Source organism: Grampus griseus (genome assembly GCF_964374135.1).
Source record: "Grampus griseus genome assembly, chromosome: 11".
In the NCBI taxonomy this organism is placed as follows: domain Eukaryota; kingdom Metazoa; phylum Chordata; class Mammalia; order Artiodactyla; family Delphinidae; genus Grampus; species Grampus griseus.
Genome location: NC_139005.1, coordinates 93287516 through 93426925, shown reverse-complemented (window position 1 = coordinate 93426925; position 139410 = coordinate 93287516). Strand labels below are relative to the sequence as shown.

General features: G+C 54.4%; 5 protein-coding genes and 1 long non-coding RNA gene across 14 annotated transcripts; 5 read left to right on the top strand and 1 right to left on the bottom strand.

Annotated features, from left to right (window-relative positions):
• Positions 1–4196: 4196 nt before the first annotated feature.
• Positions 4197–10457, top strand: CBX6 (chromobox 6; the record flags this gene model as incomplete). 2 transcript variants are annotated; one of them, XM_082665308.1, is made up of 5 exons in its annotated part: positions 4197–4312; positions 4493–4536; positions 4692–4757; positions 4900–4966; positions 9510–10457. In XM_082665308.1, the coding sequence occupies exons 1-5, from the start codon at positions 4244–4246 to the stop codon at positions 10455–10457; spliced, it is 1194 nt and encodes a 397-aa protein (XP_082521434.1). In that variant the 5' UTR covers positions 4197–4243. The 2 variants fall into 2 exon arrangements, with proteins under 2 accessions (XP_082521434.1, XP_082521433.1); XM_082665307.1 differs by having other exon boundaries at positions 9456–10457.
• Positions 10458–30601: 20144 nt separating this feature from the next.
• Positions 30602–48442, top strand: NPTXR (neuronal pentraxin receptor; the record flags this gene model as incomplete). Its single annotated transcript, XM_082666194.1, has 5 exons — positions 30602–31207; positions 43861–44086; positions 44916–45163; positions 47747–47926; positions 48212–48442. Exons 1-5 carry the CDS (start codon positions 30626–30628, stop codon positions 48440–48442), a joined length of 1467 nt encoding a protein of 488 aa, XP_082522320.1. The 5' UTR covers positions 30602–30625.
• A 13105-nt stretch (positions 48443–61547) lies between these two features.
• DNAL4 (dynein axonemal light chain 4) lies at positions 61548–73368 on the top strand. Of its 2 annotated transcripts, XM_082666859.1 has the most exons (5): positions 61548–61609; positions 69128–69335; positions 70924–71007; positions 72235–72333; positions 72956–73368. In XM_082666859.1, the coding sequence occupies exons 2-5, from the start codon at positions 69267–69269 to the stop codon at positions 72974–72976; spliced, it is 273 nt and encodes a 90-aa protein (XP_082522985.1). In that variant the 5' UTR covers positions 61548–61609; positions 69128–69266; the 3' UTR covers positions 72977–73368. The 2 variants fall into 2 exon arrangements, with proteins under 2 accessions (XP_082522985.1, XP_082522984.1); XM_082666858.1 differs by lacking the exon at positions 72956–73368 and having other exon boundaries at positions 72235–72538.
• A 1896-nt stretch (positions 73369–75264) lies between these two features.
• LOC309830241 lies at positions 75265–90009 on the top strand. The gene is made up of 5 exons (XR_014297462.1): positions 75265–75405; positions 81978–82047; positions 84262–84377; positions 84806–84883; positions 89060–90009. It is a non-coding gene; the product is annotated as an uncharacterized lncRNA (long non-coding RNA).
• Positions 90010–93745: 3736 nt separating this feature from the next.
• SUN2 (Sad1 and UNC84 domain containing 2) lies at positions 93746–112132 on the top strand. 5 transcript variants are annotated; one of them, XM_082666894.1, is made up of 18 exons: positions 93746–93954; positions 96960–97116; positions 97998–98200; positions 98563–98697; positions 99399–99494; positions 99847–99940; positions 100989–101059; positions 103092–103219; positions 105116–105370; positions 105818–105895; positions 106376–106419; positions 107002–107167; positions 107512–107733; positions 108062–108146; positions 108531–108646; positions 108778–108945; positions 109326–109418; positions 110409–112132. In XM_082666894.1, exons 2-18 carry the CDS (start codon positions 96995–96997, stop codon positions 110520–110522), a joined length of 2190 nt encoding a protein of 729 aa, XP_082523020.1. In that variant the 5' UTR covers positions 93746–93954; positions 96960–96994; the 3' UTR covers positions 110523–112132. The 5 variants fall into 5 exon arrangements, with proteins under 5 accessions (XP_082523020.1, XP_082523018.1, XP_082523022.1 ...); XM_082666892.1 differs by lacking the exon at positions 93746–93954 and adding an exon at positions 94297–94396; XM_082666896.1 differs by lacking the exon at positions 93746–93954 and adding an exon at positions 95180–95534 and having other exon boundaries at positions 98157–98200.
• Positions 112133–113320: 1188 nt separating this feature from the next.
• On the bottom strand, positions 113321–138237 carry GTPBP1 (GTP binding protein 1; the record flags this gene model as incomplete). 3 transcript variants are annotated; one of them, XR_014297397.1, is made up of 13 exons in its annotated part: positions 113321–113523; positions 114162–115993; positions 116898–117098; positions 118368–118546; positions 119185–119320; positions 120044–120226; positions 120342–120486; positions 123326–123440; positions 124300–124423; positions 127990–128338; positions 128932–129112; positions 135284–135395; positions 138046–138237. XR_014297397.1 is itself a non-coding variant. In XM_082665136.1 (12 exons), the coding sequence occupies 12 exons, from the start codon at positions 138235–138237 to the stop codon at positions 115901–115903; spliced, it is 2010 nt and encodes a 669-aa protein (XP_082521262.1). In that variant the 3' UTR covers positions 113321–115900. The 3 variants fall into 3 exon arrangements, 2 of the variants coding, with proteins under 2 accessions (XP_082521262.1, XP_082521263.1); XM_082665136.1 differs by having other exon boundaries at positions 113321–115993; XM_082665137.1 differs by having other exon boundaries at positions 113321–114359.
• Between the last annotated feature and the right edge of the window lie 1173 nt (positions 138238–139410).

Below are 139410 nucleotides of genomic sequence, written 5' to 3'. Positions count from 1 at the left end.
CACATCTTCAGCTTTTTGTGTCCATAGTTTTGTAAGTCAAATTACATCACAGGGCAGATCTCATCTGGTACCAGGAGGAGATGAAGGGCATCTAATGGATGTAGAACTTGAGTTTTGTTAATCTCAGCATCTTCCATGTTTGGGTAGAAACCCGATATCCTCAACAGTGAAGTGACACAATAATAGTATCTACCTCATACGATTATTCTGAGAATTCAATTAGTTAATATCATATGTAAAGCTCTTGGAGGAGGCCTTGAAACACGATGGATGCCACGTAAAGTGTCTGGTGTTAGTTTTGACCGATGCAGTTTCCATTTCTAGAACTGATCCAATACACTGAGTTTCAGTGGAAGAAAAACTTGTATATACATTGTGTGTGTGTGTATGTGTATGTGTATTTCTCTAGCTATGAGCTGCTCTAGGGCATATACATACACTCCCACTATCACACACCTACTATGTGCCGGACAGAGCTCCAGGTGCCATACTTATGTTATCTCATTATCCTCACAATAAACTTACAAGATAGGCATGATTACCCCCATTTTACAGATGAAGAAAACTGAGGCTCAGAGAGGCTGACAACTAAAAGTTGCACAGCTCACATCACATCTGTTTGCACCTTCATCCCTCTGTGCACCTCAGTTCCTAGAGCCCAACACAGGGATGGAAGGGGACACTCAGTGGTGTTTTCTGGGTCTGAATCCACACATATGTTATAGGGTCAAACTTACTCTTAAATAATCCCTTCAAGGTGGGGAGGGATAAATGGGAGGTGGAGATCAACATATCCACACTATTATATATGAAATAGATAACTAATAAGGAACTACTGTATAGCACAGGGAACTCTACTCAGTACTCTGTAATGACCTATATGGGAAAAGGATCTAAAAAAGAGTGGGTATATGTATATGTGTAACTGATTCACTTTGCTGTACAGCAGAAAGTAACACAACATTGTAAATCAACTGTACTCCAATAAAAACTAAAAAAGAAAGAAAAAGAAAAATCCCTTCAATGGCCCATTCATGTATCCAACAAATATTTATGGAACACCTTGTGGTGTTGGACCAAATCTCAGACTGTGGAAGAGGTGGAAGGGACTTTCTCTCATGGAAGCTCTTGCTCTACTCACCCCTCTACCTGGGATGTCTTTCTCATTCTTCACTAGCAGGCAAACTCCTCTTCATCTTTCAAGTTCCAAATTAAATGTCCCCACCTCTGAGAAGCCTTCCCAGCCTCCCTTCCTCCAGGCAGTGGGCTGTTCCCTTAACTAGTACAATGGTTCATTTTATGTCAGCTTGCCTGGGCTGCGGGATGCCCAGATAGCTAGTAAACATTATTGCTCACAGGTCTGCATTAGATGCAGTACACCAAATAAAGAGGTCCACTCTCACCAACGCGGACAGGCACCATGGTATCCACTGAGGGTCTGAATAGAACCAAAAGGCAGAGGAATGGCAAATTCCCTCTCTTTTTGAGCCCAGACATTCATCTTCTCCTGCCCTCACACACTGGAGTTCCTCACACCCTTAGACTTGGGGACTTATACCAGCAGCCCCTAGTTCTCAGGCCTTCTGCTACCAGCTTCCCTGGTTCTTCAATTTGCAGACAGTGGACTTCCTAGGCCTCTATAACTACGTGAGCCAATTCCTATAATAAATCTTCTCTTACATATCTCTACGTATATCCTATTGGTTCTGTTTCTGGAGAACTTTGACTAATACATCTAGACTCCCAGGGCATCCTATACCTGCTGTTTGTGGCAGGTTGAATAATGCTCCATCCACCCAAAGACGTCCACGTTCTAATTCCCAGAACCTATGAACATGATACCTTATATACCCTATGTAATATGTTACATATTACACCTATGGTGAAAAGGACTTTGCAGATAAGGTAAGGGTGTCGAGATGGGGAGATTATCCTCAATTATCTGGATGAGCCCAATGTAATCACAAAGGTCCTTGTGAGAAAGAGGCAGTTGGTCAGTCAAGGGAAGGCAAAAGTAAATAATAGAGTGACGCAGCCATGAGCCAAGGAATGCCAGCAGCTGCTAGAAGCTGGAAGAGGCAAGGAATGGATTCTCTCCCTAGAGCCCAATGACACCAACTTGGGACTTCTGACCTCCAGAACCGTAAGATAATACATTTGTGTTGTTTCAAGCCACTGAGTTTGTGGTACCATTACAGCAGCCATAAGAAATGAATACATTTTTTATTCCAGCACTAATCACACTGCATAGCAGTTACCTTTCTCACCTGAGAGCTCCTCAAGCCTGGGGCACCTTTGTTTCTGACAGTTTAACACAAAGCCTCAAAAAGGGCTCACGAAAGCTGCCGAATGAACTAACAAATGGATTGATGCTTACCCGCTTTCATCCGGCTGCCTGTGTCCCTCAGCCTGAGAACACACACACACACACACACACACACACACTCATATCCACATAGCTTACCTGTCCATCTGCCCACACCACCCCCAGGAGGGCAGTTCTATCCTTACACAGGAGCCCACTTTGGGCTGGCCAGCAAATAGCTCTCTCTCAAGAGCATGTCGATTTTCAGGGGGGAGGGGGATTTCTCCCAAGGTAATAACTGGATAAATCAGCAGACATGCAGGAGTGAGAAGCAGAAATTTTGACGCGGTTGACTTGAAATTGGTGTTGCACCACAGACGTGTAAAAATCTTCCTTTCCAATAAATAAATAAATAATGAGCGCAAGAGACACCCCTGAGCCTTACCACATTCCCGTTTCTCTCCACCTCTGTCGCAACCCCACCACAGCCACTAAAATGATGGGGAAATCTGTACTTAGTGACACCAAAAGCGGTCCACTTTATCTCATTAAGAGAGACAAATGGATTCCAGCTAGTGTGATATGATCCCATTTTGCTAAAAAGAAAGAATTTAAATCTATCTATATCATCTATATACAGTGTATATATGTGCATATATATGTGTTTATATAGGCATAGGACAGAGGCTGGAAGAAAATCCGTGAAGAGGTTAACGGTTTGATGGAGATTATAGACGGTTGCTTTTTTTCTTACTTTTAAAAAAATTTACAAAGTACAGGACTGTTGGTGTGATTTAAAAAACAATAAAAGTTTAAATAATACAAAATAAAAGAAATGGAGCGTTTTGTGTGGCAGGGCTACTTTGCGTCCCTTCCAAGACAGCCTAGGTCTCCCAGCCCCTCCCCAAATAGGAAGCTGGGCTCTGGTCTCCCCGTGAGCAATGGCGGAACCATTAGAGGAACTGTAGGACGCAGGAGGGTGACGCGGCACGGGGCCTGGGAATTAGAAAACATACAGACGTGACCGCGAGGGCGGCTTCTGCCGAATGACCCAAGGATGACCCGCTTCGGGCCCAATCTGGTATGTGGGGAGTTCGTTGTCACCCCGCGGCCTCTCTCTTCCGAACCTCCCCACGGCCGCATCTTCCTCGCCGCGTCTTCACCCGACCTCCCGGGCGAGGGCAGGTGCCGCCCAAGACCCCGGCAGAAAAACAGATGCAAAGGATCACCCCGGCCTTCCTCGGCCCCATTCACTGCCTCCCCCACCCTTTCCTGCGGTGGCGTTTTTGTTTTAATTCATCTGAACTGGTTACAAAACCACACTCCCACGAATACATAAATAATGGATAAGGGGTGGGGTGGGGGGCAATGTTTTAAAGAAATTCCCGCAGGGCCTGGCCAGGCAACAGCAAATGCATTTCTGCTGTATCATATTTAACTGTTTGCAAACTTCTGCTGGAAGGATGAGCAGCGGCTGCAGAGACTCCACTGCCCTTCCCCGCCCGGGGCCGGGAGAGACTTGCAAGGGAGGATTCAGAGGGAGAAGTTGTCAGCTCGCGGGGGCCGAGAAGATGCAGAGGGGAATGAGAAAGTGTTTGTAAGATTGCACCGCCCCCAGCCCGGCTTCGCGCAGGCCAAGCATCTCCCTCCCGGCCTCCGGCCCCGGTTCCCCCAACCAGGCTAGGCCCCTTTAAGAACCAGCGCGCGCCCCCGCCCCGCGTGCGCTCACTTTCCCTAGCAACCGCCCCGGGGGAGGAGAAGGTCCTGGCAACGGCGCGCCAGCCCAGAGGGTCACGTGATGGCCCGCAGCTGGAACGCGAGCGCGCGCCCCGCCGCGCGCCCGCCCGCCGAGCCTGGGCGCTGTGGCGCGTGCGCGAGCGGTGCAGCACCGGCCGCGGGAGCAGGGAGTATTATGGGCTGTGGGTGCCGCTGAGCAAGATGGAGCTGTCTGCAGTGGGCGAGCGGGTCTTCGCGGCCGAATCCATCATCAAACGGCGGATCCGAAAGGTTAGCCGCCTCCCAGGGCGGGACGCCTAGCCCCGCAGCCGGTCCCCGGATCCGCGGGCCATCGGGGCGAAGCGGTCCTGCTAACCCGGGCTTTCTCGCCCACCCCCGCGCAGCCGCCTCCTCGCGTCCCCGCATCTTCCCCACCCCCACTCCCCCCTTTTTTCCTTCTCTGTTTTTCAGGGACGCATCGAGTACCTGGTGAAATGGAAGGGGTGGGCCATCAAGTGAGTGTCACGGGATCCAGGGGTGAGGGGGGAAGGGAGGCAGCGCACACCGGGGCCTTTTTTTTTTCCCTTGGAGGGTGCGCACATTTGCTCCCTCGTATGTGTCTCTGGCTCCCTGGTTTTCTTTTTTATTTTGTGCATGCGTAACTCGGCAGGTACAGCACTTGGGAGCCGGAGGAGAACATCCTGGACTCGCGGCTCATTGCAGCCTTCGAGCAGAAGTGAGTTTGGGAAGCTGGCAGGGGCGGCGGGGCTGAGGCTCGGCTGGGGCGCCGCGCGGGGAAGCGGGAGAGCCGGGGAGGGCAGCGCGGAGTGGGGCCCAGGAAGGGGCTCTTTTTAACCTCTGGCGTTTCTCGGCCGCAGGGAGAGGGAGCGTGAGCTGTATGGGCCCAAGAAGAGGGGACCCAAACCCAAAACTTTCCTCCTGAAGGTAACCTGGCCCAGCCCCAGCAGGCCCCTCTCGGGCCCCAGCCCGGGCGCAACACGGGGCCTGCAGGGGAGGGACAGATCCGCGGCCGCCCAGGCGGGCGGGTCTTTCCAGAGGGGCCCCAGCTGGGCAAGGGGTGGTTGTGAGCCCCCGAAGAGCCCCTGGCAGCAGGCCCTGGCCAGCTCCAGCTTCAGCAAGAGGGGCCTGGGAATGGGGACAAGGGGGAAGGATAATCCTCGCTGACAAAACCAGGGTCTGGGGAGGCCAACAGGAAGGGGGTGGGTGAGGCAGGTGGGGTGCCCACCTGAGGGGGTGGCAGGGAGGGGTGGCTTCTGCACGTGAGAGCCCTCATCTCCCCCAGCCTTGAGCTGGTAGGGCTCTGCCTGGAACTAGAACCCAGGGGGAGAGTGAATTTGGTCTCCCTCATCGTGGGGAACAGGGAGAGGCTTTGTGGGGTGGGGGGGGCACCTGCCTCCCTGCCCGCAGCTTCCCTCTCTCAGGATTTGTTCTGTATGCCTCCCCTCCTGACAGAGGGATCTAACTTGAATTTGACCTTAAATCACTTCACTTTGAGTTTTATCACCCAGGCTGGGCCACTGGTTCTCAGTTTTGCCCACTTCTGGCTGTCTCTGGAGGCTCTAATGAGGATGGAGAGTGGGAGAGTAAAAGCAGGGCACGTTAGCCTCGGCAAGGGAGGGCGACCTAGCTCCAGAGGAAGCCATCTTAGAGGTTTTTTGGTGTTTATTTTATTTTTTTTAGTGAGAAAGAACAGAGTCTGGGAAGGGAAGGTGAGATGACCCAAGGTGGCAGGCAAGGCTGCAGGCGGGCCTCCGTGGGCAACCACAGTCTCCCCCCCCCACCACTAGTGCTAAGGTTGTCTCAGGGCCCCTTCCCACCCCGACAGCCTGTGACTTTGTGGCAGTTGGCACGGGAAGGGCAGGCAGGACTCTGCAGAAACGAGGCTGTGCACAATGCAGAACTCAGAATCTCCAATTTGTCCTAAAGGCTCAAAGCCCAATTTGGGGGGGCTCTGCAGCCCCCCCACCTCCCCAAAAGAACTGTGCAGAAGTGAAAGAAATAATGGTTTCCAGAATCACATATTTCTGTGACCCTTGTCGCCAAATTACACACATCTTAGGGGATCTGTGGAGTAACCTTAACTCCTGATGCTTCTTCAGAGGGATGGGGCAGAGCAGCTGGAGGGCCAGTGGGCTGTGTGACAGCCTCTCAGTGCAGCTGGAGTGCCCTCTAGCGGGGAAGTGAGTAATGACCATGAGCATTGATTCACAAAATGCTTTTCTTTTTTAATAGCTGTATCTCCTGAGCTGGCTATGGGCCTAACACAGTGCTGACCCCCACATGGATTATCTCCTTTAAATCTCTCAACAATCCTATGAAGTAGGGAATATTATCCCTATTTTGCAGATGAGAAGATCAAGGCCCAGGGAAGGGAGGTGATTTACCTGAGCTCCCACCACCCAGCTTCCTGGCTTCATCATGTCTCCTTTTCTTAACCCTGTCCCTCAGAGAGTACACGTCAGGTTAAGGGAGATGAACACACACACATACACACACAAAAAGGAAACTATGAAGGCTGTAGAGTTGGTGGGGCAGGGGATGCAGAGGCAGATGAGAGAACCTTGATCTGGACCTTAAAAACAGGTAGCATGACAGAGATATTTGCAAGGGGTGATGGAGATCAGCTTGGTCTGAACCCATTGCTCTGTGGGTCACCAAGAGGCCAAGTGTGTATAGTAAACAGATTACACTCAGATAGCACTCACTTTCTGCAGGGAACTATTCTGAAGAGAACAGGAGCCCCTGAGGTAGGTTGCATTATCCCCATTTTGTAGATAGAAGAACTGAGGCCAGAGAGGTTAAATAACATGCCCGTGGTCACAGAGAGTGAGTGGTAGAGTCCAGGTCTTTAACCTTCCACGTTATCTATGTATAGTACATGCCAGCCCCTCAGAGCCATGCCTGTCACACAGTCAGAGTGCAGTAAATGCCTTGGGCTGTGGTTCCCAGTTTTAATCCACAGGCAGACCCAGGTCCCGCCTTCAAAGAATTCTCAACCTGGGGAGAAGAGAGGAGGAGGAAGGGTGAACCAGCCCGTTTTTAAAAATAATAATAATGTTTAGACATTATAAAGTAAGAAATAGTTTTGTAGAAAGGTTGGAAACCATACATTAGAAAAGGATTACTGCTCGTAAGCACCTGCCCCGCCCCTTGGATAGTCTAGTATTCTTCGAGTGCTTGCTGTGTGCCAGGCACTGTGCTAACCAGGTAACATACACTGTGGTCAGAGGAGGCCCACTAAGCCGGGGTTTCATCCTGGATCTGGCGTTTGCCTTGCCTGCGCTCTTTGCCAGTCCCCAGGGACCATGCATCACTGCTGGACTCCAGCAGAACCATACTTACAGAGGTCCCGCTCAGACAGCATGCAGAGAGGATAACCACCAACCCCTGGGGATCAGAGTGGGGAATCCCCTAAACTCCGTGGGGGATGAACCTGCAAAAAAGCCCTTGTTGCCATGCCAGGAGAAGGCTGGCTTTCCCCTGCCTTTGTCTGGGAAGGGGTGTGAGGGAACCAGTCCCTGGCTCCACTGGCTCGGGGCAGGAGGAGCTGGCAGCCCTGGCACAGGGTAGATCGGGCCCACGTGTGCTGCCACCTAGTGGCTGGAGGGATGGTTAACTAAGCCACCCCAGGAAACCCCCAGCAGGGCTGGGAGGACCATGTGGCAGTAAAGTGTGCCTCTCCTACATTCTAAATGACATCCTCGCTGATTCAGCATGTAAGTCCACAAACACCTCTTCTGGGGGTTGTGGTCAAATACTGTCTAGTGTTGTCTGAGAGGTGTACAGGCTACCTCCCAGGTACTGGTCAAGCATCCAGCACTGTGGGGATGGGAGGTGGAGAGACCCTAAACCACAGATCCCACTCTTGGGGAGCTCACAGACTGACCATGGGAATGTGTTCTTCCTCTCAGCCACCCCTAGCTCACCTGGCTGGAGGCAGTCACCACGTAATGGTCCCTCTTCCCACCAGGAACCAGGGTATCTGTATAGAACACAGACTGGTCCTCCATCTCTACACTCTGTCCAGCCATTGCTTTCAGTCCCTTGGCCACTCCATCCTCTCATCGCTGGGCTCTCTCTGCCTCCACCATTTGTCTCAGCAGGGCCCCTTCAGTAGGCCACCTGGGGCACAGTCAGCTCAGGAAGGACCAGGGTTTTACTACTTAGGCTTCATTCTCCACAACTGGGACCTAATCTGTGCTCCTCTGGACCCTGTACTTCCTCTGTTGTATTGAATCACCCTGCCCCCTAATTGCCTGTCACTTGTCTTCTGCGTGGAGCACAGCCCCCTAGGGGTTGAAGCCGTGTGTGGTCATAGTCGTAGCCCTAAGCAGCTGGCACGTGACTTATCGGTACTTTCTTAGTGAAGGAAGGACTGGTCGTGGAGGATGGCTTACGTAACCTTGTGAGTCTCTTGCCCTAGACCTGGAGTCTCTGAGGGCCCTGCCACACACACACACACACCCCACACACACACCCTTGCATCTTCCATGAGACTGAAGGTGAGCTGCTGCAGGGCCCTGGCGGGGCTTTATAGATTTCACCCCTGGGAGTGTGTACAGCTGGGCCCAGGAGCCTGGGACAGTATCCCTTGCTCCCCACAGACTTCTGCTCAGCCATCCTGTCCCCAGGCCATCTTGGCACAGAGACTATGAAGTGGTTGATCCCACCTCTTAGTCCATGCCCACCAAACCCATGTCTCCCTGGGGTGGATGCCAGCCAGGCTTTAGGTGCTGGCTTCGGAGTCTGTTGGCACCAGTTTGCTCAGACCCAGACCCTGGGCAGTCAGAGGAATCAGACCCAGGAGGGGAAGTGGCCAGGGGTGGTGGGGAGTGGGGTGCTGGGAGTGAGGAGGAGGGGCCAAGGTCTGCCCCAGAGCTGATGGTGAGCTGGAGGTGCCTCCTGTTCACGGGCAGAAAAGGAGCTCAGGGCATCTGCTGATAGGTCCGGAGGGCTGGGGTATGGGGTGAAGGTGGGAGGGGTCGCCCTCGCCTTTCTGCCACCAAAAATTAGTCCATGGAGGAGCACTGGGCTGGGATCCTCCCGGGGGGGGGGGGGGTTGATCAGGGGCTTCTTTCCGTGCAGTGTCCTGGCTATTGACACTCCTCTGTGTCAGCAAGGGCAGCCACCAACCCGTCTGTCTGTCCCTCAGACCCACGGCCAAACTTGGAAAGTTAATCTTGGAGTTGGGCCTGGATGGGGGTCTGACTTGCCCTCCAACCTTCCACACTTTGTATCACCGTCTGAACCTGTTTTCCTTTTATCGCTAAGGCAAGGTCACGAGCATCACTGATTTCTTAAGTGCTCTCAGGATGGTTTCTTGAGACCATACTTGTGGGTGGCTGGTGCAGGGGTGTCCAGAGGAGGTCAGCGGGCGGCGAGCCCTCAGCCACTGCCTCCCTCTGTCCCACAGGCGCGGGCCCAGGCGGAGGCCCTCCGCATCAGTGATGTGCATTTCTCGGTCAAGCCGACCGCCAGCGCCTCCTCGCCCAAGCTGCATTCCAGCGCTGCTGTGCACCGGCTCAAGAAGGACATCCGCCGCTGCCACCGCATGTCCCGCCGCCCCCTGCCCCGCCCAGACCCCCAGGGGGGCAGCCCCGGCCTGCGCCCGCCCATCTCACCCTTCTCTGAGACCGTGCGCATCATCAACCGCAAGGTCAAGCCGCGGGAGCCCAAGCGGAACCGCATCATCCTGAACCTGAAGGTGATCGACAAGGGCACGGGCGGAGGCGGCGCCGGGCAGGGGGCCGGGGCCCTTGCCCGCCCCAAAGTCCCCTCACGGAACCGCGTCATCGGCAAGAGCAAGAAGTTCAGCGAGAGCATCCTGCGCACGCAGATCCGCCACATGAAGTTCGGCGCTTTCGCGATGTACAACAAGCCCCCGCCCGGCCCTCTGCCGCCCCCGCCAGCCACCAAGGCCGACATCGCCGCCTCCCCTGGCCAGGGGCTGCTCCTGGCAGCTCCCAGTGCCCCGTACGACGCCCGCAGCTCCAGCTCCTCCGGCTGCCCTTCGCCGACCCCGCAGTCCTCTTCCGACCCGGATGACGCGCCCCCCAAGCTGCTCCCCGAGACCACGAGTCCATCTGCCCCCGACTGGCGGGAGCCCGAGGTGCTTGACCTGTCCATCCCTCCCGAGGCGGCGGCCACCAGCAAGCGGGCGCCTCCCGACGTCACTGCGGCTTCCAGCCAGGCCCTTCCCGCGGCCCCTCAGCCTGCCGGCGCCGCCTCAGAGCCCGAGGCTGGAGACTGGCGCCCTGAGATGTCACCCTGCTCCAACGTGGTCGTCACCGATGTCACCAGCAATCTCCTGACGGTCACTATCAAGGAATTCTGCAACCCTGAGGATTTCGAGAAGGTGGCTGCTGGGGTAGCAGGCGCCGCAGTGGGGGGTGGCAGCAGTGGGCAGAGCAAGTGAGGGGCTCCACCAAGGAGGGGGGTTTGGGGGGCCCTCCTGCCCAAAGTCTTACTCTTGCTCCCGCCCCCGCCCCCGCCCTCAGACAACCCTGCCTGTGCTTTGCTTGTTTCAAATGGCTCGGTGTTGACCCCGGGATGGGGCTGGGCAGTTGGAGCCCCCTGAAGCCCAGTGGGAGGGGCGGTCCTGGAACGGGGTGGGGCTAGGGTGGGGCCAGGACACTGGGAAGTCCTCCCTCTTGTCTCTTGGCCCCCTCCCTGCTCAAGCACGGTGGGGCCTGCTGGGTGGCTCCTGGGGAGCCCCGGAACTCGGGGTTCAGCTGCCCCCGCCACATCCCATCTCTCCCCAGCTTGCTTCCAGCTCTCGCGCACAGCATCTGATTTCTCGGTGCTAACCCGGCAGCTGCTGGGGCCCCATAGGGGACCCCTTCCCAGCATGGGCACCGTCCCTTTCCTTCCTCCAGATGCCTGGGAAGGAGGGGCAGGGATGGGAAAGCCCGGACAGAGGTTGAGGTGAAGGCGGCCTTGGCCCCTCCCCCCCACACCCCTGAGGGCGGCAGGAGCAGGGCCCACTTTCGGACGAGACCCAAGCAGGCCCCCGTGGGCCTCACCCACCCATCTCTTTCCTCATCCCGCGCTCAGAGGCGGGAGGGACTGGCACGGACCTCACCTGCCACGGCCTCCCAGCATCTAAAGGCCCCTCAGTTCTCGACCAAAGGTGCTACAAGAGCCTGCTGCGCGGACTTCCGTTTGCGCATGCGCCTGCCGTCCTGGGCGGGTCCGCGTGGATCCGTGTGTGTGTTGGCCCCTGGGCCCGGCTCTCGAGGCTGCGCCCTTTAGGGTTCCTCACAGTAAGGTCGTCAGATCAAAGGCCTGGAACCCTCCCTTGCCATCAGCCGGACCTGGGACCTGGCCGAGGTCTGAGGAGTTTGCTGTGGAGGCCGATCCTTCCAGCCCGCGTGTGCGGGGGACACGCATCCCACGCCCTTCTCCTTTGGGGCGGTCAGACGTGGCATGGTGGGGACCGAGGCAGAGGGGAGACCCCCGTCCCAAGCTTCCTCTTCCTCCTGTGTGTTCGGGGGGAGTAGGAAGCCTGGACACCGTTCCGAGGGTCTCCGGCCCCCTCTCTCTTGCTTCTGACCGCCCAGGCTTTCTCACAGCCCAGCCGGCCTGAAGCAGCTCGAGACCTCTGGTGCCCTGGGCAGCTTCTCTTTCCTCTGCTGCCAGGGAGCTGAGGTGTCCATGCCAGTGGCAGAGACCAAAACCCCACTTTTAGGCTGGGCACTGGGAGGGCAGGGTGGCCGAAGCGGGGGGGACGGAAGAGGGGGCCTGTGTCCTTCAGGAGAGCAGGCACGTGCGGGACCAGGGGTCTGGTGGGCAGGGGAGACAGCCCTGCTGGCCAGCCCTGAGGCGCTGCCCGGACTCAGTTTGCCATGAGTGGCGGGTCCTTGCACGTGGCTCAAGGTGGCTTCCTGGTGTGTGGGCTGAGAGCCATGATGGCAGAAAGGGAATTCCAGTTCGGAAACGAACGCCTTGGTCCTAAGCACGGGAGGACTGTTTCTTCCGAATCTCCCCGCCAGGGATTGTGGCAGGGCCCCTAACCCTCCCCGTCCCAGGATGTAGAACGGGGGCCGTCACAGGGTTTGGGGGACTGGTGCTCCTGGACCCCTCCCCCCCCCCGCCCTTTGTGTTGGCTCTGTGGCCGTCCAAGTGCCAATTGGCTTCCCCCCAAATAAGGGCTGGTATTTCTCCTCTGTCCTTAGAGGGGATTTCCCCCCCCGACCCCCACCCCAGGTGAGTGTCCACCTGGGTGCCAGTTACAGGTGTTTCCAGAGACCATAGAAATGTGTTTTCCTGAGAGTCCGTGTCATTCGTGACTTTTTTTGTAAAGAAGTTGTGTTTTCAGAGGTGATTTTATGACAGGAAAGTGAAAGAATTAGTTTTGCAAAAAACAGAAAAAAAAACACAAAAAAAGAGGGGAAAAAAAGAAATAGAAAAAAATATTGTGGGATTCCTATGGGGTTTGGGGGGGTGGGGAGAAAGAGATATTTAAAGAAAAACTAGTAACGCAGTGATTGCACAGGTGAGGCGGCAATGTTAGGAACGTGGATAGAGGCCCAGGCCCAGCTGGGAGGCTCCCAGGCACAGCAACTGCCCTCCTTCCTTGGCCCGAGGCAAGGTAAGCCCTCCCTCCTGAGCTGGGCCCAGACTCCACACCTGTCCCCGCTTGAGGGGAAGGATGACCCCTGATCCCAAGGGAACTTGCCAGAAGCTGCAGGGGCCAGGCAGATAGAGCTGAGATTAGGGGACGTAAGAGTCAACAGGGGTCCCACCATCACCGGGACCCATCGTTGGTGACTTTCTCCAGGAAGGCTGGTGAGTAGGTACAGTTGGGTTCCTTGCTTTCCTCCATTTCTTTGCCAGCCTGTTGGGTGGGCCATATGGTCCCTCCACCGCCACCCCGTGGAGGAATCTCCCTCCCCATCGCCCCAATGACCAAGACACCCCCGAGCTTCCCTGGCCAGGTAGGGGATGCAAGCTTCAGGAAGACAGGAGCTATGGACTGGGAGAGTATTAGGTGGTGATCAGAGGGGGTTGGGGGTAGCTGTAGGGAGAGGGAGTGCCTGCCCCTTCTCTTTTCACAGGGAGGGTGCTGCCCTCGACCCCCAGCTGTGCAGCCCTGCCCCAGCCCACGCAGAGGCACGCATGCACACTGCTCCCAGGTGGGCAGCTCCCCTGAGGGCCTGAGTGGGCACCTGGTCAAGCGCAAGCGGAGCCCTCCTTACCTCTCTCCCAGGGTGGCTCTGAGCGGGGTCCCACAGCCCCCCAGCACACGCTTGCACAGATCAGCCTCCCATGGGCCCTTCCTCCCCCATTGCTGCTTTTCCGTTTGCCTATTACCAAGCAGAAGTTGCAGTCTGGTTTGCTTTATTTTTATATGTGAAATACCCCTCAAAGCCGGATCTTCTCCCATGTTCAGTAGTGGCTGGGGTCATCTCCCCCTGATGCCACCCTCTCCCCACCCCCATGTCATAGGAAACAGATGAGGTCTGGTGTCTCTGGTTTGAGGTGGGAAGTTGGGACCCATTCCTGTCTCATTCCCCTCCCAGATCCTCAGTTTGCCCTTCTGTGAAATGGGTGTATTGGGCGACACAGCTTTTTCATAAAGCACTGCTGGTGTCCAGGCAGCTGCTGAAGATTAGGTGGTGGTCGAGGTTGCTGGCACTGGGGCCTCCAGCCTCCCACAGTCCCGTTTCATTCTCACCCTGCAAAGCGGTCAGGGTCAAAATGGGCTTCAGCCTTCGTCCGCTCTGGAAAGAGGTGATGATCAAGTCCCCAACCTCAGTGTGAGGCAGGCAGAGTGGGAGGGGTCACCCCACTTACAAGACCAGGAAACTGGGGCTCTGAGAGGCAAAGCTGCTTCACTGGAGCGAAGAGCCCAGCTGCTCTGGCCTTTTGGGGGAAGCCTCTTTAAAAGATGGGGACCTGGGCCTTGGAGCCACTGCAAAGCCAGGGGGTACCCCTGAGCCAGGCGGTCCCGGGTGAGGAGTCAGCCCAGAGGAGGAAACCGTTAGCTCGGGGAGCTGGGCTGCCACCAGCCTTTCTAGCCTCTGGGTGGACCCAAGTGGACGCACCGCCTTTTCTACCTTTGGGGGTTTTGTTGGTTGTTTTTGGTTTGGTTTTTTTTTTTGGTTTTTTTTGCACTTGGCCCACGCTGGACAGTGGAACCCGCCTGGTCAGTTCCACTTCCAGGCTCCCATGCACTAGCCCAAGGCAGCCTCTTGAGGGCTTGTATGGTTTAAGGAATCACTTTTGAAAAAAGAAAGAAAGAAAAGTGTTTAAAGGTTTTCGTTTTGTCTCTGTCTGCATCTCCTCTCAGATTCAGAAAGCCCAGAATTAGGGGCTAAAACTCTAGGAGAGGGGGTGTCCCCAGCCTGACCCTGTCTTGCTGATAGTCACCAAGACTCCAAAATAGGGGGGACAGGCTGGGTGGAGACTGAGGCACCCACTTCCCAGGCCTGTGGGGTCCCCCATCCCGCCTTGAAGGAGTCAGCACCCCACTCCAACAGTGACTGAGCGCCTACTGTATGCAGAGCTCTGGCTAGGCAGAGGGGGGCTGGTGGTCTAACGAGGGACCCCCTTGCAAGAGGCCACAGTAGAAGGAACCAAGGGTTCTGGGTCTTCCCCCTGCTGTAGGGCGGAGTAGAGATGGAGACTTCTTGTTGTTGGTTTTAATTTAAAAACACAAAGGCCTAAAGAAATGTATCTTATAATTTTTTTTAATTTTTGAAAAGCTCATTTAATGAATTGTGCACGAATGAATTCTATATATATAAAATATACATATATAGCTCTATATTTGGGGAGGGGCACTGTCTCTTTTTTCTCTCTCTCATTTTAAAAATGAAGTGTCGTTGCCTTCGTCTGTGGTTCAACCATCCAGCTCCCAGCTGGCTAAACTTTGCCTCCAGTGGTTCAAGACAGGAAACTAGTAGGGTGAGCAGGAGACCGGAGATGGGGACGCCGCCTCAGCGTGGGGCTGGGTCCCCAGGCCACAGGCCCCTCTCCCAAAGGTTGCAGGTGGAGAAGACGCCTTGTGTTGGGTGTGGCTTTTGGTTCTGTCGTGCCGGGTTCGGTTGTTTCTGGGCCGGGGGAGGGGCGTCTGTGCTGATTACTCTGTCTTGTATGTTTCGTTCTGCTGCTCTTCAATATCGTATCAATGCCAGGAAGGGGGCACGAAAAGCCTCTTTTGCCCCCCCCAAATAAATTGTCACATTCCGAAGCTAAGGTCTAGCCCCGGGTCTGTCTCATTTCTTCCGGCTGGGACTGTGGTCTTCAGAAAGCTCAGGCCATGCCTCTCCTGGTGCGGGTGCAGCGAGGAGAGGGGGCCCCTGGCCCTCAGCGGTGGCAGGCCAGCGCTCCGGCCAGATTCTAAGCTCCCCGCCTCCCACCCCACGTCCACCTCGTGGGGAGATGGGCTTGAGGGGAACCCCCTACACAGGTAAGCTGCGGCACGCGCTGCTTCTTGGAACCCGGAGACTACCTGGTCAGCGGGCACGTGGGAGGGGTGGGGCTCCCGCCACTGTCCGCCCCCCAGTTGGAGTCACAGCACCCGCAGAGAGGGGGCCCCGGGAACTGGATCCCTAGCCAGCCAGTCATCACAGGGCCTGGGAAGGAGCAGGCCAGGGTTGGGGGCACGGGCTACCCTTGTCGGTAGTAGCCCTTGCTAACAAGCTGCTGCAGCTCAGAGAAACATCTGTTTTCTGGGCTCTCGTGTGCCTCCTCTGATGAGACGAGCAGCCTTGGGGAGCCCGTTGGACGCCCACAGGGATCCAAAAGCAGCAGACCCCGCAGATTCCCATGCCTTCCTCAAGGGTTTGCCACTCCGCCCATGTCCGTGAGCGGCACCTCCGTCCCTCCACAGCCACCCGTTTGCCAGGCCTGGAACAGGTGTCACCAGGTGTCGCCTTCCAGCCCTCCCCTTCCCCACCACCCTCACCCCCTTGTTGTGAAACCCCCAAGGCTCGCCTCTCAGAGGTCTCCCCACCCTGCACCCCCATCTCACCTGTCCTGACCCCGACTCCTTTGGCAAAACCTCCCTGATCTGCGGCACTCGCCCTGCACCTCCCCCCGCTCTTCCACATGATGCAGATGCCGCAGGGGCCTGGCAGCCCTGCCAGAGCCTTCAGGAAGCCTACTGCCCTGAGGATCGAGTCTAAAGTCCTCCCCACCACTCTATCCGGGGAGAGCTCCCCGCCTGAGCCCCCGCTCCGCGCCCCGTCTCGCTACGCAAGAGCCGCAGCTCAGTGCCTGGCACGTGGACCCTTGATTCGTCTTTTTCCGTCACCAAGCTCGAGTCTTCCTTACTAATGCGGTCAGTGAGGCTTGGGAGCGGCTGAGCGGTAGACGTGGGGCACCAGTGTGACTCATCCAGCTGGCCCTGGTCAAAGAAGAGCATGTCTCTGTCCGAGACTGGTCTCTGTGCAGAAGCCGGGCAGGGAGATGGGAAGGTGGGTGAGGGGGGTGGGACCCAGTGTGGAGTCAGGGCTGACCTCCGTGGCACCTACTCCACGTGCACCCGTACCTTGCTTCCACCTTGTCGTCTTGCCTGGCTCAGTGCTCTGTTCTCCAGACATCCTCATTCGGTAGGTACTTAGTTAAGCAACAGCAACACTGGTGAGCACTCTCCCATCCCCCCCCCCACCCCTCCCACCCTCCCCGGTGACCAGTGCGGCCTCCAGTGATGAGCCAGTGTCACGGAGGGGGGCCGGGGGGTTGAAGAAATTCCTTTGCCCCAAGTGGCACAGTGGAGGGGGACTTCCCTCCAGCACATGACTTTGCCCCCCGCCCCTGCCCAGCTCTCTGGGATTGAGAACACGGGGGCTGCCCTGGGGAGGCAGGTGCGTTCAGGGATTAGTGTCACGACTGTCCCTTATCATGAGTCCTGCTGCCATCTCTTAGCAGCTATGTCTGCCTATTAGTTGCAGATGAATGAGTGTGACCAGGGCAGCTCCTTAAGGTGGATGGGAGAGTTCGTGACGAGGACGGGGCAAGACCACGCAGCTCGGCTCAGGGAGCCCGACGTGCCCGTCTGAGGTCAGTGAGGGTGCCGTACATGCGGTGCTGGCGTCGTGGGGCTTGTCTGCCAGGCAGTGCCTGACCCGTCCCCCCACCCACGTCCCTCGCCCCATTCCTGGGCGTCACCAGGAGTGCGGGTCAGCCATGGGGTGAAGCTCAGGATTTGGGGCAAGGTGTAGAGAGTAGAGATTGAGATGGGATGAGAATGACAATTGTGCAAAATTATTCAGTCATTTCATAGAAGCTGAAAGTGTAATGGTTTTTCTGTCCTTGTTAAGCTGTACCTGAGGTGAAGGGGGTGGGTCAGAGTGGCAGCATCTAAATGCCGAGCCCCCCTCAACCAGATCCCAAGCCTGTGTGCCCATCTGCACCCTCCTTGTTCAGGCTGCTGGCTTCTGAGGGTTCACACTTCACAAAGGCCTCTGGCTGGGAGAGGCCCCACAAGGATAGCCCACCACAGGGTGGGGACTGGAAGGGAGCAGCGGGTGAGCGGGCGTCCTGGCCTCCAGACATCTGAGCCTCTGAGAGTCAGAGGAGGGACAAAGGCCGGGACTTGAAATCACCTCGTGAGCTATGATGAGACCTGGACGTGGCCGAGGAAGTGGAGTTGACAGGAAGTGGCCAGAGAGATTTAGAATATTGAGGATTTGGTGATTGGCTTTGAGTGCTGTGAGAGGGGCCCTCTGAAAACCTCCTGGGTATCTGGTGTAGGCATATGAGTGGGTGTTGGCATCACAGGCTGGGGGACCGGCAGAGGAGTCAGCCTGGGTGAAGCTGAGTGCAGTTTGGGACACCTTGGGTGCGAATCCGACAGAGGGGCCAGGAGGAATTTTCATCCAGAGATTTGAGACTCCTGCCCTCCCAGGTGCTGCTGGAGAAATCTGTCCCTTTGCTGAAGAGTCTTTGCCCCCAGGTGCACCTCAGCTCTGAGATGACTGGTCAGCAGACATCCTGGAAGGACCAGGATGAGGACTTAAGTGCTTAGCTGCTGAGGCCACTGGGAGATCCAGCCCCCGCCTGCCACCCCTACCCTCCCAATTTCCTGCCTTTCATCTGGGTGAGGTTGTGAGGCAGGTGGCTGGGGCGATGATGAACCCCATCAGACAGGTGAGGAGGAGGGGCAGGGGGCTTGCCAGCGCCGCTCAGAAGCAGAAGAGTGGAACCCAGGTCTCAGGCGTGATGGATAGAAGCTTCTGAAGAGCCAGCTGCTCAACACAATACTTCGAGATACTAAAGAAAATAGAACATTCTTTGAGACACCCGACTGAGCTTCCAAGAGAGTAAAGAAAGCCCCGGGGACCAAAAACAAACAAAGAGGAAGCCAAAATCAGGGTGACAAGCAGATGCGGAGCCTTAGGCTGCCCCGCAGGGTGGGTGGCACGGGGACAGGGGTGGGGAGGTGTTGGCCTTGGCCAATCTTGGTAACCAAGAAGCTTGGATTTCACATCTATGTAGGGATGGGAGACAAGGCCTTGGGCCCCTTCCAAGAGAGATTTGGAACCAAGACACCTGAGTAAAGCTGGACCCGTATCCTCAGTGAAAGAGCAAGTGGGGAAAAAACAAAAACGAAAAAAAACATCCTTTTGCAAAAAGCAGAAGGAGTTGTCAAAGAAGTTGGCTCATTTTTGGCTCTGTGGGGAAAATAAAACTGAAGTGTCTCTTGAGAAATTATAACTGTAGACCTGCCCTCAGACAGAATTTGAGGTCTGGGTTTGCATTGCCCACACAGCCCCAGAACTCCTAAGTCCTGCCCTCAGACAGAATTTGAGGCTTGGGTTTGCATTGCCCACACAGCCCCAGAACTCCTAAGTCTGGAAATTAATATGAAAAGCAAATGTGGGGTGAGTTACACCCACAGAGCACGTCCCTCTCTGGAGGGACATTCCCATAGTAAAGGCCACGTGGGATACTCACAGATAAAACCGTTGTTAACATGAGCTCTCAATCCCAAATTACAAAACATACAAAGGAGCAAGCCACAAACAGCAGAAAAACAAACAGCATATATAGAATCCTGCATCTGACGTGTTACTTTCAAACACACATCGAAGATTTCCAAAAATGATCATGAATATCATGTAGTAGGACATAAAGCAAGTCCCAATAAATTTCAAGAAGTTGGTATCACAGATCATGTAGAAGTTAAAAATCAATAGCAAAGTTATAACTAAAAGACAAAACCTCGTGTACTTGGACAGTAACCCAGATCTCTCATTCACCTACATCTTGCTCCTTCCCCAAACGTCTGAAATCTCTTTAGAACAATGAGATTCCTGGATGGACGTAAAGCTGCTAGTAGCCGGCAGTCACACGGGAGGAGCACAGCCAGTGTGAGTTGAAACTGGGTGGGAACAGGTCCCTCCCTGGTCTCTAGACGGGATGTGATCATTAGAGCAAAAGACCAAATTCTTCTCTGTCTCTTCCAAAAATGAGCTCAGTGTGTGACAAAGACATGAGCCTGCATTTAAATGACAGCCGTCAGCCATCAGCCTTTATGAGCCAGAGGGTCTGGGAAACATTTATGCAGAGCCAAGGTGGGCTGATGGAAATGGGACAGAGCAGGTGGCAGGGGTTCTCAGTGCTGTGTCATAATGCCGAGGCCCCCTGCCGACGAGCGACATGCTCTTTTGGGGTGGACTTGGAGGTCCCTAGGGGTTCTCTGTTAAGGCTCCGATACTCCCATCTGCGAGCCAGGAAATAGGACACACTTTGGAAGAGGCACACGTGGACTCTGTCCCCACAGGGACTCATTACGGTGATTGTCATCTCACTGGCTCCCTAGGCAGTCCTCGCAGGCACACAGCTCGGTTTCCAGGCAGTAGCGTCCTGAGGCTTGCTGCCCTCCCCATCCCTGGCCCCCTCCCTTGCTCATCGCCTGCCTGCCTTTCACAACTCAGGCACTGTGAAGAGACCCTTGTCCAGGTTCAGGTGGCCAGGACACTCCCCTCTCAAGGCCTCGGTGTTCCTCAGCATTAAAAGAGGCCAGGACTCGCTGCTTGGCACGGTTCCTTGGGAGGACTGAACATGATGGGTCAGAAAGGGTTTTGTTCAAGCACCACGTGGGTAAGAAGGGTCATCTTCCCGATCTATGTAGCCAGAGTCAACCACTCCTCTGACTTCCCGCCCCGGAGTTCTAGCCTTCTGCTCACCAATTCTGGATGCCCTCCTCCCGTGTAACAGCTTAACGATGGTAGAAAAACAGTGGACAAGTCTGAGCTCTGCCGGCTGTGTGATCTCAGGCTGGTCAATCACCCTCTCTGGGCCTCTGTAACCTCTTCTGTAAAATGGAGGAGAGGGCTTCCCCTAATTGTCTTTTCCAACTTAGAATGACTCTAAGGATAACTAATGCATACAGAGTGGACTTCACAAGGACTGACTCATTAAATCCTCACAATCTAGAGAGCACAGTACCCACAACATATAGATGAGGGAACTGAACTCAGAAAGGCAAAGTAACTTGCTCAAAAATCCCTACGTGGTAGACGTGGGGTTTGAACCCATGCAGTCATACTTACCCACCATACCAGCATCCTCCCTGTGTCGCCTAGTAGGTGAGGGCCCAATCACTGGAGCTGGACTGCCTGCCTGAGTGGGACCCTGGGCACATTGCTCATCTCTTCTGTGCCTCCGTTTCCCCATCTATAAAATGGAGGAGAAGAGTAATAACTCCCTTCCTCGTGGGATTGCAGGGAACTCTGCTGAGGGCTCCACGGGCCAGGCTCTGAGCTGCCCACTGGAGTTTCATTCCGGCCTTAACCCTCCCGTGGTACAGCCAAGGAAACTGGAGAGACAAGTTGGGTCACTTGCTCCAGGCAGTGCTAACTTGTGGAGCTGGGACTGAAATCCAAAAGCCCCAACTTCAACGTCCGTGCTTTCAACCACTCTGCTGCATCGCCATGTGATGCCCTCAAACTCCACGCTCAAAACCAAACTCCGGACTGCAAACTGACACTCCCCACAGCTGCCTGACTCACCACCCTCCCTGACAGGGGCCTGAACCCTGCACCTTGTCTTTGACTCAGCCCTTCCCAGCTAGTCCCCAGCGTGGTGACTCACTGACCCCGGAATGGAAAAGCCACTCCGATCCCTCCCTTCTTCCTCAGCCCTGCTGCCCGCGCCAGTCCAGACCCCAAAGCTAGGGACAATGGATACCAAGTACCCCGCTTCCAAAGGGTAGCCTTGCAGAGGAGCTGGACAAAAATGCTCCTGGCCCCTCAGCCCTCCCAGGCGGTGGGGCTAAGAAGCCATGTGGGAGGTGGGGTTGGAGAGGGAACTGTCTTTAGAGACAGTTGGCATCACTCCCTAGCCTCAAGCCAAGTGAGGGAGCTTCAGAGAGCACGGGAGCATGGCATGTGTCCGCTGGGATTTGGGAGGTGAGGCGACTAGGGACAAAGGTGAGAGGCTGGCTTGAGTCCCCTGTTTCCACAAGGCAGGCAGGGACCGAGCTGCTTTGGGGACAGTCCGCACTCCCAGCATTTGGGGGCCAGGATGCAAGAATGTTTCCTGGGGTCCCAGGGGGAACCTTGGAGAAGGCGGCTGGTTTGAGGTCATTTTGAATTAGGATCCAGCCCCAAGAGGGTTGGGGTGGGGAGGAATAATAAGGAAGGTGCACGTGATCCTATCAGAAGACTTCATGTTGGGTGGACCCCCAGTGACGGGTGCTGAAGGGGTGTTGTGAGTGCCATCCAGGGGGTGCTTTGCCCAGGTAGGAACTGCAGGTGGGACATCCCTAGTGATGCAGGCTCTTGGAGGAACCCACAAAAATGCCCCTAAGGAGAAAGAGCCAGGCCCCCAGGCACTCACCTAACCCACCTGAGAACATAGACTCTCCTGAGGACACCTGAACCGGCCAAGCCAGACTTACCTTGTTACCTCTCCCTCCTCCCTGCTTCAAGCTCCAGCCCTGGAGAAACCAGAGGCAACTAGTGGGGGAAAGGGCAAGGGGAGAGCAGACCAAACTGGGGTCTTAGAGGAAAAGCCCACCGTGCCTCCTCCTGCTATATAGGTCTTTGAATTTAAGGCAGACTTGAGCTGGGGGAGAGGAGAAGCTTTGACTAGAGCTTAGAGCTTTGCTATTAGACCTGACTATTTTAATACCTAAAAAATAAGATAAAGCCCAAAAGTGACTGAACAAGCTCTGAGATATGCCTAGGATCTCATCCAGAGGTAGGGCAGTTTGGGTCAACAGAACAGGCTAACAAGGCAGCCACTGAGAAAGGGTAAAATTCTTTCTGCCTGCTGCCCGCCAAACACAGCTCATCCTGTGTCTCCCTTCACTGCCTCAGCCTCCTAACAGGCCCTTTTACTTTCTTCTCCTGTTCCAACCGACCCTTGAAGCCCATCCTAGTCTACCGGGCTGAGGCCTGCCAGAACAGCCTTCCCTGCACTGTGCTTCCATCCAGAGAGACAGTCTATCCTAGTGGTCATGAGCTTGGGTGTCGCTCTTTGGATCCCAGCTCCTTGACTTGGAAGCTGAGCGACCTGAAACGAGTTGCTTAACCTCTCTGTGCTCCAGCATCACCATCTGCAGCATGTGGATCGTGATAGCAGCAGGCCTGTTCCACTACGGTTTTGTGAGTCTTTAAAGGATTACATATAAAGCCCTTAGGAACATAGTAAGAAGCATTTCAGTGTCAGTGATCATCATTATTCTCAAATGCTTCCTTCTTGCTGTGTAATCTTGGGAAAGTCCCTTTCCTTCCCTGCTTCTCAGTTTCTGTATCTGAAAAATAAATTGTGTGTGGGTACAATTTGCTTGTGGCTACAGCTAATGCTGGTGGCAGACAAAACTTCAGTGAGGAGAGAGACCCAAGCCTGGACCCACCCCACGGTGGACCGAGAAGAGAGCTGGCAGGCTTGGCAGGCAGGAGTAGGGAGGGGTCCAGCCAGCAGGACTGCCCACTCTACCCTGGTCTCATGCCTTCTGCCTTCTTCTAGCCTCTAGGAGGGTCTCCCCAACCTGCCCCCACCTTCCCCTAGGGACCACCTTGGGCACCCAGTGCTAGATCAGGAAACAGATGGTTTCCTCACTGGTTCCTCACTGGACACACGTGAGCAGCCATCCAGGTGAGGTCCCAGGTACCCGCCCCCTTAGGCTCTAGCCCCATCACACACCTCTGCCTGAGCCTGCAGTGTCCATCTGCCCCTGATCCTCCTTCATCAGGAAGCCTTTCCTCTTTCGTCCTATCTGTGGGCAGCACAGGACTGCCCATACCCATTTTACAGACTAAGAAAGGAAGGTTCCCTAAAACTCAGCTTTCCCGCCTCCAAGTGCAGTGTCTGCAAAATCCTGGGAGTCATCAAAAACCTGCCTTCTCTAGAGGAGCTAGAGTAATGGCCACTGGCCCTGAGGTTCCATCGTGCGTGAAGCAAATACATCCTGCACACAGGCTGGGTGCCAGTGACCCAGATAGGAAGCAGCCTCGGTCCCAGACCTCAAGAAGTTCTTGAACTTGTGGGGAACGCCAGTTACAGATCAGCGCAACGGAAACGGGCACTGGGGCCACCGGCGAGGGCGGGAGGGGCGCCGCAATGGCTGATGGGTTTACGCCGGCTCCTGGGGTCAGGGAGACGCCAGGAGAAGGGGCGGCACTAAGCGGGGGGCGGAAGGAAGCTCCCAGGACGTTCTGCTTCCTCACGGGGCAGGGGCTGATTGACTCTTAGAGTGAGAACATGCCACAGGGGGTCTGAAAACTTCTGGGTTCAAATTCCAGGTGTACACCCAGTGACCAGGGGACCTTGGTCAAATTGCTGAACCGACTTTCTTATGTGTGAAATAGGGATGGTTAGAATACGGAGTTCCAGGGATGCCACAGGTGAGGATCTGGCAGGGTAAAAAGTACGGCGAGGAGGAACTGGGATCATTTGAGATGCTGGTGAGACAGTGAGAGCCCCGGCCCCAGCCCTTACGGCCTCAGAGAGAGGATGCAGCCTTATTAGGCAGCCACTCCACTGGTCCTTCTTAGCTGGGCCTGGACTCGGGCACACACGCTCCAGCCAACTCCCAGGTCCCCCACAGGGAGGACACCCGTTTCCTCCTTGTTTCTCAGCCCCTCCTGAGCTGGGAACAGATGTCCTCGCTTCCTGCCCGAGCCTGAGAGGTGGGTTGGCTCCTTTCGCTGCTTCCAGGGAAGTAACAACCCTGGATGGAACTCTCTGGGCTTCCCCAGAGAGGAAAGCTCTCTCTTCCGAGGCTTCTGCCCCTCCTCTCCGGTTGGGCTCCTAGTCCCAGCATCTGCTGCTAAAACAGAAACGTTGCTGGGTCCTACCGGAGCCCTGCTTCCCCCTGGAAGGCCCCAGTCTGGGATGTGTTAATGGAACACATATATGAGCCTTAGTCTGGATCATTCCCCAACTCTGCTCGGAAAGGGGGTGGGAGGGGAACGAAGAAAGGGCAGAGCAACTATGGAGGGAGGCACTGTACGTACCTGGGGAATCAAGGTAAAGAAGTAAAAAAGGAAATGAACATTTACTGAGCACCTACTACAGGCTAGGAATAAATAAGGAAGGGGGTAGCATGTACTGGGCATCTACTGAGTGCCAGGCATACTGAGTGCCCTGGGAATACAAGGCAGCATGGTAAGAACTGGTCCCTGCCCCTGAGTCCCTGGGAGGTTTCATATATGACATCTCATGTGGTCTTCTAATTCTCATAACAATCATATGAGGTAGGTACCATGGCCCCACTTTTTAGATGAGGAAACTGAGGTGGCTCTAGTCCAGGGACAGCCCATCCCTGGGCAGAGACTGGGCCCTTGGGATGGGGATGTCCAGGATGGGCACAGGAAGTTCCCTTTGTCCTCAGCCCCCACCGCCCCACCCCCTGGGGAAAGGAAGTTCTTTGGCCCAGGAGCACAGCCCAAGAGGCGTTGTCTTCATTCACTGGGAGTTGGAGTATCCACAAGGGCCAGACCCGGAGACCCAGAGATGAGGATGACAGCTGGTCCCTGCCTTGGAGGAGCTCACACTCCTTCAGGAGACAGGTAAAGGGGGAGATCCTGTAGTAGAGGGAAGCCCGGGGGCTCAGGAAGCCAGGGAGAGAGAGAGTCACGTGGTACCAGCACTGAGGGAGTGCGATTTGGGGATAGTTAGGATGACTAACTGGCCGGATCTGCCCAGGACTGAGAGATTTCCTGGGACACAGGACCTGCAGTGCTGAAACTGGGTGAGTCGGTCACCCTAAGCCCTGAGATCAAAGTCTGGCTCTGCGTTGTGCCTGTGGCAGAAACTACCTAACTAGCACCCAATCCCCCATTCTTCTAGCAATGACTTTATTATGGTCCGAAATTGCCCCCATACGATTCTACTTCCTCCCTCCCCTGCTTGCAGATCTGGTGTGCATGGACTTTACTAGGCTAGGGAAGGAAAGAGTATTCTTCCCCCCTTTACTCAGCAGAGCTAGTAACAGAAGGCAGGAGGAATTTAGACTCGGTGGTGGAGGAGGGAGACAGTGAATTCCTTTTGGGGTCCCGAGACCAACTGTGATGGGGGCTGTGGTTCATCCTACCGCCCCCCACTTCTAAATATCCCCTAAGGAAGAGAAGCCCAGGGTACCTCAGAGGGGCTGCTCCCTGGTCGTGTGTGGAGAAGCAGATCTTCACGGGGGAAGGGGGGAGCTGTGGCAGCCTTGGAGGGCACCTTCGGGATGCATCACAGCTTGGGTTGGTTGGTTGGTTGGTTGGTTGGTTAGAGCAGTTTTCGGTTCACAGCATATTGAGCAGAAGGTATAGAGGTTTCCCATACAACCCCTGCCCTTATATATACACAGCCTCCCGCATTAGCAACATCCTGCACCACAGTGGTACATTTGTTACGATCAATGAACCTACGCTGCCACGTCGTTGTCACCCCATGTCCACAGTCTACATTAGAGTTCCCTCCTGGTGCTGTACTTTCTACGGGTTTGGATAAATGGATATTGACATATAGCCACCATCATGGTATCATGGAGAGTTTCACTGCCCTAAAAATCCTCTGCGCTCTGCCTATTCATCCTTCCCTCCCCCATACTCCCTGGCAACCACTGATCTTTTCACCGTCTCCATTGTTTTCCCTTTTCCAGAATGTCACACCGTTGGAATCATACAGTATGTAGCCTTTTCAGACTGGCTTCTTTCACTTAGTAATATGCATTTAGGGTACCTCCTTGTTTTTTCATGGCTTTTCATTGCTGGATAATATTCCATTGTCTGGATATATCAAAGGGCATCCTGGTTGCTTCCAAGTCTTGGCAATTATGAACAAAGCTTCTGTGAACAACCGCATGCAGGTTTTTGTGTGGACATCACCCCAGCTTTTGAGCTGAAGCCACCCTCTTCTGGGGCAGTGCCCAATTAATGACTGGGCATGAAAAGGGTACTAGGGACTGGGCATTTGTGCCCAGTGCAAAACTTCCCTGATGGGCACTGTTGGCCCTGGAGCACCCAGTTAAGTTGACCAAGGCTTTGTCAGATCTGCATGGAGGTCTGAGGTTCAACCTTCCCAATTCGTCTTTCTCCTCTTTATTTTTCCCAGGTTTTAGCCCCCAGTCAATCACTTGCATGTCTAATGCCATCTCAGTGTGCTTCCCGAAGGACCCAACTAACACTCTTCCTCTGAAATCAATCCACAATCCACCCAATTCTCTCCATCATCATGACCTCTAAACCCCTCATTCCTCTCATCTGGATGGTTGCATGGTCCTTACCTGGTCTCCATGTTTCCTCTCCTATCCCTTTATGACCCAGCCCCCACACAACTACCATTGACCTTTTACGAACACAAACCTTATGGTGTTACTTCCCTGCTTAAAGCCCTCCAGTTGGGCTTCGAATCAAACCCATTCCCTTCCCCTGGCCTGTAAGGGCCCGCATGACCTCACCCTGCTTTCCTCTCCAGCTTCCTTTCTCCCCGGGAGTTCACTCTGCTCCAGCTCCATTGGCCTTCTTTCTGTTCCTGGTATATATCAAACTCATTTCTGCCTCAGGACCTTTGCACTAGCTGTTGCCTTTGTCTAGAACACTCAGTCCTTCCCCAAGTTTCTACATGGCTGGCTTCTCAGGTCATTCAGGTCTCAGCTCAAATGCACGCCTTTTCTGACAACCTTATAAGTAATGCCCATCTCCTAACTCCCCACCCCACACACACTTCCTATAACTTTCTATCACGTCACTTTTAAAATTTCCCTATCGTTCTCATTACTATTATAAATTAACTTGTTTATTTAATTATTCATTTATTTACCGCTCGCCTCCCCACTATAATATAAAACTTGAGAGCTTCTCTTGTTTCCAGCTCTCCCCAGTGCCTGGCGCTATGCCCGGTCCAAAGTTGGTCTCCAAACATATATTTTGAATGAATGACTCTATTTGTTCATTTAGGGCAGAATTCCCTTTCCGTAAGGATGGAATGAAAGTAAAGAAATAAAAACCTCAGAGACGTGAGCTTTAGAGGGAAAATGTGCGGACTATTGCAGTCTTATGGAAGTTCCCCTGCGAATCCTGTTCTGACCACCTCTTGAGGAATTCTGTGTTAGGATCAAGGGGGGTCCCTCCCAGAGCCCCAGAGAGATGGGTTAGCCCCTGTCCTAATCTCCCCCCTCCACCTCCAGCAGAAGCCAGGGTTGCCCGTGGAGGAAACAGTTCCACAAACATTCACCAAGCAGCTGCCCTGGGCGTGGCCCCATGCTGGATGCTGGGGATGGAGGTGAATCACGGAAGAAGGAGGGGGTGACCTTCCAGGCAGCGGACAGCGTGAACAAAGGCAGAGATAGGAGACATTCTGGTGTTTGGGGGGAATTATGCACAGTTTGGTCCTGCTCCAGCCAGTGAGGGTAGGAGATGAGGCTGGAAGGGTGAGCCATGTCCAGATTACCAACCGTCTCATAAACCAAGAGAAGCTAACATAATAAGGCCCAACGTGTATTAAGGGTTTCCACGTACTCTTATTCCCCCATTTTACAGATTGCAGAAACTGAGGCACAGAGAGGGTGTCAGGAACTATCAAAGACCTGAGACTTTACCCTCTTTGGAAACTAGGTCATGCAACCGGTAACAGCTAGAGGCAGGGTTTGAACTAGGCCTTCTGGCTCCAGAATCCATGCCCTTGACCACTAGGTACTACTGCCTCTTAAGGAATTTGGACTTTATTCCACAGAGGGATGGGGATGGGGAGCCACTAATAGGTTTGTAAGCAGGAGCGTGACGTGTTCATATCATAGATCTAAAAAGTCATTCTCGGGACTTCCCTGGTGGTCCAGTGGGTAAGACTCGTGCTCCCAATCCAGCGGGCCCGGGTTCGATCCCTGGTCGGGGAACTAGATCCTGCACGTATGCCACAACTAAAGATCCCACATGCCGCAACTAAAGATCCTGCATGCGGCAACTAAGACCCAGCGCAGCCAAAAAAAAAAAAAAATTCAACTCCAGCCTCTGGACCCACTTATCCAACTGCTGTCCATCTCTCATGGAGCAGCTCACGTAAAGGTGGCACCATTTGGTACCCAAGCCACAGAGGCTTTGCTGCTCTTGGCAGCAGCCCCCTGCCCCCTGTCCCGGCCTCCTCTGTCCTTCCAGGATGTAATGTGTGTGCTTCTGTCTTCACAGAACACACGTAGATGCACCAGGAGTCCCGATGCCTCACGCACCTGAAGGACCTCACCGCCCCCCCTACTGCCTGCCTTCACCTTCAGAGATCCCGGCCCACCTCTCCACCGGGGAGGCGCTTCCTCCGAGCTGTGCTGCTTGGCGGGTTTCCAGGTCACTGCTCCAATGAGTATTCACTCGCATGCACGCACATACGGCTCTGGGGGTTCACCGTGTACAGAGCTGTCATTTGATTTGCTCCTACTTTACAACTCAGGTAACCTTTGACTCCCAGAGATCGGGTAAGCAGGGCAGGCATTATCCTGAGGCTGGGGGTGGGGTGGGGTGTGTGGAACATGTGCCCAGGGACCACTGGGCACGATCCCCACAGCCAAACAGGGTCTCCCAGGGCTGTTGCCTCCTGAGGAATGTTCTGGTCTCTCCCCGCCACTCTGCAGAGACCACACGGCAGCCATGGTGGTCCAGAGCCGCAGAGTGAGCCTTCCCTTCAAGTCAAGAATGCAGGCTTGGAAGGTTGACAGGCCTGGGTGTGACCTCGGCCAGTGCTCGCGCACGAGCCATAGCCCCTCTCCTCTATCCCAGCCTTCCGAACACCCTTCCAGCTCTGGGAACCCATGCTGGTCAGGAGATGCCTTGTGGAAAATTGGAGATGGAGCTGGACTGTGAAGGATGGTAGAATTTTTTTTAACATTTTTAATTTTTAATTTGCAACAAAATATATATAGACTTTTTTGACAGGAGAAAGTAGAAGCCTCCTGCATCACCCCCGCACCAGAGCCCTCTCCCACGCCTGCTTGCTCCTGCCAGTGCCTGATCCACATGCCCACCAGGGTCTTGCCATGCTAATGTAGTCTGCAGTGGGGAGAGAGGTCTTCTCTGGGACCCTCGATGTTCTGTGCTCCCAAAGATTCAGAGGAGGGAACTTGTGCTGCTCTCTGAAATCACAGGAAGATTTTTCTTTTCTTTCTTTTTTTTGCGGTACGCGGGCCTCTCACTGTTGTGGCCTCTCCCGGTGCAGAGCACAGGCTCTGGACGCGCAGGCTCAGCGGCCATGGCTCACGGGCCCAGCCGCTCCGCGGCATGTGGGATCTTCCCGGACCGGGGCACGAACCCGTGTTCCCTGCATCGGCAGGCGGACTCTCAACCACTGCGCCACCAGGGAAGCCCTTTTCTTTTTTTTGAAGGGGAGTGACCTCTGCTCCTTCAGGGAGTTGGGGGTGGGAAATGACAGGCAGGTGGCCATAGTATAACGAGAGGTTGGATCAAAATCTCCAGTCCCCTGCCCCCAGCACTGGCCTCTTTCCTTGTTCTCCCCACGCCCACCCCAGCTCCATTCCATAGTCTGGGTCCAGTCAGATGCTCCTGAGCTCAAATGCTGCTCCAGCGCAAAGCAGCCGCGTGATCTTGGACAGCGACCTGACCCCTGTGGGCCTCAGTTTCCTCATTTGTACCGTGAGTGTGTCCACGGTGAGGCTTAATTGTAAGCAAGCTCCTGGCTCCCTCAGCACAGAGCCCGACGCGGAGAAGAGCTCCCCGCAAGGTAGCGGGCGGCATCATGGGTTCCGGGAGGGGGCCAGAGCACAGGTGGGGTGGGGTGGGGGTCGCCCGGGAGTCCCGCCGCCCGGCCACCGGGTCGCCGCCCTCTGCGTGGTGACGGCAGCGGATAAGGCTCTCGCCGCATCCCGGGCAGCGCCCCCACTCGGCGCCCGGCACGGAACTGGTGCGGGGCTGGGCCGGCCCGGAGGAGCCGGAGGGGCGGGGCCGCCGCGCCAGCTCCCCTCCCCGCCGCCCGTCGCCTTCTCCTCCTCGCGCTTCCCGGGCTCAGAGCGGCGGCAGCAGCGGCCGCGGCAACAGCTTTGGCTCCGGCTCCTCCCGCTCCCGCTCCGGCCCCGCTCGGCCCCACTTGCCCGGGCCCCGCGCCCCGACCCCGCCGCCGCGCCTGCCGGGGGCCTCGGGTGCCCCCGCCGCCCGCCTCACGCTGAAGTTCCTGGCCGTGCTGCTGGCCGCGGGCATGCTGGCGTTCCTCGGTGCCGTCATCTGCATCATCGCCAGCGTGCCCCTGGCGGCCAGCCCGGCGCGGGCGCTGCCCGGTGGCGCCGACAACGCCTCGGCCGCCTCGGGCGCCGCCGCGTCCCAGGGTCCGCAGCGCAGCCTTAGCGCGCTGCACGGCGCGGGCGGCTCGGCCGGGCCCCCAGCGCTGCCCGGGGCTCCGGCGGCCAGCGCGCACCCGCTGCCGCCCGTGCCCCTCTTCAGCCGCTTCCTGTGCACGCCTCTGGCGGCTGCCTGCCCGTCGGGGGCCGAGCAGGGGGACGCGGCGCCGAGCGAGCGCGAGGAGCTGCTGCTGCTGCAGAGCACGGCCGAGCAGCTACGCCAGACGGCGCTGCAGCAGGAAGCGCGCATCCGCGCCGACCAGGACACCATCCGCGAGCTCACCGGCAAGCTGGGCCGCTGCGAGAGCGGCCTGCCGCGCGGCCTCCAGGACGCCGGTCCCCGGCGCGACACCATGGCCGACGGGCCCTGGGACTCGCCCGCGCTCATCCTCGAGCTGGAGGACGCCGTGCGCGCCCTCCGGGACCGCATCGACCGCATCGAGGTGAGCGCCGCGCCACGCGCCGTCGGGACCTGGCCGGGGAGTGGGAGGGGCCGCTCGAGGGAGTCGAGAGCGTCCCGGGGTCCCGCCGCCACCGCCGGCTGAGGGACCCTGGGGAGCCCCCGCGAGTCTCGGAGCCTCGGGTTTCCGTCTGTGCAAAGGGGATGGTTGGTCTTGCCTCCCAGGGGGAGAAGGGAGGAGTCCGGTAGCGCACACAGGCCGGAGACTGACACTGTGACTAAGGCACAGGAGGCACACGGGAAAGGCTCGCTCCACATCCTTTCTCCTCTGTAAGCCTCAGTTTCCGAGTCTGTAAAATGGGTATAACGGTGTCCACCTGTAGTGTGGATTGATGAAAATGTAGGTACGTGAAAATGCTACGCACGAACTAGGACCTCGTTAAATGTCCGTTTTATTTCCTTCTTTCAGACACCCCCAAAGCTGCACCAGCCACACACTCAGTCCCTATGGTCAGAAGATAGGAACGCTGTCCAAGGGTCTCAGGGTCCTCCTCTCCTGCGGAAGAGCAGGGAACAGTGTCTCATAAGCCAAATGTGGGTGCCCCTCACCGCCTCCACCGCTAAGCCCCCCACCTGGGCTCGGACCACGGGCTTGATAGCAGGAGCTCAGATGGTGGTAGCCCAGACAAAATGCCTGGAAGCCGGCAGCTGTAGGGTGGGGGCTGAGTGAAGAATAGGGTCCCACCTGGGTCTCTCCCCCTACACTCACCTTTTTCAGATGTTCCTGGCCCAGGCTCAGGATCAGACAGAAGGGGTCCAACAGGGGGAATCCGCTCTTGGCTGTCCTGTGATCCTGGGCCAGCCATTTCTCCTTTGAAGCTGCCAGACCCCTACCTCCCTGTGAGAACTTATTTGGGGCCACCTGGAGGGGAAGCTGGACACACTAGGTAGGACAGACATCTGGAGACACTGACCACCCCCAGCCATCCACGACTTCAGACTGCAGGGAAGGGGGTTAGCAACAAAACTGGATCTGTGGAAGGAGGGAGGAGAAAGAGGCCACAGCACCAGCTGCCCCCTTTATTACCTCCTTTGAAACTGAGCGCAGCTGTCAAAGGGAGGAGAATGGCTGAAAGGAAGGAAAGACAGGGACTTCTCCCTCTCCATGGCTTTCTCAGTTACATCCCTGGCCGAGCAGCACAGGAGATGCTGCTGGTATGGAAGGTTGGCCGTGCCCATGGCCCAGTGGCCCTCCAGAAAGTCCATGTTGGTGTCAGCACCCACCCTGCAGGGTGTCAGAGCACAGCCAGGCAGCTATCACAGCCAACCCCAAACCTGGGGCTCAGAGACCTCCTAAGGTGAGTGACAGAGACAGGAGGAAAGCCCAGAGTCTTACCTGCTGGCAACATCCCTTTTCCCACTCCAGCTCTGGGGATTTCTAGGATAAGAGCTGAGAGCCCGAAAATAATCAGGGAAACACGGAAAGTCAACAGTGAAGGGAAGTCTCAGTTTTCCTCACCTGTAAAATGGGGACAGTATTAGCACCTACCTCATTGGAGTGTTAGGAGGATTAAGTGAGTTAATCTTTTTGGATTGCTATTTTTAACATTAAGCTCTAATATTACCAATTTTTTAAATAGCCAAAATTTAAAATGGGAACAAATCCTCCTTTTAGAAATAGATTTTATTAATGTAAAAAAAAAAAAAGATCTGGTCTTCAATAAACTTCCCCTTGCCTGCCCTAGTCCCTGCCCCCACACCCAGATGGCGCCCGTGGTTCCTCCCACGTCTGGGGCTGGCAGGGCTGGGCTTGCCCTGGACCTGCACCTGTGCATTTGGCAGGGTGGGCTCCCTTCCGGTTAGCCCGCTGAGGTTGGGGGTATCCTGGTGGCTGGGATTTGGCACCAGGTCAGCCTCCTAGGTGGGGGAGTCCTGCTTCCCTATACGCACTCCTGCTTTCTGAGTGCAGTGGACGTGGAGGGGCTGCCTGTCCTTCTGAGCCTGGCAGCCCCCAGAGCCAGTCTCTTTGGGGTGTTTGGCAGGGGTCAGGGTCTGGATCCCGACAGACTCGGGGTCAGACTACTGGTCTCAGCTGGACCCCATGCACCTTTTAGCCACTGACTAGTTTTTCCCTTGCCTTCTCATCCAAAAGCCTCAGAAGGATGCCCCCAGGTTTTCAGGGTGTACTTTCTCACCACTAGTCTCTCTCCCACTTTGGTACACTGAAAGTGCTCGTGGTGACGTCACCACAGTTGATAGATTGAATGGGAATGTTTCAGTCCTTATCTTGCTGGACCCCTCTCCAACATCTGACCCCATTGATCATCCCCGCCTACGAATCTCCATGCGGTTGGCTTCTAGGTACCTGTCACCTGCCCCTCCACCCTCTCTGCTTCTCTGTCCCCTCTTGGGTCCTCCTCCTGTAACATGTGTGCCCCTCCTGGCCTTCTTCTCACTTTCCCTGGGTGAACTCAGCCACACGCTGAGGCTTTCCAACACCATTCCACCGTGATGCCCCAAGCCAACTTCGTCTCCAGCCCAGGTTTCTCTCCAAGCTTCAGACCAATAGATCCAGCTGCTTCCTGAGCACCTCCCTCTGGATGTCCCACCAACCCCCTACCTTCATCATGTCCCAACCTGGACTCAGGTGCGCTCTGAGAAGCCCTGCTTGGCTCCTCCCCTCCCCCCACTTCAGTCGGCCTCGGCCTCATCTCTCCGCAGCTCCTTGCAGCAGCCTCCATGCTGGTCTCCCACCTGCCCAGACACACCCCTCCATCCCTCCTCCTCCAGGCAGCCCCAGGGATCTTCCTTAAGCCCACCCCGTGGGGCTCCCCTGTGGTGCACACTCAGCCTGCCCCCAGGCTGCCATTTTGTATCTGGCCCATCTCCCAGTTTCTTCTTCTTCTGCCTAGATTACCCCCAACATATCCATACTCATCATTTAAGTCTGCTCTGAGTACACCTCCTCCTAGAGGCCTTCCCTGCTCACCCTCTGTCTCCTTCCTACCCCCACCCCTGCACATCTCAGCACACCCCTGCTCACCTCTCTGCATCCCTCCCTTCCCCACCCCACTGGGCTGACTACCAAAGGGGAGGAAAGGTCCCCCTCGCCCACCTTCTCTCCACAGGCCTCAAGTTGGAGTCACATTTGAGGGCTTAGGAGAAATTGTTTGTCTTCTATGTTTTTATCTTTGTTGTTATTTTTGTTGTTAATTGAAAAAATGTCAGAAGATTTCAGGGGGAATTATATTTAATTCCACCATTTTATTCGTTTTTGCAGCCCCCCTTTTGGTCCTTTATCCAAGTGTAGACATTGTTCCTGAGTTGCCGGCTTGCTGGTAATTACCATTTTAATGATGCCCATAATATCCTCACATCCATCTCAGGCTCCACCATCCATCAATCCTTTGACCGTCTCCTGTTGCTGGAGATGTAGGTTGTTTCCGATTATTTTTGCTTCTAGATGCTCATTGCAGGATCGATTTCATGCAGATAGTTGTTTGTTTTTTTCTTTTTAAGTCTGTTGAAGTATTTGTTTAGGCTGAATTCCCAGGAGTGGTATTACTGGGTCAGATGCTATTGACTTTTATGGCTGTGGCCAAAAACCACTTTTCAAAAGGACCATTTATGGGGCAGCCAGCCATGTATGCATGTTACAGTGTTCTGTTTTTGCACTAATTTATGTGTAAAATGAAATTTCAAGATAGATTTAAGCAGCAATTTTTGGACATAAGTCACATTCTTAATCCTGCCTGGCAAGCTAGTTGCCTCCCCTCATCTTGGGGTGGAAGCCATGAAAAGGAACACCCTGATGATGGTCGCAGAGGCTCCTGGACTTAATAATAATTATAGCTCATGCTTCCTGAGCACTTACCATGTGTCAGGTGCTGTTCGCTATCTCATTTAATCCTGATAAAATCTCCATGAGGAAGGTACTATTCTATCCCCCTTTCACAGATGAAGAAACCAAGGTTCAGAGAGGTTAAGAAACCGGCCCAAGTTCACACAGCATTGGAACCTGGATCTGACCCTGTTAGTGTTTGGCTCCAGAGCTCTTGTTTTTCATCATTAGCTCTAGATCCATCTGGAGGGGTCAGACCTCACCTATCTTCAGGAGAGTGAGAAACACAGGTGAGGGAAGTGCCTCTTGTTGGAGAGTGCCCTGGACCACTTCTGCCTCAGAGCGTATAGAACGAGAGTGATGAGGGCCAGTCCTCAAAGGCTTGTCGTGCTGGCTGGCAAGATAATCAGGAGGCTGAAAACAATAAATAATGACAACAAGTGACGTTTATTAGGCACTTACTATGTACATGTTAGCTTATTCAGTCTTCAGACCTATGAAGCAGGCTGTATGCATTCCCATCTTTCAGATGAAGAAATGGAGGCTCGTAGAGTCTGGAGGAACCAGAGCCAGACAAGTCACCTCCCGCCCTCCCCACCCGCGGCTTCCGTTTCCCCTTCATAAAATGGTCAGTGGGCAGATGCTCCCTAAGCACCTTGCAGCTCTACATATTCACTGAAATAGGAAGGCTGGGTGGCGTAAAGTTGAGTTCTTCTTGCTTGTGACCTTAGGCTAATCACTTTCTCTCTCGGGGCCTCATGTTTTTGATCTGTAAAATGGTTAGGAGGGGCTGGGTTTGGTCTGGGCCCTTCGGGCTCTAAATTCTGAGTTCTTGGGCCGATGTTTCCTGATTAGGAATTGTAGTGGGGAGTATGCGGATTCCAGTTTATGTGGCCCCCGACTCCCCAGCCACACACTCTCAGACCGCCAGTTCCTCAGCGGAGTCTGCAGATAAAGCGGCTTATAGAATCTTTTGGTGCCTTTTTAAAAGTCTGTTGGTTGCTTTTGCTTTCCTCTTACATTCCTGCCCACCCTGGAAGCTTCTGCTCTGCAGGGGCTGGTTCCCTTGACCCTGCCTCTTTGGCCACAAAAGGGGCCAGCAGAGTGCAGTGAGAGAGCTTCTGCCCATAGGCCTTTTGTTGGAGGACGTGGAACCTAGTGCCCTCTAGGCCACCTGCAGACCCCGACGGCCCCTCTCCCTGTGGCTGGCCTCCCCCCGTCTCTAGGTGGGGCATCCATACTGAGAAGCCCTTAACCCCTCCTCCTGCCAGTGTGGAACCTGCATTCTAGCAAGAAACCTTGGTTTTAAAAAACCCAGCTCTGCCACCTGCTCATCGTGACCTCAGAAAATTCCTTCTTCTCTCTGCTCCTGTTTCCCCATCTGTCAGATGGAAGCGTGGGCAGGACACCCAGAGAACCCCTCTTTCTCTGTCATCCTGTGCCCTGGAGGCCTCTCATCGCTGGCAGGCCCTCGCCTGGGAAAGGAGACCCTTCCTGCCATTCCAAGCCTGGCACGAGCTGCTTGGGCGGAAGACAGGGACTTACCTGTGGGCCTTTTTTTTTTTTTTTTTAAGGTATATTTTACATTCAATATATGTAAGAGCTCACATATCTTACTTTAAAAAGACACAAATCTTAAGTGTACAGCTCAGTGAAAATTTATGTATGGCTGCATCCATGAAAGCACCACCCACATAAGAGTCAGGACATTTCTGGCACCCCAGAAGGCTCCTTTGTGACCCCAAAGTCCATACTTCCCCAGAGGTACCACTGTTTCAGTTTCGGTCACTGTAGGTCAGTTTTCTCTGTGTTTGAACGTCACTCAGATCGACTCAGAGAAGCTGCACCCCTTTGTGTCTGGTGTTCTCTTTCAACATTGTCTGACCTTCAGTCGTGGTGTGTGTGTCTGTGGTTCGTTATTTTTCAGTGCTGTGTAGTGTTTCAGTGTGTGGAGATACCCTATTCCTCTGTGGATGGACATTTGGGTTGTTTCTGGTTTGGGGTTATTACGGATAAAGCTGCCGTGAATGTACTTGTGATATCTCTAGTTGGCTAAAAGTCCTCATTTCTCCTGGATGTATCCCCAGGAGTGGGATGCTTGGGTCCCAGGAGAGGCATATATTTAGCATTGGGAGTTTCTGCCAAACGCTTTTCCAAAGTGGCAGTGAGTGTTTGCACACCCACCTGCTGTGAAGCTTGTCAACCTTGCTACGGTCATTTTAAAGACACTCCCCGTCCTGGTGGGTGTGTAGTGAACTCATTGTGGTTTTAATTTGTATGTCTCTGATGACTCATGATGTTGAGCACCTTTTCACATGTTTTTTGGCCATTTTGTGAAGACCTTGCCTGTGGGAGGTGGACCGAGATCAGTGGCTGGTGTCCCCCCCCCCCCCCGAGTGACAATGCCGTTGGATTTCCCAAGACAGTTGGGCACGTGATCCCTCCTGAACTCGGGACAGAGATCGAGGCAGCCAACCCGAAGCGGAAGCTCTTAGGTGCCCCCCACACCCCTCGTTTGACTCCAGGGGAAGCTGAGGCTCAGAGAGGCTGAGTGACTTGCCCAAGGCCACACAGCACGGCAGAACTGAGCCAAGATGACAGCCGGGATTTTCTATGAAAATGGGCTGAGGGTGGGGTCCTCAGCCTCTGCTGCAGATTCTTGGCCAGGGCCCAGAAGGTGTGTGGGCAGGCAGGGCCTGAGAGAGAATTTTGTGGCAGCTTGACAGGGAGTACTTGAAGGGAGAAGAGAAGGGGCCTGGGGTTGGGATGCCTAGTCACTTGCTCTGGGGCCTCAGAGCCCAGGAGGGTGTATGGGCACACCCTCTGTGAGCCATCTCCCCTTCCTCCGGCCTCCTCCCCTCCCACACACCGACTGGCCTGACCTGGCACCCTTGGTGCACAGAGGTCCATTTGTCTTCTTTCCATTCCAGCTGCAAATTGGCAGTGGGGACCAGAACAAAGATCAGTCCGGCCTCTGCCACCTGCTCTCCTGCCCCTTCCCTGCCAGGGTTAGATGGAGACAGAGCAGCCCACTGGGCCGGCTCCTGGGGAGGAAGGCGGGAGCAGGACAGCCCCTCTGAGAGGCCTTCTCCGACTCACCATGCCCCCGCCGCCCCACAGAGAGCTTCTTGCCGGTGCTGTCGCTGTCACAGCTCCCAGACAGCCTCCCCCCAGCTGAGAGCGCTGCTGTGGCCGGCGCTGGCCTCATTTGCCTAGGGAACCACAGGACCTTGCAGTTGGTAAGAGGCATCAGGGCTGAGCGTGCCCTCTGTGCCAGCCTGTTCTAAGGGCCTTACAACTTAGTCCCATGAGAACCATGGGACCGTTACTCTCCCCATTTCACAGATGAGGAAACCGAGGCTCAGAGGGGTAAGAACCTTGGTTAAGAACCGAGGCTCGGAGAGGTTAAGAACCTTGAAATCTGGGATTTCAATCCTTAGCAGTCTGGCTCCAGGGCCCACATCCACACAGTTACTACTCACCACGCTCTCCTGTTCTCTCAATAATAGCAGGAAATAATAATGGTTTTGACTCTCTATCAGCCATTTTTATATGCCAGGCTTTACATATTTTTTCATTTTGTATATCCTAAGATGTAGATACTGTAATTATCCCCATTTTACAGTTGAGGAAACCGAGGGTCAAAGGAGTTGAGCAGCTTGCCCAGGGCCACAGATCCAGTAAGTGGGGAGCCTAGGAATGACACGGGCCTGTCTGACCTGAGAGTCATGCTGGTACCCATGGCATCGTGTTGCCACAGCACATGTTGACAGATGGATGCGTGAATGAGTGAATTAATGAGTGAGTGAGGACTCACAGTTCCTCCAGAGACACCCTCTTTCCCTTTCCCTTTGGCGCATCTTAGCTGAGCCGTCAGGGAAGCTGCCATCTGGAGGGTGAGGAGGCATTGGCCAGAGGAGGTGGGATGGGGGTGGGAAGAGTGTTCTTGGCAGAAGGAACAGCATGTGTGGAGGCCCTAGGGTGAGAGGGAGCTGGGGACTTTCAGTCGGAATGAAGTGTAGCTTCTGGGGGTGCATCAGGGCTGAGATTAGAGGGGCGGGGTATTTACTGGTGGGAGAAGGGAGCTCTTGCAGGATTTCAAGCAACCTGCTTGGATTTGCAGTTAGGTGCCTGCCTCTGGCTCCTGTGTGGAGAAGGGCCAGCGTCGGAGCCTCACGATGGTGGCCTGGGCTGGGGTGGGGGACGCAGGAGCCGAGTGAGGCTATGGTTAAGATTCAGGGTTAGATTCCACCCTGAGACTCTGCTTTTGGATTTTCCCCCGTTTTTTTTTTTTTTTTTTTTAAGCCCACTATATTTTATTTAATTTATTTATTTACTTATTTATTTACTTTTTTGTGGTATACGGGCCTCTCACTGTTGTGGCCTCTCCCGTTGCAGAACACAGGCTCCGGACACGCAGGCTCAGCGGCCATGGCTCACGGGCCCAGCCACTCCGCGGCATGTGGGATCCTCCCAGACCAGGGCACGAACCCATATCCCCTGCATCGGCAGGCGGACTCCCAATCACTGCGCCACCAGGGAAGCCCTTCCCCCGTTTTTTAAAAGAAATTTATTGTGAAGTACCTCAGAGATATACAAAGGTATAGAGACTACCATCCAGGTCCCCACCCAGGCTCAAGACCCAGACGAGTTGCAAACAGCTGATGCCCCTCAGCGTCTCCCTCAGGTGCCAGAGGGTCACCACTGTCCCGAATTTGTATTTATCTCTCCGTGCATTCCTTCATGCTTTTGTATATACGTGATCTAGTTTGGAATTTTTGCAACTTTGTGCGAATGGCATCTAACTGTTCTTCTGTAACTTGCTTTTTTTCTCAATATAATGATTCAAAAAAAGATTTATGGGTGGAGGGGAGGCTCCTTCACGAGGTGTTTCAGTAGGTATTAAACATACATGTGTAAGTAGTAATAACCATAATAATAACTGACGCATAGCACGTCACGTGCCAACTCTAAGGGCGTTATATCTATTAACTTATTTAATTCTCACTACAGTGCTATGAGATAATATTATTTTTGTACCTTTTTTTGCTGATGGGGAAACCGAGGCATGCCAGCTTTACATAACAAGGTCACTGGGCTGGTGGAGCCTGGGTGTGAGCCCGGGCCAACTCACACAGGACTTGGGGGCTGAGCAGATGTGGGAGATAGGAGGCCTGACCCACACCGCTGCCGCCGGGCCTGCTCTCTTGCCACCCTGCCCTGCTGCCCCTGGAGCTGGGCCTTGTGCTGTCTGGGCGGGGGTGAGCTGTGCAGAGGGTGGGACCTTGACCCCAAAATCCAGCACCTTCCCTCTGCTCCCTCAAGGAAAGGAGTTGTCCCCACTGGGGACAAGGTGGTAGGGTCTTCCCCACGACCTCTAGCCTCAGAGCCACCCTGCGTAGGCAGGTCCCTCGCATCCAGGCCCCTCTGTGAAGCTGCCCCGAGGCACGGTCTGACACCACCTGCCATATCCTCCCAGCCTTCTCACGGCACTAAAACCTCTTCTGCTGGCCCTTGAGGCAGGCAGTGCAGCCGACACCGTGCCCATTCGGCAGACCAACGAACTGTCAGGGTAGGCGTGAAGAATGGAACAGGTTCTGGAATCAGAAGGGGCTGGACTGGGGTCCTGGGTCTGCGACTTCGCAGCGGTGTGACCTCAGGCAGATGACTTCACCTCTCTGAGCCTCTGCTCTCTCGTCTGTAAAGTGGGCCTCCTTACTTCCCCAGGTTGGCGAGAGGGGTTGTGGAATGTTTGCACAGTGCTTCTGGAGTGCAGGGCCTGGCACGCGGTGCGTGGCAAGGAGGACAGCTGCCTCTGTTGGCCTCTTGTTACTGAGCGCTAATGAGCCCGGCACATTACCTGAGCTGGACCCGAATGCTGGGCTCTGGCTCCAGACCCCACCCTGGACTCCCAGCACGACAGGAGTGTGTTCTGAGCCCCCATCAGGACCCTCGTGGGGTGATGGCATCATCGTCTCCCTATCGTCTTGTGCTGGGGGCCCACTTGGCATCAGGCCGAGCCCACGCGGCACAGCCCGCGCCCGCAGCAGATGGGAAAGTGGGGGGAGTCATGTTCTTCTGATTCAGACGTTGGGGTGGGGAGGGGGCCACACAGGATCCAGTGAGCCCACCTCCTCCCTGGCCTTCCTGCAGAGCTGGCGGCTCTGACAAAAGAACAGCTTGTGTGCCCACCTCCCTCGGCCTGCGCAGTGTCTCCTCGCAACAGCATTTGTGTAAATAGCACTTGACGTCCTGTTCCTTCCTGGCAGGTCTTTCTCGCTCCAAGGGAGGAAGACGCTTTGCTAGAGAGAGAAGGCTTTGGCTCCAGAAGGGTCAGCTTTGCCCAGCCCCATCACTGTAGAAAATTCAAAAGGACTTCTGCCTCGGTTTCCCCATCTGTGAAATGGGGACACTAAGAGTACCATCCAAAACAAGTGGCTGTGAGGATTCACGAGGAAATACATGGAACGTGCCGAGGGCGGGCCTGGTACGCTGTTCTTCAGAGGTGTGCCCCTCATGCCCAGCTAGGCCCAGTGGAAGGAGGGAAAGTGAGGCTGGAATGGTGCTGGGGCCGAGGAGACCCAGCCCCGGCCCTCCCAGTGCTGATGTGGAAGGCAATCCATGAGCTAATTGCCTCAGCCCAAGGTTTCCCGAAAGTCCAGCTGCCTCAGATGCAGTGGGTGGCTGGCCCTATCGCTCCATAAGCTGTCTGTGGTCAAGGGAAGATTCTGGAGGTAGCGAGCTCCCCATCAGCTGATGTATACAAGCCTCACAGTGTGCATTCTGCTTTTACAGTCCACGAGGACCTGTTACTTCCACTGTTCCATCCTTACATCTGTCCTGTGGATGGACAGAGTGGGGCCCGTTGTCCCTGTTTTACAGAAGGAGAGACTGAGGCTTTGCGTTTAGTCAGCACCAGAGTCAGGATTCATACAAGGAGCCCCCCGGATAGTGGAAAGTGAAGATTAGTGGAACATGGGTGGGGCCGGGTGTACCGAGCAGCTTATCCATCCGTGCCCCGCCCCCCTCACCTGGCCTCCCCACCTAGTGGGCCAGAGCAGGCGTCTTAATGGGTGGGTGGCTGTGTCCTCTCTCATGGGACTCTGTGAGGGATAAAGTGGCCCATGCCGGGCCAGGCTTGGGCTCCCCTGATCACAGCCCCGCGAGCCAAACCCTCCAAGTCCGCACTTTATAGAGAAGGACAAATGACACCAGAGAGGTTAGCCCACCTGCCGCCGCTGTTGGGGTGGAATGGAGGAACCAAGTGTCAGTCCCTCCAACTCCTCAGCGCAAGGTCACGTCACTGTCTGTGGTGGCCGCTCCCTTCTCTCAGGCGCTGAGTGTGGCAGTGCCACTCTGCCTGCACTGCCCTCCCCACCCCCAGCACTTTGAAGCAGGGGGCACATTTATCCCCTCATCACATGGAGCTCAGAGAGGCTAAGGGAACTGCCCAATGTCACACAGCAAATGACCAACAAGGCCAGGATTGGGCCAGTGAAGCTGGGAGGGGTCTTCTGCACTTGCCCTGAGCTGTGGGGCCATCCCTGCAGGCACGTGGCACTCAGGGAATGCTAGGCTGTGCTCTTGGTTTTCTGTTCGGCCCTCGGCTGTCTCTTCAGCACCTGGTGCAGTGCCGAGCCCGTAATAGGTGCTCACTGAATATTTGCTCGGTGAAGGAGTCATGAGAATTCAGTGAGCTCAGGTCTGGGGCTAAGCCTGTGGTCAGGGCCCAGGGCAGGTGGAGTGGGAACCGCCAGGGCCCCTGGGCAGTGAGGAAGCATTGGGCTGTCAGTAGGGAGCGTGGAGGAGGAGAAAAGGGAGATAGGGGACAGGGATGGTCTAATTTGGCTCCTAGAAGCTCACTGAATTATTAATTTCCTACCCACGTTCCTGTGATGTGTCTGCCAGAGGCTGCCCCCCCCCACCGGAGTCAAGACTCATGGCCTCACCTGCATTCCTCCACCCCAGAAGGGGCTTCCTCCAGCAGGGGAGGGGAAAGGAGAGGTGCCCTGGCTTCTGCCCCAGTTCTTCCCGCTGGGGTCTTAAGACAGGAAAAAGGGGGACTCTAAACACTTTGTCCTCATCCTGGGCAGGACGAGGGTGTCAGAGACCACCCTGGAACACGCTGCCCTAGACAGTAAGTGCAGTAAACGGGCTCTGTTCATGGGCATTTACCGCATGTAATCATCCCCACAGCCCTTCTGAATAGGTACCGTTGTCCCGTGTTGCATGAGAGGAACCAGGGGTTCAGAGAGATGGAGGCATTTGCCCCAGGCCACACAGCAGGTTGGTTCTCAAGCTGGATTTTAACCCTGGGCTGTATGCCTCCAGAGTCTGTGATCTTAACCACATGCTAACCTGAAGCGGCCGCAGCGCTGGAGCAGTATTCCAGAAGCCCCTGATTTGTGTCCCCCCGGGTCTGCCCAGTAGAGAAGCTTGACATGTGACTAAGTGAAGACAAAGACATTCCACCCCTTCAGGGCCCATTGGGATATAGCCTGCCCACGATGAAGGACTCAGTAGTGGCTCTCAACCCCAACTGCACGTTCGACCCCCCAGGGGACTATTACAGCTCTCTACTGCCAGCTCCCCACCCCACCATATGCTGAGCCGTCCTGAGGGCAGAGGCCAGCCTGCTTTCAGCTCCCCGTCACGCATCAGCACTGGAAGCAGCCTGCTAGACACCAGTACACGTTTGTTGCCTGGAGCTGGTATTGCCATCCCATTTTACATATGGGGAAGCTGAGGCTCACCTGGGGTCACTCAGCAGGGGTGGTGGGCATCTCTGGGCCCTTTGTCTCTTTCCTTCCTCTCTCCAAGTGACCTCGTGGTCCCTTTCTGTGCCCCGTGAGCAGCAGGAGCTTCCAGCCCGGGTGAACTTCTCAGCGGCCCCAGCCCCTGCGCCCGTGGTGCCCACCGCCCTGCACTCCGAGATGGACGAGCTGGAGGGGCAGCTGCTGGCCAAGGTGCTGGCGCTGGAGAAGGAGCGCGTGGCCCTCGGTCACAGCAGCCAGCAGCAGCGGCAGGAGGTGGCGAAGGAGCTGGACGCCCTGCAGGACCGTGTAGCAGAACTGGAGCGCGGTGGGTCCTGAGCCCCACAGAGGGCGTGGCAGGCGAGGCCTTGGTCCTCAGATGGGTCCTCAGGGTGGCAGATTCACTCAGAAAGCATTTTCATGCTCTCCAGAGGCTAAAGCTAGATGGGATGGTGGGGAAGAGGCTGTGAAACACAAGAAAGAGAGAATAATTGGGAGAGGGCGTTATCATTATTGTTAACAGGTAGCATTTTCTGGCCCTTATTGTATTCTGGGAGTGGGCTAAGTACTTGATTCATCAGCTGGTTTAATCTTCACAGACCATACAGGGGTGGTAGTGTTATTATCCCCATTTCACAGCTGAGGAATATAAGGCTCAAAGAGGTCAAGTGACTTGCCCAAGGTCACACAGCCAGTAAGTAGCGGATCTAGACCTTAAACCAGGTCTGACTCCAAAGTCCATGCATTTAACCACCACCACAATAGCACCTTCAATGTCAGAATTTTGTCATTTGTTTAACACCTGGGGCTGGCACCGCCGGGGGGGTCAGAAAAACATGACATATTGGACAGTGTACAGGTGTGAGCATCAGGGGACCTGGCTCCTCATTCCACGGCTGTCACTGGCTTGCTCTGTCGCCTTGGAAGCTCACCTCCTCTCCCCAGGCCTCATTTTCCTCATCTGAAAGATGTGGATTTAGGACTCATGAGCTCTCAGGGACCTTTCGTCTTTTAAACTTCGTGAGGAACACCCTTAAGAGGCTTATAGATGAGTTGGGGCTGCCAGGGGACTAGTAACCCTCATTCTGGAGTATGCCCTGCCCACCCCCCATCAGTGTCCACTGACCCCCCCGTGTCCACCTTGCTCACCCCCTCAGGGTCCTCAGCCTACAGTCCCCCAGACGCCTTCAGACTCAGCATCCCCATCCGCAACAACTACATGTACGCCCGCGTGCGGAAGGCGCTGCCCGAGCTCTACGCCTTCAGCGTCTGCATGTGGTTGCGGTCCAGGTCGGGCGGCACTGGCCAGGGCACCCCCTTCTCCTACTCGGTGCCTGGGCAGGCCAACGAGATTGTGCTGCTGGAGGCGGGCCATGACCCCATGGAGCTGCTGATCAATGACAAGGTGAGCCGGGGGGGGGGGGGGGGGGAGGCGAGTGGGAGGGGTGGGGGGGGCGGGGGGGCCCTTTCAGGAGCACCTGTACTGTGCTGGGCCCCAAACAGCTGGGCCCTTTCAGTTCTCCTGCTCAGCAGAATCAGCACACATGAAATGCCTCGTGTGTGCCAGGCTGGGTTTGGGGATTTCAAGACAAGCCAGACCTGGGGCTGCGAAGAGGAGCTCATGTCCAAGAGAGGCTGTCAGCGGTGGTGCGCCACTTACAGAGGGGCATGCGAGGCTCACAGAGGTTCAGAGGCTTCCCCAGCGATGCAGCTATGGGAGCAGGGCTGCAAGTGCCTGCCCCCAGGGCCCTGCTCATTCTTCTGGACAAAGGACCTCTCTGGGGAGGGAGGGAGGAAGGGCGGGAGGGAGTGCTAGTGGATTCCTCGCCCCCCTCCCCCCTGCAACCAGCCCCATGCGCCTCCCCTACGTGGTGAGTAGGATACTGCCATGGTCAGGCTCTGGGCTGCATGCTGGATGTGAGGCCTCGTTCTGCCACTTACCCACTTCGTGACCTTAGACTAGTCACTTACCCTCTCCATGCCTCACTTTCCTCATCTGTAAAGCAAGAATAACACTCTCTACCTCATAGGGCTGTGGTGAGAAATAAACGGCTTAAATACATGTAAAGGGCTTTGAGCAGAGCCTAGCATTTAACAAACTTCGATAAATGTGCCCTGTGCTAGTAAATACTTTACCCATATTATCACCCTTGACCCAACTGCACCAGGAGGTAGACACCCTATTATCCCCATTTTGCAGATGGAAAAGCTGAGGCTCAGTGAGGGCAAATAGTGCACCCTGGCCACATAGCCGGTGAAGGGGTGATGATGTGAATTGGGGTCTTGGGCTCCAGAAACCACCTCTTAATCCCTCCACTGTTCTGCCCTTGGGTCACCCATCTGCCCCATGCCCAGGACTCCCACCCCCTCACCCCTCCCCCAGCCTGGCTTCAGGGCAGGATAAGGTAGGGGGACTGGGGGGAGTGATGTGGCAGGAGCATGGCGATCAAGGGGGAAGGAAGGAGAGCATCTTATCACCCCATTCCCCCAAAATATCTTCCCCGGCCTGCCACATTGCTTTGGGTCTTGCAGGCATGGTGGTCTTTTGAGACTCCCTGAAAATGCAGGCAACATATATTGCACCCACTTGTGACCAGGCCACGGCCACAGAGAGCTGCTAGGAGTGGCTGACACCCAGCAGAACCCTGCTTAGCAGGAGGTGCCTTTCATGGGTGTCCTGAAGGAGGCAGAGGGAGATGGGCCCAGGGGACAGTGAACTTCCCTTGTAGCCCAGTAGGTCCTAAGACCACCAGGGTAGCTGGATGACATCTAGATCCTGCCTCCTGGTTCCCTTCATGCACCCCCTGGCTGCCATTTTTGCCTCTGCCCACGGTTAGCACTCAGTTCTAGTGAAAGGAATTCAGCACCCTGGACAGGGCCCAGTTCCCTGAACTTCTGGGGCCTTTTGAGCACCAACCTCACAAGCTACTCACAGTACTCATTTTATTCCAGCCTCTAAGCCTTTGCCTCTCCTGTGCCCCCCGCCACTTGCTTTGCCTTGCAGCAGAGTTGCCAGAGTCCATCGTACTTCCAGATGTGTTTAGCTTTCACATCTTCTGTTCCCACACCCCTCTCTCCCTCTGGGCCTTCACAGCCTCTGTACCTCCCAGATGGCCCCTGTTACTCTGTCTTGTAATATCATCCCTGAAGTGCTTCCGTCCTGTGCAGACTCAGCTTTTTTTATGACCAGGACCAAATCCATACCCCCAGTGTCCAGAACAAGGCCTGGCACCAAGTAGGCCTCAGAGAACGCTGCAATAAATTGTGATCTCAGAGAACTTGGGAGTTGAAAGAGCCCTTTGGGAGCCCCAAATCCAGAGGCAGCAAGTACCTTTCATATCACAGGCCAACTCTATCAACCATCAGTGGCTTCTGAGAGCACTGTGATGAGGAAGGTTCCTAGGGTGAGTCTAGGCTCATGATTGATTAGCCATGTCTGCCTTGGGTGGAGGAGGAGGCAGAGGTGGCTGCATATTTGCTGTCCTTTTCCCAAACCCCTGACTTTACGGATGAGGAGACTAAAGCCCAGGGAGGAAAGGGCAGCCTCCCCAGGATCCCACAGGGGGTTGGTTGGCAGTGCCCGGCCTCGGAGTCTAAGGCTTGTTCTACCGCCCCCAGTACTTCTTGAGCCCAGCTGTGTGCCAGGCACTGTGTGTGGTATTCAGGGGAAGGTGGGCTTGTGAGATTCAGCTCCCACCCTGCATGACCTTGCAGGCCTGTTAGAGAGTGAATAAACCACCTAGAAACAGTTGAAAACCAGCACTGAGTAGTCCCTTGTGATCTGAGTGAAGCTGCCTGATTGTACTGATATATTGTGGGGAAAGGGGAAAGAGTGGTCGGAAAGACACTGAGCTGGGAGCAAGGGGAGGGTCAAGCCTTGGGTCAGTCCCTGGAAGGAGGGACACCGGTCTCCCCATTCCCCATCCCACTGCTCCAGCCTCGGGCCTTGTGGCACCTCTGACCTGGGGCTGCGGGAACCTCTTTTCAGGTGGCCCAGCTGCCCCTGAGCCTGAAGGACAATGGCTGGCATCACATCTGCCTCTCCTGGACCACAAGGGACGGGCTGTGGTCTGCCTACCAGGATGGAGAGCTGCAGGGCTCCGGTGAGAACCTAGCCGCCTGGCACCCCGTCAAGCCTCACGGGATCCTTATCCTGGGCCAGGAGCAGGTAAGGCTCAGGGTGGGATGCAGCTAGATACCCCACCCATTTAGGGCCCCTGAAAGCACAGCAGTGAGCTCTCAGTCTGGCCCAGCCACTCTGCAGATGGGTAGACTGGGTGAGACCCAGGGAGAGCAGAGACTCACTCAGCGGGCTAGAACCTTGGGGCGGGGCTAGAACCTGGAGGGGGTGGGACTTCAGCCGGGACAGGGGGTTGACTTTCTGAGTGCCTGCCTGTCTCTGCTGCTCCCTCACTCCATGTCTCTCTTCTTTCTCTCTGCTCTTTTGGTCCAGGATACCCTAGGTGGCCGGTTTGATGCCACCCAGGCCTTTGTGGGTGACATTGCCCAGTTTAACCTCTGGGACCACATCCTGACACCTGCCCAGGTCCTGGGCATTGCCAACTGTACGGGGCCGCTGCTGGGCAACGTCATCCCCTGGGAAGACAAGCTGGTGGAGGCCTTTGGGGGTGCAACGAAGGCCGCCTTTGATGTCTGCAAGGGACGGGCCAGGGCCAAGGCATGAGGGGCCGCCTCGTCCAGGGCCCCTCCCTTGCCTGCCAATTCGGGGGCCTTCCGGGGCGGGGTCACATTGCTTCCTCAGCCTACCCACATACTGGCCTCCTCTCTTGCCCCACTCCTGGCCACGCCTCCCGTTTCCGCCGCCTCCACCCACACCTCCAGAACGCCCTGCCCTTGATGGCTTTCCCCTAATCCCACTCGGATGAGAGCAAGCAGCTCAAATCAACAGGTCAAGCCTGGGGGGGGTCCAGGGCCTGGCAGTGGGTGCGTAGCAGTGCCCACGGCTCTTCCCCCTCACGGCTGCTGGCATTAGAGTGGAGCCGTCTCTCACCTCCCACTGCACCCTGTCTGTCAAGCACAACTGATTCCACTGATCTCACAGCTCCTCCCATGAGGTCGTGTATGGGGGACGGGCCCCCTGTCTCAGCGGCAGGACTGGTTATCTGCCCTCTTCCCCTTCCCTTCAGGGCCATAACAGGCTGGAGAGCTGTCCCCCAGCTGAGAGGGAATGACAGAACCATGGGCAACTCAGGTTCAGCCCTCCTTTATCTTTCTACCAGCTGCCGGTCAAGGGCAGTGGGATCCTGATGGAGCCTCTCCCCCCACCCCACCCCTACCCACACCCCTCTCTTCCTCCTCTTTCCTTGTTTCTTCGTGTGCAGTGGTTTGAATGTGGGTTCCATGCCTGGCCCAGCCCCACCTCAATTTCCAGGACACCCCCTTCCCAGCTCCAGCCTGGAGGGTTAGGGACCAAGACTCCGGGAGGCCAAAGGGCCATAGTCACCCCTTGCGCCCATCCACAGCTGTGCCCACTGGCACGGTCACCTCTCCCCTTCTGCAGCCAGGACAGGGCCTGGGCCACTTCAGCCTGGGCTGGGGACAGCATGGGACAGAGGCACATGCCCCAGGGGACCCACAATACCTACCCGCTCTGCATGGCCCTGCAGCCTTTGGGGGATGGAAAGACGGAGCTGAGAGGGTAGGGAGAAGCGTGGCGTAGTGTGCAGAGTGCTGCATAGGGAGGAGGAGCCCTTGGTTCCTGGTCAGCCCTGCCGCTGACCTGCTGTGTGGTCTTCTGTAAGTCCCTGCCCTCTCCGGGCTGACCTTCCTCATTTATGAACTAAGGCCCTTGCTTCCGTCGTTTCTGAGAGCTCTCCAGATCAAAAGTGAGACGGTCTGTGATTTCAGGTGGATAGGGTGGGACAAGCCTGAGAACCTGCCTAAGGACTGAGGGGCACAGCAGGGGCAGGTCCTGGGACTGGGCGGCCGATGGGATCTGGCTAGGCTGGGTCAGGGTCAGAAGCTGGCTCCAGAGAGTCAGGGGCAAGGGCAAGGGTCAAAGCAGACCAACCTCACACACAGATTGTAAAGATCAGCTCTTCTGGTTTCCCCCAGCCTGGCACCCTTGCCTATCTGAGTGTCTCAAAGGGCTGGTGGCTTCCTGGTTCCTACCCCTTAAGTCCCCACCAGCTCCCCCAAGAGAGTAGGAGAATATCAGAGCTGAGAAAAGCCACCCAGTCTGACCTCTTGCTTGTACAGATGGAGAAGAGCTCAGAGAGGGCAAGTGACTTGCACAGGATCACACAGCACGATGGAGCAGAGCCAGGACTAGAACCCAGTGCTCTTTCCCCCACACCCTATTTCCTGCCCATGAGAGTCTTTTGAGTCCAGCCTATACCTGAGAGAATGGATATTTGAGAGGTCAGAATGCTTTCCAGCATGCCCACTGGCCCACCTTCCTTTATGAAACATACAAACATCTTGGCATTCCCACCTCCCACCCCCAGAAGGTAGGGGAGGAGAGGTGTGATCCCCGGGCACTCTGGCAGGAATGGAGACCTGAGAACACAGGTGTCCCTCCCCTTGCCAGTCACCTACCAGGTGTCTGGGCAGCTGTTGGCTACCTGAGTCAGATGGGCACTGGTGGCTTTTTGCCCCCCTTTTGGGTCCCTGTCTCCACTCCCCACGTCCACTTAGCCTGAGGCACTAGGCAAGAACTGCAGACTGTGGGTCCCAGGGCCATGGAGGCTTTTCCAAAACTTGTCGCTTCCAGCCCCCAGATCCTCGTTTCCATTTCAAGAGCACAGAGAGACCTTTCAGCCCCTCCAGCCCAACTCCGCCTAGAAGGAGTGATGGTGCACTTCAGCCAGAACCTGCCGAGGTCTGGGTTGTCCCGGTAACAGCCAATGACATCAGCCTCAGTGCGGGGTCAAGCGTCTCATAAGGACATACACTGTTGCTGGGGTGACGGCGGAATTCGGAACTTAGATTTCGGGGACACTGGGTTTTACTGGGTTTCTGTTATCGTTTTCAAGGGAACAGCTCTTGTGGAGGCCTTGGGGCAAAGAAAGGGTCTTGAGAAGGAGGTGAAAGAACTTGTTTGATCCCTTGAGCCCGAGGCATCATCCCAAGTCCTTTATGCTTTCTCATGGTGATCATGAGACACGTGACCTGTGCTGAGTCACCCTGGTCATCCCTCCAGAGGGAACAGGAACAAACTGGAGACACTTGTAGGCTCTGAGTCTGGGCCATTGGTGAGTGGCCTGGATCCCCGTTTCCATTCCGGAAAGATGAACGCCCCAAAGTCCCCACCTCTCCTTCATCTACTACTCATCCTTCTTACCTTTGCCGAATGCCTGCTGTTTGGACTCCAGATTTGACCTTCAGCTGCTCCCAGGCACAGCCAAAAAGACGGGGAAGAGAAATGGTGCTCGGTTGCATCCTCCAGCTACTCCTGGCTGAGAACGAGGCTGGAGCCGTGTCTGTTAGGCCCTTTGTAAGTGTCAGGCGTCATGCTGAGCACCTCACGGGATCAACTCATTTATTCTCACAACAGTTCTAAGCTAGGACTGTTCTTAGCCCCCTCACACAAGTAGAGAAACTGGGACCCAGTGAGGTTAAGTAACCTGCCCATGTCAATCAGCCAGCAAGTGACGGAGTCCAGACTTCAAACCAAGGCAGGTGACATCCAGGACCCACCCCTCAGCCTGAGGGGACGGGCGCTACCGCCGTCTGTGCAGCGGGATTTGGTCATCCGTTGCTCCTGACCCCATTCACCCCACCGAGAGGAACAGAGGTGCAGGATGGGCTGACCCCAGGGCCAGGGTCCCCTTGGGTGAGGCCGTGGGAGGGTTCTCAGCCCCTTCAGGGAACATGTCCCTGTGCAGGGTGCCCTCCTCTCACCAGCTGGAGTTTCCAGGAGAGCTGAAAGGGGAGAGGAAGATGGGCGTCTCCTGAGAATCCCAGGCTGCGAAGGGGAGAAAGTTGATATTTCTCAAACCCCTGCTTTGGGCCCAGCCCTGTGCCAGGTGCTTCACAGCTCTTATCTGCCAGTTTTCCCACCTTGTGGCACATGGTGCCCCTAATCAACATCCCAAGGGGGCAGATCACCTTGCCACCATTGTGTGTGACCTAGGACCACAGATTTGGGCAAGAAGGGCTCTAAAGCCCTTGTTTTACAGATGAGGACGCCAGGGCCCAGGGAAGATGAACAGCATTTGCGGACACCCAGCCGGGACACTGGGAGACCTGAACCCAACCTTCTGACTCTGCATTCAGTGCTCTCCATGATGCAGTGGCCCCAGTCCCCGTCCCCGCCCCCCCGCCGAAATGGGTCCCTCCTTTTCTACATTTCCCAGCACCCTTGCTCTGAGCAAACTGGGGAAGGGACACCTCTCCCAGAGATGGACACTCTCTTCACCCTCTTTGTCGCAGCTGCCTACCACTCTAAACCCCTCCTCCCAGCACCACCCCCGACCCCGCTGGGTGGGGAAGGGGCTCACGTGGGCCCAGGCTGAGCAGTGAGAGAGCATGTCGAGCTGTCAGACACTGTGAAATTAGTGCATCCTACTGGCGACCTGCCTCCCCCTCTCCTCCTCCTGCCTGATTTTGTACATAAGGTGACATGAGATGCAACATGCGTGCGTGCGTGTGCGTGTGTGTGTGTGTGTATGATATGTCAAGGTTTTGTTACTTTTTTGTTTCTGTAAATTTGAATGTTCAAAATAAACATGATGTTTACTCTGAGGCTCTTCTTGCAAGGGTGGGGCTACCCTGGGGGTGCCGGAAGGGAATGAAGCGGCTGCTACTTGGGGCGGGGCAGTAGGCAAAGCCAGAACAGAGGCCACCTTGGGGCCCCAAAGCCTCACCCAAACCCACCTGTGCCCCCCACCCAGGCTCTGCCAGGTCCCAGGTGTAGACACACCACTTTTCCCAGGATTTATGCAGGAAGGATGTAAAGAACACAGGTCCCACATGGAAAGTGCCCTAGTTCTGATAACTGGGCTTTGGCCTCATTCCTAACGCCTCATCCCCACCTCGTGCCCCAGTTATGGGAACCAGGTCCCTGACTTGTTCCCTGAGACCCAATCTGCCTGAGTTACTTGCCAGGACCCCAGAGTGTTGCCTCCCTTGGGGTCCTGGGGAGATGGGGTAGGGGAGAGGGAGGGCCCTGTTGTATTTCAACCCGTCCCCTCCCCACAGTCTACCTGGACTCCTCTGACTCGTGTGGCCTCTAGACTGACTCTCGGCCACAGGGTCTACTACCCTCATCCACCCCTCCAGGCACCCACCCCATCCCTGAGAGGTCTTGATCTGGTCCCCAGCCCTCCCTGTGCCCACCATCTTAGGGGCACAGCCTCCACCCTCCTGCTCCAGCAATATTGTCACTGCTCTTAGCTGGAACTTAGGTGGTCCCTGCGGAATGCCAGGGGACCAGCTGGGTAACGGGGGGGGGGGTCACACCAGCAGAACAGCTTTCTCAGACTTTTCCAAAGTTTCCCAAACTTCCAACAAGAGGAATTCACCTCATAAGGAGCAGGGGTATAGCCGGAAGCAGCACTTCAAATAGGAAAACCATATTTCAAGTCTACCGAGTAATCAGTAAAACTCCTGTTCTTTCCACATTCTACTCCAGAATGAATCCAGATTTGTTTTAAAATATTGCTTTTAATTACTTACCACTGGGCAAAATGAAGCTGCAGGCAGATATGCCTTGTTTATCCTCTCTTGCACTGATTTACTTACAATCACCCTCTCTCCCTCTGTCCCACTCAGCTGGCACTGTCCAACCTTGGTTAAATCCCACTGTCTACCTGCTCATGCCAGCACCTGCACAGCTGAACGCTGATGTGGAAAAGCACAGGGCTCCGAGGTGTGTTGACTCTCATTTTAAATTCATGGGCAGAGATCTCCAAGGGGCGTTTCTTCCTTTCCAGCAAGTAAAGTCTCTCTGGAGGAAAATAACATCACCCAAACTCACATATTTTGTTACACAAGGTTTGGCATTCAATAAGAAATTATCAGACATATCTGGAGACAAAACTGAATGACTGAAAATCAAGAGAAAAAAATTTTAAGGGCCAATAGACCTACACATGTAAAATTGCATGGAAGTAAATAAACACACACATATGCACACGCACAGGCACACATATACACACAGGTAGGAGTAAAACTGGGGAAATTGGAATAATATCGTATCAATGTCAGTATCTTAGTTGTGATATTGCGTTATAGTTTCGCAGGATATTACCATTGGGGGTAACTGGATAAAGGGCACATAAAATCTCTCTATTATTTCTTGCAACTTAATGTGGATTTATAATTATCTCAAAATTAAAAGTCTAATTTTTAAAAGATCTCTAAAGGAGATTCATAGAGTGGAGTTATAAGACCCAGGCTTGAAAATAATTATGATTAATATAACTAAGAATGTAGATGACAAATAGAATTTCAACAGAGAACTGTAAACTAAAAAAATAATCAAATGAAAATTCTAGAACTGAAAAATACATTAACTGAACTTATGAACTCAATAAGTCTAACAGCAGCCTGGACACAGATGAAGAAGGAATTGTGAACTCTATGATCTCAAAAGAAATGATCCTTAAGAAAGACTGAGGGGAAAGAACGAAAGTACAGGAAAAAAAGCATAAGATTAATAAGGATAAACCCACGCACATATGGTCACCTTATCTTTGATAAAAGAGGCAAGAATATACACTGGAGAAAAGACAGCCTCTTCAATAAGTGGTGCTGGGAAAACTGGACAGCTATATGTAAAAGAATGAAATTAGAACCTTCCTAACACCATACACAAAAATAAACTCAGAATGGATTAAAGACGTAAATGTAAGGCCAGGGACTTCCCTGGTGGCGCAGTGGATAAGAATATGCCTGCCAGTGCAGAGGACACGGGTTCGATCCCTGGTCTGGGAAGATCCCACATGCCGTGGAGCAACTAAGCCCGTGTGCCACAACTACTGAGCCCACGTGCCTACAGCCCGTGCTCTGCAACAAAGAGAAGCCACTGCAAGGAGAAGCCCGCTCACCGCAACGAAGAGTAGCCCCTGCCCTCCGCAAATACAGAAAGCCCGCGTGCAGCAACAAAGACTCAACACAGCCAAAAATAAGTAAAATTAAATCTTTTTTTAAAAAGTAAATGTAAGGCTAGACACTATAAAACTCTTAGAGGAAAACATAGGCAGAACATTCTATGACATAAATCACACACAGCAAGATCCTTTTTGACCCACCTCTTAGAGTAATGGAAATAAAAACAAAAATAAACAAATGGGACCTAATGAAACTTAAAAGCTTTTGCACAGCAAAGAAGACCATAAACAAGACGAAAAGAGAACCCTCAGAATGGGAGAAAATATTTGCAAACGAATCAACAGACACAGGATTAATCTCCAAAATATATAAACAGCTCATGCAGCTCAATATCAAAAAACAAAAAACCCAATTCAAAAATGGGCGGAAGACCTAAATAGACATTTTTCCAAAGAAGACATACAGACATACAGATTGCCAACAAACACATGCTCAACGTCGCTAATCATTAGAGAAATGCAAATCAAAACCTCAATGAGGTATCACCTCTCATCATCAGAATGGCCATCATCAAAAACTCTAGAAAAAATAAATGCTGGAGAGAGTGTGAAGAAAAGGGAACCCTCCTGCACTGTTGGTGGGAATGTAAATTGATACAGCCACTATGGAGAACTGTATGGAGGTTCCTTAAAAAACTAAAAATAGAACTACCGTATGACCCAGCAATCCCACTACTGGGCACAAACCCTGAGAAAACCATAATTTGAAAAGAGACATGTACCACAATGTTCACTGCAGCACTATTTACGATAGCCAGGACGTGGAAACAACCTAAGTGTCCATCAACAGGTGAATAGATAAAGAAGATGTGGTACATATATACAATGGAATATTACATGCCATAAAAAGGAATGAAATTGAGTTATTTGTAATGAAGTGGATGGACCTAGAGTCTGTCATACAGAGTGAAGTAAGTCAGAAAGAGAAAAACAAATACCTTATGCTAATGCATATATATGGAATCTAAAAAAAACGGTACTGATGAACCTAGTGGCAGGGCAGGAATAAAGACGCAGACGTAGAGAATGGACTTGAGGACATGGCGGGGAAGGAGAAGCTGAGACGAAGTGAGAGAGTAGCATTGACATGTATACACTACCAAATGTAAAATGGATGGCTAGTGGGAAGCAGCCGCATAGCACAGGGAGATCAGCTCGCTGCTTTGTGACAACCTAGAGGGGTGGGAGGGTGGGAGGGAGTCTCAAGAGGGAGGGGATATGGGGATATATGTATACCTATAGCTGAGTCACTTGTTTTACATCAGAAACTAACACAACATTGTAAAGCAATTATACTCCGATAAAGATATATTTTTTAAAAGATTAATATGGGACATAATGAAAAAATCTAACATGTAAGGAGCCCCAGAAATGGAGAGAGCAAATAGGGCAGAAATAATATTTGAATAGACAATGAGAATTTTCCAAAAACCATTGAAAGACATTAAGCCAGAGATTCAAGAGTCTCAGGGAACTTCAAGAATGAGAAATGCAAACAAAACCATAACTAGGACTCTGATAGTGAAACAGCTGCAAATCAAAGACAAAGAAAAATTCTTAAATGGTCTCAGAGAGAAAAGATGCATTACCTTCCAAGGATGGATGACCAGAACAACCGCTAACTTCTCAATAGAAGGAATGGAAAAAGGAAGACAATAAAATGACATCTTCAAAGTGCTGAAAGGATATAACTGCCACCCTAGAACTCTATATTCATTGAAGGCCCTTCAGAAATGAGGAGGACGTAAAGATGTTTTCAGACAAAGGAAAAACAGAATAGTTATTACCAAAGTTTTTTGTTACCAACAGAGCTTCTCTTAAAGGACAGACTAAAGGAAATTCTTTAGGGAGAGGGGGAAAAGGTCCTGAAAGGAAGTATGGAAATTCCAGTGAAGAACAAAGGAAAGGGTGAGTATGTGGCTAAATCTGACTTAATATTGATTGGAAAAAAATTATGTCTGTGAACTTTGAAATTCATGGCAGCAACAGAATTAAAAAGTGGGAAGAGGTAAAGGCAATTAAAATATTCTAATGTCCTTGCAGGGTCCTGGAAGTAGTAAAAGTATTAATTTTACATTAGAGTTGAACAAGTCTAGGATCGATATTGAATTTTCCTAGGGTAGTCACTAAAAAGACTGTAAAAGAATATGTAACTAACCAGTTACTACAGGAGAAAGAAATAGAATAATAAAAATCCAAAGAAGGCCAAGAAAGGGGGAAAAAAGGAACCCAGAAAGGGAGGGATAAGTAGAAAACAGTGAGGTGATTGACTTAAACCTAAATTCAATGTCAGTGGGTAATTACATTAAATATTAAAAGATAAATATTCCAATGAAAATATTAATATTGTCGAACTGGACTTTAAAATAAGTCTGTAGGAAAGTTGAAATTAAAAGGGTAGAAAAATATATACCATGCAAACACTAACTCAAAGAAGGTTGGTGTAGCTATACTTAGTTCAAAGTAGACTTTAAGACAAGAATCACTGCTAGAGATAAAAGACACATTTCGTGATGATAAAGAGTCAGTCTCTTAGGAAGATATAACAATTATAAATTTGTATGTGTGTATTAACACAGCATAATTATATAAAGTAGAAATTGGTAGAAACAAAGGAAAAGTTGACAAGTCTGTAATTGTAGTGGGATATTTGAACACACCTATCTCAATAATGTACAGGGCTAGCAGAAGAAAAACAATTCAGCATGAGTACAGAACACCTGAACAAAATGATAAACAAAGTTGACCTAACAGAGCAACTACAGAATAGACATTCTTTTCAATTACATGTGAAAATTTTACCCATACTGACTCTAGTAAGTAAAATAATGCCCTCCTCCCCCCACCAAAGATGTCTACTTCCTGATCCCCAGGACTTGTGAATATGTTGTCACATGGTAAAGGGAAATAAGGTTGCAGATGGAATTAATGTTGCTAATCAGATGACCATGAGATAAAGAGATTAACTAGGATTATCTGATTGGGCCCAAGCTAATCACAAGGGTCCTTAGAAATGAAAGAGGCTGAAGAGTCAGTGTCAGAGGAAGGCAGGAAGTGTTTAGAAACTGAAAAAGGGAAAGAAATAGCCTTCCTTAGAGCCTCAGGAAGGGACGCAGGCCTGGGGATACCTTGATTTTAGCCTGCTGAGACCCATTTCAGACTTCTGACTCCAGAACTGTAAGATAATAAATTTACGTCATTTTAGGTCACTATCCTCCCAATATCTGTTACTTGCAGCTGATGCAGTTGCTAACTGATTCCAGGGTGTCCACCATTAACCGCTCTAAACTGCAGGAGCAGTGCATGAAGAGGTGTAGCTAGAATGTAGGCTGAATCCTGGGGACCGACAAGAGCTGAGTCTGAAGAAGTAGGGTAGGATCCTATCCCCCCCATTCATTTATTCATATAGTTATTCATGAAACATTTACAAAGCCCCGACTCTCTGCTGGATCCTGTGTGAAACACAGAGATGCAGACGTGAATAAGACCAAGTCCTTGCTCTCAAGGAGCTCACAGGGGAAGACGGAGAATTAAACTCAAGTACAAAACAGTGGAGAAGAGCCGTGGCGGGAACATGCACCAGATGAGACGGGAGTACAAAGGACTTTTCTGGTTGTAAGTGGTGGAATCCCAACGTGTGCAAGCTAAGACCAAAAGAGTATGGGCTCCTTTAGCCAAAAAAGGAGGGACGGGCAGAGGAAGAATGTGGGCAGAGAGGATGTGTGAGCAAATGCAGGGAGGTGAGGAACAGTGTCGAGTGTGTGGAGAGCCATGAGAGCTGGAGTGGCTGGAACATAAACACAGGGGAAGGAGAGGCAAGGAGATGGAGGTGCCCACGGGCCATGCCGCAGGCTTGAAGGCCAGGTCGTGGCATCTGGATGTCACTTGGTGGGCGCTGGGGAACTGTGGAGGGAGGGAAGCAGTTGTTAAGGAGAGGAATGCAGTGGTGAAATTTGGGTTTTAGAAGTATCGCATTGACTGTGGTATAGAGGGTGAATTAGAGAAGGGCAAGACTGCGGTCAGGTAGTTCTATTAGGAAGTTATTGGCAATAATACAGGTGGGATCATGGCGCTGTGCACATGAAGAGTGCCATGAAGATGGCCAGAAGGGGCTGTAATCAGGACATAGGAGTTAGAACCAGCAGGCTTGTGACTGATTTGAGGTGGGTGACGGTAAGGGGAAGCGGGAAGGACAAGATTCCCTGATTTCTGACGTAGGCAACTGCAGGTGGTGGTGGTGCCGTTTACTGAGACAGGGATGCAAGAGAGCAAGTTGGAGGAAGATGGATTCACTTTGGGACACTGAGTTTGAAGGGTTTGTGGGACATTCTGGTGGAGATGGCCAGGGGGCATTTGGATATTTAGGCCTGTAGCTCCAGTGAGAGGCCTAATCTGGAGAGAGAAACACAGGAGCCATCAGAATCTACAAGGACATTGACAATGGAACCGTGGGAGTGGATGAGATCCCCAAAGGACAGTCCTTAAGGTGGCAATTCTCAACAAGATGTGTGTGGGGTGGCATAACTCCCTGGAAGAGTGTTTGGAATCACCAGAGAGGTTTTCCAAAATACACACCCAACCCTCAATTCCAGTAAATACTCTACGCAGCATGACCAAGGGAAACTCTTCCTGATGAGGCGGTGACCTAGGGTAGGAAGGAATTTGAGACCATTGATAAGAGGAGGGTCAAGGTGGGCACAGAGATCAAAGGAAGAAGGAGCCAGAAGGGAAGAGAGTTTTGAGGAGACCCAGGAGAATGAGGTGCCCCAGGTGTTAGGATAGAGCAGTGATTCTCAATGGTGAGTGCGCACCAGGGGTGCTTGTGAAAAATACAGATTACTGCCCTTCACTATTCTGATACTTTGGCGCCTTGGAATCTGCATTGTAAAGAGTTCTGCAGGCACTATCTTTGGGGTGGAGAATTTCACGTAGATGGGTGTAGTCGACAAATTTATGCCAGCAGGGGGATGGGTCCACTAAGATAAAGACTAAAAGGGTCTATTGGATTCTACTCTTCAGGAGGTCACTGGTAACCATGGAAGAGGGAATTTTGGTGGTGTCGTGGGAGTGGAAGCCAGATTGCAGTGGGCTGAAGAATGAATGGGAGGTGAGAAAGAGAAGACAGCAAATATGGACCCCTTTTGGGAGAAGTTTGGATCAGAGGCGGAAGCAAGAGCTTCATCCCCCTCAAAGGCCACCTTCCATCTCTTGGAGAAACTTGGCAAAGAGGATTGAGGAAATCTGGAGGCTGAGTCACATGTCCCGTGGACCCTCAGAACACACCAGGGAGGCAAGCTGGGAATCGGCGAAGGCCTGGCGCACCTCAAGCTTCCAAGTCTCAAAGCTGAACCTGCTGGGCCTGCCTTCACCTACCCATTCCAAATCCAGTCTACCATCTTCTCCATCCGAGTGATCTTTCCATAACCCAAATCTGCCCGTGATTCTGCCCTACTTAAAACCCTCCAGCAGCTACTCTCCCGCACTCTCACCTCACTTCTCTGAACCTGGCGTTCAAAGCCCTTCTTCCCTCTGCATCTTCACTTCCACTGTCTTCACCATCCCCCTTCCCACTTGCACCACATTCATCATCTACCCAGGCCTCATGGAGCCACCAGCAGTTCCCCAGTGAACTGTGTGGACCCTCCTAGCCGCTGGTCATCTTAGACTCAGCCAACTCAAGCACCACCTGTTCCGAGAGTTAGTTCCTCCCTCCTTGGAGAGAACCGGCACCTTGCCCACACCTCTACCAGAGCACAGGTAGAATGAATTACTCTCTATCTATTTGTTGACATGACTTTCCCCACACTGGACTGTGCCTTCTCTGGGACTAAGGTCCTCATCTTACTCCCCTCTGAATCATCAGCACCTGGCCAGGACTGAGTTCCCAGTAAATGCCAATGAATGTGAAGTGGGGTTCCACCCTAAGTACCCATCATGATAGGGTAGATGGTTAAAATATGGAACACCCCACTGACCCTTTGATCCACCAATCAAATAATTGAATCTGCAGGTTCTTCTCCCCTCCCCCCTTTCCCTTCTCCCTAGTTGTACTCATATGTTCAGATTAATTTCTCCTAAGGGAAAGAAGAGGCAGGCTCTGGACAATGGTATCTTTAGGTCAGATGGTACAATGTCTCCCACGGGCTAGGACTAGGCAACTATAAGAGGGTGTGCTGCTGTGCAAGAGCCCCTGGGTTCCTTCTCCAGGAACTTAACCTTGATTTTTTCCTTTTACAAGCTACTTAACCTCTCTGAACCTTAGTTCAGATGGATGTGGTTACGAATACTATTCGAATGGTGTTCGTAACCACATCTCATTGTGGTGAGAATCAGGTGCGATACTCATTGTAATGCTACTTAATATTAGGCTTTTGAGATCCCAATAAAGTGGCATCTTAGGGTCACGACACAGACAAATTGCATTTGTTATTTCGAATGACTAAAAGGAACTCTCCAGGCAATACTGCTTTTCAAAGTTTCTCTAAAATGAGAACTTCTTAAGGTACCCGGCTCCTCAGGCTCACTTAAGACAACTATAAGTGAAGCCCCACCTCCCCAACCTCTAAGCCACGCCCCTTTCCGCACAAATCTCTACGTTGTGGGCCCTTCAACATTGATTGACGTTTTTATTGACCAATAAGAAGTAAAATTTCCGTCAACGTCCGGTGAGGGGGCAAGACTTCCTTGCTGTTGCTAAGACACTCTTGTTTCCCTCCTTGACAACCCTGGCGGGGGTGCACTCGCTGAGGCCCTGGCTCCGGCCCCCGCGGGAGCAGGTGAGGCCCGGGGGAGCGGTGGGCAGCCGGGCGGGGAGGGCCGGCCCGAAGCGGGGCCGGGAGACATTGCGGGGCGGGCGGGGCCTCGCCTACCGCGGAGGCCCCACCTCAGCCTCCTGCCTGTTGGTCCCCAGTTCCAGGTCCTCCCAACCCCCATTTCCCTCCACCACCACTTCGGGGACCTGCGAGCTCTGTCGAGACAGTTTCGCCGTCGCGACTCTGCAGGCCGCTCCTCCCTACCCTCCCGAGGTCCCCTCCAGCTTCACGATCCCCCGTCCTCCCTAACCCAACTCCTCCTCGCGCCTTGATCCCCTATCTTTCGCAGGGTAACCCCCTCCTCCCGTGGGTGGGCCGGTGGTCGCCATCGCCTCCCCCCAGACCGCTTGACTTGGGCAGTTGACGACGTGCTGGGACTCGAGGCTGGTCATTTCCCTTTTTGGCCTCAGTTTCCCTATTTGTAAACGGGAAGTTAGGTTGAATGATCTCTAAGGTCTCTTTGACGCTGACGTTCTAAGATGTGATTCTTTGACCCAACTGTAGGCTTCCCTGACGATGTGGTCCTTTTGGGAAGTTTCGGGTATAGTGAAAAGGACTTGGCAAACCTAATTTGGATTCCCAATTACAGGACCCTAGCAAGTTACCTAATCTCTCTGGAGTCCAGTCTGAGTATATATAGAATTAGGAACCTGCAGCACATCTCCTTTGGGGATTCTGAGGATAATATGAACTTCCTTCCTTTGTCTCTTATTTCCGCACATTTTCCCCGTCTGAGAAGTGTCACCAGCTCCCTTATGGTCAGCTGTCATTTCTCCGTTTCCCCTACAAATCCACATCGCTAGCTCTGATCTTTCTCCTGGGCTTCCGTGGTTAGGGAGAGTTTGGGAGTGGGGGTTGGAGTAGAGATTGATATATTGATGTGGTGCTTGGCCTTGGTGGCTTCCCTCCTGCCCTGATAATCCATTATTCCATGATTCCCTGCTCCTGATGAGACACCTCCATTTGTGTATCTCACCAACAGCTTAAACTCAGCAGTTCAAAAATCAGACCAGCCCGCGTCTTTATCTATCCATCTGTCCTACCTGACTTCCCCTGTCTGTCTCAGTGGCGTCACCATCCTCCTGGGGCATCCTCCATCACTCTGCCACGCCCGTCTCACTTAGGCAGTGTCAAGTCTTTGATTGGGCCTCTGCAAGGGTCTCACATTCTCTCTATGCCTAAAGCCACCGTCCTGGTTCAAGTTTTTAATGCCTGTCACCCGGGCCATTGCTGTAGCTTCCTAACTGGTGTTCCTACCTCCAGTCTCTCCTCCTGTTAACCCAGCCCACCAGAATAATTGCCCCAAAACGCAACCATGTCACCAGCCCCCAAGACACTTCCAAAGGGCTTCTCTTTCTCCACTAAAAATATCCATACTTCTTAAGCCTGGGTCTTAGGGCCCTGCTATATATCCACAACCTGACCCCAGTATCCATACTTCTTAAGCCTGGGTCTTAGGGCCCTGCTGTGTATCCACAACCTGACCCCAGTCTTTCTTCCCAGCCTACTTTCTCTTTTCTCCCTTGCCAAGTTCTGTCCTCAGGCCAAATTGGACTGTTGGACTTCCCCAGAAAACGCTTTGAGCTTTCTGCTTTGACATCACTGTGTGTGTTCATCTCTCTGCCTGGAAGGTCTTTGCTCACCTCGCCCACCCATCAGGATTCCCACTCACCTTTTAAGGTCTGACTCAGATGCTGCCCCTACCACCAAGCTTTTCTTGCTGTCCTCTGCCGCCTCCAGAATTCTCCTATTTCCTCTATCTTTGCACCCGGCTTGTGGCGCTTACTGCTCTCTGCCATGAACCGTAGTTAATTCCTTGTGTATGTGTGTGGGTCTGTCATATTGGATTGTATCCTCCTTGAAAGCAGAGACTGTCTCTTGTTTATAGCAGAGTAGTTGGAAAAGCTTAATCCTGAAGTCATATATAGCTGATTGAATCCTAGCTCCTCCGTTTATTAGCTGGGTGGAAAGTCACTTTGCTTTTCTCAGCCTGAGTGTTCATCAGAGAAGTAGGGATAATAGTGCCCATCTGACAGAGTTCTTAGGGGGAGTAAATGAACACCCGTTCTGTTGTCTTGTTCAGGGTCAGTGCTTAATAAGTGTTATTGAATGGATTTGATAGGTCCTCTCCCTTCCCAGGGGGCAAATGAAATATAATTTAATTACAGTTTAGATATTTGTTGGGCTTCTGCCATGTGTCAGACATTGGACTTGGTGCTCTCGGTGTTCAGGAGAACAGAGCAAGTCGTTCAGCCCCAGGTGATTGTCTGGACTCACGAAGCACTGCTGAGTCGTGACTGGTGGTGAGATGTCACCAATAGTTAGCGATTGTGACTGATTTTTTAAAAAAAGTAAATCAGGACTAACTCCAACTCATTTCTGTGATAACGTCATTCTCAGTCCCTTACGTTCAAATCTGTTCTCTTGAGTGGGAAAGGAGGGGGTAGGTGGGAAAGTGGGGGGTGGGAGACTGTGGAATCTGCTGTCTGTAGTAAGCATCTGTTCTCCTGTGGAGCTGATGTCTGTGATAGTTATGGCTTTTTGTTGTACTTTGTATCCTGACAAAAATGTTTGGATTTGGGTATGTCCGTGAGGGTGTACCACACGAGTCAGTGTTGTTTATTGCACCATCTTATACATAAAGAAAATGTCTTGATCTCTACCTCTTCATCTTTCTCTCTTCCTCTCTCCCTCTTTCTTTCCTTCCCTCCCCCTGGTTTAAGACACATCAGAAGTTTTCACTGGACCTCAGTGAAATGAGAAAAAAGAAGGGTGATGTGAAAAAAAAAAGGCTTGGTGTGCATGAAGGGTAACTCCTTTCTTGAGCAGGACTGTTCTTTATCCTGCGATCGTCTCTTTCTTACTCTTAAAACTTTCTTTTATAGTAGATGATGCATTTTTTAAAATAAATTTATTCATTTATTTATTTATTTATTTTTGGCTGCGTTGGGTCTTTGTTGCTGTGTGCGGGCTTTCTCTAGTTGTGGCAAGCGGGGGCTACTCTTTCTGGCGGTGCACGGGCTTCTCATTGCGGTGGCTTCTCTTGTTGCGGAGCACGGGCTCTAGGCGCGCGGGCTTCAGTAGTTGTGGTGCACGGGCTTCAGTAGTTGTGGCGCGCAGGCTTAGTTGCTCCTCGGCATGTGGGGTCTTCCCGGACCAGGGATCCAACCCGTGTCCCCTGCACTGGCAGGCAGATTCTTAACCAGTGCGCCACCAGGGAAGTCCCAGGTGCATTTTAAACTGATTGTGGAATCCACATCTTCCGTGTTGTTTCCTGACGTCACCACTGACATCTTAGACGAACGCTCTCAAGTCCTTAGGTTCCTTTCTCCTCACCTTACGAGCTTTGCCCTTTGTTTGCCAGAAGGCAGAGGGCGGACGTGTCAGGGAAAGGCAGGAGGATAACCAAGGTGCCGAGTGTGTGTGTAGCCCCGATACGGCTGGAAGTCGGAGGCCTGCCTGGACAGGGGGCTGGACCAGTGGCTGCCGAGGATTGACATTGTTTGTGTTACTGTCTTGTTTCCTACTTGCTTGTGACAAGAAAGCAAGCACAGAAGGTAGCGTCAGAAGAAGAGACATGGGCTCCGCTCCTGGCTCTGTCATTGCTGGCTGTGTGCCCACAGGCCAGCCCGCAAACCTCTCTGAGCCCCAGTGTCTTGTCTGAGAACTGGGAGCGGGTGCTGCCCTCACAGGTTGTTACGGGCTGAAATGAGGCAGTAAGTGTGAAAGCGCAGTGTCACCACACTACAGCCCCCGGCCCAACTGTGTTTACCAGATTTCCTTGTGAGTCCCTCCTCCTTCAGTACTAACAGCACCGGGGGGGACTCGGTGAGTGTTGGTTTGTTTGGCCTAGCATTTAGCTGTTTAGTTGGCTGGGATATGAACAAGGGCATTGCACTTCCCCTTCCTTCCACACCAGTAGCAAGAGCTGACATTTACTGTGAGGCAGAGTCTATTCTTAGGCCCAGTTTCCAGATGAGAAAACCAAGGCCTAGAGATGTAAACACTTACCCGAGACAGACCGAGGTGTGAAGTCAGACCTGCCTGTGGAGCACGATGCCGTGCGCCAAGCGTGTCCTCCCACCTCTCGGATGCTGGAAGGTGGTAAAGGGGTGGCGAGCCGTGGTCCACGAGCCAAGCGTGTTCCAGGCGCTGAGTGGCTTGGGGTGGGGGGTCGGGGTGCTGGCTGACACTTTTGACCTTATTTCCCAGAATTCATTCATTTTTCCTTCCTCCTCCCCACATCCCCTAACCCTCTTAAGGATTCCTCCCAAACACTTCAAAAGCAAAATAATAAATAGTGACTGAGGTCATTGCCACAGAAGAACAAGGGGCACAGGCTTTGACAGGAGGATAAGATGGAGAGCCCTGCCTCTGCCTCCTGTTGCCTAGGAGAAGCCTCGCAGCAGACATGGGCAAGGCTGTGTAAAGCTCCAGAGGGGCCCTTGGGTAAGGAGGGGACTAAAGGGCAGAGAGGGAGCAAGGCTGCCACTGGCTCTGTGCGCCAGGACAGGCCCCGGGACGGTCAAGCTCTGGTACCCAGGAGATTCAAGTGCCCTGGCCAGGGGCACGCTTCCATTATTAAAGGGCTCTCTTTTAGACCTGACGCAACTTCTTCCTGGCCTGATCCTGTCAGGCACACACTCATTTGCATGGAAGATTTATAAGGTTATTAAAACCTCTAGTTCTGCTATTTTCGGTAGCATTCTATCGGCAGGGTTTTAAAGTCGTGGCTGAATGACTGTAGCTGTACTATAATGATACAGCATCATAAAAAATTCTCCTACCTCTCTGGATTTGGAAACACATAATCTATAACTGTTCCTTTTCATTCTGTGAGTCTCATTCCTTTTGGATCCCCAGGAGTACGTGCAGTGGGTAGGAAAAGTATTTGCAGTCGTGGTCCTGAATAAATGCGGTTGAATGAGATTGACGAAGTGCTGGCTGCTAACATGGTGGCTGTAGGGGCAGCGTGATGCTGAGCGCGGGGAGCTCCGCGATTTCAGAACGCTCACGTGCATCTGCTTGGTGCTCTCGACAGCTCTCTGAGAATGAGAAGGTGGGATTATCCCATTTCACGGAGGAAACCAAGACTCAGGAGGTTAAATTACTTGCCCAAGGCTGCAGAGCAAGGAAGAGGGCAGAATTGATTTCAGTTACAGAGCTAGTATTCCAGCCTTAATATTCCGCCTCGTGATCCTGTACTTTCTCTTCTCTACAAGGTGATGTCCCCTCTAAAAAAAAACTGTCCCAGTGGCTTTTCCACTTTGTTCCTGAAGAAGGGGCTTTGGTAATACCTCTGAAGTCTTGTTTCATCAGGATTCTATGTGTTGAAGCAGAGTCCAAGCAGCGGTCACAGACCCTGACCTCCCTGAGGGCACACGTATGCACAGTTGCCACCGAGCTCCCCTCCACACTAGCGCTTTTTAGCCCAGAGGATGAATTGGATTGAGTTGAAATATTCAGGTGGAAGGGCCCTAAGCAGCTGCTTCAGCATTGTAAGTTGTTCCCGCTTGAAAACCTCAGGAGGCAATGGAAGCTTAAAGCCCTTATTCTTTTATCATCAGTGTGGCCCCGCACCTTCTGTCACCCCTTGGTGATGTGGAAGAGGCGGCAATAAAGTGGCCTTTACCGAAGACAGCTAGGGGGACAGGGCGCAATGGGACCCTAACATTAACGAGAAAGGACGAAATGATTCACTGGCTTTTGTGAAGTAAGACACTTCAGCAGAGAGCACAATGAGATTGTACTTGGTAATTTGCAGGCTTATATATAGAGACAAACAGAAACTGCTAATATCTGAATGGTACAAATGCCCAGAACGATGAGGTAACAGGGGCTGTCTGTCCGCTGGGAAATCAGAACATACCCATGCTGTGGGGCGTGGGGTCGGTGCCAGGCTTCCAGCCTCGCTCGAGGGAGCCGAGCACATGGAGTGGCGCTGAGGACTTCTGCAGCATCAGAGAGTGGGATAAGCTCGAGAGCACAGCCCAGAAAAAGTGCACAGAAAGCTCAAGGCTTGGCCAAACAAGGGTCAAGTTAGCATCGGAACAGCAGACACCGAAAGGGAAGATCAAACCTTCCTCTCACCGCTGGGCTCACAGGAGCCGTGCTAGTGGTCACGCCCTAGAGGTCAGGCGTGCGGGTGCCCGCTGTGTGTCGTTGCCATGCAGAGGCCTTGTGAGGAGGGGTTAGGGTGACCGTGCCCAGATCAAACCCCAGCTTTGCCGCTCAGTAGCTGAGCGACCCTCCATTCATGCAGGCCCTAACTGGTGGGGTCGTTGGTGGCATGGGGCTGAGTAAACACACGTGGAGCGCTTAGAACAGTGTCTGGCCCAAAGGAAAGCCAAGAGACGTCGCTCGTCGTTACCTGCCCGTTAGTTGCCCGTTAGTTACTACGCTAGGCATCTTCAGGGTTCGGTGGTCGTGCACTGAAAGCAGATGTATTTGGAAATGTGAGAAGTGCTGGAATAACATTATTTGGCTGTATTTGGCCAATAAGGATGGTCACAAAGGGCTTAACGACATGGCAGTGTGTATTTATTTGTGTTAGTAGTACTTCTGAGATTAAAAGTTCTTTGAATTATAGGATAAAGAGAAACACCAGAATTTGCAGCACTGCTTCCAGTCTTTTAGGATCCAGGCCCATCTCTTTAGAAAAAGCCCCATCTGTTTTTCCATAACTAGATTTGGAAAGAAAAAAAAAAAATCTATACATGTGTATTAGCTTTATAACTTTTCAGTCATATCCTTGTATGCTCCCCCCAGGAGCCAGAGGGAGGGAAGCACAATTTACTGAATGCCTACCATGTGCCTGGCGTACATTGTCTCATTTGATTCTCATAACAGCCCCATGAGATAGATTGGACTACCTTCATGTTACTGATGAGGAATCTGAGGTCCAGGCCATGTAGCTAGTGTGCGGTAGCACCGGTACTAATGCCTCAGCCTCCCAACTCCTGGGCCGGCCAGACGGGTGGCCTGAGGGAGTGGCTGAGAAGAGCTGGGCTGCCAGGTGTGCCAGGGAGGGCACAGAGCATTGCTGGTCCCCTTCCTCCCACAGAGCAGGGACCTGCGGAAGGAGGCACTTGTTTGCCCATAAACCCAGGGCTGTTGAACGTGACCTGACATCTCACTTCCTAACCATGTCTGCTGGGGAGCAAGGACTGCGTACATAGTGGGCATGCAGAGAAGCTACGTTCCTTAATTGCGAGCTCAAGGCTCCACCCTCAGCCTGGCCCGCAGTCAGTATTTGTCTTGGTAATGACAGTGTGGGCTTGCAGCCTCGTACCGACGTGTTCTTAGCTGGGTCCCAGCATCTCGTGTTGACTCATCCTCCCGTCTGCAGACTTGCTGGCCATTTGGAAAGGATGCAGAGGAGTTGAGATGGGGAGGTGTCAGATTGTTACTGAGACATTTCTAATTTGCGATGTGTGGTTTTTAAGCCAACTCGTTTCTCCTGGTTTTTCCTGTTTTCTGCAGCACCCCTTGGGGAAAGACATTTTCTGCTCCCACCAAGCTGGCTGGGCCTGCTTCCTGAATCTCCTGGGTGTGTCTTAATTACCAGTCCCAGCACCTCCTGAAAGCCCCACTCTCTCCTCCTGGTCACAGAGGAAGGATCATGGGAGAAACAGAAGGGAAGAAAGATGAGGCTGATTATAAACGACTGCAGACCTTTCCTCTGGTCAGGGTAAGCCCTGGAGGAGGGAGCCAGGTAGCCAGCAGGCCCCACAGAGCCTTAGAGAGAGGCAGGGGGAGCTTGTCCCCTGCAGAACAGCAGTGGGAGGAAGTTAAGAAGGGCTCTGTTGGCCAGATCTAGAGACCGAGGGGTCAACAGTGATTCATCCTTTCATTCATTCATTCACTCGACAATTATTTATTTAGGCCACCTGCTATATATCGGGCACTGTTCTAGGCACTATGGATGTAGGAGTGAACAAGACAAAGGCCTGGCCCACATGAAAGAAAGGTTTAAAGAACATAATTTCAGGTAATGAGTGCTATGAAGAAGAATAAAGCAGGTATAAGGGGCTGGAGAATAGAGGATGTCTTCTAGAAAGGTTTCTCTGATCAGAGACCTGAATAAAATTAGGGAGCAAGCCTTGTGAAAGTCTGGGGGAGAACACTCCCCAAGCAGGGGAGGCAGCAGGCACAGAAAGCCTGAGTAAGCCCAGCGTTTGGGAGGAACAGCAAGAAGGCCAGTGTGGCTGGAACAGGTGCTGAGGGGGTGGCAGGACGTGAGTGTCAGCGTGACAGCAGGGCCAGGCCCCAGAGACCTGGGGGCCACGGTGAGAAACGTGGATTCTATCCTGAGTTCAAAAGGGAACAGTAAAGAGCTTTAAGCAGAGGAGTGGGAGTGCTGTGATCCGTTTTACGTTTAGTATTTCTAAAAGATCACTCTAGCTGTTGGAAGGAGAATGGATTTTAGGGAATCAGGGTGGAAGTGGGGAGACCAGTCAGGGTGCTATTGCAGAGGCCCAGAGAGATGTGGGTGGCCGGGTCCAGGCCACAGAGCAGATAGAGATGGCAAGACATGGTAGGATTCTGGACAGATCTTGAAGGCAGAGCAAGAGAATTCACTGGCGCATTGCATGCTGGGTACGGGGGAGAGCAGGCCAAGCGTGGCTGCTAGGGTTTATTTCGTCCTGAGCCTGGGAGAGAAAACTGTGTTGATTACCAAGAGAGGGAAGACGGAGGAATAGGTTTGTGGGAAAAATCAAGAGTTATCTTTCAGACATCTGAGGTTGTCAAGTAGGCAGTTGGACATAGGAATCCGGAGCCCAAAAAAGAAGTTAAAGCCAAGGATGAACATGTGGGAGCCCTCCCCGCATAGAAGATGCATGAATCCGTGGAGCGGGGGGGGTCCCTAGAGAGCAGGTAGCTGGGTGGAGACGAAGCCCAGAAGAGGAGACACATCAGCAAAGCGGCCCGAGAAGGAGCGCCCAGAGGGGCCGCACCGTCTCTTCAGGCTTCTGGGCGCGTCAGCTGTGCTCTGAGGCTACTGGTAAACCGTTCCCGTGGCCGGCAGGCTCCCGCCTGGGCCAGCCTTCAGCCCATGCCTGTCGCTGTAACACGCTGGTCGCACAGGGGCCCGGGGCCTAAGAGCCCGCGAGGCTTAGCATGATTCCGTCAGGAGATGGGTCATCTCTCTGGGCTGTGCCCGGGGCTGTGCCGGGGCAGCTCCCCGGTGTCCGTGCCTTACGCTTGGGACGGAGGCCAGCCCAGGAGGCAGGTCACAGGCTGAGGCTCTCTCTGTTTGTCCCCTGCCTTGTCTCCAGCACTCGGACATGCCAGAGGAGATGCGAGTGGAGACCATGGAGCTGTGTGTCACGGCCTGTGAGAAATTCTCCAACAACAACGAGGTATTGCCATCAGTGCAGGTGGCCCCTCGTGTCTTTGGTGACCCCTGTGGCCCCAGTCCCCACAGCGAGCCCCAGAGAGTCCTGCTGGGACCAGGCTAGAGCCTTCCTTGGAAGCATTCGCACCGTGGGGAAGGCCGGTGAGGGGAGAGACCGGTGCTGTCTCCGGTACTGATCCGATGCTCACGACCAGCCCTAGAGGGAGAAGAGCCAGAGGGCTTTCCGTGACGCCCCTGCCCGCGTTCCCCGTCTCAGGCGGGCTGCTGAATAGGGCACCTTTCCCCTTGGCTCCGTCCCTGCGGAGAACAGAGGCCCACCCAGGTGCTCATTCATGTATCCATTCATCCATGCAAGAAAGATGTTAGACACGTCCCTGTGCCAGGACCGTTCTAGCTGCTGGCGATAACGACAAATCAGCGTCGACACAGGGATGTCACTCATCAATCTGGTGGTGAGCAAGAAAGAAGTCGGTGTCATGGCAGCTTGAGTGATGAGGCCAACCCTGGCTAGTGAGAACCCAGGCTTTGGGCCAGGGAGGCCCACGTGCACATCCCATCTCCAGCCCCTCCTAGCTCTTGAACCTTGCACAGGCCATTTCTTATCACCCAGTGGCCTAGTCTATGGCCAGGGGTGAGGGTGCTGCCAGTGCTCAGCAGGTGCCTAAGCACGGGGCTCACCCCGCAAAGGCCGGGCCTCCGCCCCACCCCCAGACCTCTTCTCGAAAGAGTGAGTGCGGGAAGGAGGGAGCCAGGCCAGCTTCTGTCCCAGAGCCCACCAGGCCCGTCGGGGAAAAGCCTTTCTGTTCCCTGAGGGGAAGCCTGACACCTCGTGGTGACGATGGTAATCCGTGCAGTCTGCGGCATGCTCTCCGGGCGCTTGTTCACTGAGTGCTGAGAACAGCCTTGTGGCCCTGGCACTGGACGCGGGCGCTAAGGGCAGAGCCAGAGCTCCAGCCCGGGGCCCTGTGTCAGGCCCGAGGCCCGCTCTACCGCCTCACCAGTGTCTTCTGACTGATGAGGTAGTGTCTGGTTTCCTGTCCCTGTGTAACGACAGCCCCTGGCAGGAGGGTCCCCGTGCGGAAACCCTGTCCGTAGGTTCCGTAAGCAGAACAGCGATATCAGGCAACAGGCCTTTCTTCTTGCCAAGACTTGTGCTTTCCGGAGAGGCGCTGACTCATGCCCACTCTCTCCCCGAAACCTCCCTCTCTGATGAGCATCCTCTTGGTTCCAGAGCGCCGCCAAGATGATCAAAGAGACGATGGACAAGAAGTTCGGCTCCTCCTGGCACGTGGTGATCGGCGAAGGCTTCGGCTTTGAGATCACACATGAGGTGAAGAACCTCCTGTACCTGTACTTCGGGGGGACCCTGGCTGTGTGTGTCTGGAAGTGCTCCTGACACTGTCCCCCACCCCTGCCCCCGTCCCCCGCAGGCCTTTTCCTGCTATTCCTCTGGGATGGGGAGCAGCCCCAGGCAGCTCCTGACTTTCCAAAGGAAAGCGGGCTCTCTTCTGTTGTCCTGGGTACCGTTTCCTGAGCCGCGCCCAGTGTGTGAATTCGTTGACATCTCTGCCCCGGGCTCGCAGCCATCTCACGCTGAGTCCCAGGGTGTGAGGGGGCGGCAGGGGAGGGGTGGGGAGATGCGACAGGGTAGAAGGAGCGGGGGAGGTGGAATTGCTCTCACAGGGACATGCGAGCCCCGCCTTTCCGGCTGGCTGCTCACCCCTCACAGCCCGGGAGCCCCTCGCTCCCACCCGCAGCACTGCAGGCAGGTGTCCGCTGTCCTCGTCTTTACGGGCCGTATGCAGACGGCCTCGAGAGGGAGTCTGTCCTCGGGGGTCGCTGGCGTCTCTCCTTGTCCTCCGGAGAAGTGGTGACCCCCACCCCACCCCAGAAGCCCCTTTCCCAGCCTGACCCCGGGCTGAACAAGGCACTGCATCTCGTTGGGCCGACAGCTCCACAGCCCCGGGCTTTGACGTGAGGACCAAGCAGCCTGTCGCCCTCCGTCCCCTCCCCGCTCCCCAGCCGCCAGGCTGCGTGAACCTGTTACCCCGCCTCACCCATGCAGTTGGTAACCAGTGGCTGAGGGTGTGGGAGCTGCGACTGCGCAGTTCCTCGAAGTGTCACTGACCTCCGGTGAGACGCCTGGGCCAGGAGTGCCCTCGCCGTGAGGCCCGTTTCGGCAGGGAAACCTGGCCTGCCGCTTCTCATCAGGGACCGCATGCTGCTTTGTACTTCTTATCTCTGCTGGCTTTTCTATATTCTTTTCGAGTGTGGGGAGAAGGGTTTTAGTAGAGGGGCGAATCCTATTTTACACAGCGGTCTAATTTATATGAATGTCTTGGTTTTTACAATTAAAATAACCAAAAACTGATCTTGATCTGCAGTCTCTCGAGGTTGGAGTGAAGGCAGGCCCAGTATCCTCAGGCTGTGCTGGGTCCCAGGAACTCGGGGAAGCTTCTGGCCGGACCACAAGGCTGCCGGAAACCCTGTGCTCAGGCACGGCCCCGCGCGCCTGGGCCCTGCCCCCTCCCCGTTCCGTCACGGGTGCGGACTGAGCGCAGTTGGATGGGGCCCCGTGGACGCTGACTGAGACACCCTTGGTGGCCAGACTGAGCCACTATAAAGACGTTTTCGGTCTCACATAATGTAGTTCAGTTCAAAGATGTTTATTCAGCAGCACTGAGTGCCAGGCCCCGGGAGTGGGGACGCAAAGATGGAGAAGCCACAGACCCTGCCCTCAGTGAGCTCACAGTCTATCGCAGAACACTTGAACCCGATTGTTTCAGCGGGATGTGAAAAGTGGTGTAATAAGAGAGGACAGGACGTGGTTGGGTGGAAGGAGGTTCCATGCCCAGCCCAGAGAGTGAGGGGGAGCCTCCGGGGGAGGGGGAGCCCTGAAAGCCAGTTCTTGAAGGGAGAGTGGGATCTTCCCCAGGGAGGAGATGCTCCAGGCCAAGGAACGGTGGGGATAAACGCACAGAGGCGGAAATGGCTTGAGGAGGAGGGGCTGCCCTGCAGGCCCGAGAAGCCCCTTCAGCTCAGGGGCTGGCTCCGGAATCTGAGTCTCACACCCCAAAATGCCGGGTCTGGGCAGAGCTGGGGCAGCCTGTTCTCCCCAGCCCACTGTCCCTGCACTCACGCGGCCTCCTGAGATGGCCCACCTAGGACATTCAGACCTGGCAGTCCTGGCCCCTGGCCCGGTCACAGCCTCCTGAGGCTGAGAGTCCAGTTGTAATGGGATCTGTCAGCAGCTCTGCTGGACGGCATCCTGTCAGTCAGCTAAGCTCTGCCCAGAGACCCGAGCGGCTGAGCTGGGAGGAGAGCATCGTCGGCCCACCCGAGAGCCTCACAAGTGCTTGCTGGGTTGCTGCTGTGTGTGGTGGGGTCCTGAGCTCAGTGCGATGGGGAAGAAAAGGAGAAGTCAGGGTCACTGCCCCAAGGCTGACCACCTGGATCTAACTGTGGAGCGGGTCCTGGCCCTCTGGGACTTGGGGGGCGCGGGGGGCAGCTCCTTGACCTCAGACCTGCGCTGGCCCGAGCCCTGTGCCGCGCTGGGTGCTGCCGGGAGATTGGCGAGGCGTGCAGATGGGAGTACAAGGAGAGGGGGTGCCGAGGCCTGGAATAGCTGTGGTTTAGTAACTGCCGGCTTTGCGGCTGTTCTCTCCTTTAATCTGCCACACGTGGGTGCCAAAAAGTAAGACAGGCTCAGCCCGCATCCCAGGCGGCGGGGTGGCAGTGGGGAATGTGGGCTCTGAGGTCCACAGACCCGGCTCCGGCCCAGCCCTGCTCTTGCTAACCTCTCTGTGCCTCAGTGGCTTTGTCTATAAAATGGGGATAAAAGGAACCAGCTCCTGAGGTTGCTGGGAGTCTCAGGCCTGCACCTGGCCCTGTGGTGCACACTGTGTGTGCTTGGGCGTGCTGCTCTCTTCCCGGCTGGAGATGGGGTGCTGACACCCAGCTCCCCCAGGACGGGGTGGAAATTCAGCAAGATTTTACAAGCCGGCACTGTACTGAGTGCCGGCCCCAGCAGGCACTCAGTACAGTGGTTCCCCTTCTGTCTGCTGCGGCGGGCCCGTCCTCGCAGAGGGCCGTGCGCCCACTGTCGAGATTGGGCCGGGTGACCCGGGGCCGTCGCCGCTGTTTCCCAGACACTGCTTCTCTTGACCTCAGTGGCTTTCCTTCCCTCTGCTCCCTGAGACCTGTGCCAGGCGTGGTCACCCTGACCTTCCTCCCAGGCCCCTCCCTGCTCGTGGCCAGTGATTCAACAAGCATTTGCTGACAGGGGCTGCAACAGGAGAGGGTCATGACGATGCGGAACGCGTCGGAACACACTGGCCTTGGCAGTGGCTGGCAGTCCATTGAGGAAGGCAGACCCAGGAGCAGAAAAGCAGGATGCCTTTAAGTAATCTGCTAGTGCGGAGGGAGGGTGGGGTTCAGGGGAATGCGGGGTTCGGGGAAGGGAGAAGCTCTCACTGCCCAGAGCACTGGGGGAGGTGTCACAGAGGAGGTGGCATTGAACTAGGCCGTGGCATTTCCAGGGGAGGGATGAGACGGGGGAACGCCTGGGGAAGGCACCCTCGGGTGAGGGGGCAGGGGCATGTGCAGAACAACAGGGGCCTGAGGAAGCTGGTGAGATGGATGTGGAGGGCAGTGGAGGATTTGGGGGTGCAGCTCCCAAGAGGGCAGAGGGAGGAGGAACGGGACGAAGACGAGGGTTTTTTTTTTTGCGATACGCGGGCCTCTCACTGCTGTGGCCTCTCCCGTTGCGGAGCACAGGCTCCGGACGCGCAGGCTCAGCGGCCACGGCTCACGGGCCCAGGCGCTCCGCGTCATGTGGGATCTTCCCGGACCAGGGCACGAACCCATGTCCCCTGCATCGGCAGAGGGACTCGCGACCACTGCGTCACCAGGGAAGCCCGGTGAGGGGTTTCTGGGGTTGAGGACAAGGAAGCTTCCAGCTGTTGAGTGTCCCCCACTTGGCAGGCACTGGGCTCCCTCCCTTACGACCGCGATGTCCTGTATCCTCAACAGACCTCCGAGGTGGAGATCACCGTCCCCATTTACAAATGAAGAAACTGAGGCTGGGCGGGCGAGGTATCTCGCCCAGGTCCAGTTAGGAAGCGACTTCAGCCGGGACCTAGACCCTGGCCTGCCGGCCTCAGCGGCCCTGCTTGTCAGGGCACAAGCTGTGTCCACAGGCCTGCTGTTTACCTCCCGCCCAGTGGACAGCTGGGGTCCCCACGGCCAGTCCACACCTCCGTCCATCGGGCTCCCAGCTGCTTCCTTCCGCCGGCAGCAGGCCTCCACCTGCCCTCTGCTCGGCCTGCCGCAGCCCCCGGCATTCACTTAATGGTGGCAGCGACCACAGCCCTGCAGCCACCGCCAGCCCCGGCCTCTCCGGGGCCGTCTGTGCGTGGGCAGCGGTGACTCGCCCACCAACACCTCAGTCCCCTCTGCCGGGCCCAGCCAGAGTAGGCGTAGGGGAGATCGCAGCCTTCTCTGGACACGTCAAGAGGCCGAGTCACAGGCCCCAGCCCTCTGCCTGGGAGAGCAGTGCGCCTCGGCCAGGGAGAATGAAACGCTGGTCACCGCACCGGGGCCCGCGGGGGTGGGGGTGGGGGTGGGGGTGGGAGGGGGCCAGGGGCACCGAGGCAGTCGGTGGGAGAAGGTGAAGAGCAAGGGCTTGGTAATGGGGCCCGTGGCATCCAAGGCGGCGCGCACGCTGCCAAGGGGACGGGCTGCCCTTGAAGCTCGCGGGGGGCCTGTGGAGAGATCTTCTGGTGAATATTTAATGTTCTTGGAAGCGATGCAGAGAAGCTCCAGGATCCCGCCTAGCCTACTTGCTGCTCCTCCGGAGAACAGAGCCTACGGGCAGGCAGGGGTGTCCCCTGGCTTGTGGGCTCCCCGGCCAGCGCCTCCCCCTCCCTGCAGCAGGACCGACGGAGCTTGTGAAGCAAGGCTTAGCTCCTTTCGGGAACAGGGAGCAGAAACCGGAGGGTGTCCTGCAGGCCCCTCCCCCGAGTCTGGGAGGGGAATTGTTCAATTTTAGCCATGAGCCACCACCCTGTTCTATTTTCCTTTTGTTCTCCTCATCTCATATTTAAAGCAACCACCTCCCACTGCCAGCTGCTGTCTTCAATCCTTAGAAAGATGGGGCGGGAGAGGGCGGGTGGGGTAGAAAGAGGGCAAGCTGCGGAGGCAGCAGACCTGGATCTGTATTCATAATATTGCCAGACTGTCGGGTGCCCCAGGCGTGCCAGGCCCTGCACTAAGCATTCTCCAAACTCGATCTCATTTAAGTCGTGCATCCCCCCTGTGAGGAGATACTCCCAGCATCCCCCTTTTACAGATGAGGCATCCCAGAGAGGTCAGGCTCGGGGTCTCACAGCCAAGATTCACCGTAGGCCTACAGGACACCCCAGCCCAGCTCTTAAACCTCTTCGGGAGTCTGCCCGCCAGCTGGGACAGCCACTGTGCTTCTCAGATCTCAGTTTTCTCACCTGCAAAATAGGGTTCCCAGCTTCTGCCCTGCCTCCTTCCCAGGGTTACTGTGGGGCGCCAAGGAGATGGTGGCCATGGAGGTGGAATTGCTTTAAGGTTAGAAGTGCCGATTGGGGATTGGGGTCAGGGCCAGTCTGGGGAGCCATCTGCTGCCCTCGGGCCCCCACTTCTACTGGGAGACTTGGGAGTGTGGAAGGTGGGGCTCAGCAGGGCAGGTAGGTAATTACCTCCAAGGCCCTGTCGGCACCGGTGCCCTGCAGGGTCAGAGCGTGAGGGGCAGGGTGACCACACACACACACATCCAGTGGCCAAGGAACCCAAACAGCGGGGACCAGACCTTCCGTCTGTGTCTGTCCTTCCAGCCTCAGAATGGCCGGGGAAACTCCCTGAGGAGCCCCTGCCCTAACAGTAGGGAAATGACTTCCTAGAGAACTTGGGATGTGCCCGAAGCGGGGGCTGGCCTGGGGCAGAGGTTTCTCCTCCACATACCAATAGCCTCAGAGACGTGGTAAGAGTGGTGTCAGCTCCTCTAGGACTCTTCCCCCCCTGTGGTCCCTGGGCACTCCATCTAGAGGGTCACTTTGTCCCCACGGTGTCCCCACGGTGCCTCATCTTCTGTCCTGGTATCTATACTTGCTACGTTTTATTGACTTGATGGTGGAGACTATGGCTTATCTCTCTATCACGGGGCCTGATACGTATCAAAGATGCATTGTGACTAGCGAGCAAGTGAATAAAGATGGTTGGAGGGAGGGAGGGATGGATGGATGGATGGATGGATGGGTGGATGGGTGATAAATGAGAGGAAAAGTCTTCTCCGGGAAGCTCAGAGCACCAGGGCACACGAGGCAGTCACATGAGTGACAGCTGGGTCAGGGGCGTCCCTTGACTTCTGATGCCCTCGGCCAAATTTCCTGGCCCCTCACAGGAGGCCTCGGGTTTATTTGGGACTCAGAAAGTCACTCCCCTTTGATCTGGTTCATAAGGAAACTGAAGACTCAGAAGCAGCGTGCGTGGGTTCCCAAGGCTAGAAGGGCTTGCTAAGAGCAAGAGGTTGTGCTCAGACCCGAGTTCCAACACCAGCTCCACCGCTTGCTGGCTGTGTAGCCTTGAGTGAGTCCCTTTCCCTGAGCCCCATTCTCTTCATGGGTAAAGTGGGGTGAAGTCCTTGTCCTCCTATCCCAGAGGTCACTGGGAGGGTCAGGCCTATGGAGCAGCAGTTGAAAGGGGGTCAGGGGTGAGCCACTGCCATTAAAGCCTCTGCCAGAGCGTCGTCATTGGCAGGGGAGCCTTCAACGCGGACCCTGCACCCCCAGTTGGCCTGTGACGACCGCCTTCTGCCTGCTGTCCTGGTGCTCTTCCCAGCCATCACTCAGCAATGATTTAATGAGCTCCGGAGGTGCCAGGCCCTGTGCAGAGGAAATAGGCACCCACTGTGGTCCCTTGCCGTTGGGGACACAGTCTAGGGCAGACGAGCTCTAAAGAGGCTTCCTGGAGAACGCTGTGCAGCCCGAGCAGAGATAAGCTGGTGGGTGTCCAGCAGACGCGTGTTCCAGGCAGAGTCCCCTGCGGAAGCCCCCGATGGCCCTGGCAGGTGCAGAAACTCTCCCTTGAACACTGTCTAGTCTGGAGCTTTTTCGGGAGCCTGGAGCCGAGGGGCTTTGCATTATATAACCCCCTACAGGGCTTAGCACAGGGCTTTGTACACAGCTGGTGCTCAATAAATGTTAAGTGAATGCCCTTATCATTTGCAAAACCTTTCAGCACATTCTTTGTGCTGCTTCTGCTGGGGTCAGGGACATGGGACAGTGGGACATGCTTGCCGACCCGGAGGAGCTTGCAGTTCCGCAGACATGGAGCTGGCAGGACAGCTCCACGTGCAAAGTGCCATTGTGGGCATGGGTGCACCCAGGAGGGGCGCTGAGACAGAGGAGGGACATTGAACTGAAATGGACCTGAGTTCAATGCGAGGGGAAGGAACTGAGGCAGAACTCGGGATGTGTACACAAGCCCTGAAGACAGAGCGTGACATTTTCAGAAAACAAGGCCATTTGGTGGGGCGGGGGCGGGGGAGATGAGCAGGTTGGGGCGACAGTTGAGAGACGCCTCCGGAGAGTCAGGCAGGGGCCAGGCCTTCGTGGGCCTTATTCGCTGCAGTAAGGATGGAAGTGGGGGCAATGAAGGAGGTGACAGCATCCGCGTGGCAGGGTCTAGCTGCCACACAGAGGGCAGGCTGGGGGTTCAGGGGGAGGCCTGCACCGGGATGGAGAGGGTGCTGAATTGGGGGAAGCAACAGTGTGCAGGGACCCACTGAGTGCTGGGAACGCAGGGCTGGATGGAGGGCCTCGAGGAGGCATGGGGAGGGGTCGCTCAATCCTTCCTTGGGCTGGGTGGTCCTTGCATTTCCCCCACCCCCAGCTTAGAGCCCCTGTGGACCTGGGAGGGGCAGTGCCACCCTGGAGATGGACCAGCTTCTTTGGAGGTTTGTCCAGGGCCAGGAGTGGGGCAGGGTAAGCATTCTGTTATTGAGGAGCCCGGAGCCCAGCCCTGCCTTCCCCTTGGCCCCTTGACCTGCGGTCCCTTCTCTTATCAGTGCTCCTAACCCCACCCCAGCCTACCTGGCTAGGGCTCCCTCTCTTGCCCCGCCTCCACTGCATCCCCAGAGCCTTGGGCCCTCCCTGGACTCCATCTCTGGGCACCCCTGCAGGAGATGGCCCTCCCTCTGTGGCTGGCTCCAGCAGATGCCACCTCACTCTATCCTCGCAGTATCCGCACCCCCTTTGAGGCTACCTGGGCGACCTAGCTGCCTGGCCTTCCAGCTGTTTGCATAGCGGCCATGGTACCACTTCCAGATCCTGGGACTCATCTCGGTGGCCCTGCTGCTACACTTGGCTTCCCCCTCCTCTTGGGCCCCTTTAGGTGGCCTTGTCACAGCCAGGGCATCCCTTGCCTGATCCCCCCTGCCCCCAGTTCGGGAGCCCCTGGAGGCACTTAGCCCAAAGCCGTGGGGGCTTCAGGAGCCGCAGGACTTCAAGGGTGGCAAGGGCTCTGTGGAGAGAGGGGCTGCCCAACAGAGCCTGGGGCCACAGTCCTGCAGGAGGGCCAGGGCGAACGGGGTGAGCTCTCTGCCCACCCCGTCTACACAGCCATGTCACGCTGGGGGAGAAGGACAAGCTCTTCCATGTCACCCAAGGAGAAGTTCGCTGACCAACAGCGAGAGTGCCGAACGGACATTCAGGGACTCGAGGGTGGGGCTCAGCTGGTTTCTCCCTCGCCTCCGGGCCCCTCTGTCCCAGACTCCCTCTGTCCTCTCTCCGACATCCCTCTCACTGGATGCTGTGCATGCTGGGCCAGTCCCTACATTCAGCAGTGGCTCTAACCCCGGGCCATGGCTGAGAACCCTGCTAACACGGTGAGCGCTGAGCTCCCACAGGATGCGGGTGCCAGGGAGAGGCCTTGCTGCCCAGACTGGCCAGGAGGGCATCTCAGAGGAAATAGCATTTGAGCTGGGCCTGGAAGGGGTTCCTGCAGGTCCCAGGGAGGTGAGGAGGGGTCAGGGCATTGCAGCTAAAGTCGCTGTGGGTGGGAGTGGACAGAGCTGAAACCGAAGCTGGGTGAGGCATACACCTGTCATCCAACCGGCAGCAGCGAACCAAGGAGGGCTTCTTGAAGGATCATGATGCCAGAGAGCCAGGAGAAAAGGTCTCCCGGCCTCTTCTCCCAGCTCGGAGGGCTGACAGGAGACAGCCAGTGGGCCAGTCACCTGCCCTGCTAGTCAGTGTGAGCTGGGCTGTGAGTTATACTGTAGGCCCAGGAGACCACGGCCTCCTAACCCAGCTCCCTTACCCACATCTCACTCACCCATCATGACTAGAAGGACGACGCTGCTCCCTGGTTTAAGCCCCACCCAATAGATTCCCCACTGCCCCAGGATAAAACCCAGCTCCTCACCCAGCCCGCAAGGCCCAGCATGGCCTGGCCTCACTGCTTCTCAGCAGGGCCCAGCTGCCTGGGCATCCAGCGCCAGCCCTGCCCCTTGGGTGTGGGGTTCCAGGGTCAGTGAGGGCCAGGCCAAGTTGACAGAGCCGCCCGACCCCCTGGGGTACCTACCTCACCTGGTAATGCTCCCACATCAAGGAGGCCGAGTTGTACCCCCAGCATGACCAGCTGGGCCCGTCCTGTTGGAAGAGGGGCTACCAAGAGGGTCGTGGCCTTGGGTACAGCCAAGTAAACCCCGTGGCCCCACCCCATGCTCCCCATCCACCAGCCCTGCCCTCCCCGACCCCATCTCCACCTTGCAGTCCACAAGTCTAGGGAAACCCAGACAAAGCAGCCCCAGCAGCAGGCCCTCTTCAGATCCAGGAGATGAGGACCTGGGAGGGGAGCTCTAGGCTCTGCCGTGGACTAGCTCTGGGTCCCCAGGACCAGCCACCCCGCTCTGGGCTCATTTCCTCCTCTGTACCGCTTTTGCAGTGCCCTCCGGCCAACGCTTCCATGGTACAATTTTCCAACTCTGCTCGGGCCGCATCCTGCTTCCTCCAAGGTGAGTTCCTTCCTCCACCACTAGGGGTCCTCTGGGAGGCTGGTCTCACTGCTGCTGGCGGTGCGGGGCGACCTCTCGTGGACACATGTGGGCATAACATGGCTCGTCCCTGACTGCCCCGGCCGGGACCGCAGGAGGGCGCTGGGAGGGCCGGCCCGGCTCTGCCCACACCCTGCTCTCCTCCCAGGCCCAGGGGGCCACAGGCCACCTCCTCGGGTTCATTGGGCCCAAGTGGGAAAAGGCGTGGTGGCTTTGAATCAGTCGGACCTGACTTCCTTCCGCTCTTCACTGGCAAACACTGAGCACCTGCTGTGTGCCGCGCCTGTGTGGGTACTGAGACAGCCACCTAAGAGCAGGCAGGTCCCCACTGTTACTGAAGTTGTGGTCCAGCCAGGCCCCTGTGCCTCCACTTCACACTCCGAGCCCCACGTCCCTCCTGTAACTTTGCCTGCTCGACAGCCCCACCTCGCAGGGCTGCCATGACAACAGAGGTACCGGTGCTCGGGCCCTGGCCCAGGGCAGACACCCGGGACCCAGTGACTCCCTCGGTAGGTCACCAATCCCTCCTCCCCCACCCCCCCACTTCCACACTCTGCTGCCCCTTTTCCCAGAGGGTTGTTCCAAGGGCTTCCAGCGGGACCCCCCGAAATCCCAATGCCTGAGCACCCCCATGCTGGGCCGCCTCTTCTGGGAGATCATTTCGGTGCTACCCCCGCCCACCCAAGGAAGGGGTCAAGTTAATAGAATTTGACTGCGAAGCTCTTTATAAAATAAAGATCCTTTCATAGACTGAGGGAGTGCTCTAAAATTTGCCTTTCAGGCCCCTTTGGATTTTCTGCTCAGTGCGTTTGCTTAAAGCGGGGCAGTTCTGAGCCCCTCCCCCTCCAATGGCCAACCCAGGCCAGAGCATCTGGGCTTAAATACTGTCACCCCAGAGAAAAACACAGAGAAAGGCCCCAGAGAAAAACACAGGCTGGGCCAGTCCCTCTCAGCCCCCAGGGAGCCCTCCCAGAAAGCAAGAAGGCAGACCCTTGGTACTTCATTCTGTGTCTGGGAATGTCCTATCCAAAGCAGGGCCCCCAACCCCAAGCCTACAGTCACCCTGAGGAGGGACTCTTGCCATGCTCCACACTCCTTCCCAAAAAAGAAAAGAAAAGAAAAAAAAACAAACCCAGGGACATTCCTCACAGCCACTCACACATCTGTAATTTACCTGGTGATGCAGGGTGAGTACACTGAAGCACAGAGAGGTTTAGTATCCTGCCCAGGGTCACACAGCCATGGGAACTTCACAGAGAAGGGAATCCAGAGCAGACTACAAGTGCAGTGTTCTGCAGAGACCCCAGGCCCATTTTCCTGGACCATCTGGCTCACCTTCAGAAAGGCCTGCCTCTAGACCAGTTTGGGCAGGAAGCCAGGGAGCCGGCAGGTAAGTGCGAGGCTCCCTGCTGGTTCTCATTTCATCCTCGCCACGGTCTCTCAAGGTAGATGACACTATTCCACTTTTGACAGATGAGGAAACCAAGACCCAGGGAGGCAAAGCCACACCCACAGTCACACAGCTCTCCCGCAGGTGCCGGATTCTGTCCCTGCCGCTGCGGGCAGGTTGCTGACATGCCCCCTCCACCAGGACAGCAGGTCTCTGGCCTCTGACCGCTGGGCTCTGGGGTGGAGAGCCAGGTAGGGAGTGGGCAGGGGGCCTTTCCATCTAATGTCAGGCTGACCCAGGAGCAGGAGACCCCTGCCAGCTTCTACTTCTCTGACGTGGAGCAGCACAGTTCAGAAATGGCGGCTTTCCTCCTGGCTGGTGCGCCTCCCCCGGCCAGGTTCCTGGCAGCCCTGGGCCTGCGCCTTGGGAGCACGGACAGATCGGCAGACCTCCTCAAGCTCATCCCGGCCCTGGGGTTCGCTGCCCCCACTCCGATTCTCCAGGGACAGATTCTTCCCCTGATGCTTGGCCCCGAGCCTGGGGACACCTGGGGGCTGGCATCCATGGCATGTCAGACCCTCTGGCCTCATCATTCACCAGATGCTTTCCTTGGACAAGCCCCTTAATTTCTCCAAGCCCAGCTTCCGGTAAAGGTGATGGTCACCTTACATCTCACTTTTCAGAGATTTTAGTGAGCTAATAGGGGGTAGGAAAGTTGCCTAGCACCTGATTAACAGGCACTAAAGAAAAGCGTGTTTCTTTCCCTTTCCTTTCTTCTGGGGCAGAATCCTGGATTTCTGGAGGTCCCCGTGGCCGTGGGCCAAAGGGTGAATATTATCAAGGAGATCTGAGACGTCACCACTAGCAAGAGAGCTCTGCAAAACCTTCTTCACGTCCCCAGGTGAGTGGGCCCACCTCTCCAGAGTCCCCGGCCTGGGGAGACAGGCGAATCGAGAGCCCTCCTCGCGCTGAGCCACCCCCTGAGGCCTGCCCCTGCCCACTCTGTCTCTGAACAGAGTCTGTGTGTCTCGTATGTGTCTCTGAATGTGTCTCTTGTGTTGTCTCTATGGATTTTTTTATATTTATTTATTTGGCTGCGCCGAGTCTTAGCTGCAGCATCGAACTCTTCACCGCAGCACGCGGGACCCAGTTCCCTGACCAGGGATCGATCCCGGGCCCCCTGCATTGGGAGTGCGGAGTCTTACCCGCTGGACCACCGGGGAAGTCCCTCTCGATGTGTTTTTTTGTGTTCGTGTGTGTCTGTGTGTCTGTGGGTGTGTCTCGGTGTGTGTTTGGAGGTGACCACAAACTTTCCTCTGTCTCTCCAAGTGCCAAGGGAGCAGGGGAGAGCTGCCCCGGGGCTGTTTTGCCCACTGTCGCTCTGAAGACATCCACGAACCACCACAGGTGAGGTTCAGATACAGACACTGAGTTTCAGGCCTGGGGAGACCCAGAGGATACACAGCGCCACCCCTTCTTTATCCTAAACTGTGCAGCACAGATTCATTCATTCAGTCGTAATATTTCAAATGAGTTTTTAAAAAAAATCATTTGAAATAAAGATCATTTCATGTAACCCTCACAATAACCCCATGAAGCATTATGTCCCCAGAGAGGCAGCTTCGAGGGCTCCACGGCCCCTGCTACACGAGCTCCAACAGCTGCTTCCTGGCTCATTGCGAAGTTGCATCAGTGGCCTCGCCCGCCCCACCCCGACCCTGTTTGAGGCCATGGCTGAGTGGGCTACAGGGACAATCAGTCCCCTCCTAGTCCCTCCAGGGCAGGGGGCCACTGGGCCTGAGGCCAGGGTAGCTCCATCAGAGAGCCTTGTGGCCCTTGGTGATGTGGCCTCCCTCCTGATGGTCAGGACAGCAGCGACCACCCCAGGATGGGCCCTGGAACCCCAAGGACTAAGGAGGTTTGGCTTCTAACAGCCAAAGCCCCGGTTGTTTTTCTGTCCTTCTCGAGTTCTTTCCCTGCTGGCCAGCCCGGTGTCTTTGCCAGCTGCTGCAGACCGTGGTAGGAGAGGGCATCCCCAGCCCCTATCCAGCCAGGAGTATTGTTACCAAGACATGAATCAAGTTCAGGTGTCCTGCCAACTGTCACCAGCCCGAACCTCAGGCTCACTGCACTTCACAGATAAGAGGGCCCCCCAAAAAGCTACGTGCAAAAATCAGTCTTTCATTTATAATGCACACAAGAGGCTTGTTAGTGACAAAGAGCTCGAGAAGAGAAGGGGTCCTCCTTCACCTCCCCTGGTCAAGTGAAGAAGCTTTTGAGAACGGAATAACCACCTCCTAACTGCTTAGGGATCCTCGTATCAGCCAGCACAGGCCCGGGCACACTTGTGCCCACAGCACAGGGTCACCAATGCCATGGCAGAGGGCGGGGGGAACTCGGAGGAGGCGGCCTGTGTCCTGATCTTGCAGGTGCAGACCGGCCCGCTAGGCAAGCGGGGAGGTCAACTCACGAAGCAGGAGGAGCAAAGGCGGGGCGGCGCAAGCAGCCCTGGGGGTTTGGGTTTTTTAAGTAAATAGCTCTTATGTATTGTTTTTAGATTAATTAGTTAATTTATTTATTTTTGGCTGCACTGGGTCTTCAGCGGGCTTTCTCTGGTTGCAGCAAGCAAGGGCTACTCTTTGTTGTGGTGCGCGGGTTTCTCATTGCGGTGGCTTCTCTTGTTGCGGAGCACGAGCTCTAGGCGCGTGGGCTTCAGTAGTTGTGGCGTGTGGGCTCAGCAGTTGTGGCTCATGGGCTCTAGAGCGCAGGCTCAGTAGTTGTGGTGCAAGGGCTTAGTTGCTCCGCGGCATGTGGGTTCTTCCTGGACCAGGGCTCGAACCTGTGTCCCCTGCATTGGCAGGCGGCTTCTTAACCACTGAGCCACCAGGGAAGCCCCCTTCACGGAGTATTTGAGGAAGGGTCAGTGTGCTGGGGCACCCCAGAACACCCCAGTTCCATGATTCTCTAGGAGGACTCACAGGGCCTGGCCGAGTCGTAGTCATGGCTATTTTCGCAAAAGGATACAGAGCTTGATTAGCAAAGGGAAAGGGTGTGAGGGCCACGTCTGGAGGAAACCAGGCTCAGGCCTCCGAGGGTCCCTCCCAGTGGAGTCACAGGTGCTTAACGTCTGCTTAAGGAAGATCATTCTGGAAGCTTTATGGTGTCTGGAGGGGAGCGGGGACAGCTAGGGGAAGCTGCAAAAATCACCCAGAGTCCAGTTCTGGAACTGGGGTTCACTGGAGAGGACAACAGCACGAGAGGCCTCAGCCGGGCAGAGGGACTGTTGGGCGGGAAGCGGGAGGTGGCCCTGTGCTGACGGGTCCCGGGGGGCAGGGGGGCAGAAGGTGGTACAGGATCCAAGGAGCCTGTCCTGGGAGGGCAGCTGCTGGTTAGGGGTGGGGGTGGGCTGGGGCGTGAGACAGGGGATCTGGGGTGGGCGCTGGCTGCTACACAGAGGCCGGAAGAGGAAGGCGGAGAAATTGCCCGAATTGTGAATAGCTTCAGCCTCCTCGGCCCCTAGAGCAAAACTGCTGCGAATTAAACACAGGAGAATGGAGTGACTGAGAAGCAGGGGATAGGACAGGGAGATGCAGGCGAAAACAGGAGCATTTGAGCACGTCAGACAATAAGCAAAACAGGCATCAGCTCAGGCCCCACCCCGCCCAACATCCCCAACACCTCCCAACACCCTGCACCCCTCCCAACACCCCACACTCCTCCCAACACCCCCAACACCACCAACTCCTCCCAACACCCCCCACCCCTCCCAACCCCAACACCTCCCAACAGCACCCACCCTTCCCGACACCCCAACACCTCCCAACACCCCCCACCCCTCCCAACACCCCCCAACCCCTCCCAACACCCCCCACCCCTCCCAACACCCCGCACCCCCAACCCCTCCCAACCCCAACACCTCCCAACACCCCCCACCCCTCCCAACACCCCAACACCTCCCCACACCCCCCACCCCTCCCAACACCCCACCCCTGCCAACACCCCCCACCCCACCCCGTGACTGAGCTGTCCATGTGCCGCAGGCACTGTCCTGGGCATGGAGTCACGTAACTCACTCCCAAGCACGTCCTGGGGGCTGGAAAGGTTCGGGGAGGGTGATTGGAGCAAAGACAGGGGCAGCTACGGCAGTGGGGAGGGCTGAGCCTGGGGTGGGCTCTGGAAGGGACCCCAGAGGCAGTTCATTCAGCCCCTGGGTGGGCAGGCTGAGGCTTGCCGCAGGTCACGTCACTCCCAAGTAGCAGCCCCGGTCTACCATCCGTGTTTTCCACACCCTCAGGAGTGTGCACGTTTGCACACACACACCCCCCAGCTGCTAAAGGCAAGTCCCGTCTTGGACGAGTGGGGTGAAGGGGCAGCCCCAGGCCATCCCTCCCTGGACCCGCCCTCCCCTCCCACCCTTCGGAATCAAGGAGTCAACATTCCTGAGCCCACGGCTCCGGACCGCCAGGCCCAACAGCCCGGGCCGGTGGCTGCAGGCCATGCCGGTTATGATGCCCAGGGGCACAGACTGGGGGCCCTGGGAGGTGTTAGTGGAGGCCAGCCCATAGGCCTGAGCCAGGTAGGTGACCACATTTAATCTCTGCAGCCCTGCCTCGCTCCACCCATGTGCCACCAAAGCCAGCCACCCAGATTCCCCTTCACCTGGAGGGCTCTGGCTCCCGGGAAGTAGAGACCTCCAGGAAACGGGCGGTGGGGGCCATGCTGGGCACAGAAGGTGGACTGAATGAACTGGGGTCCCCAGACTGAAATGCCCTCAGCCGTGACCCAGGGCCCGCCAGCCCTGCACCCTCTCTGGGGTCCACACTGAGTGCCTCGTGATGGGACATGCCTCCCCAGGCAGGCTGCAGTGCTGATGGCTGGGTGCTGAGTGCCCCTCCGAGGTCTGTCCTGCCTGGGCGAGGCATGCCGGCCACACCAACAATAACACTGTGGCAAAGACTGGCCACCTCTTGAGGACTCATGCAGACCCTTCTCCCCAGGCCTTGGAGAACAGGGAAGGGCGGCAATGACCCCCACGCCCCACCCCACCCCGTCATGCAGGCCACTCCTCCCGCCCTTCAGGTCACCATCTCTGGCAGCCTCTGTGACTCCCCAGGTCTGGGTGAGGAGTCACAGCCAGACCTTACACACAGCAGGCACGATGTCAGGGCCCACCACACTTACAGGGCCCACGGAGATGTTTTAATTATTTTTATCAACCAGAAGGGGGGAAAGTGGATATAATCCAGCCTGGATTATATTCTTCTTTATAGCAGCACAATCACAAAATAGAATTTTTAATCCGTTTTTGGAAGCAGGGGCCCACAGAAGTCATACTGAGGCCCTGGTCACGGGGGACCCTTAGAGGCCTGTGTGCCTCCCGGGGCCTTGCTGTGTGGTGATGATCTGCTCACTTGATGGCCTCCTCCAGAAGGGCCACGTCTTACTGTCAGAGCAGGCACACAGTAGGCAATGGGTGAATAAATACACGCTTGTAAATTAAAAAGTGGTTTGCACTGACTGAGCACTTGCCCTGTGCCAGGCACTGTGCTCAGCTCCTGAGAAACAGACATGCCCATTTTACAGATAAGGACATGGAGGCTGAGAAAGGCTAAACGACTGGCACGAGTTGTTCACCAGGAAAGCCCAGGTGTCAAGCCTGCACCACTGGCCAGCAATGTCCCCACAGGAGGTGGAGCAGCTGGTGGATGTGTCATTTCCAGGAGGGACAACCTCACATAGATATCAGGCAAGTCCCCCGATGTCAGCCTATGAGTTCTGACACATGGGCCAGCGCCCTTGAAGGCCCCAGTGCCGCCCTGACCTTCCTCCAGGCCACAGCCCGTGCGGGCTGTTCCTCCATGCGCCCAGGCGCTGTGCTGGGGGCGTGATGAGTGATCATTGTAGCCCACACTCTCTGTGTACCAGGCACCAGCCCGTCCAACCCTCATGGTACCCCTGGGGGCTGTGACTGTTATTCCCGTTCCAGAACACCGCCTGAGAAGTGGGCAGAGACAGGGATGCGGGAGCCATTCCTTCCACCTTGGGAACTTGGGGAGGCAGGGAAGCAAGCCTTCATGAGACAAGAGACCTTTGAGTGCATCCATGAACGATTAGGATTTCATTAGGTAGAGAAACAGGGGGAGGGCATTCTAGGCCGGGGCACAGCCTGAGCGAAGGTGTGGGAGTGGAAGGGGCCCCGGGGCGCCGCTGGACTGCAAGTGAGGCTGCAGGGAGTATCGGACTGCTGGCTTTCCGAGGCTGTACGAGGGAGGGGGATGTTTGAAGATTGAGGAGCTGCAGTCAGGCGGGCACTTGGTGCACGTGTATCGAGCATTTATGAGGAGCCAGGCATTGTAATAGGCATGGGGGAACAGAGAGGACTAGGGCACAGTCACCCACTGGAACCTGCCTGGGAAAGTCCATCTCGGTGGGGATCCACATCTGTCCCTGGCGCCCCGGCAGGCCCGGGCGTCTTTCCCTCCTCGACTGGACTTCTTCCATAAAACAGGCCTAACTGCACTTGCCACCTGGTGACGGAGCCTCCCTGGATAAAAGATTCTGTAAATACAGAGCGCTGTCGCCAGGGCTCTGGGCGGGGTGGAGTAGGGAGGTCGCGTCAGACTCCCAGGAGGCAGAGAAACAGCCCCTGGGGGGCTGAGGGGCCACCAAAATGCTCTGAGGTTTCCGCCTCTTGGTGGCTGTCAAACGTGTTCCTGCAGCCAGGAAGTCTGACATTAAAGTCCCCCCCACCCCCGCCCCCACCAAGGCTACTCTGCCTGTGATGGTTAAATGACAGACGCCAACAGGCTGGCGGGTGAGGACGGCAGGGAGGAGGAGATGGAGGGGCCTTGGTGGCTGGAGGCGTTACCCTCACCCGTGTGTGCATCTGACACAAAGTGTATTGAGCACCTACTAGGATCAGTCCTGCTGCAAGTGTCGGGAATCCTGGGGGAGGCAGACAGGGACACGGCTCATTCCGCCACTACGTGGGGGGGGGGGGGGAACGGGGAAGCCCGGTCTCTGGAAGCACGGAGAAGCTACCTGACTTGACTTTGAGTCCAGGACAAACCCGTCTCCCTTCGTCTCTCAAAGACCCCGGCGGCAAAAGCCCTTCGTGCTGAAGCAGCGCCGCTGCCCAGCTGACCTCATACCCGAGGAAACAGAGGCCAGGGAGCCTCGCTGGCTTGTCCCAGGTCACACAGCCAGTTGTGTAACAGACAGGACAGTTATTATTTGCATTTTACGAACGAGAGGTGAAGTGGCTCACAGAGCAGGCCACAGAGAAAGCAAGCGGTGCACCCGGCCTAGACCCAGGGCTGCAGATCGCGGGCCCCCCCTTGCTTTTCGGCTGATGCGGGACTTGCCACGGCTGCTGCTCCTCTGGGCTGGAGTGGAAGAAGGTTCCAGAGCCCCAGAGCACTCAGGTTGGCCTCTGGCAGGCAGGGGCTGGGGCGGGAGCCAGTATGGGCTCCTCTCACTGAGCTGTTCCTCGGCATCTCCAGCACAGAGCCAACCTCTCCATTAAGCAGAGCGGGCTCAGCGCCCAGGACGCAGGATGCTTCAGGGGCCCACGGAAATGTTTTCATTTCATTTCTTTTAAAACCGGAAGAAAAATTAAGCATAATAATAATGAATACTTACTCATGAATCAAGCCTAGATTAGTCATCTTTCTACCCACGTGGTTGTAAAATATAATTAAAAAAATTTTTTTTATGAAGGAAGGGGCCACCGAGGCAAAAGTGCCTGGCAACAGAGAAAGCCATCGTGTGGCCCCACAGCAGCGGCTGCGCCGTCAGCCACCCAGAGCCTGTTCCAGCTGGGGCAAAGCTGGCCACCTCTGCCCTGCCACTGTTTATGAAACGATGACGGAAGAAAGGAGGAGCAATAACAGAGCAGTGAAAAGAGAGGAGGGGCGCTGGGAGAACACTAACAAATGAATGGTGGCCGGGCAGAGAGACGAGTCTGAAAGGGCAGAGCGTGGCTCAGGGAGAAGATGGCAGAAAGGCCAGGGGCAGCGGAGACGGGCAGACAGAGCTGTGTGTGATCGCACAAGTCTGACAGGTCCCATCAGTGAGGATGGTCAGGACAGAGGGAGGCGCCTCACACAGTCCTGGGAGCCTTGAACAACAAGACCAGGAATTTCCCAGGGGCCCTAATTACGTTCCCGTGCCTGCCATAACAAATTACCACAGATTTAGTGACTTAAAACAACAGAGATTTCTTCTCTCATAGTTGAGAAGACCAGAAGTCCAAAACCAAAATCACTGGACGAAAGTCAAGGTGTTGGCAGGGCCTTGCTCCCTCTGGAGACTCTAGGAGACACTCCGTCCCTGGCTTCTCCCAGCTTCCAGTGGCCGCCAGCATTCCTTGTCTCGTGGCCGCACATTCCAATTTCTGTTTCTGTGGCCACATTGCCCCCTCCTCTTCTCCTCTGCCTCTCTCTTAAAAGGACACTGGTGATTACATTTAGAGCCCACTCTGATAATCCAGGATAATCTCCCCATCTCAAAATCCTTCCTTTAATCGCATCTGCAAAGACTTTCCGTGTACGGGAACATTCACAGGTTCCAAGAATTAGGACCTAATATCTTTGGGGCCCATTATTTACCTACTACAGGCCCACAGAGGCAACACAGTTTAGCAGAGGGCTGCCTCTAGCCAGCCTGTGGCCATGGCCCATGCCTGAGACCAGTGGAAGGCACATGGCCTCTTGCTTTACGAACCAGCACATCCTGGGAAGGGGGTCCTTCTGCCGGGATCCTTGGAAGGGAGTGAAGCAGGCTCTGCAACGGAGGTGGCGGGATGTGGAGACTCCACTGGACTTAGCTAGGACAGAACTGAGGCATTAAGCTCCTTGGGGTGGAGAAGGTGTCAAGAGAAGGCCCCTCCCCTACCTGGAGGCTGACTCTCAATCTGATTTCAATTCTCACTTCACTCATCCCACGTTCAGCAGATACTCAGACATGAGCCAGCTTGTCTTCAGGGAGCTCGAAGCCTAACCCCAGAGGCAAGCACTGTTGTCTTCAGTAGATTGTAACTGCAGGTGAGGCCCCTCTTGTCTGGGTGGGGCAGTGGAGACCCAGGGATCGGGGGTCATCTTTGTATGGAGTCGACTTAGCACAAGGGTTTCACGTTTCCTCAATCCCCTACCCCCAGCGTCTTCCTGTCCTGATTTCATTATTTCTAGTCTCTTCCTCTTGGCACTTTACAAGTGAAGTAACAACAGTTTCATCTTCCCTTAGAAGAGCTTGCCAGGAAGTGACTCCTCCCAAGCTGGGCACTTTCTGCATCTGTAGAGTTGGCCAGTGGGGAGCCAGGGCACAGGACCCTTGAAGTCAGGCAGCATGTTATTCATTCCATATCTATCAAGTACTCTTTCCACACTCAGATTTGAGTAAAGCAGAGGAATAGGTAACCGGCCTTGCCTTCTCAGCACCAACTGGGGCAAGCATCCTCCTTCAAATGAAGAAAAGCTTCTGCCATGAAATTTGGGGGCCTCTGAGGGCAGACTGAGAAGTGGCAGAGCTTCCTGCCAAGTCTGGAATCCCAAAATCAATCCCAAAATGGAAAAAAAAAGGGGGGGCTTGGATATGGAGAGAAGCTTCTAATCTCAGTTTTGCCTCGTTCAAGCTGTGTGACTAAGCAAATCACTTAAAAACTCTATGAACCTGTTTCCTGATCTGTTAAAAAAAAAAAAAAGAGTGTAGAAATGCCTAAGAAAACTGTTACGCAAGAGATTCCAACAATTGTTTGGGGGAGGTCCTCTAGGGGCTAACTACACGCTACCCCTCCAGGTGGGTCTTAGGCCAGGGGTTGTCAATCTCCCCTGCTCCCCACTTCCTCGTGCCATCTTCAATACCTTTAAGGTCCTGGCACCCCGGCCCTGTCGAGTCATCTTGCCGAGAGCTGGGCCCCAGAAGGCCGCGGGTGGGGTGAGGCGCATGAGGCAGTACCAGGACAGGGCTCAAGTGTTTTGAGCAACCAGACCGGGAGTCAAGTGCGAAGTCAGGCCAGGTCGAGCCCCCGCTTGCCGGCTCCATCCGAGTCCTCCAGCGCCCAGGGGTTGCCCACTCACCCGCGCCTCCCACGCGCGATTCTTGTCTGGCCTTGCCCCGCCCGTTTGGCCCACGCGGCGGGCGGGGCGAGCCGGAGCCTTTGTGTTCAAACCGCCCAATGGGCAGTGGCAGTGGGCGGTGACGCGGTCGGGGTCTGACCAATGGGCTGCGGTCTGTCAGCGTTGACTGACAGGCGCACACATAACACACTCGGCCACGCGCGCGCCGTCCGGCCCCACTTGCGCAGCGCGGTTCTGCGCGGGCCGCATTGTCCGCCAATCCGCCGTCCGCAGTTCACCGCGCACCCCGGGTCCCTGCGCCGACCGCACCTCCCCGGATTCCGACGCGGTAAGAGGGTGCGCCCGGGAGGCGCGGCTGGCCTCGAACGTCCCCGGTCCCGCACGGAGCAGCGGCGGCAGCAGGTAACAGCCGGCCTTGGGCCTCTGGCGGGCGGACGCGCGGGGCGAGGGTGGTGGGCCGGCCTCGCTCCCCTCCCCGCGGGTCCCGGGCCCGGCCTGACCCCGGGGTCATTGTCGGGCTGCACCGGCCAGAGCCGAGCTGCCCAGGCCTGGCCCTTCCTCTCCGGGCCAAGCTGGGCCAGGCTCCAGCCCCGCCCGGTGCACGCCCCTGGACCGGTCGAGAAGGGCCAGCGCTGTGCCAAGGCCGCCGTGACTCATCTCCGCCACCCGGCCCCCGCCCCCGGGACTGGCCGCTCCACTGGTCAGTCTGGAGGGCGGATGTCTCCGGGCGGGACTTCCCCGGGCCGAACCTCCCCGGTAGACGAGGAGCGGAGACCCGGCTGTCCCAAAGCGGCCCAGGCCAGTGCCCGCGTTTTCGTGCCAGTCAGGCAGTTTCCAGGGACGGGTAGTTCTCTGCTTCTGTCGCCGCCTGTCATAACTCTGGGAATAGGAGGGAGGGCCATTTTGTTCAGTTCTAAAAAAAAAAAAAAAAGAAAGAAACCAAATAGGAGGCGGGAGTGTGACTTAGAGCAGAGAGGCAGGAAAGGCGCATGGTTGGTAAAAAAAAAAACTCCCGCAGGTTTAGCCAGTAGGGAATGAAGGGAGCAGAGTTAGCACCTGGAGCGTTTTGCAGGTCCCACGAGAGAATGTAGTATGAAAACGTACCGCGGAGGATGCCCAAGATCTAGGTTAAGTCTGACGACTGGATGGATACTGCCATATAAGTTTGTGATGGGGGTGGGGAAGGGTGGAGCTGAGAAAGGATGTGGTTCCTCTTAGAAGTGGGAAGGGATGTTTTATTTGAGGGTGTCTTAGCGGTGGGGGGGGGAGGCGGGGGTGTTTATTCTGAGATGCAAAAGACTGGAGCTCTGAGAGGCTCACGTCTTGTTTTGTTTTGGAGGACGGGGCCTCCACCTTTTCATCTTGCGAAACCCAGATTCAATGATAAACTGTTTCGTGATAGCAGAACCCCATGAGAAAGACTAAAAGGCACTCCTGGAAGGGTGCTGACTGCTGATGGTTTTCAGCAACCGCCCCCCCTCCAAACACACACACACACACACACACACACACACACACACCCCTCCATCACACACACACACACACACACACACACACACACACACACCCCTCCATCACACACACACACACACACACACACACACACACACACACACACACACACACACACACACACACACACACACACACACACACACACACACCCCTCCATCTAAGTATTTATTTATATTCTTGCCAGCAGTAGCTTGAGTTCTGTATAAACTCATTGCTTTGTTCCTGCCCCAGGGCGAAAGCTTCGTCAGCTTCTGCAGGGCAGGGTTAAGAGGAGGAGCCTGTGTGAGCATCTGTAGCTTTCAGGTGGGGAGGGCAGTAGCAGGGGTGGAATTACCCTATAAGGAATGGAATATAGAAAAGGATCCAGGCCAACTTCCTGCGGTGGCTACTACCAATCGGTCCCTTTACCACCATCGGCTAAAACCAGGGAAAGATGCCAGGTGGACATCCTACCTGTGAAGACACCAGTAAGACCCAAGACATGAGGCTGCTTGTTTTTCAGAAGACGACTTTGTAGAATTCTTCAACTGGACTAACCAGACCTCCTGGTTTCTGTAGTCTGAGTTGGGATGTGTTAGAGCCTATGTCCATCACACAGTCCAGAGAACTAGTAATTTAAGTATCAACGAGGAATATTGGAAGTGCTAAGTCACAAGTACTAGGACCGAAGTATAACAGTGACTTTGTAATACAGGCTGGCAAAGGCGCCATGTTCAGAGTGCTTATACTGGTCATCTGAGATTTTGAACTTGGGTTTCTAGAACTGAAAGGTTTATGAATCCTCCTTGTGTTGTAGAATGCCCCCTTTTGCCACGTCTTTTCACCTTGGCCTCCTCTGAGTCTTCCTTATCAATTCCAGAGCCTTGGTTTTCCACCCCACGTAGTGACTGGTCTGGCTGATAGGGACTGAGGCTAATCCCACACTGGCGCTCCACCTGCCTGTTTTGTTAGTTTGTTAACAAATGTAACAGCTCTGCAGCCTGTTCTGAACATACTGGAGGCTGTAAAAGGCTCTAGTTGGGGACACAACAACACATTCCTGAAACAACTTGAAAACCTCCTGGTGGAGTGGAAGGACCCAGGCCCTGCAACCTGTGAGAACTGAGCTCAAACTCTGCCACTGTCACTTACAGGCTGGGTGGCTGTGGGCAGGTTACTGATCATTTCAGTGTCCCAGGTTCCCCCCAGTACAATGGGGGTAACAATGCCTTCCTGGATTATAATGGGTGTGTAAGGAGCCGGGTACCTAGGAGGCATTTAACAAAGTATTTTATCGTATCAAGATGCACTGATGTTGCAGCCCAGTAATCACTAATGGGATACGGCATCGGGCGCCATCAGGATGTAGGCAGGGGTTACCGTGCAAAAGTTTTCTGGAGTCAAAGTTTGACTGCGGCTCTGAATCAGTGAATACAGCTACGAAGAAAGGAAAGCACGTCCCATCTAAGGGAAACAAGCTAGAACAAGAACAGGCACAGCTCTAGGGACAGGGCAGCAGGGTGAGATGGCTGGGCTGGAGAGCGGGTGCAGGGCAGCAGTGATGAAAGGCATTCATTTAGCATCTATCAGGTGCCACAGGCTCTGTCTCATGTCAGAGGCTGCAGAAGGCCCAATGCTAGCTCTCACGGACCTCCGCATCCAGTAAACTGAGAATTAGGAAATCCTGTGGAAGGTGCCATGAAAGAGGCTGCCCAAGGCAGAGGGCAGAGGGCAGCAGGGTGGGTGGGGCCGGGATAATTAATAAATGCCCCATGTCACCCACATCTCAGGCTGTTTCAGTTGAATCCCGGTGGGGGGTGGGGATTGGCTAGGAGGCAGTGCGCTGTTTCTCCTCCCCTGGAGAGGGGCTGAGAACAGCCCCACGCTTCACATGGCGCCCTTTCTCTCCCAAGACTCTTCAGGGGAAGGGTCCCCCGCCCACCTCATCATGTCTCGAAGAAGCCAGCGCCTCACACGCTACTCCCAGGGTGACGATGACGGCAGCAGCAGCAGTGGGGGGAGCTCGGTGATGGGCAGTCAGAGCACCCTGTTTAAAGACAGCCCTCTCAGGTATGGGATCGCCACTTCCAGCCCCACCCGCCTCCGTGGGATCGCACTGACCTGCAGAGCACATGTCTTGGGCGGCTCACTGCGCAGCGTCTTCGTCTTGTGACTTTTGTGGGCAGAGATCAGATACCCATGTCTGGTGAAAGGGGACATTCACACCTCTGGGGATGCCAGGGCCCAGTGTTGTTTCTTCTCTCCATGCTGTAAGCCGGGCTGCTGCCCTCATGTTCAGAGAACAGGAAGTGGGGAGAGGCAGCTTCAAGAATAAGCCAGGCCGGAAACCCCAAAACCGAGAGCTGGGCTCACAGGAACCCATGGTGCCGTGGATGGCTCTGCCAGTCTGGCCATCCTCCCCAGACCCACACCCACATGTGCCACTGTCTGTAGGGCCTCCTCAGGGCCAGCGAAGCAGCTGAGGAGACGAACAAGTCCAAGGGGCACCAGGATGTGAGCTAAGGCAGGCGCCTGCCTCACCCTGCCCCCTTGCAGATGTGAGGCCGAGCTGACAGCCCCTGAGGCTTTGACTAGCTCTAGAAGGCCAGGTTGGGTTTGTCTGGGTTTTCAGTGGGTTGTAGAAATTACTAATCCATGAGGAAGCATGAAAAAACACTTTGGCTTTGAAGTTAGAGACCTAGATTTGAATCCTGACTCCATCGCTTACTGATGGTCTCGCCTAACTGCTTGTGAGATTTAGAGATAACGGGAGCACAGAAAGTACCTGCTTTGCGCGGTAGACAGTCAGCAGTTGGGAGTTGTTAGTTGCCTAGCAACAAGGCCGCGCCCCGCCCCCCCGACCTTAGGAGGGCAGAGCACTGCCTAGAGCCCCGCTTTCGCTTTCCTGGCTGGGCTCAGCTCCTGCCTCTCCTCCTGCCGGCCTCCCACAGGGCCCTGAAGAAGAAATCCGGCAACATGAAGCGCCTGTCCCCAGCGCCACAGCTGGGCCCCTCCTCCGACAGGCACACCTCCTACTACAGCGAGTCTGTGGTCAGGGAGTCCTACTTTGGCAGCCCCCGGGCCGCCTCCATCGCCGCCTCTCTCACCAGGAACTCCATCCTCGACGACCAGCTGCGTGGTGACCCCTTCTGGAGTGAGTGTCCACAGCCTTTCTCCTGGGCCTCTGCTGCCTCCGGAGATGTATGGTCCAAAATCCCCCCCGGGGGTTTCCTAACCGCTCGGGGCCAGAAGAGGGGCTCCCCACCTTCGGAAACCCTTGGGAGAGCAGCCGAGTGTCTGAACTTCCAGGCCCCTCTAGACGATGGAGTAGCCACGTAGCTGCTCCAGGCCTGGGAGACGGAGGGGCCGGTCCTAGTTCACCCTCCCTTGACCCAAGGGAGCTCGGGCGGGGCTGCCCATCAGAGATGCTCCTCGGGGTGTCCCCGCGAGTCCCTCTGGAACACCCTCCTCGGAGCACCTCTGCCCCAGGAGAACCCCGCGTTCTTCCCTCCTCAGGTGAGGACCTGCGGGCGAGGAGGAGAGACACAGGTGGCACTGAGAGCAGCAAAGTCAACGGGCTTCCGGAGAACAAGCTGTCCGAGGACTTCCTCGGGTCGTCCTCGGGCTACTCTTCCGAGGATGACTACGTAGGTAGGCGACGTCCTCCCTCCCCAGCCTCGGGGAGGTGCTCCGCCAGGTTCCCGGGCTGCTGGGGAGGTGACGGGAAGTAGGGGAAGGCGCCCTGACAGCTCGAGAGAGCATGGTGTCCAGCTGAGTGTTGCTGCTGTGCCCCCACGGTGCCCTGAACCCAGGCCTGGGGTGGCCCTCGATAGCGCTGGGATGCGACCGCCTGGCCCCACGAGGCCTTGAGCCGCCTGTGGCCGGTTCCCTTATTTGACTCATTTCCGGCAGGTGTTTAACATGGAGCTTCACACGCAGGAGGTGCTTGATCCCTTACTCTAGGTCTGAGTGGTTTGAGGGGTTGCTGGTGAGAAGGAAGCAGACAAGGAGGCCAAGGGAAATAAAATGTCAGAAATCTAGCGCTTCGCTTCGTCAGCGTTTACTGGCCTGCTAGCTGCCAGCCTCTGTCACTTGGGGATGTGAAGGAGAATGACACACGGTCTCAGCTCACAGTCTAGAGGAGCAGACAACTGACAGTCTCCATGTCCCAAGGCTCTTAAGAGTGAGGACAGCGGCGGTCCAGTGGTTAGGACTCCGCGCTTCCACTGCAGGGGGCACGGGTTCGATCCCTGGTCGGGGAACTAAGATTCCGCAGGCCCTGCGGTGCACAGCACCTCCACACCAGAAAAAAAGAGTGAGGACAACTGGGCGTCTCCTCTGCTCCCCTGCAGGCTACTCGGAGACGGACCAGCAGGGTTCAGGGTCGCGGCTGCGGAACGCTGTCTCTCGGGCGGGCTCTCTTTTCTGGATGGTGTTCACTTCTCCAGGTGAGTGCCGGCTGCTCTGTACATGATGGTTTCCATTCTCTCTGGCAGTCACTTTCACCCATCTTTCTGCGGTTGGGTATCCAACCCGTTAGAAAGAGACTGTAGGGCCACCAGGGATAGCTCGCTCCAGAATAATTACGGGGAGCCAGGAGCCACGGGAGCACCCTTGCTTGAAAGCTGGGCGGAGGGCGTTGGCAGCGCAGGCGGGTGGCATCACAGGACCTGGGTAGCGTGGGACAGGACGGAGGTGCACTGGCGATCAGGGTTGGGGTCGGGGCAGGGAGGACCGCTGGTGGAGACACACAGGCCCAGTGGTTCAGGGTGGCACTAGGCTTGACGGGCCCTCTTCCAGGCCGGCTCTTCGGACTCCTCTACTGGTGGATTGGCACCACCTGGTACCGCCTGACGACAGCTGCCTCCCTCCTCGACGTCTTCGTTTTAACCAGGTAAGCAAGACTGACAAGGAATCAGAAGGCCCCAGGCAGAAGGGGCCGATAAAGCATCTACACCTGTGCGTGATGGTTTCTCTGAAGGTTTTTTCTTTCCCAGTTTACCTGCGGCTTTTATTAGTGAGCGTGGAGTGGACACCCAGAGCCCCTTTTTCTGCCTGGCAGTGGACAGGACTTAGAGTCAGGTGCAGGGAGTGTTCTGGAACGCAGCTTCTTGGCCACTTCCTTCTGAACACCAGCCTAGCCACTTCTGATCTCAGACAAGCCCAGCCTTACTCCTGCTGGCCAGGCCTTAGGCTCTAGCCAGCAAGTGGTGTTTCCCAGAACATTCAGCATCCCTCTCGGCCCCCCGGTGATCTGGACCCCCAGTGTTTTCCAAAAGAAAATACTGCCTGACTAAGGAGTTACTTTTTTTTCCTTCTATATTTGCTTGCCTAGAGGACACCTGTCTGTGAAAGTTTTAGGTTATTCAGAGACCCCAGTATTTACTTATTTATTTATTTTATAAATTTATTTTTATTTATTATTTTTGGCTGTGTTGGGTCTTCGTTGCTGCTCATGGGTTTTCTCTAGTTGCGGCGAGCGGGGGCTACTCTTCATTGCGGTGCGCGGGTTTCTCATTGCAGTGGCATCTCTTGTTGCGGAGCATGGGCTCTAGAGCACAGGCTCAGTAGTTGTGGCGCACAGGCTTAGTTGCTCCGTGGCATGTGAGATCTTCCCAGACCGGGGTTGAAACCCGTGTCACCTGCATTGGCAGGCAGATTCTTAACCACTGTGCCACCAGGGAAGCCCGCCCCCCCGCCCCACCCCCAGTATTTATTTTTGATAACATCAATACAGTTCAGAGTCAGAATTGTCCCCATCACTCCAAGCTTTGCAGGTAAAGCATCCAATCTGGCCCTGGCAAGATGAGAGGCTTGAGGGTGTCTTCTCTAACTCTAGCTCAGCACTCAGGAAAAATCTCTAGGAACTCCCTGGGGGCATATAGAGGCTCTGGAGCCCTCCTGACACCTCCGCCTGCCCTCTCTCCCCTCCTGTGGTCCAGGCGCTTCTCATCACTGAAGACGTTCCTGTGGTTCCTCTTGCTGCTGCTGCTTCTGACCGGCCTGACCTATGGTGAGCTCATCCACTGTCACGGGGAGGGGTAGAACGAGAGCTTGTGGAGATGGGGCTTGCGAGCCAGAGGGGCAGGCAGAGTGTGGGCCGACGCTGGTGCTGAGCAGAAATGTGAAAACTAGAGAGACAGTGATCAGCTACAAAAAGGGGAAGGAGGCAGGACGAGCGGGGTCGGATGGCGCCTGGGCAGCATCCTGTCTGGGTCTCCTGGGTCCTCAGGTGACCAGTGGGTGAAAGGGGAAATGCTCCGATCCACTGATCTTGTCCTTGGTTTGGGTTTCTATGCTGGACTGCCTAGCATGTCTAGAGCGTCCTTGCAGCCCCAGGGGCTGGAACATGCCTTAGTACAGGAATACCGGGGTAAAAAGCAGGGACTCTGACACTGTTATTGGCAGTCATTTTCCCTCCATTCCAAATCAGGAGGTTGTCTGGGTGAGTGAATTACCATTACATCAAGTTCAGTCTTCAGCTGTCTTTAGGATCAAAACAATGAAGTAGTAAAGAGAAGTGAGAGCACCTTTTTGCACCAAGAAGTACCTGTCATCTATAAGATGCTCCACGTTGTTCCAGTCTCTATCGTTGAACTTTCACATTTTTTACATAGTTGTAATCATTATGTTTATAGATTTTGTGTTCAGCTTTTGATTTGACAATTTCACATGAGTTTCACAGTTTCCTATGAGTTGCCCCTGTGGCCCCCAGGCTCAGTTTTACCAATTTATAATTAAAGACCATGCTTTATTATTATTATATTTTTAGAGGTGGTTTTATAGGTTTAGCATCTACTCAAGTTGTATTTCTTTAATTTCTACCAAGGTAGAACATCTTTCCAAGTGTTGATTCCCTTGTTTCCTGTTACAAGAACAGCTTGTTCCTATCCAGTGGAAGCTGGGCATTGCCCTTAAAATAATAATGACCTTTTATAATCTTACAGTGTTTTGTTCAGGAAGCATACTCCCTTGTGTTATCTCACAAGGTTGTTTGTTTCACCATCCCCATGTGGGGTTTGTGGAGCTGAGGTTCTCACGGTGTCATGAGATGCATACGGAAAGTCTGAAAGGCAGAGGGGTGGAGTGACCAGCTCCGGGAGAGCAGTAAGTGAAGGCCTGTCCGGAGGGTCTGACTTAAAGTCTGGTGGTCACATGCTTCCTGTTGCACCTGCTCGAGGCCAACAACTGAGTGGCAAGTGTGACATCTTACCAGGGTGGAGACCCCACAGCCAATATGGCTTTTTCAGGCGCTGTCAGCCCCACGCATACATGTACACGCACACACGGCACGTGCATAGCTCAGGAGTAAACACATCGCAAACAGGTAGCCCCTAGAGCAAGATGCAAATGTCTGTGTGGTGGCAGCCTTGTGCTCTGTTCCGGGGCAGCAGGCAGCCTTTCTGAGCAGGTGGATTCTGTTTCAGTGATTCTCAACCATGGCAGCCCATTAGAGTCACCCGGGGAGCTTTTATTTATTTATTTATTTATTTATTTTGGGGGACCATGCTGCACAGTTTGTGGGATTTTAATTCCCCAATCAGGGACTAAACCCACACCCTCGGCATTGAGAGCTCGAGTGCTAACCATGGGACCGCCAGGGAATTCCCACCTGGGGAGCTTTTAAAACTCCTTATGGAGGGATCCCCCAGGCCCGCGAACTCACTCTGGAGGGCGGGGCCAGACACTGATTGTTTCAAAAGCTGCGTGGGTGATTCTGATGTACGGTCTGGACTGAGGACCACCGTCAGGCCCTCTGGGTTCTACCGTTGGATCATCCCCAACTTATGATAGCCGCTTCCTCCAAGCTTTGCCACCTGTGGAAAGGTGAGGATTCCTGAGGGGACGTGAGGATGCGTACACGCTGGGATTGTCGGGTGGAGGCTGCTGCCTCAGAGAGTGGCGGGAACCTCCACCCCTCATACCGCCTTTGGCCGGGGCAAGGCTCCCGCGAGCGAGGAAGGCTGCTGGTGAGCGCTGCTCATGAGGCTGCCGTCCGCGCTGTGGCCCCGGCCCGGGTTAACTGCCCCCTCCTCTGTGTGCAGGCGCATGGTATTGCTACCCCTTCGGGCTGCAGACGTTCCACCCCGCCGTGGCTTCCTGGTGGGCCTCGAAGGGCAGCAGTGGGCAGCGTGCGGTATGGGGTTCCAGAGACTCATCCCCACATTTCCAGGTGAGCATCTTAGGGTCGCAGCCTCCCGCCTCGGCCTGAATTTGCCATTGAAGTCGTCCCTGCCCTTCTTCCTCACACACACAGCTGAAGAGGTGCTGCCAGGACACCCTTCTCTGCTGTCAGTGGTGCAGGTGTTGGGGGGGGTGTTGCCTGTGCTTAAATATGACTCAAAACTGCCCAAAAGTTAGCTGCCATCCTAAGAGGCACGGAAAACAGAAGGAAAAGGAATAAGACAAATTGTCTTGCCTACCTTGTTCCTTTTCAGTACAATTTCACGAATCTTTACTGAGTACCTTCTGTGAGTCAGGTAATATCCTGTTCTGTTACCTATTACCATAGATAAACCACCCCTAGAATCAGTGCCTTAAAAGTACCAGCACTGGGACTCCCCTGGTGGCGCAGTGGTTGAGAGTCCGCCTGCCGATGCAGGGGACACGGGTTCGTGCCCTGGTCCGGGAGGATCCCACGTGCCGCGGAGCGGCTGGGCCCGTGAGCCATGGCTGCTGGGCCTGCACGTCCGGAGCCTGTGCTCCGCAACGGGAGAGGCCACAACAGTGAGAGGCCCGCGTACCGCAAAAAAAAAAAAAAAAAAAAAAAGTACCAGCACTGGGGAATTCCCTGGTGGTCCAGTAGTTAGGACTCGGCACTCTCACTGCCATGGCCCAGGGTCAACCCCTGGTCAGGGAGCTAAGGTCCTGCAAGCTGTGCGGTGTAGCAAAAAAAAAAAAAAAAAAAGAAAAAGAAGTACAGCGTTGGATTAGCTCGTGAGCCTGCAGGTCCTCTGGGTGGCTTTTCTGGTCTGAGCAAGGACAGCTGATCTTGGCTGGGCCCCCTCGCGTGTCTGCAGTTAACTGGTGGGTCAGCAGGGGCGGGCTGGTCTAGGCCTGGACTGGGCAGGTTGTACCTTTGCTGTCCAGCAGGTAGCCTGGGCTTGTTCTCATAGCGGCCGGGCAGGGTTCCAGGAGAGTGGAATCATGCCAGACCTTGAGGACTAGATTCAGAACTAGCATTCTGTCACTTCTGCCACATTCTATTGGCTGAAGCAAATCTCAGAGCCAGGCCAGATTCAAGGAGGGGGAAGTAGACCCCATCTCTCCATGGAAGCACCTGCGAAGCCACATTGCGGAGGGCGCAGATGCTGGGAGGAGGGCAGGACATTTTTGCAACCCGCCAGAGGCTAAAGCTGGATCCGGCCCAGGCCCTGCCCTCAAGAGGCCTGCAGTCCAGTGGGGGGCGATGAGTGCACAAACCACCGGCGTGTGTGTGTGCGCAGGTCCCGGGGTCTACGATGAAAATGTAAAACGCTTTGTCCTCTGATTAGAGTTATTTGAACTTTGCTTGCACCCTGCTGAATTTAATTTGCTATCACATTTTTAACCATTTATTTTGGTAGATATTACTTTCCTGACCCTGAGTTTATTATTTCACAAAATAACGATGTGTTCTGGCATCTTTAACTTTTTTTTTTTAATCACTAGTAAAGACAACTCAATTTCAGGGCCACGTTTTCTGTAAAACGGGGGAAGTAAAGAATGACATATCTTTGTATTTACTTTCATCTGCATAAAGACACTAATAAAAATAGTTGCCTGGTTTGGGAAGGCTTGGTGGTGAGGGCTCTGGGTGAATGGGGCAGAGGTTAGGAGCGTGAGTTTTTGCTGTTTGCTTGCTTGCTTTTTGAGTCATGCAAGTACTGCCTAGTTTAAAAATGGAATTTTTGCAAGTCAGAAGCCCGACCTCTGTACTCACTAGGCTCGTGCCTTTTAACTGACAGTCGACAGACTGTGTTTTATAATTTCATTTGGGTGTTTCTGGGATTCTCTTCCCTTCCTCTTTAGGAAGCACTGTTGTCATAAGTCCCTAACCTCTGTGGCTTTTCCCTCCCCGTCCTGCCAGGCTGAGCAGCGCATTCTGTCCCGGGTACACTCTCTGGAGCGGCGCCTGGAAGCTCTTGCTGCCGAATTTTCCTCCAGCTGGCAGAAGGAGGCCATGCGGCTGGAACGCTTGGAGCTGCGGCAGGGGGCTGGAGGGCAGGGGGGCAGTGGCAGCCTGAGCCACGAGGACACCCTGGCGCTCCTGGAGGGGCTGGTGAGCCGCCGCGAGGCTGCCCTGAAGGAGGACTTCCGCAGGGACACCGCTGCTCAGATCCAGGTCGGGGAGGGGAGCTGAGGGGCCCGTGTGGCTGACACCCTGGGTGTGTGGGGTGGAGGGGGCGAGGCCCTGCACCCTGACATGAGGGAGACAGCAGTGTGTCATTCAGGGTCAGATGGCTCTACCACTTGGCAATTACCTTCTCTAAGACTTAGTGTCCTCCTCTTTAAAACGGAGACTCTCCTGTCTGCCCTGCCCCTGGTTGTGAGAACATGAGATTGTAGTGCGCCTGTAACGCCCATGTAGGTGTGGCACACCATGCAGGTGTGCAGTAAAGACCAAGAGGAGTCTTGCGTGTTTCCAAGAAGCACTGTAGCAGAAAGGCCAGGAGCTGAAGTTTGCAATCAAACAGGCCTGGTTCGAATTCCGGTTACACCACTTACTGGTTGTAAGCGGCCTCTGAGCACGACTCAGTAAAATCCTTGGCCTCTCTCCTATGCCTGATAGGAAGAACTGGTCACCCTGAGAGCAGAGCATCAACAGGACTCAGAAGACCTCTTCAAGAAGATTGTCCAGGCCTCGCAGGTTGGTGGGCTTGGGGGCACTTGGAGCCTACGGTGGGGCGCTGATCGAATTCATCATCTGTTCTTGGGCTCAGAGAGACACCTTGGCCCCTAAGGGTCTGCTTAGGTGCAGAATGGGGAGAAGGGTTGTGAGTCTCCTGACTTCTGCTTGAACTGAATCCACTTGGGCTGGAACACTCTGCAGAGACGCCCTGGGATCATGCCTGAGGACAGGAAGGGCTGCTTTCAAGTGGCCTGTTGTGCTGGGTACACATGCTGAACGAACGAGTGAACGGGTGAACGCCTAAGCATGATAGACGTGGGCCGAGACTCCCACGGGGACCTCAACCAGGAGGCCAGTCTGACGTTTGCTAGATGAGTCAGGAGGCCCTGGGGTGGGGACGTGGTTAAGCAGAGACCCCAGAGGGAGCAGATCCTGCTCTGGAAGACTGACTGCCGTGAGCCTGACGTTTCTTGAATTGGTCCCTTCTTTCGCTTATAGGAGTCTGAGGCTCGACTCCAGGAGCTGAAGTCTGAGTGGCAAAGGTAATGCGCACTGCCGTCTGTCCTAGGCCTGCTCAGCCCCAGCCTCCCCATTCCCACCCCCAGCTAGGACTGGGGAGCAGAGCCCCGGAGCAGAATTCTGATTGTGTCCCAAGCAGAGAGGGAGATGGCTGAAACCTAGCTCAGGATCACCTGCTCAGAGCCTGTCCTTGAGGTGCAGTGGAGGTCCGGCAGGGGTTGCAGGCAAGAGAATTGGGATTCATGGGTTCATTTACAGATGTACCGTCTTTTCTGTACAACCTCATGCCGGCTGTATTCCCATGCCCCAGATATCTGTACTTGTGGAGGATGTGAGAGCTGAGGCAGAGTGAATTATGGATCTGGGCTTAGAAGGGAAATGGGAGACTGTAATAATTAGCTCCTGGGGATATGCAAGCCAAGTCACAGGCACCGGAGCTCTGTTCTACAGCCAGAACCTCCAAGAGTGAGCCTTGCACTCACCAGTGAGTGGTGGGCACACACTTATATCAGGTGCCAACTAGGGGATCCTCTTGTTCTCCTCAGCATAGCCTTACCCCTCACCAGAGATCCAAGGCTTACTCTTTCTTCTCTGTCTGGGAGTAGGATGACCCAGGAGTCCTTTCGGGAGAGTTCCATGAAGGAGCTGGGGCGGCTGGGGGTTCAGCTGGAAGGCCTGCGGCAGGAACTGGCAGCCCTGACCCTGAAGCAGAGCTCGGTGGAGGACCAAGTGGGCCTGCTGCCCCAGCAGCTCCAGGCTGTGCGGGACGATGTGAGTTGGAACCATCCACGTCCCTTGCTGAATACCCCTCCTCTGAGACGGTCCTAGCAGTCTGCAAGGCAAAGAGCCTCTTGCCCCCTGCTCTGGACTCGGCACAGATGCTGGCTTTCTTGGACAGAAGTTCTTCCTGTTCTCTCATTGATAACATGGCGGATTGTTCATAACTCTTTCCTCCTTGGGCCTGAACAGGCACGTGCTGGCCCTCCCCTCGCAGGCCTGTTCCTCGCTCCCTGTCCCCTCTACCCAAGCCAGGCGCCACCCCACCCTGGCCAGGGCTCTGCTGTGGCAGCTTCCACTGTGAGCCTCCCAGAGTGAGACCTTTCTTTGGTCCCTAGGTGGAGTCTCAGTTCCCTGCCTGGGTCAGTCAGTTCCTTCTTCGAGGTGGGGGAAGCCGCACTGGGCTCCTTCAGCGAGAGGAGATGCAAGCTCAGCTGCAGGAGCTGGAGAGCAAGATCCTTGCCCACGTGGCCGAGATGCAGGGCAAGTCTGCGAGGGAGGCCGTGGCCAGCCTGGGGCTGACGCTGCAGAAGGAGGGCGTGATTGGGGTGACAGAGGAGGTGAGGACTGGATGCCCCTGGACACCCCCGCCCCCCGCAATGGCTGATCCACCCAGCACACACGCACTGCTTTCCTCCCTGGGAGCCACAGAGCTGCACAGTCCCACACTGCCAGCTCCCTGGCCTGTTCTGTGACCTAAGTGACATCCAGGAGGCTCCGATGTTTGCTTTGGGGCTGGTGTGGAAGGGTGGAGGTGCATGCCTGAGCAACGGCACGTGTCCGGACTGGGGAGGGCTGAGCCCAGGGGTTCCTGGCCCCTAACAGTGGGGCCACGGAGGTGGACGAGTCTGCTTCCCATCACAGTTGCTCGGGGCGCCTGTGTTTTAGCAGGTGCACCGTATTGTAAACCAGGCTCTGAAGCGCTACAGCGAGGACCGCATCGGGATGGTGGACTACGCTCTGGAATCGGGAGGTGTGTGCACCTCTCCTCCCTTTGCTGGGCCCCTTTCCCTACGCTGGCGGGCCCCCTGGCATCTGCTAGGGTAGCTGTGGTGTTAGGCAAGCAGGGCTTGAGGTCGGCAGAACTCACCCAACCCAGCGCTCACAACAAAGGCGAGTGACTGCGTGGGAGAAGCGGGACGTGCTGAGCACCGTCCTCGGCCGGGAAGGGGCGGCGGTGCTTGTAGCTGCTCTGGGGTCTGGGTTAGGTGTGGAGACTGGTCCTCAGAGAGGGGACGGGCAATGGTAGTCCCTGCCGGGGTTCCCCTGGCCGGCGAGCTGAGCTGGTTGTGTGGGTCTCCCTCCCCTGCTGGAGTCCAGCCCCAGGCGCCCACCCTGCCTTTCTTTCCTGTCTCAGGGGCCAGCGTTATCAGTACCCGATGTTCCGAGACCTACGAGACCAAGACGGCCCTCCTCAGCCTCTTCGGCATCCCCCTGTGGTACCAATCCCAGTCTCCTCGAGTCATTCTCCAGGTGGGGGCCCTGAGCACACCGAGTCGCCTGCGTAGCTGGGTGACCGTCCCCTCCTGGGTCATTAGAGCTGCGCTCAGGGCGGGTTGTCTTTGTCACCTGCCATGCGCTGACCCAACGTTCTTCCCTTCCAGCCAGACGTGCACCCAGGCAACTGCTGGGCCTTCCAGGGGCCCCAGGGCTTTGCTGTGGTTCGCCTTTCTGCCCGCATCCGCCCCACTGCTGTCACCTTAGAGCATGTGCCCAAATCCTTGTCACCCAACAGCACCATCTCCAGTGCCCCCAAGGACTTTGCCGTCTTTGTGAGTATCCCACCTGGGGGCTAGAGGGGCTGTAAGAGGGCCCTGTGGGTCTCTATTGAGGATAGAGTTGGGATCGTTCTTTGGTTGAGGAGAAGGGAATAGATATGGAAGAGAGGGTGCCAAGGTGGGAAACAGCACTTCGGTCTCAGTTACCTCGGGCTGCGGAGGAAGAAACGGAGGCCTAATGAGTCAAGTGACTTGTCACAGATCACACAGCGGCCCTGTGTCCAGAGCTCAGGCCCCCTGCAGTCCCCGAGGAGGCTGGCGCCTGCCCCACCGGGTGGGAGGGGGCCAGTGGGGAAGCGGGAGGGAAGGCCTTCCTCCCCGGGGGCCCGTGTCTAAGAGCAGGCTCTTCCCTCCATCCTGTGCTCTCTCTTCAGGGTTTCGATGAAGACCTGCAGCAGGAGGGGATGCTCCTTGGCCAGTTCACCTACGACCAGGATGGGGAGCCCATTCAGACGTTCTATTTTCAGGTATGGGATTCTGTTCTGCTGGCAGAGGCGTATATATGTACTTTCCCACCCATTCAGCAGATGTTTTCTGAGTACTTGTCCTGTGCCAGGCACTGGGGGTTCCAAGTGAGAAGTCACAGCCTAGCCCACCCACAGCCCGAGGTACGGAACAGAGACCACTGTCCCTGTGGCGTGGGAGAGGCGCCAAGTGCACATCAGCGTGGGGGAGGGGGAGGGGGAGGGGGAGGGGCCCTCCCAGATGGGCAGTGCTGGGGAGCTGCCTGCAGAGGGTAGGTATCCGAGTGAATGTGGCCCAGCTGGGCCTCACACAGCACAGCGTGGCTGGGCCACGGCTGGGGGGCTCCTGCCTCAACTTGAGTGGGCATTGGTCTCCTGGGCCCTTGTTAGGAATAGATCCCCAGTCTCCAGCCCAGGTGAGTCTCCGGTAGGTGGCCTGAGAGCCACACCAGGGGAGTCCTAGTGTGAGGAAGTGGGTGAGGTGGAGAAAGGGACCTCCCAGAGGGGGGAGAGAGGCAGGCCCGGCTACCAGGCAGAGAGTTTCAGCCCTCAGCTGAAAATGAGCGTATGACACAGAGGACTGATGGGAACTTGAGAAAGAAGAGAAATTCTGCTTAATTCACAGTGAAGGAATTCTTTTTCAACATCGACATACGTCAAACTCTCCATAAAGGCAGTTCTGTTCACGGTCAGAGAGCTCCTGTGAGGTTTTCCCAGTTTGCGATGAATCATGCTGGGGCTCGGTTACAAGGCCGTTTTTATGTGGCCGTGGGCTGGGCCTGGCGCAGCCTGACATGCGTTGGCGGCCCCTGTGGGACCTGTGAAGCCTGTGGGGCTCCTTGGCCCACCAGGTGGAAACTGTGTTCCAGGGTCTGAAGACAGGAGCTTTGAAGTCCGGTTCTCTACAGAGGCCCGGGGGAGGGGGCGTCTGGCCCTAGGTGTGGCCGTCTCCCCTCCGGTCTGAGGACTCCCACCCCTGCCTTCTCTCCCCAGGGCCCTAAAATGGCCGCGTACCAGGTGGTGGAGCTGCGGATCTTGACTAACTGGGGCCACCCCGAGTACACCTGCATCTACCGCTTCAGGGTGCATGGGGAACCCACCTACTAGGCCTTCTCTGTGCCGCTGCCGCCGCCAGCGGGGAGGCCAGCTCCTCTCGGCACGTGCCCCCTGCTCTGGGGGTGGCTGCGCAGCACCCCCGCCTCTGCCCCCGCACGCTTGAAGCGCACTGACTTCCGGGAGCGGGCAAGAAGAGCCCCTGGCCCAGCGGAGGTGAGAAGGAACGCGCAGGCTCTTCCTGAGCGCCGGGTGGCTCCAGCGGTCAGCAGGCTCCGGCGTCGCTTTTCCTTCTTTGTTCTCTGCGCGCCGGGCACTGGGCGCCTTCTTCTCCCTCCTGCGAGGGTGTATATATGTAGCATGTTGTGGGAAATCGAGGCAGGGAGAGACGGGATGAGTGCCCATTTTCCGGCAAAGGTGGATGAGACCTGCCTGCCCCTTGCCTATGTGCGGGGGCTGGCACCCAGGGAGCTGCATAAATGAATCAGGTGCCAAAGCCGTGGGTGAAACAGGCTAGGGCCTGGGGCAGCTGAGCTGTACCCCCTCCCTAGGCAGAGAAGTGAGGTCCTCTGGGAGGAGGGTGCAGGCTGGGACTGGTCCCCAGGCAGGAAGCTCCTGGGAGAAGGCAGCTGGGCTCCTCCAGAAAGCTAGTGCCGCCAGCCTAGGCCCACAGCATTCCTGGAGGGCTTCTATACACTGTATTTGTCCTGGGTCAGGGTGGGCCATGGGGCTTCCTGTACCCTGGAGGGTCTGGCTCCTGGGAGCCTGAGGGTTACTGCTCCTGTGGCCCTGTAGGAGTCCCCTCTGCTGGGGACAGTAGTTGCTTGCTCTCTCCTGATGCTGGGACTGGGGCCCGCTCTGCTCCCCACTCCTTGCTAGGGCCCCACCTGTGCCCCAGCGCAAGCTTGCTGCATTCCCCCAGGGTGCCCAGACCTGTCCTTCGAGGCCATGAACATCTGGGGTCAGCTAGAAGTGTTCAGGGGACTCCCTGGGCTCTTGTGGCCCAGCGATACAATGACTGACAGTGACACTCAGGGTGCCACGGTGGGAGGAGGTCTGTCTGCACTGTTGGCCCTACCCCACCCCTATCAGGCCGCTGATGTAAGAGGCCCCCTAACCCTGAGCCACCCCCGGGGGCTCTCTCAGCTCATGCTCAATTCTGTTTCTATTCTGACTCATTTTCTATGGGGGACAGTCAGGGGTGGGGGGCTGGGTTAGGAGGGGGGCTGAGGTGGGAGCTTTTGGACCCAGCAAGCCCTGCTCTATTATGTATGTATTTTTCAAGGTCTGTTTTTTAACTGAAAAGCTAAGGGCTTGATTCCTAGCCCCGTTCTGTGGGGCCTCGGGTGAGTTCAGGTCCTTGTAACCTGGCTGCCAAGAGGGGCTCGGGGCACTGGTTCCAACTCTGTGGTTCGTTCCGGCCCGCGGGGAGGGGGCAGGAAAGGCTGCTGTGCAGGTGGGCGCCCTGAATGGAGGACGGAGCTGGAACGAAGGCGAGGCCCCGGCCATCCTGTGATCGGTCCTCTGGCACTGGCCCTGCCTCCAGACAACCAGGTTTTGTTTTGCGCTCTCCTGTCACAAATGCTGCACTATTGGTTCTTAATTTTGTATCTCCAGATTCTAATTTATGCCTATGCAAAAAATAAACTATGCCCAGGATTAGGGCAGTGTGTGGTTTTTATCTGGCCATTGCACGGGACCCTGCTCTTGGGAAAAAGAGAATGAATTCTTAGCCAAAACAGTGCCCCAAAGGCTTCCTCCTAAGCTTTAGAAACCCAGGCTTCTCCGCTAAAACTCAGCTGTGACGGGAGATGGGACCTGAGGCAGGCCCCGTGCCTGTGCCTCTGGGCTCAAAGGCTGGCAGGAGCAAGTGAGTGGCTTTATTAGCCATCACTGATGTCCCAGTCCCGCTGGGAAGCAGGAGGCTTGTCCTGCGTCTCTCAGTGCCACTGGAGCAGAGGGTAGAAATTACCCACTTTACTACCGAGCTCGTCCGCCGTCAGTGCCGCAGTCCCCCTCCGTGGGAATTAAACCCTTGTCCCTTGTACCTGTGTTGGGATGGCACGAGGTTGGTCCCCTGAAGAGCCAGAATCTTGCCAGTTCCAGGGAGCAGGTCCTGGCCCTTCCCTGCAAATATCTCCCCAGATTCAGTGCCTCCAATGAGCAGCTCCAAGGGCCAGGGGTGGTTGCCCAGCTGGACTCTCAACACACGCCTCTCATCCTGACCATGGCACCTGGCCCAGGGAGGGGCCCAATCACAGCTGAGAAAATAAAGGCAGGAACAGGTCAGTAGGTAGGAGTTGGGGGATAAACTGCTGCAGGAGATGGTGCTGGGTGGAAGGCAAAGCCAGGCCCAAGGCTTCGGGCCAGTTACTCAAGCCCTCAGCTCTCTCTCCGCATGAGGAAAAACCTAGTACTATGGCTCGCCCCTCAGCAACTGCTCGCTTCATCACCTCCTATTTCATTCACACTTGCACTGCATTTAGCACCATTTTTCAACAAAGGTCGTGACATCCCTGAGCCGCATTAGTAAACGCATCCCTGGAACCTACCGCACGCCGTCAGGGCTCAGGGCCTCTGTTCGTGCCCTCTGGGGCCTGTCTGCACACGTCCAAATCTTCAGAGGCCCTCATGGCACAACCCTCACACCGTCTTTTCTATGGTCCGTCCCGTGACCCCAATCCAACCTGCGCTTCCCCTGCACCATGGCACACTTCCTGTGGCCTGTTCTGTGCTGGGGAGGCCGATAAGCCAGAACAGCGGGCCTGGCTGAATTAAAGATGCCACACGTGTTAGCTGCGTCACAGAAGGGTCAGGATTTGCCGTTTGAGGTGACTGGATTAACAACTTTATTCTTCATCAACAACAAAAGGGCTGGCGTTTTGTTCCAAATAGATAGTTGGTAGGGCTGAGACCCATATGGGACCTTTGTAGTCCCAGCTAACGACAATGAAACGCTGCGGTCAGCTCCCTGGCTGGCAGGTGTGGGCCTGGCGACCACAGAGATCAGCAGGACCTGAGTGTTGGAAGGCAGAGGCCAGGGTGGAGGCCACAGCTGCAAAATGTAAAGGAAGTGGTTACGCTCACAGCGGCAGGAGAGTTCCAACAAAACGTGGTTCTGCCTGTTCCAAGGTCCCCCATGGCCAAGTCCTGTGGAAACACAAATTCCACAGCACCCACCGTGGGGACAGAGAGCACAGGGTGCTGCTCGAGGCTGGAACTCCTATTACAAAGGCACCTCTGGGCAACGGCCCCTGTAAGCAGAACCAGAGTCAAAATTCAAGAGGGGAACAGCCAGCAGACAATGGAACTAGGACAGGCTGAAGGACACCGCTGGAGTGGGTGACTGGAATGACTGGGGGCTGGGGGCACTGTTCCCCTGAGCTCCAGTGTCCTCAACCAGAAAAACGTAACTACCGCCACCTCCCTCATAGCCGCGAACATCAAAGAACATGAAGCGAGGGACATGCCTGGCACAGCCCCAGCTGAACAGCAGAGACGCGTCCACGCCACATTTCTCCTTTCGAGCCTGCTGCCCAGCTTGCGGCCTCTGCCATGGACGTGGGAGCCGGCGTGGGTGGTAAGCAGTGTGATGACCATTATTCACCGGGTACCGCCCACGTGCTGGGCACATCAGGGCCTCACACACATTCTCTCGCTGAATCCTCGCAACAACCTGACGCAGGCATTTACCTCTTGCTGTGGATGAGGAAACTGAGGTTCAGAGGATGGCAACTTGTCCTGTGTCACAGCTGGCGGAGGAGTCTGGGTTTTGGAGCCATGCCTGCCTGACAGGAGAAGCTGGGCCCCTCCCGGCCCGGCCCGCAGCCGGGGGCTCTAGGGCAGGCAGAGCAACGGAGTTCCCCGTGGCCGCACCTCCACCTGGAGGGGCTGGGCAGGGAACAGGACACCGTCAACTTGGAACAAACTTTTATTTTGTGTGCTGGTTTGGTCGGTCCATGGCCACAGGTCAGTGGTAACTAGAAACAGTCAGGAGGAGAGGAGAGGGGAGCAGCAGTCCGGAAGCAGGAGTGGCGGCGAAGGGTTGGGCATGGAAGGGAGGCGAGGCTGAGGAAGGACCCAGCCAGTTGGGTGTCCCAGGCTAGAGAAAGAACATATCTCTGCCCATCAGTCCACCCTAAAGAGAGGGCTTCAGTCCACAGCTCCGAGCAGGCTGGTTTGGGGCCCATGCTACCATCTCTGGCCTGGGCAACACCACCCCCACCCCTGGCAACGATTCTTCCAAAGGGCTTAATGCTCTGAGCTGGGTCTGGAAGAATCTTTTTTACTACCTCCTACCTGCTCTCCCTGTACCCCAGTTGGAGCTTCCAAATCTGGGGCTCAGGCCCTTCACTGCTGGGCTCCTGTAGCAGCCATGCTGGGGCAATGTGGCAGGGAAGGAGGGGTTCCAGTCCTGGCCTGGCTCAGAGGAACACCTGGCACCCCCGCCAACAGGAGGTGCTGTTGACTGTGACCCTGAGCAGGCGGATCCCAGGCCCAATCATCAGTGCCCTGAGGCCCAACAAGAATCAGAGTCAAAGTCCAAGCAGGAGGCGGCCCCAGGGCGAGGTGAGAGCCCCAGCTCGGCAGACTCAGCAGAAGAGGAGTCACCCCAGCCAGCCAGGCAAACAAAGGATTGTCTCCAAGGGGAAAGAAGAGCCACAGCTGTCTTCAGGTCAGTGGCAAGGTCAGAGGGGCAAGGAGGGTCCTACAACTCAGTCACTAACACCCTCCACACGTCTACAGTTACAGCCTAAGAGCTTCTGGCATTACCTGTTTGGGGCTTTAAGGGAAACGAGGGAGAAAGAGAAAAGGGGGACCACCGCTCTCCACGCTGCTGAGATCCCCAAGTCGCAGAAGGACGGCCCCCTGCTCTGGCAGCAGCCTGGAGGCGGCTCCGTGGCGGGGCTCCAGGCGCACTGGAGAGTGAGCACAGGGAAGGAGGGCGCGCTTCGGCTCCTGACAGCCCTGAAAGGTTCTCACAGAGACACACGAACGTACGGACAGACAGGCAGCCAGCTAGCTCCTGGAGGCTGGTGGCCAGCCACGGAGGAGAAAGGGGAAAGACTGCCAGGCCCTGACCGGCCGTACTCCTGCACCTCACACGCCCACACACACGCACACGCACACTAGATAGATAGATAGATAGATAATAAAAAGAATAAAAACTAAGGGCCCAGATGTACAAAAAAGGTGTGAGTGAGGAAGAAGGTGGGGAAAAGAGTTGGAGATGGTCAGTCCTCCAGAAGTCTGGCCACCTTCCTCAGCTTATAAATTACAACCCCCTGGAAAACGGGGGTGGGGGGAATGACGAGGCTCCGGGTGCGGCCTGGGGGAGGGCGAGCGGTGGTCAGAGTTGCTCTGGCCCATCTGGTGGAGTGGTGGCCAGAGAACGAGGATCCCTTGGGTGGTGGAGGTGGGCTGGGGGAGATTCAGCAGCTGCTGGCGGGAGTCAGGCAGGCCCCCTGGGACTTCACCTTGTGACGCTGGCCCCCCCGTCGCCGGCCCCCGCTGCCGGGCTTGGGCTGAAAGAGAGAAGAAGGAGCTTGAGAAGCAGTGGCCCATCGGGAGCAGGGCAGGACAGGACGGCAGAGGGGCAGCGGGGAGCGGGGGCAGGAGGTGAGCGAGCAGCCATCTGCTACGCCCTCCACCAGATGGAGCCGGCGCCCACCCTGCCTTCCTCGCAGCTGGTGGGTCACAGGTGATCACGGTGAGAGGAGCCGTTCAGAGAAGCACAGAGTGAGCAGGAACTAACGTGTGCCACTGCTGACAGGTGGGAAGAAAAAAGAAATGAAGGAGTCAGAGGAAAGACTCGACGGGGAGGGAGAGTAGAAAGGACAGGTCCAGGCAGAAGCTTCCTTCTTCAAAGAGGAGTCGGACGAAGAGACGCTGGAAAGGGGCGATGTGAGGGCCACCAGGAGAGGACTCCAGGGGACAACGCTGGCAGGAGGTGCCGAGTGAGAGCCACACTGACAGGGCCCAAGACCACCTACCCCTAAGGAAGTGTCACGTCAGGGAAGGGGCCAGGAGGACCCTCTAAGGCAGCGTCTTTCAGACGTTTGGGCTGCAGTACGCACATACATCACTTGCACTCTCACACACACAATGCTCACTCTTACTATGACAGGGAAACGCTGACATTTTTCTATTCTCTTTCATTAAAACTAAATGCTGGTCAGGACCCGTTAAGTTCATTTCATGTACGCCACATCTCAGTTTGAAAAACACTGCCTTGAGACAAAAAGCTCACACTTAGATAGCACTTAGGGACCTGGAGTTGTGGCAAACACCCATCTAGGAACTCAAAGACGTGGCAGACTGGTGAAGGCTGCCGGTGCTCTCCTATGGGTCACCTCCACGGCCATGCCCTCGCCCCCACCCCGCCCGAGGCCGTCAGGGGCCCAGGACCAGCCTGGGAAGCACACTCACCTGTGGCTGGAGACTGCCGGATGCAGCTGGCTGCGCAGCCGCTACAGAGCAAGCTTCATCTCCAGTTGGGGGTGCCCCTACTGCTGGCCCTCCAGAGGGACCTCCCTCTTCTCGTTTGGGCAGGGGACCCTTTTTCGTCGATTGCATTTTAATCTGCTGGGGCTTGGAGTTCATTGGGGAATTGTTGGTGGTCTGGAGGAGCTGCAGGAGCCAAGGGGGTGGGGGATGAGACAGAGCTGCAGGCAGTGACCTGGGCTCAGCTGCCCCCGCCCCGCCCCTCAGGTCTCAGGGACCTCTCACTCCGTGGCCTGGCTGGGCCTGGGCGAGGTGGGTGGCAGGAGGGCGATGACAGGGCAGTGGGGTGGAGAGATGTCCTCTCCACTCAGCGTGCCAGGGCCGATGTCTCACCTGCCTCAGCCCAGCCCAGAAGGGTTCCAGCCTGTTCCCTGCCCCAGCTGCTCTTCCCACAGACAATCTGTGAACCTCAGCCATCTCCTACTCAGCCCAGCTCCCAGGCTGGGGTCCAGCCTGCCCAGAGCATCAACTCTATCTCTTGCTGCCCCTGTAACAAGAGCCTGGGGTAAGTTTTAATTTTGGGCCTGCCAGAGAGATCAAGTGAGTGTCTCAGGAGCTGGAAATATTTGGAGTGTGGCCATCAAAAATCTTAAGAGCTACCACCCAGGAAGGACTGACTCAGAGCCTTCCCTTATGGCTCAAGTTCAACCTCACACAAAGCAGCGAATAGGCCCAGCCGCATCCCCAAGGGCATCACAGCACGTGCGGGCAGCTTCTGCCAAACCCTCAGCCAGCCCGAAGCAAGGGGGCCTCCGAGGATGACCCTCCCCACTCAACACACTCTGCAGTCTTAGTGACGTGGATGGGCCTAAGGAAGGCCATTCTGGAGGAAAAGCAAGGCTGAGGTTGATTCCAAGATCTCAGACAGGATATATGGAGCAGGGGTCAAACCACTCTATCAAGTGCCACTACTCAAGGCCATGGATGAAGTCTGCAGAGGGCATAAGGTGCGCTCCAGGACACAAAGAGCTCAAGCCCATGCCCCACTGCTATCCAGCACTCACTCCAACTGGACCCACTGCTCTAAGGGCACGGCCCCAGCCAGACCATCGGAGCATGTGCCCAGCATCTCAGAGGCCAACACTGGCTAGGCCCAGACATTCTCCCACCACGGACTGCCATACCTCAACTCCACCTTCTCTCCTCCATGGTCACTACCAAAGCTCAGAAAGACAGGAGGTCTAGGGAAACCTCTGAGGAGAGCAGAGAAGATGGCACTGAGGCTATACCTCGGCGCTGTTCCAGTTCTCCCAAGGTAGGGACTGGTGCCTCTGCCCCCGGCAGTCAGTAAGATTTCACAGGCTTCTTGAGCAGAGCGTTCTGTGCTCACAGTCTAGAACTGGAGCAGCCCCTGGCACTTCTTGTAGGCAGGCAAGGTGGTCTGCCCGGCCGTACCTTAGTGATGGTGCCTACAGCCTTGGTGCGGCCTTCCCGGAACACCAGCCGCTGGTCTATGTGCAGGTACTCGGGGGTCTTGATGAAGCGGAAATGCACAGTGGCCTTGTCCCCGGTGCGCAGACAGTCCTTGTCCATGCTCAGGATGGTGGCTGTCTGCCTGATGCTCCCACAGTGCACTGCCAAGGGAGCCAGGAAGTCAGGAGAGGCCTGAGCCACTCAGTGGCCTCAGGGCAGGGGAGGCAGTGGGTGAAAGCATGAAACAAGCTCGAGCTGTGGCAGGCTGAAGACCTCAGAGGGCAGAGTGAGGCTAAGCGACTGGAGGCCCGTTCTTGGATTGATCCTGCCTCACATCCTCCCACTTCTCCCTCCAGTTAGACCTCGCCTGTCCCCGGACCCACTTGTCCCTAGCTCCTGAACACAGGGCACTCTGTCTGCATGCGGGCCTTCTCCGGACTGGGGGCTTCTCGATGGCAGGGCCCTTGCCCATCTTGTCTTTGTCCCCAGCACCTTGGCAACCCCGCCTGGCACACTGCAGCACTTGGTAGATGTCTGCTGAAGGACTGAGTGTGAGGTCCTTGAGGGCAGGTCTGGGTTTCCAGAGCCCAGCACCGAGCTGGTGCTTGGTTAGTGTTTGCAAGAATGAATAAACCACAAGCCACAGCTCGTGGGTGGAACAGACGGGATGGTATCACTGAACAGGGCCGCGACCTGACTTTTGGCTGCAGCTGAAACTTTGGGGTTTGGGTTGCTGGAGCACACTGTAGGGGGAGCTAGAGCAGGGGGCTTCAGGCTGGCAGTGCCTTTAGACACCTACCCATGGCCTGGTACCGCGGGCTGATTGTGGTGGGGTGGTGAAGGACAAGGATCTCGGCCTCGAACTCCCAGGATGCTTGGGGATTCAAGCGTGGAGAAACCATCACCATGCCCTTCCGGATGGACGAGCGCTTGATCTGAATGAGAGAGAATCCCAGACCTCAGGGACAATAATGCCTTCTGGCTTCACCCCCTGGTCACAGAGGACCAGGACTCCTTCTGGGAACTGCTACCACCCCAACTTGGCCGTGACCTCTCACTGCACTGGGCCACAGGCCTGCTTCAGTGCTACATGGGAAGCCTCAACACTGCTATTGGGGGGTCAGGAAAGACTTCACACAGAAAGTGGCATTTTAGCCAGGACTTGCGAGACGGGTCAGAATTAAGTGGGTGGCGAGAGGGCAAAGGCAGGCAAGCACTCAGGTAGGAGAAACAGGGCGAGCGTGATCTGGCTGTTGGGAAGCCCACAGAAAATCCGGCTTTGCTGGTTAACTGGGCTGGTGCAAATGACCCAGGAGCTAGCACTGACCCCAATCCCCAGGAGACTGAAAGCTGAATGGCAAGAGGATCTGGCATGGACTCAACAGCCCCGCGTAGAAGGACCCCAGCAAGAAGGAAGCACAGGAAGGCTCCCAGCTGCCCTCACCGAGCTCAGGAGGCCGGCAGGCCTAGGTTTAAGTCCCGGTGTTCTCCCCGGATGCTGGGCAAGTCACTCAGGCTCTCCTGAGCCTCAGTTTCCTCATCTGTAAAAGTGAGGTCAGTAATCCCTGCCTTGCAGAGCGGCTGTGAGGACTGGAGATGACCCGGAGCCTAGCATAACACGGAGCCCGAGGGGAGTTCTTGGTTTTATCAACACTCACCTTCTTCAGCGCGAAGGAGGCCGTCTGGCCCCCCCGCACCTCCTTGACAGGCATGCGCTTGCGATGGATCGATTTGACAGCAATGGACAGGAAGTTACCCAAAGGATCTGGGCCCAGCAGCAGCGTGTCATTCAGCTTGATCAGGCCCCTCAGTGTTGTCCCTGACACCACTGTTCCCACACCCTGCAGACAAGACCCCGGTCCAGTAAGTCCACTGGCACTACAGACTCGCCCCGGCACCCCTGCAGGAAGCGCCACTCAGCCTCCCGCCCTATTCAGTCCACCAGAACCCACTCACCGGGACAGAGTAGGTGTCGTCAATCTGAAACTCAGCAGGCTCTTCCTCCCGGTAACTGGTGCGAGGGGAGAGCAGGTTGAGGAACATCTTCAGCAGATCTAGGTTCTCGCCTGTAACGTTGGAGATTTGGAATATCGGGCACATCCTAAGGTGGGGAGTGTGTGGAGAGAGAGGAAGAAGGCGCTCAGGTGGCGAACTCCTGCCTGACAGGGGATGAGCAGCACGAGGGCTCCTGGAACGGCTGCTGCTGCGAAGGGTCCCACCACCCCTTCACTGGCCTCCCAGGCCCTCTGCCCAGCCCACCTACTTCTGTCCAGACCTGCTCTGAGGCCTCCTCCTCCTATGTAGTTTTGTCTCTGAAACCTGTCCCCTCCTCTCTGTCTCGGTACCACTACCCTATTTCGAGCGATCATGACTGCCTCTTCTTCCTAAAGCACATACATCCTTAAAACCTTAACCAACTCTCCACTGCAGAAAAGACAGCCGGAATCCCTCCTCCCAACATCTCTGCCAGTTTATTTCTCTCAAATTACTATATTCCAGCCAGACCAGAGAACACTCCCTCCCTTCTCCTAAGACCTTGGTACTTTTCTGTTCCCATGTACTTGTTCACTCTGAATTGTTCACCCCCTGCCTGAATTCCTTCCCTCTTATCCAACTACCAAATCCTCTCATCCTGCAGAGCCCATTTCCAGCACCGCCTCTTCTAGGGAATCCTTCCCAGATGGGCACTCTTCATTCCCTCTGAGTTTTCAAAGAACTTTTTTTTTTTTTGTAAATTTTATTGAAGTATAGTTGATTTACAACATTGTGTTAACTTCTGCTATACAGCAAAGTGACTCAGTTATACACATATATGTATTTTTTCATATTCTTTTCCATTATGGTTTGTCACAGGATATATATATTTTTTAATTTATTTATTTTTGGCTGCATTGGGTCTTTGTTGCTGTGCGTGGCCTTTCTCTAGTTGCAGAGAGCAGGGGCTACTCTTCGTTGCGGTGCGCGGGATTCTCATTGCGGTGGCTTCTCGTTGCGGAGCATGCTCTAGAGCAAGGCTCAGGAGTTGTGGCACATGGGCTCAGGAGTTGTGGCTCACGAGCTCTAGAGTGCAGGCCCAGTAGTTGTGGCACACGGGCTTAGTTGCTCCGTGGCAATGTGGGATCTTCCTGGAGCAGGGCTCGAACCCGTGTTCCCTGCATTGGCAGGTGGATTCTTTTTTTTTTTTAATAAATTTATTTATTTATTTTTGGCCGTGTTGGGTCTTCGTTTCTGTGCGAGGGCTTTCTCCAGTTGTGGCGAGCGGGGGCCACTCTTCATCGCGGTGCACGGGCCTCTCACTGTTGTGGCCTCTCCCGTTGCGGAGCACAGGCTCCGGATGCGCAGGCCCAGCGGCCACAGCTCACGGGCCCAGCCGCTCCGCGGCATGTGGGATCCTCCTGGACCGGGGCACGAACCCATGCCCCCGGCATCGGCAGGCAGACTCTCAACCACTGCACCACCAGGGAAGCCCCCTACTTTTAGTTTTTTGAGGAACTGTTTTCCATAGTGGCTGCACCAATTTACATTCCCACAAACAGTGTAAGAGGGTTCCTTTTTCTCCACACCCTCTTTAGCATTTATTCGTAGACTTTTTAATGATGGCCATTCTGACTGGTGTGAGGTGGTACCTCATTGTACTTTTGATTTGCATTTCTCTAATAACTAACGATGTTGAGCAACACTGCATGTGCCTATTGGCTATCTGTATGTCTTGGGAGAACTTTTTGTGTCTCTGTTACACGTGACTACATCTGATTTTCTGTCTGTTATCTGAATGGCCTCTATATCTCCTATTCACGATTAGTCAAACTCCTCAAGATCAGGAATTATATATTTCCCACAGCTCCTGGAGTAGGGACAGCACAGAATAGGCACTCAATAAAATGAATGAATTGAAATGGGGTCGACTGAAACGTACCCCCTCTGCTGGCCAACTGCTGGTACTGAAGACAGCGTCAGGGCAGAGACACAGGCCAAAATGTCAGGCTGCTCCGGGTCCTGTACTTAAGCAGCCCCAAGACTCTGGGAGAAGGAGCAGTGTTAACAAAATTTACTATTATCAAGAGATTATCTCTGACCAAGGAGCCGACCACCTTGAGGACAAGGACTATGCCCAAGTCAGCTCTGACTCCTCAATGCCTAGATGAAAAGCCCAGCACAGAACAAACACCCAATAAATATTTATGGAATCAGGGAATTTCCTGGCAGTCCAGTGGTTAGGACTCGGCGCTTTCACTGCTGAGGGCCCAGGTTCGATCCCCGGTCAGGGAACTAGCATCCTACAAGCTGCGCGACATGGTCAAAAAAAAAAAATTTTACAGAATCAAAGGACATGCTAATGAGTAAATGCCAAAACTGATCTGTGATTAGAGAGCTTTTGAGAAACAACCGTGTAAAAAAATTAATAATAACCATCCTAAAAATGGCTGTGTATCTATCACACAGCAGCCAGGCACGGTGCCAAGTGCTTTACATACACCATTTCCAACACTTACAAGAGCCCCATGAAGAAGGTAGTATTATTCCCATTTCACAGATAAGGACACCGAAATATCAGCTGGGATTCCAACCTCAGTGAGACCAGCACCTCAGAATCTGGGTCACCTGATACAGCCCCCGAGCAACACTGCTGAGAGCACAATCTTCTATTTCAACCAATCTCTGTGCCTGTGCAGAAGTGAATGCTCCCAGGACTTCCCTGGTGGTCCAGTGGCTAAGACTTCATGCACCCAATGCAGGGGGCCCGGGTTCGATCCCTGGTCAGGGAACTAGATCCCACATGCTGCAACTGAGAGTTCGCATGCCACCACTAAAAGATCCCGCATGCCACAATGAAGATCCCACGTGCCGCAACTAAGACCCGGCGCAGCCAAACAAATAAATAAATATTTAAAAATACATAAATAAATAAAAGGAAGAAGTGAATGCTCCCTACCCATTACCTCTCAGAGCTAAAGTTGGAGGCTGTAACAATCACATCATCCTTGCTCTGCACCAACACAGGGATCTTGCGGCAGCCGGGCGACTTCAGCAGGCGCTGTAACAGCTTCAAGGTTTCTTAAAGGGTAAAATGGAACGAAATTAGGGGAACATAGCCTTCTCTTTGGCCAGGCTTCTAGGGCAAGACAGGTCCACTCATTACTGATGCAAGCAGGAGACAAACAGATGGACAGTGTTAAATGCCATAATGCCTGGAGAAGCAAAAGGAGGATCAAAACTTTGGGTGGGTAAGTGCTTGCTAGAGTAGAAGGAGAGTACAGATGGGGACTGTCTGCTAAGGTTATAAGTCTGAAACCTGTCAGGTTTCTCCAGAGTCTCTAGAAGACCTGCATCCTATAAGCAAGTGATTTGGGGTCCACCAGAAGGACAATGTTGTTCCTAGAATGCCCTGCTTCCTGGAAAAAAAGTTCATCTGACAAAAGGATCTCTAGGACATTGAGACACCTGTAGAAGTCCTCATGAGGCCCTCCAAAAGGATGTGTCTTCACTTCTCTTCCACCATCTTTAGCAATGGGGGAGAAATGCACGAAAGCCTAGTCTTGCAACACTGTTTTGAAACCTTTGGTGCTAAAAGGTAATCAGACTCTCTGCCCAAATGCCTCCATGTATGTCCAGCTTAGACGGTAAAACCCAACCCCTTCTGCCTGGAACCATCTGAAAAGAGATGCCAGATTAGGGATTTCAAGGACCTTGAATTTGTAACCAGAAGGAACAATGAGCAGGAGATAACTCTAAGCTCTGCTCAGACCAAGAGGCAAACAGGGAGAAAGCAAAAGATTCTGGGTTGATGGACGTTCAGGCCAAGGTCTAAGCACAATACAAGGAAACAGAAAATTCCGGGTAGCAGATCACCAAGGAGCCACAGTGGTGACTGCCCCAAACAGAGAGACTGCTACTGGCTGTTGGCTTCACTTACCTTGAAGGATGTTGGCAGGACACATGTCAATCTTGGTGACCACCACAAAGACAGGCACATTGAGTGCCAATGCCAAGCCCAGGTGCTCCTTTGTCATCCCCACAATGCCAGCATTGCTGCCCACCTGCACCAACACAGAAAGAACTGTCAGGACAAGGGAGACAGAGATTGCTGCTGGGTGGGCACAGGGGCTCAAAGAAGGCTGAGGTAAGAGAGAACTCCCATCTCTGAGGCCACCATCAGAACAGGACACAGGGGGCACAAGTCTTAGGCCAGAAATAAAATGGCTGTAGATGAAAGCTGGGCTGGGCACAGATTGCTTTAACCTCCAATTTAACAGTGTGGGCTATCAAAATCTGAGGAGACTTCGAAACAACAAAAAAGACAAACTCAGTCTGGGAAAACAAAGTCATCAAAGTGGATTCAGTTTAACATCCCTGGCCCCCAGTTACCCCATCTATAAAATGGGGGATAATAATATTCACTTTAGAGGGTCACTTAGGTTTAAATGACCAAACATATGTCAAAGGTCCAGCACACAACTAGCACGAATTAGGTATTCAAGCAATGGCAGGGACTTCCCTGGTGGCGCAGTGGTTGGGAATCTGTCTGACAATGCAAGGGACAAGGGTTCGAGCCCTGGTCCAGAAAGATCCCACATGCCGCAGAGCGGCTAGGCCCCGGTGCCACAACTACTGAGCCTGTGCTCTGGAGCCCGCGAGCCACAACTACTGAGGCCTGTGCACCTAGAGCTCGTGCTCCGCAACCAGAGGCCACCGCAATGAGAAGCCCATGCACCGTGACAAAGAGTACTGCCCATGTGCAGCAGTAAAGACACAGTGCAGCCAAATAAATAAATATAAATAAATTTATTTTTTATAAAAAGCAATGGCAGCTGTTACTACTGTTACCATTCCTTCCTGTAACAATAAATGTTTTAAAATATCATCATAAAGGCTGGTTAAATAAATTAGAGACATGCACAAGTGTGCGATACAAAAGAAAGAGGAAACTCTTAACTGATGTGGGATAATCTCTAAGATATGTTTTAATGGGAAAAAGCAAGGTGGTATACAGCATGCTATCACAAAGAGTGGTGATTGGATCACCGTTTGAAAAAAGCAGCTAGAAGACATTTGGGGGAACATCTGAGATAACATAAATACTTTTAGACTAGATATTGTATGATATTAGGGAACTCTTGTTCGTCTTCTTGGTTGCAATAACAGTAGGAAGCTGTGTGCTAAAGTATTTTAGGAGCTGTGTGCTGAAGTATTTGGGGTGAAGAGTCACAATGTCTATAATATAATCTACTTTCAAATGATTCAGCCAAAAAACCAACCAACCACAAAAACAAACAAAAAGAAAACAAAAACCATACATACACACAGAAAAACTCCACATATGCATCTATCACATGTACAGATAAATATGGCAAAATGTTAACGATTGTTGACTCCCAGTGGTGGGTTTATGGTATTCGTTGTACTATTCTTTCAACTTTTCTGAATGTCTGATATTGGAGGGAGAGAATATACACATATATGCTGGGTGATTACAAAATATCTCTAGAGGATACATAAGAAACTGGAAGTACTGGTTGCCTGTGGAGGAAACAACACAGGCGGGAGAGAGGCTTTAAGTCCTTTGGTACCTTTTAATTTTTGTACCATATGAATGTATTACTTACTAAAACAAAATAAAATTAAAATTAAAATCACCAAGACATATTTATACAGGGCTTTATACATTCCAGAGGGACTTCCCTGGTGGTCCAGTGCTGAAGTCCCCTTCCAAGGCAGGGAACGCAGGTTCGATCCCTCGTTGAGAAACTAAGATCCCACATGCCGCGAGGCAACTAAGCCCGCGTGCCACAACTACTGAGCCCGTGCGCCTCAACTAGACAGCCCACGTGCTGCAAACTACAGAGCCCATGCACTCTGGAACCCACGCACCACAACTAGAGAGAGAAAACACGCACACTACAACTAGAGAGAAGCCTGCATGCTGCAACGAAGCACAAGCGCGCCGCAGCAAAAGATCCCGCGTGCTGCAACTAAGACCCACCACAGCCAAAAATAATAAATAAATAAAATAAATATACATTCCAGCGTCTTCAAGCGATGCTCTCATTTGATCATGACGATTCCCAGGTGAGCTACCACCTCACCAGCACAGATGTCCCACGCATGTTCCCTTTTCCTACACCGGGACACCTCCACCATTTCCCTCCTAATTCTTCCCATTCCCTCCAACCACCTTTCCTAACCAACGCAGACCTGCTTTTGTTCTTCCCAAGCAGGATAACAGAATGCTCTCTCTCTCTGTTGTCTCTATATTTTCAAGGTTTTTTTGTTTTTGTTTTTCTGGAAATTGATTGCCATGGAACAATAATGAAATATTTCATTGTTTTCCACAGAAATTTTTAGTATTTAGCTCATGGCCTAAAAGTCAGATAATACGCAACATTTCATCTGGGGTGAGGATATGCCCGTTAATGGGCCTTGATCACTGGGGCTCAGTTAGAAGAACGCTCATGTTAAACTGATTTCTACACGCTTCTTAATCCCAACCCAACAACTGCCCCAAATACACCCTATGGCTCTTCCTTCGAAACCCTCTTGTAGAGCGGCTTTCCTCAGCCAGTCAAGGTCGGTAAGGGCCCCTTGCAACGTTCAAAGATATGGGAGATAAAACCACAATGAGATTGCAAGAACCTCGGGCAGAGAGCTGACAAGAGTGTTCACACATGTGCTCTGCCTCTCTTTAATCTCCGGTCTGGGGAGAATTTGCCTGGAAACCTCTGTTTGTGGGGCAACTTGATCAAGTTTGCTCTGAACAGATGTTGGCATTTACTACACTTATTAATACAGACAGCTGGAGGAACTGGGAAATGGGGAAGGGTTTTGAGAAGGATTTTTGCCAAAGGAAAACTCGCTCGCTCGCACTCTCTGTGAAAGCTGGGAAGTTGTGACCAAGGCCGTGGGCCTCACAGACTCCTACTCTCTGGCCAGGAAGATCAAAGGGGCCCAAATGCGAGCTTCGAAACATGATCCAGCCCAGAAGCCTCTGCTCCCTTCCCCTTTCAGTTCACCTACATGATGAGCTGCTTAAAAATCTATTTCCCACGAGCCTGTAAGCTCTATGGGAGCTCGGGACACCCTGTTCACTGCTCTGTCTTCAGGCCTGGCACAGTGATAGGCATGCAGAAGCTTCTCAGCAAATAGCTGTGGGACTGGTTGACACTGGTTCCAGGCTTCAGAAGAGGCCACCTCTCAGGCCCCTCAATGGCTATCTGCACTCTCGTCCATTTCCCTCCCAGGCCGCCCCCTCTCTGAGGGTGCTGCCTGGTGTCATCTCAAAGTAGCCCAAGCCCAGGAGGAAACACTTCTGAAGGTAATAAGAAATGCCCCAGGAGAAACCCTCCCTTACCCCTCTCCGAAAAATAAGAGAGGTCTGCAAATGGCACCTTGGTTTCTGCTTAGAGGACCTCCTCCTGGCCCAAGCTAGGAGAAAGATCACGGTATGCTCCTTGAGAAGGCTGGGCACCCCTGTAAAACTTGTCGTTCTTACCCAATTTCAAAGCCCTGAACCAAAAGGCCCTGTCTCAGAACAATGTCAAACACCTGCATATCACCACAGCCCCGGAGCCCAGCTGCAGCCCCCGCTCCTCGGCAGCACCCCACTTACCATGAGCATGCAGAAGTCAGGTAAATGGCCGGTCATGCCGAAGACCGTGGTCTTCAGGTACTTCTCATGGCCGGCCAAGTCGATGAACGTAATCACCTTAGTGGATTTCTCACAGATCCGTGTCCACTCCAGGCTGCCACCATGGCTGTCTGGCTTGTTTACCACATTGCCTTCACTGTCAAAGCCCAGAATGTCGTTGCCCACACTGCTGGTGCGACCAGATTCAATCTCGTGTTTGTGGCGGAAGAGTTTCTGGCGGGCGAAGCCTCGGCCATTGTCCAGCTCCCCGTGGGTCAGGACCCCCAGAAGCGTGCTTTTGCCGGCATCCACGTTGCCCACTACCGCTACCCTGTGTGAACACAAACCCATACGTTTGTGTGAGAGTTGGTGAGTGAGTGAAGTGGACCTCCGCAACCGGATCCATAAGGACGGGCTCGCCCCTGAGCCTCTCCAGCTCTCTGCCCCTTCTATTCATGGATGAGCACATTAGGAATGCTCTTGGAGCTGTATCCAGGGAGTAGAAAGTTACTCAGGAGGAACTGAGTTCCCACCACAATGACTTTCTCCCTTAACTTCCACTAGCTTTCCCAAAGCTGCCAGACAGAAGCCCTAAAGCCGAGAGAGGTACAAAATGCTCTCCTCCGTTACCCTGGTTTCAAGCCTCCCGGCCTGACGGGAAAGCAAATGCAGCCCACAGAATGGCCACAGAACATATGGTTGGCCTCTCTCCCACTCTCTCCAAATGGAAATATTTAGGGATGAGGAAGTGCAGAGACAGAGAATGCAGCTATCGGTGTCTCTGGACACTCCTTCCATGCCTCAGGAAGCAAAAGGGTGTAGCCGACACACCAGGTGTCAAAGGCTCAATCACCGTTCTGTGTGAAGCCCTAGACCCCAGGGTCATGCTTCAGGGGACCTGGAACTGTTCTGAAGCCTCCTCACCTGACTTCCAGGAAGTCATTGTCTCCTACTCGTTTCCGGACCAGGTAATCGCGCACACGGCCCCCAGCTTCTTGACGTTCCCGGAGGAGGATGACATCAGCCTCTATTTGTTCTGCCATGCTCTTCACTGTGGCATAGGAGGCCTCCATGTCAGCTTCACTCAGCCCGTACTCAGTCCCATCTGGTGACAAGGGCCCAGACGTCAGCCTGCCATCAAGTCTGCCAGTCAGCCACCCCTCACAAGGTCCCACCCTGGGCACTGACGAACAAGGCTCTCTCTACCAGATACTTCAAAAATTTGCGCACAAGTTAATAAATAATAGCCTTCTCCATTAAGCAGGGCATTCATTAATTCATTCAACAGTAATCACAGAGACTCTCCTAGGTTTTATGCCAAGTCTCAGGCCGGGTACTGGGAATACAGGTGCCCTTAGCGAGCTCACAGCCCAGCGGGAGAGACAGGAAATTAATTAATTGCAATACAGCTTGAGTGCTTTACTACAGAGCTGTACAAAGAGAATGTAAAGCACGAGCAACTAGCATTGCCTGGGGAAGCTGAGGACAGCTTTGCAGGGCGCTGACTCCAAGCTGCGTCTCCAAACATGAAAAATGGGCCTGCGGAGAAAGGAGGAAAGACATCCTAGGCAGCAGAGCAAAGCATGGAGCACGGCAGATCATGGCACGTTCAGGGACCAGTAAGCAGCTCGGCGCGTCGGGGAGCAGGGTGTCAAGTGGCGGGAGACCACATGAGAGGCAGAAACAGTTAGGCAGACGAACATCACACAGCAGCAAAACACATATGTACCAGGGTGGGAAGCCTTGGGGTTACACAGGGGAGTAACAAGATCAGATCGCTATGGGACAGAAAGATCTCTTGAGCAGCAGTGTAAAGTGAGCGCTGGCAAGCGAGAGACCAGAAATGGGGAGCCCAGTTAGGAAGTAATTCTAATAATCCAGGCAAGAGATAATGACAGGAGACAAAGGAAAATGGAGAGAGAATTTAAGAATGAGTTTAGGGACAGATTTTTAACAGAGGTGGCTCAGGTAAAATGTCCAGCAAGTAGCTGGAAAAAATGAGTCTGAGCTTAGGATGAGGAAGGACGGACCAATCAACCGCTAATGTATTGAATGCCTACTGTATGACAGTCCCGGTCAGGTACTGTCCACATGGTACCATATCTCATTGCCACAGTAGAATGGCAGCTCCTCCAGCTGTGTCCTGGGAGCACTCCTCTCCTTCCCTGGGAGCACTCCTCTCCTTCCCTGGGAGCACTCCTCTCCTTCCCTAGGAGCACTCCTCTCCTTCCCTGGGCTCATGTGCCCACAACCTCTTTTCTTTTCTGCCTCCAAAGACCTTGCAGCACCTTCTCTCACCCCCTTCCACTTCTCCCCCTACAAACAAGCTCAAGGCTTTCCTAAACTAAAGGAGACCCAACCCCTCTTCCCTTGCCCCAGCTTATCTACTGAGCTACCATCTCCTCCAAGCATCTCCAGAGTAATGGACACTTGTTGACTTTATTTCCTCACCACCTTCTCACTGATCTGATGACTATGGAAAAAACTGGTTTTCAAGACATCAGTGGCGTTCTGCCCGCTCATCCAATGCCCTTTCCTTGACCCCTTCACAGTCAACACTGCTGGCAACTGTCCCTTTGTTTACTGAGGCACTTCATTCCCACCCTGCTTGCCTATAACCCAAACTCTTCTGATTCACCTCCTGGCTCTCTGGGTCTTACTTCTGTCTCCTCTGCTGGCTATTCCTGCTGCTGTCCCCAAATGCCAGTCTTTTTCAGTAGTCAGTCAGTGGCCTTCTTCTCTATCCTTGAAACATTCCCCTTGGCCTTCTCATTCTATGGGTTCAACTGTCATTTTGAAAACTATGAAAACATTCATATCTAGTCATTCTTCCCAGAGCTCCATCCACACCCTTTTTAAACAACAGCACAAAAACTAACACCATTAATAAAGCATTTTAGTCCTCCCTGCAACCCCATTAGTTAGGCATTACTGTTCCCATTTAATAGTGGGGAAACAGAACCTAGAGGTCTCTGTGCTGGGAGGGAGCAGAGGGGCCGTGTGAGCCTGGGTCTTCTGATTCCAAACCTAGAGGCTTTTCCTCTGGCAAGGGCTCCTCTTAGTGCCAGACCAGTTCCTCCTCTTGCCTTACCTATTTCTAATGACACCACTATCGTTCCAGTCACCCCAGCTTAACACTCATCACTCCAGTCCTGCCCCTTTCCTTGTCCCTGCTCTCCTCTTTTTGCCAATCCAATGCCACCAGCCTGATTTAGGCCATTATTCTACCTGAATCGCCACAAGAGATCCTTAACTGGTCTTAGCAAATCCAGTCTCTGTTTCCGCCAACCCATCCTGCATAGACATACAAGCTCAAGGTCCTAAAGAATGCACAGCTCTGACGTTGTCACTTCCGAGTCAAAGCCTTGGAAGGGCTCCCCAGGCCCAGCAGCGCTCAGTTCCAATTCCTTAGAGGCTTCCATCCCCCTCCCCCGCCCTCCCCTTCTAAGCTTTGTTCCAGTGCAGGTGGCCGAGTCACCATCCCTCCATGTCTCTGCACTTTTCTAGCTCTATACCTTTGCTCATGTATTTCCTGCCCTAGAAAGCCAATCAGCGTATCTCCACTTGTCAAAATCCTACCCATTCTGCTCCCTTATGAAGTTTACCATATGGAACAGAGTTTTGGATGCGTGTCTTCCCCTGCTATACACAAGCATCTCGAGGACAAGGGCCATATCTCAAACATTCCTGGACGCTCCATGGGGGTGCCTTTCCTATACCAACTCGTCAAACGTCTGTAAAATGCAAAACAAATGAACAAAGAGGATGCAGTTGAGCCAAGGAGTTTTTCTTTTTCTTTTTTTGGCTGCGCCGCATGGCACGCAGGATCTTAGTTCCCCAACCAGGGATCGAATGCATGCCCCCTGCAGCGGAAGCACGGAGTCTTAACTACTGGACCGCCAGGGAAGTCCTGCAAGGAGTTTCTAAATGCATGGCCAGCTGCGCTCTGGAAATATTCTGGGTTAGAGAAGGTCTCGGAAGCATCCCTAAGAGAAGGCCAGCTAGCCCTGCCATTCTTGCCAGACCCCCAAATTCTATCCAACCTTTCCTGCTTCTGGTACAATGAGCAGCTTTCAGATCCTACCCCACACCAGCAGGCAATCACCAGTGTCACCTCATCCATCCAGGGCTCCCAGAAATGCACCCAGTCACATTACCCTTCTCCAGCACGCGCTATACTCCTCACTCTGTAGGAGTGGAAACAAAGGAGAAAAGCCGCAGAGGTGCAATTACTAAAGGCCACATATTCAGCCATGCAGGAACCTAATCAGATCTCAGTCCTGCCACTGACTTACCTTTCTTATATGTACTCTCCTGCTCAACATAATGCAAAGGCTCCCCCAAATTTTAGGATAAAAGTCTAAACGCTTTGGTATGGCATTCAAAGACCCTCAGATCTGGGCCCTGACTACTGGGAGACTGGGTCCAGTCTCCCCTCCTGACACTCCCAACCTCACATTCTACATTTCCTACTCTACTGAATCACTCCTGGTCCACCAGATACTCCACACTCATCAATGCCTCCATGCCTCTGTGCTTGTGGCTTTCTCTGCTCACTCACTACTGCCTCCACTCACCTAGAAAACTCCTACTCATGCTTTAGAATTCACTGAAGGGGCACCTCCTCCTTTGGAAAGACTTTTAAGTCTTTTCTAATCCTCCCACAAAGATGTGACACTCCTCCCATGCTCCCTGAACTTTTAATGCAGTACCTGGGTCTTAGAAAGTCACGATTTAATATGTGAAGAATGAACAAGGCTCTTTTTGAAAGAAATCTCATGGTAAATCATCTATAACCTGGAACCCTTAAAAAATTACTACTGCAACTATTAATACTAGCTAACATTTATATAGTGCTTACTATATGCCAAGTGTTAATCTTCACCATGCCACCATGGACTAGATTCTACTATTATCCCCATTTTAAGACAAGGAAAAGAATCAGTAGGCAAACTTAGACCCACCAGGTTCCAGACCCTGAACTAACTGCTAGGTCACATTGCCTCCTTTTAAAATATCAACCGTAACTTAAGAATGTATACTTAGGGACTTCCCTGGTGGTCCAGTGGTTAAGACTCTGTGCTTCCAACGCAAGGGGTGTGGGTTCAATCTCTGGCCGGGGAACTAAGATCCCACATGCTGCACGGCGTGGCCCAAAAAAATAATAATAATAAGAGAAAAAAAGAATGTATACTTAAAGAGCACATTCCTCCACCCTGCTTCGAATTTTTTTAAAGTCTAATTTATCCCTACAAAACTTGCCTCAGGTTGTGGGGGCAGTGGTGGTACCATCTGCCCGATTTTATAGATGAAGGAAGCGTCAAACAGAGGGCAAGCACCAAGCACACACAGAAAGTCAGGGATGAAGCTGACCCAGGGGGCCTCGCATCTCTTTTAGTCTTCTGCTTGATCTTCAACTTGTTTAATTACAATCTCTTTCTGCCCCTAAAGAATTCCAGCAGGAAGGAGTCACTATGAATCTAATAGCATCCAATTGGTAGATGCAAAGATAATGCTTGGGTATGTAAAATACGTGTTAATGAATGTTTGCCATCTTGTTATGCTGTGCCACGGGAGGGTTAATTAACTGTGAGCCACCGAGGTATGGTAAAGTTCAGTAAGAGTCCACATTAAAGAATAAGCAAAGAGTGGGGGCTTTAAGAATCTGGGTCTTCAAAGAACAGTCCCAACACTTGTCAGAACTGATCTAGATGTGGTTTCTTCAATTCTATAAGCTGGAAGTGACCTTTGAGTGGTTCATCCTATTACAGGAGGCCAGGTGTGCACCTGACCCCAAAGCTTTCAAAAGCCTACCAATGATCCCCCTAGTCACCAAATGGAATGGCTTTTTCTGAACCTGACTCTCCCTGCTGTCTCTGTAACACTTGACAATGCTGGCCAACTCCCTCTCTTTCTTTCTTTTCTTTCTTTCTTTTTTTGCGGTAAGCGGGCCTCTCACTGTTGTGGCCTCTCCCGTTGCGGAGCACAGGCTCCGGACACGCAGACTCAGCGGCCATGGCTCACGGGCCATGTGGGATCTTCCCGGACCGGGGCACGAACCGGGTAGGCAGGCAGACTCTCAACCACTGCGCCACCAGGGAAGCCCCTCCCTCTCTTTCTTGACAGAACCTCTTGGTTTGCCTATCTCTCTGACCATGCCTTCTTTAAGGTGGTAACACCTAAAACTGGGGAGGTGGCAGTAAATACAGAAAGGAAAGGATAGATATGAGAAACATTTCAAAGGAAGGCAGAGCAATATTTGGAGATCAAACCCTTCTTCCTTGTGTCATTATTGCAGCATTTCCAAATACTGTTTTCTACTGAGGTTAACTATGTATATGCCATCTCTCCTTCTTGGGACAGAGACCAGATTTTAAGTATCTAAAAGTGCTTTGCAACAGTATCAAGACCTTCTAAGATACTTAATAGATATCTGTCAAATAGTTCAAGACAGATTTTGAGATTTCCTCCATCTTAGACTCAAACTACAAAAGAACTATTACCTGCCTTTACAAAAGCTACATTCAGCAAAGAGAACTAGTCCCTTAATGATGCATCGAGGCCTACTTAGGCTTCTTGTAAAGATGACAGAGATAAGATCTGGTACAGGCTAAATTCATAATTATTAAACAAGTCCAGCTGCCATTTCAGCAAAGATAATGTCTTAATGAAGATGAGAGTAAGCAGGCTTTGTATTGAGGATATAAACTAGGAATGACCAGGGGGAAAAAAGCCCAGGATATAATCTGGGATTCTGTCATGGGGGCTGCCTTCCTCTAAAGCAATGGGTCCCATTACAATGGAATAAGGGGCTGGGAGGACAATAACAAGTCCCTTCCAGAATAGCAACAAGCCTACATGTCTGATGGGATCTCACAGGGAGAAAAGAGGACCTCTGTTATCACAGCTATCCCCACCGAATGGTCAGTATGGTCCAGGGCAAGGCAGCCTTGCTGAAGAGAGGAATTCTGGATGTCCTTTCCTTGCTGACATCAAGAAGTATCACAGGGGTTCTCTGCTAAGCAGGCAATAAGTAGCAATGGGATCTGCAAATCGGGCTTGCAGGGGAAGACTTAGAGCTGCCTAGGGAAGGCTTAATTCTAGACCTAACTGTGACTTACTCTTACTCTATCACCTCGGACAAGAAGTTTCCTTGCTTTGTGCTTCATCTCCTCTTATGCAAATGTAGAGTACTGGAGGTAGAAAAGCAGCATCTGTAAAACCGCTTGGAAAGTGAATTTTTAAAAAAGTAAAGTGAAAGGAAAACTAGGCTCACCTGATCCCTGCCCAATGACATATATGGTCTCTCCGCATCCCTCGTCCATCCTCTCCCACATTTGCCGAAGGAGGCTGTCATACTGCTCTGATGTAGGGCTCACTAGAACCAGCTAGAAGAGAAACCAACAGCCTTAGGACCACACTTACTAGAAGAACACCACAGCCAAAGCAGATCAAGAGCCTGACCAAAGACCCTGACTGAACCCCACAGCACCCTGATCTAAAAGAGCTGGGCAGCCCTCTCATGCCCTCTCTGCCTCTCCTTAAATAGCCTTTGAGCCCAAGGGCTTATGAGAGTTGAGTTATATGAAGTACTGAAATGAGTATGTCTGAACCACAACCCACAGAAAAGAGGGTGTGAGCAGCCTGCCTCCTGCTGCTTAATGGGAGGGGCAGGATCCACAATGACTGAGAATCTGGCATCGTAGGTAGAAATTAAGCGAGTAGTGCTTTACACCTACATGCCAAAGTCTTCTACCTGCAGCTTGCAACTCACAGAGATCTCCATCCAAGGCCAATGGTTCCCATAATAACATAAGAAGTCTGTTCCAACTTGCCTTGGCTATCTCGATTATTTAGGAATCGGCAGTAAAAACTGCTGCAAGACTCATCTTTATCCACAAAACACATTACCCCTAAGATGGGTATTAGCACCGTCATTTTGCGAATTTCTGCGAATAACATTAAAATATCAACCACTTATCTGAGGAGGCCATTTACCAACAGGCATGTCAGATCCCATTCTCTAACCACTCATGTGTGACCTTGGACAAAGAACTTAACCTCTGAGTCTCAGTTTTTTAATCTACAAACTGGAGATACTACTACCTACATCCTAAGGCCACTGTAAAGACCAAATAAGATAACATGTAAAGCATCCAGTCCACAGCTCAGTAAGTGGTAATTACAATTTTTTTCACCCAATCATCCTAGAAAAAAAATCTTCCTGGATGAAACTAGCCACCACAGTTCACTAACTGCTTCTCCTTTTGGAAGCTCTCAGAGCCTTATGTCCATCTCCACATTTAATTGTAGCAAGTATATAAACTTATAGCTTCTAATCTTTTCCTCAGGAATCAATCTGTTCAACCCCTCTATTCTCTCCCTTCACATCAGTTTTTCTTTTCAATATCATCAGTATTAATCTACATATAGCTTCTCAACTTTAAAATACTGAGAAGGACTTCCCCAGCTACATGATGAAGCAACACTTCCCTATCCTGGAACACTAAATAAGTTGGTCAGGAAATAGAGGTACTACTCTCTGCAACTCTGCCCTGCAACTTCCCACTGTTTTCAGGCTTCTTCAGCACCTTGGCCATGAATTGACATCTAGCTCATCTGCTTGAGTCAAATGTATCTCTTACAATTTCCTGAGTTGACTCATCAGAGCTTATACTTTGAACCTGGGTGCTCGGACTTGTGCATCGTGTCCCATTACCTCACACATTTCCCCTGACCATCCTCTCTGAACTTGGCCAGCCTCGTTATGGCATTAGAGGCACCAGACAGGACCACTGTGACAAGGTGCAGTACCGGCTTCTAAGTGCTCAGCAGAGACTAGAGGGAGAGATCAATCAGCTGCAAGGTAAAGTTCTCTCCTGTTTGGACCAAGTTTCATGCAATTTTGCCACCACAGACTAGAAAGTCACAAATGTTTTCAAAAGTCGTTAAACTTCTCTACTGTAGGTATTCAACAACAGGTAGGAGGTGGTATCGGTGTTCTATCTTGCATCAGCTGCTATTTAATCTGCACAGGGAATTATCAGTTTATTCAGTTCACTTCAAACATTTACTGAGTAGTATGTAACCGGCAGTATAGTAGGTTTCTTACATACAGTTCTCGTTTTTACAATGCATCTGTACTAAAAAGATGATGGAGCTGGAGAACTGAGAGGTTAAGAAACTTTCCCAAGGTCACAGAGCCTTTTTCACTGGCAGGGCAGGAAAGGGAACCCAGCCCTGTCTGACCCCAAAGTTGGCATTCTTTCCTTTAGCAATGTTAGGCACCTTCGAAACACCAGTCCCAAATTATACTTAATTTTTTATTCCTCCCACCCCCAACGCCAAGCAGAAGATGAGCCCTTAAATCCTGCCCACCTTCTCAAGAGCTCAGAAGACACGATTTAAATCGTCCTTCATTATTCCAGTCAAACAACATAAGGTCCCACCCCCAGAATGGCGAAATGATGGGTCACTGCCCATCTTTCACTTTTGTTTTGGGTGGGTTTGTAAAGTAGACATTCTTCAGACGTCCTTCTCCCGGAATGAGCGACTACTTAATGTTTCCTCTCCCAACACCAGGAAGAGCCGCAGCTGACTCCCTGCTCCCCTCTCGGACTACATGATCCTCCCGCGCGCCCTGCCCAAGCCACCTCCGACCCTGGGCTGCCGTGGACAGTCCAGGGGGAGAGCCACCCTCGATCTCAGGGGAGGCGGCACCGCGTGGGGACGACCACTACGCGAGTAGCTGCCGGCGTCCGGCGCCCGCGTTCCACGTGGCGGAGGCGAGGGGTTGTGATCCCGGCGGGAGCCGGACGGCGGGAGGCCGGGTGGGCGCCGCCGGGGAAGGACAGCGGTGCGGCGGGCCGCCGGAGCCGCCCCTCACCGGGGAGCCCGCCGCGCGTCCCGCACTTACAGGTGGGTGGGCTCGGCCCCTCCTGCCCCCGCCGTCGCCCCGGAGACTGCGCGGCCCCACCGCCCGGTACCCCTCGGCGCCCGGACGGTCCCCTCAACGCCGGCGCCGGCGCCCGGGCCTACCTTGCTGGTGAGGTCCAGCTCCGGTTCGCCGTTGAGCGCCTCGCCGTCCTCGCTGCAGTCCGAGTCGAAGCCGCCGTGGAGCCGGGCGGCAGCCGCCGCGGCCCTGGCCGCCCCCGGAGAGCTGGGCTCGGGGGCGAACATAGAGGCAGGGACCGGCGAGTCCATCGGGAAGCGACTCCGCTCCGCCGCCATCTTTAATAACTTAGGCTAATTCGTAGCCGGCCTCTCCTCCCTCCCCAGCTCATTTGCCTAATCTATGCGCAGCCCCGCCCCAAACCTTATCAGAATAATTTATGCGAAATTTCTCCAGCCGCGTAGAGGATGACACGTATCTCTAGCTAAGAAACTAACGACCAGGCCTCTCAGCCACCAATCGCTGCAGCTCTTTCAAATACATAATGAATAATTAATGAGAGCCAAAGCCCAACAACAAATGTCTGAGACGTCACGCGCCTTGATCGTAACTTGGGAGGGACAGCACCATGTCCACGCTACCTGCCAGGAGCCTTCCCGCCAATGGGAGCAGAGCAGAGCACGACTGACACAGCAGCCATACAATGAGAGAAATACACACAACGCTTACCTTCACCGCCCATCACTCTCCTTGTTTTCAGAGGCAGTGCTCAGCTTCCAAATCCTGCTGCTAGGCAGTCGGGGGCGGAGAGCCTTCCGATGATAGACAGGTGAAAGGCCCAATCCAGTCTTCGGACAAGTCCCGCGCCTCGGGCCACCGCCCACGGAGATAGTAAACTGCGCAAGGCGCCTCCCACTCAACTCAGTGACTCCGGGCAGTCACTGAAGACTGATCTTCGACCTGGTGGCAGTCTCCAGGCAATTTTAACACTAGGATCGATGTCTGGAATACTACGGCAGCCAGAGCGCGGCAATTAACTGAACGCTGACCTTAGGGAGAATTCTCCATTCATTGCCTCTGCGGAGAGAGCAGTTACACGACCAAAATGAGGCAACTAGCTCAATAGAAGCCAAAAGTACCTCAACACATTTGTGAACTGTAAGGCCGAGATCTAGAGTCTGTTAAGGTAGTTTCCTATGGATGATTCTTCCTGTGTCATCAGCTGTGTAAAACCCAACCCAAAACACTATCAGCTGAAGTTTTACTGTCTTGAATTCCTCTTCCAAAAGACTGAAGAGCTTGATGAAATTAGGGATTAGTCAAACTCTAATAATGCTGGCCATGGCCACTCGTCCCAGGCAGCAAGCAAGAAAGAGCAGCCATTTCAGAAGATAACATACCCAGATTTAGGGGTTTGGAACACAAGATTTTGTGAGCAAGAGGCAGGGTTCCAAAGAGCCTTCAGTTTCAGGGATCTACTTGAGAGTTAAGAGGCAACTTCTTGTTCCTGT

Bases quoted from the DNA above. Each gene is read 5' to 3' on its own strand.
- DNAL4 (XM_082666858.1), top strand. From the start codon at position 69,267: ATGGGAGAAACAGAAGGGAAGAAAGATGAGGCTGATTATAAACGACTG. The intron at 69,336-70,923 runs GTAAGCCCTGGA...CCTTGTCTCCAG, and splicing joins AGACCTTTCCTCTGGTCAGG to CACTCGGACATGCCAGAGGA. The intron at 71,008-72,234 runs GTATTGCCATCA...TCTTGGTTCCAG, and splicing joins AATTCTCCAACAACAACGAG to AGCGCCGCCAAGATGATCAA.
- SUN2 (XM_082666893.1), top strand. From the start codon at position 95,501: ATGCCAGGTGGACATCCTACCTGTGAAGACACCA. The intron at 99,495-99,846 runs GTGAGTGCCGGC...GCCCTCTTCCAG, and splicing joins GATGGTGTTCACTTCTCCAG to GCCGGCTCTTCGGACTCCTC. The intron at 101,060-103,091 runs GTGAGCTCATCC...CTCTGTGTGCAG, and splicing joins TCTGACCGGCCTGACCTATG to GCGCATGGTATTGCTACCCC.